Below are 118,868 nucleotides of genomic sequence, written 5' to 3'. Positions count from 1 at the left end.
ACTGAGCCCTGGAGCATAGCAACATTTAATGACTGAGCCAAAGAGGAGAAATCAGCAAAAAGACTGAAAAGGGGGCCCAGGGAGGGAACAAGAAACTCAGGACAATAAGATATTGAGGGAAGTTCAGGGGGAAAAGTGTTTCAAAAGAAAGGAAGCTGTCAACTGTTTGCAATTCTGCTGAGAGTTCAATTTAGATAAGAATAGAGAATTGGCAATTGGCTTCGGAAAACCGGTGATCATTAGTAATCTTCATAAGTGATCCTGATGAGGGAAGTCAAAGCTGGATCTGAGTAGGCTAAATAAATATGAAGTGAGGGAGTGGGGGCAAGCACTGCAGAGAGCTCTTGAAAAACTTTATGAGAATTTATGCAGTGAAGAGAGCAGAGAAATCGGGCAGTTCTGGAGGCGATTTGGGCGTCAAGGAGGTTTGTTTAGATGGGAGAAATTTCAGGATGTTTATATGCAGACAGAAGCCATCCAATAGAGAGGGGGGAAAGTAATGATGCTGGAGGGCAAGGTTATTGTAGGGGTGAAATTCTTACGAATGTGGAGGGGAAAAATCTGAGTTCTTGGTGGAGGGACTGGCATTCACAGGCACAGGGAAACTTCATTCATAGCATCCCAAATGTTACTGTGCCTTTAAGAGTAGTTTTGATGGTGAGAAGACAAGGAAGTTCATATCTGACATCTTTCTATCAGGTGTGAGACAAAGATGAGCAGCAAAAAGTGGAGTTTGGGAGGAGGTATAGGAGGCTTTTAGTGGAGAGGGAAAGGTGTGAAATAATTCTTTTATCAGTCTACTTAAATATCAGTTCAGTGGAGAAAGCCCTTTCAGGATTAAGTACATTTCCTTCCAACCTCCTTTTCTCTTCGGGGACTGTTTGCTTGTTTTTTGGTACTCATCATTTGTAATTGTATCTTTATTGGTTCACTTGTCTGTTTCCCCTGTTAGAGCTTCGTTGTATTTAATTTCTCAGTGTATATCTAGCCCTTAGAAATAGTGCCGCTACATTATTTGTTAAAACAAAGACGTTAATGAATGAACGTCTTAACAATTTTTGTCTTAGAGGCAACCTTTTTAAAGTCCTTGTTTGGGTAAGTCACTTTTCCTGAGATTTTACATCTCAGGATGTATATAGCACAGGAATTGTAATCTCTCCTTGCCTCACTGCGTCATGAGGATCTGAGCTAAAAAACCTGGAAATGCTTTAAGTGATCCTTAAATGAAATGTAACGGGTTGTTATTTTTAGCCCACGTGTAGCCGAGCAGGTAGCAGGTGCTGAAAAGGACTTGCTGATTGCGGGAGAGGGGCATTATTGTTTCCTGCGACTGTAGGCATCGAAGATTTGCAGAAGGGCTCCGCAGGCCGTGGAGGGGCGGGGCTCCGGCCAGCAGCCCTCGCGCTCCGGCCTTTCCCGGGAGGCGCTAGCCGGGCCAGGATGGGGGGCGGGGAGGCCGAGGGGGGAGTAACTGTCAAACCTCCCCTCTTGGCGCCATTATTTAAATGGTACGTGCCCGTCTCGCAGCTGTACGTGCCCGGGGCGGGGCTGCGAGCATCCAGAGCGGGGCGGAGGCCGGGGGCGGGCCGGGGAGGTGGAGGGGCGAGAGGGGACGGGCCGGGGCGGGGCCAGGCTGGCTAGAGGGGCGGGTCTAGCGGCGGCCCCCGGCGAGGTTCACTGCGCTTGCGCTGACAGACGCAAGATGGCGGACAGTGCGGAACTAAAGGTAAAGCGCAGCTCGAATTCACTTCTAATATTCGGCCGCGGAGACGGCGCTGCTGGTGCCGGGGGGGATGGGTCCGACCCTGGGGGGCCGCTCGGGCCTGACTCCACCGGGACCTGGAGTTGTAGAGGGGAAAGGCGCGTCCGGCCCCAGCTGAGGGGGCCCGGCAGCGGCGGGCCGCGGGCCCCGGGTGCCTCGGGGGCGCTGACGGGTCGTCCCCGGCGTGTTATTGTTGTGGGCGCCTCTGGCGGGGGTGGCGGGGGAAGAGATCGCGAGTCGGGAGGTGGGGGCCGCGGCTGTCCCCCGGGCTCGGCTTCCTCACCTTCCAGTCGGCCTCCCCGCCCCCCGGGAGGAGCGGGGGCAGGGGCAGGGTGTTCATGTAGGGGGGATCGGGAAAGCTCCCCGCCGCCGCTTCCTCTTCCTCCTTTGCAGTCCCGGGCTCCTGTCAGGCGCTCTCCTCAGACCCCCGGGAACTTGGCTCCGGCCGCCCCGCCCCTCCGTGGCTCCCTGCCGCCCCCGCCCCGGACTCTGCTCTCCCGGGCTGCCCGCCTGTCAGGAGGCGCCCGGGGTGCCCCGCTGGTGGGCAGCGCGATCCTGGGGCGATGGGGTGGGGATGTAGGGGAGAAGCTCTGGTAAAGTTTACTGAACCCCCGGCTGGCGTTGGGGTTCGACCGGTGGGTAGCGGGGGAGTCTCCCTGGGCGGGACGGTACTCTTTCGCCCTGATTCCGGGCATCGTGGGGGAGAAACCCCCTCGAAGGGTGTGTATTTGGAAGCAGTGGTAGGTGGTGGGAGGCAGTTACTCTCCCTTCTTTTCCTTCTCTTCCTTTGGCTGGAGGGTGAGAGGAGCCTTCGGGGGTCTGCACACACCATGATGGCGATGCTATAGCTGATGGAGGTGAATGGTTCGTGTTTATATCCCCCCGTTGCCTTTTGTTTGTAGGGACATCTTGCTGGCCATGTTGATTTGAACGAAATTCTCCCCTCATCCTAGTTCAACCCCCAATAAATAGAACGTTCCTCCGTTCCTCCCAACTGTACCAATTACTCACGCCTCGCGAAATTGGATGAAAGAGTGCCCCCTTTTCCCCGCTTTTTCTCCCACCCCAATCTTCTTTACCTGATGATGGCTTCTTTACTGAAGCAGATACACCACTACACAAGCAGTTGGAGGAGGGGGTTGGAACCCTTATGATTGGACTGTGACAAATGGGGCTCCGCTTGAATAATTTTGCTTTAGTAACAAGCAGTTTTTAACTAACGCGTATTATTTCGAGGCTCTGAACGCGATATTCCCTTCTCCGTGGCTTCCTGTGTGTGAGCAGAGCAGCTGGTTGTATCCTGACCCAGAGAACTGACATCTCTGTCAGAGTGGAGATTGGGATATACAATTGTACATCATTGGGGAGAGTCTTCTTTTTGTAATTAATAAAAATTATTCTTGCAATTGTCTCCTTTATAATGAAACGACAACTTCCAGAACAACCAAACGCCTGGTTTGTTTCTGGAGAGTTTTTCAGTGGAAAGCTTTGATGGGAGATCGTTTCCCCCAATAATTTTGCAATGTTAACATTCCAAAATTTGTATAATTAGGCTCTGCATTTGTCATTCTTTTTAAAATTTACTTCTTATTGCAAATTAATTTAAAGGAGAGCAGATTTAGAATGGATGGTTTCGTTTTTTCCAGTTTCAAACTACTGACTGAAATGAAAAAGCCTCAGGAATTTGACTATTTGGAGGTAATTAACTCCTGAAATAAAGTATGCAACTTTAAGATACACGTTTTCTATGGTATAACTCTTAAAATGTAGTCACTATGTTGCTGGGATCCTTTGCCTTCTAATATTTATTTTGTTAGGAATCCTTTTGAATGATAGCTAATCAGTTCTGTAATACGTGGGCTACAGAGTAAAGCTGAAAAGCCTGTGCTGGCTATGTTGTCACTCTTGATGCTGTCCAAAGAAACTGGTATGGAAAGCACATGCTGGGAGATTTCCTCCTTTGTTCTTTCTCATTTTAAGAAAGTGCCTTTGGGGATAGATCAGATCCCTGGTGTGAGTCTTGTTAAGTAAAGTTTCTCTTTACAAAAATGATCCTGCATCGGATAAACGCTACACACTTGCGGGGGAAAACATTATTTTTCTAAAATTGATCTCCTTTTTTGGTTTTCCAAAATCTACGTGAGTTTTTCCAAAGGAGTTTTTTCTACTATTCTGTTCTGTTGTACAGGTTTTTTTTTTCTAATTATAATAACTCCTCTTGACATAATGATCTGTCATTGTGTGTTACCCAGTACTTTGAGGAGCTGTGATAAATTGCTTAGCTGGTGATGGCAATGTTAAAATTTTTGTTTATATTTGATTATGATTACGTTTGCTGTTCTTTTTTTTTTTTTTTTAAAGGAGAGAAGATGATCTTAAGAACACCTACCCTAGTTATTTGAGAACGTGTATATAATTTTCTGTGCAGTAAGCTTTGGAAGATAACCCTTTTTGGAAATTGTATTTTCTGAGTGTTTTTTATTTGTGATTTTTGGAGGTAAATAACATTTATTCCTAATAAGGAGTGAAAGTCAGAGTAAGAATTAAGAAAAGCTCAGGTTTTTCAGAATTCTAGGTGAAAACACAATGCTTCAGTGGATTTCCAACTATGAGGCTTTGAGTAAATACAGTGACTTTTTTTTTATCTGAACTTATAACCCACATTTCATTTTACTGTGGATTGTGTTCATAATTGTTTTCCTCATAACCCATCTCAGTGAGTCTTTTTAAATCTGTAACAGATCTGCAGGATCAGATGAGGAAAATGGATAGATCTGTATTCCCTGTAGGAATAGTGCAAACTGCAACACTTAACGATAGTGCCAATAAAAATTAGATTGTGAATCATACATATCAAAAATTTCTCTGTACCCATTTGTTTATGAAAGGTTTAATTTTTTATTAGGGGAATTATCCATAAATGACATTTGTAAGAATGTGGAGAGTGAGCATTTTATTATCTTTGGGAACTGAGAAGCAGGAGGGTCATATGATCTTGGAAGTTAATAATCTGACAGCTTCATGTAGCTCCTCTTAAAGTACTTAAAAAAAATTACACATTTTTTGCATTAAAACTCAAATTGAGTTACATTGCCATTTTAACTCACAGGAGGAACAGTAGGCAGGAAGAAGTTCATTATCATTTTAGTGGAGTAAATGATGAAATTCAAGGGGAAGAGAAATCATACTTTAAAAACCATACTTTTAAAAGTAGTTATCTATGTAAGCATGTCAATAAATTCTGTCATCATATTCTGCATCTCTGTTTTCAAGAAATAGCCACTTAATTTTGATCTTTATGGTGTGATTTTGTCACCTTTTATTTCAGATGGAAGCAAGTAAATCTGAAAATTTATTCGTGGGTTTGATTTGAATCTCCATAACTTGCTTTTCTCAAGTGCCACATTTAGATGGCTTTTGTTTTAAGTCACCCTTTTTATGAACAGTATTTAAAAGCAATTTATAAAACACTTTAGTTTTCAAGTATTTCATATACTTGTTTTGAAATACAGCTTTTTCCTCCACCGTTTCTCTTTGGTGGTTGTATTGTCTTTCTCTTCAAAGAGTCTTCTGTAATCCCAGTTGATTGCAGCAGTGCTTAGTGGTGAGTCCATAGCTGATTAACCTTGGGTTTCTGCTGGTGAACTCCATCAACATGCTGCTCCAGGGTTCTTGTTGAGGCTTTTGAGTTCAGTGTAAGTTGTACCGTTCTTGCTTGTAGCTAGGGATAAGAAAAGAAAAGGGCTTAGAGTTGTAGTAGGGACTAGGAAGAATTATCTAAATTTCTGAAAAATTGGGTGTTTATGACAAGATGTTCTCTTTAAAAACAAACAAAACCCCTGGTTCATTACTCCATAGACTTGATTGTGCTGTGTTCTGAAGTTTTCTGCTCTGGCATTAAGTACCTTGTTTTCTGTTTATATTTGAATAATGTATGGTACTTTGCTGTTCGAAGTGTATCACATTATCTTCTTTAATTTTTCCAACAGTTCATTGAGGTAAGAAAGGCAGATAATACTCCCTTTTATCTATAAAGTAAGCCCAGAAAGGGTAAGTGACTAGCCCAAGGTCGTACAAACAAAAGTGGCAGGCACTTGAACCTAGGTCTTGTGATTTCAAAACCCTGTACTGTAGGCTGCCTTAAAGGTGCCTTGTCAGTCCCGGGAGCCCTCTAGGGTGCCTCGCTCACAAAGAATTCTAGTTATGTTGTTGCTAATACTTTCCCTCTTGCTCTATGCCAGAATATTTTTGGATATTCCTTGGGCTTTTTGCAAGGAAAATTTTGGAGTTTGTTAGTTAGAATCATAGATGTTAATTCTTTCAAATATTATTTTGCTTGGGAAAGTTTCGGAGAACACTGAAGAGTAAGCAGAAAAATTAACAGCACCTGTAGTCGCAGCATTTAGAAATATCATGGTTAACATCAGGGTATCTATCCATTTAGACTTTCTCTCTGTGAGCATTATGCATATGTATATTAACCATAAAAAGAGATAATGATACTCTTTATTTGTAATCTATTTTCATGACTACCTTTCCAGGTTAGTAAATACAGGTCTATATGATTATTTGAAAGGTAACATTGTACTTTATTCAGCTAGTCCCCTGTCGCTGGACAATTAGATTATTTCCACTCTTTTTTTAAACTGTTTTAAACAATGTGTTGACAAACAGCCTGATTAAAAGTTTGCAGATGTTTTATTCTAACTGAATATTTATTTGATAGACCTTTTTTTGTACCTCAGGAAACAGTGCGAATGATAGTTTTGATTGGATAAAGTGTTGTGAGTGAAATAAGTAGTTTTTGATTTGTTCATTGTCTTTACCTTTATTGTTTCTGTTCCTGTAAACCTGTCAGATAAGATTATTAAATGATGGCAGAGATAGATTTTATAAAATGTAAGTAAACATTGCTTCTGAATCAGAATATTTGATACAGTATGAAGTAGATTATGAAATAGCACGTATAACTTACTTCAAGAAGTGTTGATTTTGGAAATTGTATCACAGTAATCAAATATTGCAAGTTTATGTGCCTTATTTACATGCCCACCTGTTTTTAACTGATATTTAAAAAGAAAAAGTAATGCTGAACATTAATATAAAGACAGTGGAAGTTAAGAATTTTTGCCTTATCCATATTTTTAATCTCAAAGTGTTTGCCATAGTATAAGATTGGTAGGTAATGTTGTTTCAAGGAGGCTGTTAGAGAAAGGAGGTTAAATAGGCAATGAAAACATTTTTATATTTTAAAAAAGAACTTTATGGGTTAAATCAGCTAATAAATGCATATGTGAATTCAATTAAGAATATTCGTGCAACATTTGAAAAGTACTGCACCACAGAAGGGATAGCTGATGAAATTAAGGATATGGACTGGATTATACTCTAAATTTGATATGTTAAATTTGCTCCTTACTATATAATCTTTAGCATTTATGTAACAAATTGAATCATTAGGATTTTTTGAAAATAGGTGATAGAGAAATTTAAAAATACTTGGTTGTCCTTTACTGTCAATTGCAGAAATAGCACAAGTTGTCTTGCACTTTTTGCTACTCTTTCTAGAAAATGTTTGTTGACTATACTGCTTCCCTTTTCTTGTTAAAAAATTGTGGAACTGTCATTGCTTTTGATTTCCTCTACTCTTGCTTTCGTGATATCACATGAGAAGATAACTCCTCCAGCCCTTCCTCCCCTCAGAATTTTCTGGTAAACCTTCATTCTTAGCCATGAACGTCTATAATTCACTAAGATGAAGAAATCACCTTTTTTCCTTTTCTGCTTCACCATAGAAATGCAAACAAAACAAACATAAACCCTTTGAATATTAACTAGTAACTTTGAAATGTCAATAACTCTTACAGGACTGTTGTATATGTTCCTATTTTAGAAAACTTCATCTCTTTCTTACCTTTCCTGCTATTCTTCTGTGCTTTCAGTTTCCCCTCTTTGGTTGCCAGGTCAATTTTCCCAAAACACTCCTTTCATCCTGTAACTCCATTGGCTTTCCATCGAAAACAGGATAAAGTCTTAGCTTCTCAGTTTGGTATTCAACATTTTCTATAGTCTGACCTTGGTATATTTTGTGTGTGTGTTTTGTCTCCTCCACGAGATAACAAAAGTCCTTAGCTTAAAGCCAGAGCTGTTAGTTTGCTTTTTTTGTTGTTGACTAGTGTTCTGCTTTGTATACCACTCCATTTCCCCCATCCCTACCCTGTGGACACAATAGGCGCCTAAGATTTGTCAAGTGAACAAATTATGTTCAAGATTTGTTTCTGTTAGGGGGCAGAAGCACATGTTTATATCCCAGTCTGAATTGTGAATGTTCTGAGATAGGCTCATATCTTCACACTTTTTTCCATGGCTGCTTCGTAGATGAGCTTGAGTAACATTAAATCCAGAGTAAGTTATGAAACACTGTTTTAAGTTTACCTTTTACATTTCCTTAATTTACATAGATGATAAATGCATACATTTCTCACTCTGATGATACAGCAGTAAGCAGAGTAAAATTTTATAGGCCTTCATCATCTTCACCCCACCCACGCCTCACCCCTTGCTATCACTTTGGTACCTATTCTGTTTTTTGAGGAGAGAGTATAACAGCTTTATTGAGATAAAATTCATATCCCATGTAGTTCATCGATTTAAAGTGCACAATTAAATGGTATTTTAATGTATTCACAAAGTTGTATAACCATCACTGCAACCAACTTTAGAACATTTTTCTTCCCAGGAAAAATCTTGCACCCTTCAGCTATCACCCCCACTGCCCACAACTCACCTCACCCTCAGGCAACTGCTAATCTACTTTCTGTCCCTATGGATTTGCCTGTGTTGAACCTTCATATAAATGGAATCATATAATATGTAGCCTTTTATGTCTGTCCCACTCATTTTTGTTTGTATGGGCATTTAATTATGTCTGTATAACATTTGTAATTTATTGTATGTGTATATGTCTTGATTCAGAACAAACTAGAGACATAGATGGAACTCAGTAAGTATGTATTAAATGTATGTATATACATTACATAATTAGACTATACACACTATACATAATATCCTTTGACTTGCTTTTTTCACTAAACAATGTACAGTATTCAAGCTTTTTCCATGACATGTCTCAACACGAGATAGTCTCATTCTTTTTTATAGAGCAGATATTTCATATGTATCTTCTTGAATTTATCGGTGTATATGTCTAAAAGTTCTTAACTTGATTGATGGTTTTTCTGTATGTTTAAAAAATAGTAGTTGCCACATTTAATGTAGCTTCTATAGTGTTAATATTGGAACTTCACTTAAAAATAGGAATAAAACTAATAGGTAAGCGTTGTTTGGCTTGAGGAGAAATGAAATATAGCGTTCTTTATGGGGTTCTGGCAGTACACAGCCACAGAATTCATTTTGTATTTGGGTGTCTGAATGTGAGCAAGCCTGTTTTTAGCTTCATGGCATAGTGCTTAAAATAGAATTTAACATGCTATCTTGCGCTTTATGGTGAATTTTCAGACTTTTTCTTGCAGCCATGTAGGTCTAATCTTAAAAAAGATCTGAAAGATTTCAGGATAAATTTTTTTTCTTGTATATTAAAATCATCAATCTGGTCTGTGGGCTTCTGTGAGTTACCCAAGAAAGGGAATGTAGAGGCACCTAGCTCAGAGTCTGACTTATGGTAAGTATTTGGTAATTATTTCTTAAGTTATTCAGGAAGTATATCGTATTTTGTTGTTCATTATATGTTTGAGTTCTGACTGTGTGAAATACCAGATTGTGGTTTGAGCATATCACCATATTATTGTGTATATTTAAACACTCTTGTTATAATGTGATGTATACTAAAAACATTTTTTTTTTTCTTAATCATCCAAGTAATGCATCAGCTATTTCAGTGGTTCTCAGAGTCTATCTCCCAGACTTCTATTACGTCTCCAGACTCTTTCTGGGGATACTCCAGGTCAAAACTATTTTCTCAATAATAGTGAGGCATTATTTGCTATATTGACATTTGCAGAATCAGTGGTGGGTAAAATTGCATGAATTAGAACAGAAGCACTAAACTGTACTGGTTTAGGACATCACCCTGCACTAGGAATTAAAAAATAAATGGCAGTTACACTTAATGTCCTTGATGAAGCAATAAAACTTACTAATTTTATTATGTCTCAGTCTTTGAGTACATTTTAAAAAATACTTGTTTGATGAAATGAAAAGTCCTCCAAACCACTTTTACTGAACATCAAATCCAATGGTTAATTCAAGGAAAAGAACTTGTACAGTTGTTTGAGTCACGTGCTGAACTAGCTGCTTTTTTCATAGAATACCACTTTTTCTGAAGAATGGCTTACAAAGTATGGTTATAAAGGCTTGGCTATTTGGCAGACATTTTCTCAGAACTAAACCAAGCGAGCCTGACAAACTGACAGTATTTTTTAGTTAAAGATAAAATTCAAGCTTTGAGTGAAAATAGAGTTTTGGAAGACTTGTATTTGCCACTTAGAGCTCTACAGTTTCCCAATACATAACTTCTTTTTCCTTTTTTGTAAACTCAGCGGTAGCATTAATGAATGTGATATCTTGAAGTTGTATAATGAAAAGGTCAACATTTGGAAGAACTGTGTAAATCAGTGAACCAGTATTTTCTAAGTAACTGGTGCATGGTGTTACAAAATCATGCATGGGTAAAAAGATCCATTGGAAATGGAAGATAGACCAATGGTTTTCAGTTTATCAGAGTAGGAAATGTTCATTGATACAGTTTCAGGTTCCATATTGGAGCAGCTTTTAAGAAACTGCCACTTGTTGAGTTTTGGTGAAGGATCAAAGAATATCCACAGTTATCTGAGAAAGCTATTGAAATACTTTTTCCACTAGATACCTGAATGAGACTGAATTTTACTTGTATACTTCAGTCAAAAGAACCTAGTGCAGATTGCATGCAAAAGTGGACATGAAAATCAGGCTGTCGTCTTTAAGTCAGACATTAAAGAGATTTCAGAACTGTGAAACAATGACAGTCGTTTTGCTAATATTTTTTGTTTTAGTATAGTTTTTTTAATTTGATATTTTGATTTATGTTAACAAATTATTTCAAAATGACAGATCTTTTAAATTTTTGCTTTGATTTTTTTCTTTAAAATATTTTATGTTGTAATATATACATAACTTGACTTACCATCTTATCCATTTTTAAGTATATACAGTTTAGTACTATTAAATATATTTACGTTGTTATGCAACCAATCTTCCGCACTTTTTACAAAACTAAAACTATGTGTCCATTAGACAACAGTTCAGTTTTAATTTCTAACACAGTGAACATGAATAGATTTGATTAACAAAGTTTTGGGGGGTCCTCCATTTCCAAGACTATAAAACAGTCCAGACAGCCAAAATTTTGAGAACCTGAGTGCTCTTTTTTATGTAAGATTCAAGGTGTAGGAGTCTGTAGTTTAAAATAGGAATATCCCTCTCACCTTCTCATCCATGGTATTTTTTATAATGTAAAAGAAAAAACAGTTTGCGTGTAGGTAATAGTGATCCATTTCCAAGGCAAGTTTGCTAAGCAGAGCTGTTTAATTGTATCCTGTGTCTTGTAGTAAAAATGTTAAGCAGCTTGTGTTGTGTTGAATAAACGTGTTCCAATATTTCAATCAGTAAAGGTGTGGGGATCGTATAATTTTTTATTTGTTCAAGGTTATGTATCAACCCTTGATTGCCTTTTTTTTTTTTTTTTTTTCCTGTAATGGGGGATGGAATTAGCTCTGGTAAATGAAAAATCCGTACAGCTGCCCCCTAGCCTTATTTTAGCTAATAATTTCCTCTTCAGCAGATCTTATTAGCCCTTACCAAATATCAAAGATGATTGATTTGCATTTGACCTATTTTGTTTTCTTCCTTTCCCTGTTGTGGGAGCTAGGGATTATAAACTGAATGCTTTTCACTTTCTTTCTACCTTTCTTTAGAGTCATGTTTGAAAAATTTCAGCCTCTGTATTTCTCAAGCATCTTTCCCCAGGGTGACAAACTAACACTGGAAAAGGAAGATTTTTTTTGTCACAGAAGTTGTTCTAATATGTGATTTGAAAATAAGTAGCATCCTAAGGGTGAAAGATCTTTTTAAAAAAATACGTTTTGTGTTTAATTGAATCATAATTAGTGAAAAGAACATGAATTTTAGGATTGCCATTAGTTTCCACTCCTGAATTTAGATAGGAGTCCTAGCTATAGTTCAGACTAATGGGAAGGATGAACAATGAAAGTTAATAACCCTCAGTTTCAGACTACTTTTAAAAAGTAACTTCTTGGTATATGTGGCAAGTATTTTAAAAAGGTTTTCCAAGTGGCAATCCTGCTGTGCTATGGAAAGGATATTAGATAAGACTCATTTATAATTAGCAGCATTTGCATATAAACCAAACGTGCTGTAACTATTGAGAAGGTTAAATTTGAGAAGGTTAAATCTACTCATAGATTGCTTGATAATTGTTTAGAACATATTTTCTTGTAGGTAAACACTTCATACTTTACTGAGTTATTCTCTGGAAACTGTTGATCTTAACAGGTGATACTGTTGAGTGTGGAGGGTGATACCGAACATTTTGTTTTGCAAACAGATTTCAGTTTTATTTGTAGCTTTGGTAAAAGTGACATATTTTTTTGTTGTTCAAACATCTGTCATCCTAACTGCATAATCCATTTGAAGGAATGGGGTCTGAGGGCAATGTGTGTTAGTGTATAGGGAGGGTGGTGGCGGTGGTGGTCGTGAGGATGCAGTGAAAACTGTCAATTCAAAACGTTTATTCTCTACTGAAGATAATTCTACAAATAAAGTTCAAAGGAAACTTTACAAATAAAGGTCAAGGGAAAAAGCAGTATGAAGCGCAATCTCTTATTAGCTGTGAATTTAGAGTATTTGATTGAAGAAGTATGTAATACCTAATGAATATTAAAGTAATTTTTTCATTTGATTTAAAAATTGATCCTTTAACATTTTCCCTTTTACAGTCTTAGCTTGTTACAAACATGGTATTGAGGAGAACTTGTTATACTTCCTATATAGTTAGGCCTTTTCATGCACTCATTTATTTATTCAGTAAATATTTGGGTGTATTCCATGTGCCTGGTGCTGGGCTAGTCATCAGTATACAAACATGGTTAAAGCATAACTCCTGACAGAAAGGAATTCAATGTGGTGGAGAGATGGACACATACTGTCTTGCATCGTAATTATCTGCTTAAGATAAATAATAGAGCCATGTGTGGTTGATCTGTACTTTTTGCCTAACTGTGAATCTCCACATTCTTGATGCATTTAAGAAAATTGCTTCTCCTCAGCTTTCACATACAAATGACTTAGATTAGTAAAAAAAAAAAAAAAAAAACAAACTGGTTACTGTAACTTATTCTTTTGAAAAACTTATGTATAAAAAAGGCTTTTAATTCTGAGATTCCTGTGTCTCTTTCTTACAGCATCCTGCCCCCTGCTCACCTCCCCCTTCCTGCCCCATGGTTTTAATAAAGTATCTCATTCATTTTTCGGGTATTATGCCAAACTAAATTAAAGAAACCAAAATCTTAGGAGCAAGAGGAGTTTAAATAAAGTTGACATTGAACTCTAATAATGATCTTACTCAAAGTTACTTTACTTTTAAATCTTTGACAAATCTTAGCTTTTCAGAAAATTTTCTCTAAAGACTAGTTTTATCCCTTGAGTGAAACTCTCAACAGTTTGAAGTATGATATAATTTTGACCAGTTTGAACAGACATTTTCTCTTCTATATTTTTGCCTTGTAACAGAAACTAAAGATAATTTCCACATTGTACAGGGTAAAGAGTGACATTTCAGTTTTTGAACTTTTCCTTGTAACCTGTCTGGAGGTTTTAGGATCTTTATTCCTGGTATGCTCAAACTTCATGATGTGGAAACTTTGTGTGGGTTATTTTTTCAGTCATTGTGCTGAGGTACTTGGTGGCCCAGTCTAGAGACACATGTCCTTTATTTCTGAGAAATTTTCTTGTATTAATCCTTTAGTAATTTTCTCCATTTCCTTTTCTGTTTTCTCTTGCCAGAGGAATGAACCTCCACGTTTGTTTTCTTTTCTTTTTTTTTAAATCATTTATTGTCTTTTTGCTCTTCATGAGTGTGAATTAATTTTTATTTCTTTCTTGCTTTATTCTCTTTATGTTTCCTTTTAGGAGAGGGTACGATAAATATTGTGTATAGTCAGTCTGTATTTAATTGGTGAATATTGTAAGCTTTCTGCAAGGCTCATGATACAAACTGTATGATGACCATTCTTAAATAGTTGCCAGTGTTGAATTAGGGTTTATATTGTGTTAATAGAAAGTGTTTTCTTTTCTGAGAGGAAGCTAAATTGCTTTAAAAGAAAATAAATGTAGGTGGGGAGGGTATAGCTCAGTGGTAGACTGCGTGCTTAGCATGCATGAGGTCCTGGGTTCAATTCCCAGTACCTCTGTCTATCTATCTGTATGTCTGTCTATTTTATAAATCTAATTAACCCCCCAAAATGTATATACAAAACTGTAGAAGAATGTATAGCTTATAGGCAACTAATAAAACAAACATCAAACTTAACAGAGTATTCCAAACCATTGAGGCTTTGTTTTGTGCACCCACATCCTGTCTCCTCCCCCACTTCCTCCATGTAACTTTATTAATAGGTTACTTTCAAAATCAAAACTAGTAGTGAAATGTTAGTTTTATGTATTATTAACTTATAAGATTGTTTTTAAGCCTTTGCTTCTAATCAAGCTATTTAATTATATCATAGTCTTATACATTTCCAAATTTGACGTAATATTCTTTGGAGAGGAAGATTCCACGGGTGGAGAGGAAAGTTTTGGAAACCTCATTTTGGAAAAATGCCTAACTGTGGCAAATATACATGCCCATAGAATCTAACAGTTATGCTCAATGATGTTTGGGGAAGAAAACGGAACTTAAGTTAATCGCCACAGTGATCCACACTTGGTTAAGTCTTGAAAAGTGCTTAGACTATTATGTGTCCATGGTGTAATCTATGAAGAAGTTAAATCAGAGTTATAAGAAAAGTCTAGCTTTTTGGTGGAAGCATAAACCATTCAAATCTATGTTGTACTTTATATCTTTTTGTCCATTATTTTGTTTGATACATTTTTTAAGGTTTATGTAGAATAAAAATAATTAAGCCTTTACTAGACTATAGATATTCTGTGCCAAATATTGAAAACAAACAAGGACTCTCTCCTCCCCCTGCCTTTTGCCTATTTCAAGTTTGGCCTTTCAAATCACAGTTGCTTTTTAAAGCAAGGTTTTTATTCATTCCATCAATAAAAATGAGGGCTGGTTAATGTGCCAGATACTGTTAGATGCTCAACAGTAGGTTGGAAATGAGTCTTTGCCCTCATGAAACTTGCATTCTAGTATTTTGATAAGTATATGAAAAGTAGTTTGATCTCTTGCACCTTTCTGTATCTAAATCTTTATAATTAGCAAGAAATGCAATTTTTTAATTTTGGAAGGTTTTTTAAATTATCAAATAATATCAAATAATGTTGAATGCATTGTTAAAGAAAGTCATTGGTTTTATGTATGCTTCCTAAAGGCAGTTATAAGGGGAAGGATATGTGGGAGGAGCAAGGAAAAGTTATGAAATAATTACTGTGGGGAGTTTGCTGGCTCCCTGGAAAATTTAATAGAATTCCTGTATCCATTGCGATTGATGATTATGGATGTATTATAACATCTGTTTGCCTGTATGCCTACATTCTTCTGTCTGCCTGAGTTGTAAAGTTGGAGCCAGTTGAGTGTGCCAGGCATAGAGGCGCAAAGGGATTTTTGCAAAGGAATGTTTAATGATGTACCATGACATACCATGGAATCTAAGCTGGACCTGAAGGGGTAGAGAGCAATAATATCAATTAATTGGAGATAGCAAGAAGTTGAATTGTTGCAGTGGAGATAACTTAAGCACATAAGACTAGGAGGTGATAGTTGGAGTATGTGAGTATTTGAACTGGTGATTTTGGAGGTGGTACAGGTTCTGGTGGAAAGGTCCAAGGTGTGGCCATGAAAGTGAGTGGCTGAGGGTGGAGAGTAATGATGAGGAGTTAAGAAACACAGCCCAGGGTATTGGGCTGGAGCCTGGATAACTGGGGCAGGGGCTAAAAGCTCCAGTGAATGACAGAGATGTTATTTTAGAGCTGCAGTGTCCAGTTCTGCAGCCACTAGTCATATGTGGCTATTAAGCATTTGAAATGTGGCTAGTTCGATTTGAGATGTGCTATAAGTCAAAAATATACACTGGATTTTGATGACATAGCATGAAAAAAAAAGGAAAATATCTCAGTAATTGTTTTATATTGATTATATGTTTGATAATAGTTTGGATATACCGGGTTTAGTAAAATTATGCTATTAATTTTACCTGTTTCTTTTTACTTTTTTTTTTCTTTTTTAAAATGTAGTTAGTAGAGAGTTTTAAATTGCATGTGTGGCTCGCCATTGCAGCTTATATTTCTTTGGGTTAGTGATTTTCTAGAAATATTATCACCAATAACTAGTATGAGGATTAGGAGGAAAGACTGGGTCTGTAGAACCCGGTATAAGAATCCTTCAGGAGAAGGTGTGGACATTATTCCTAGGCTTTTTTTTTTTTTTTTTTTTTTTTTTGAGTTCTTGGGCGATTTCTCTTCTCCTGTTCTTTGTGCTTGGAATTCCCATCTATTCAGTCCCTCCACACCTACCTCCGCTCCTTCCACCCCATAGCTGACCTCAAGGAGTTTGCCTCATTCTCGTGGAAGAGAGAAATGTCTAGAATTATAATAGAAAACAATATAGAAGGTTAACCATGTAAATAGATAACAGTATATTCATAAGAAGAACAGTCACTTCAAACTGGGCCTTAAAAGAGAAGACTTTTGATAGTTGGTGATTACAGGGAGGTTATTTCAAGCAGAGGGAACAGCATGGTGGTGAGGAGAGAAAACACTGGATTACGTTTATGGAACACGCACTAGATCCATGTGTGAAGATCTATATATAAGAGAGTAATGCGAATTTGGGGAAGTTAGAGATAGATTGTTATTAGAACTTTTCACATTGAAATTAGGAGTCTGAAGTTGTACTAAGTTCTGTAAAGGAAGAAGACAGAACTCTATAGGCACATGTAACAAGGAGACCTGACGTAGTTTGGGTGCTCAAGGAAGGCTTTCCGAACCATCTGAGCTACAGACTTCCTCCACATCCAAGTCTTGTCAAATCTTTCTTAATGTTATGCCTTCCTTTCCTTCCCTGCTGCCACCGTCATTATTTCAGACTCTATATAGTTTCATACCAACCTCTAGGTTGGTCTCATATCTTAATTTTTCTTTTCAATTTATTTGCTCTTTAGTCAGATTGACTTTTTGGTTATATGTCAGTCTCTTCCCCACCCCTGCATTTCCTGCAGTTGGACAAGTTTTTATAACTTCCTATTTTTTGTAGGATTAAGAACAAAATTCTTTAACTTATCTGTCCAAACTGGGTAAATTATTGCTTGGATTCCAGTAACATGCTGAGTAGGCACTGGGCAGAATTATATAATGCCCTTATTTGTGGGAGGTAATATGTATAATTTCTAATACGTTTGCATTGCTTGTATGGTTCATAATAATTGATGCCAGAACATCATTACTCATATTCATTGGCAATGAACAAGACACAGTTTGTACAGACAGAGCTTATAGTTTGGTAGAGAATAGGCAAGTAAACAGGGCCTCTCTACATTATGGCATAAGGGCTGTATTAGGTTAAATTGGGGAACACATAAGAGGGTAAAGTTACTAATATTGCAAGTGGCCTGAGGAAAGTATCCCAAAGATGATGACATCTAAGTTGAGACCTGAATGAGTTGAAGTTAGCTAGAAAAAGGTTGGGATGGGAGAGGGAAGAAGAGTTACTGAAAGAACTGGAGGATGTATGTGAAAGTCCTGGACGATGGAGAGCTGGCTAAGGGGGTTAGGGGGTCTGACTGAGACTGATCATGAAGGATATATTAGCCATGCTAAGAAATCTGGCCTTTGTCCTGAATGCAGTGGGTAATCGTGAAAGGTTTAAGCACCAGAGTGACATGGTCAGATTTATATTTTGGAAAGATCACTACTGTGGAGAATGACTTGGGATAATATTAGAGGCAGGGAGGACAGTTGAGTTTCTTGCAGGCGTCTGGGGGAGAGATCGTGGTAGTCTGAAAGTGGTAATAGGGACTTAGACATTTTAAGGTGGTAGGATTGCTGTGACTTGGTAAATAGACATGAATGAAGGGAAAGGTGGTATAGAAGTTTCTGGCTTGGACAACTAGTTAGGTGGTTTGGAAGAAATTTGGTTTGTTAGGTTTGGACATGTTGAGTACTTCTGGGACATAGAGGTGTTTAGCAGAAGTTGATTTGTAATTCAGAAGACAAAGGCTAGGCTGGAAATGAAGATTTGGGAATTATTAACCTAGGAATGGCATTTTGAAGTCATGAGATGCATGAGGTCACCCAGGAAGACTGGACTGAGTGAAAATAGAGTCAAGAATTCTAAGGAACTCTTAGAATGGAGGCCTGGAATAATTTTTTAAAATATCTTTTGAAACATAAAAACATCTTCTTTGGACTTGGTCTAATGTTTTTAAGAGTTTTCCTGTCCTTACAATTAGATACAATAGGCTCTTTTGTAAAAATTACACAATTACAGTTATCTTTCACTGTCTACATCTGTATGGTTTATGAGTTCATTTAGCAAGAATTCAGTAGTCTATAGAATATTTTGAAAATATATGTAAGATTGCTAGTGGAGAATTTTTTCAGAAGTTTGGGAAAAGGGATAGAGATTAATCACATCTACATAACATTTTAATTACATGTAGTCACATGGGCCTTTTGATTTGACATTTGGTAAAAGTAGTTCACATGTTTCATAATACATGTTTAGTTTTAGAGTATTAATTCTAGGGAGACCATATCATTTATCATCTAAACTGGGACACTTTTTAGAGTGGAAGGGGATGCTTATAATATTGTTGCTGGAACAACAGGTGTAAAATGAAACTCCTGGAAATCTTGAAGATCTTATCATTTTTTTCCCCAGAATTCTTTTTCTGTGAACTAAGAAATGAGGTGACAATGAATTAAACAATGATAATAGTAAAGAAGAGATCTGTGGCCAAGAAAGCTTGCAAAATGTTGGATGCAAAGATAACATATTTCTGCTGAACTTCTTAGGACCTTTAATATATTAGTATTTGAGAAGGAGGGCATGGTAGGGAATTACAGAATCTCAATATCCTGTATTTGTTTTGCCACAGCATCCTATTTCTCTGAGTATCTATTAACCCTATGAACCTCGTTTGGAAAATGCTGATTTAGAGTATCCTGTCATTTAAATTGGAGCTTTTTAATGTGAAACCCAATCAGATTGCTTCTTAGTGATGTTTTATTTTGGCTTTTTTTTTTTTTTTTGTCATATCTAGGCAGCTAACTTTATTAAAATAAAGAAATTTTGAAGTTTAAATAGACAACCTCAATTACAGTTCCCTGAAAAACATTGCAGTTTTGTTATTAGGGAACTTTGAGGACTGAATACTAATTTATTGAACAGATTTTTTTCAATTGACATATATATAGTCAGTTTACAATGTATCAATTTCTGGTATACAATATAATGTTTCGGTCATCATATACATACATATATTCGTTTGAACCGACTTTTCAGAAGGCCTTTTCAGTGTTATTTCTTCCAAACTAGGCAATCTGCCTGCATTTGTTTCTTCTTTTTTATCATTTTAGACTTAGGATGCAGCAACAGGTATTGTTTCTCTTCTGTCACAGAACCCATCTCTTATGTTTTTGATCCTCAAATGTAAAATTATGCCTTCTAGATTTAGGAAAAAAGAAAGAATTGAATTTCAACTTTTAAGAATATTAGTTGCTCTGAGTATTTGGAGAAATGCTCTGGAATTTGATTAGTTATGTGTTTAAGGAATGGCATTGAGTTTCTTCTTGTTCTTTTGATTGATATGATAAACTTATTTTTCTTTTTTACTTCTAATGGCAACAAAAGCTAAGATATTCTTTTAGCATAACTATAGTAAATTTCTTTTGTTGGCTAGTTTATTGTCCTTTAGACATAACAGCTAAGTTTTTTTCCCCCTATTTTTGTGCTTTAAAAAATTTCTTCTTCCTTGACAGTAACTTTGGCATTGGCATTGCTTTGTCTTTTTTGTGGGGTGGGGGGAGTTAATATTCTGCATTTGTTAAAATGGATGCTATTTAGGGTTTTTGGCATCAGGAGTTTGTGAGTAGCTAATCTCCTCTCCCATAAATTTTAAGAAGAGTGTGTAGTATGTTTTCATGGTCCTCACATTGAAATGTATCTTTATGTACATTAATGGAATTTCTCAAAAGAAAATATAAGCATTTTTTAAAACTTGATTTCACTTTTATAAAAACTTTGCATGTAAATATTCATATTGATCTGTTCTGAAGATAATGATTTGTGTAAATTTTGTAGTAGGTTAACAATTTTACTTTATGTGGAATAAAGGATGTTTTGTTGTTTCTCTTACCTATAACTAAAAGAATGATCAGGTGAAAGCATTCTGTTCTCTGTAGAAAAGGAAGGAGTGTTATCATTAATAGGTTTCTGATAGGATTTAAAAGAATACTTAGGCAAGCTGTCATTGCAAGACTTGAACAACTTTTTCCTGCATCCTTTTTTTTTTTTTTTTTTTAACTATTCCTCTGTAGTTTGTGAGGAATCATTCCCAAGGCTTTTAGAACATTTGTATGTATCTTTTTCTAGGCTTGTTTTTCTCTGGCATCTGTAAATCAAGAGTGAAACATAATAAACTTAGTTGTTTTTCTTGTGTACCCTGGACAGTGTTTCTTGAATAATTACCTTAAGATTGGAGAATCCTCGGGGAAAATAGTCATCTGAATCCCTAGGGAGTTGAGCAGTCTTATTTGTAACCTTATACTTTATTGTTACCTGGAGGGGAATTTCTTACCATGTGCCACTGGACTCTGTAGTCTTGACTGTGTTATATCCCAAGTTTTAAGGGGGACCTGTATGAGTATTTAAGAAGCAAAACTCCCCAGTTTTGTAGGTGGCACAAACCTGGGAAGACCATTGATGACAGAATTGAGGGGAATTAGTTCATCTTCATCATCACCTTCTGGGTACTTAACTACTATACTTAGCATAGGTGATATTTCAGAGAAAAGTCCTTGAAAGCTCAAAGTCTAGGGGAGGATATAGACTAGAAAATCAACTATTTACAACACTGATAAGTGCTATATAGAGGGTATAGGTTTCAGTTCTTCAACAGGGTTTTAAAATATTAGAATGATGAACTTGAAAAAAAATTTAACAGCACTAAATATAAAGTTCTATTTTTAAATGTAAAAAAAAAATGTTTTAGAGGATGAGGAGGTGAAAGCAATTGAATAAAGGTTTTAGGTAACTTCAAGCTTAATATGAGCAAGAGTTTGATGTGGATGTGACTCCCTGTCCCTGCTGAAACAAAAGCATAACATACAGCATCCTTCCAGTTGCCCAAATAAAGCAGGCCAGTCAGCCTAAGATGCCCTGTTCAGTTGCACTGGTAGAAATATTTGTGCCCATTAAATAAGAGAGGTAGTAATGCTAAGACTAGTCAGACTGTTATCTGGATTATTTCATTCATTCTGAGTATGATGGACTGCAGAATGCTCAGAGTAATGATCAGGGTGGGAAGGGGTCTATACCAACAGGACAAAATTTTAGAACCATTGGGTAGAAGTTTAACAAAAATTTTTATTCATAGAGCTTTTTAGTAATGTAGACTTTTAAGATTAGACTGTGAACTCTTTTAAAAGTGTTTCAGCAGAGACTGGGAGACCATCAATTAAAGAGGTTACAGTAGAACTTCATACGTTAGATAGAGAGTTGAACTAGAAGATTTCTAGTTTTATTTTATGTTATAATCCTACGATTCTACAGTTTTAAAAAACATCACTTTCAGATTACCTAATAGTGTCTGTCATTGTCAGTACTCTGCAGCATTGTGTGGACTAGCATCTGACTTTTGAGTCTGAGCTCCGCTACTTGCTGGATTTGTGAAAGGATAGTCAATCTTTTATAATTTGATAAACTTAAAATTTCTTAAAGCCTTATTATTTTAAAATTTTAGATTTTATTTGAAAAGTGAATGATGATTGTTCTCATGATCATGTATAGTACTACTTTTTTTTTTAATTAGAAAAAAGTGTCCAACATTGGGATGGATAAAAACACATGCAGCTCCAGTCCTTGTTTCAGCCTTGTCGTAGCCCAGAGAGGACTGTCCCCAGTGAAGACCATGGCTTTAATTAGAAAAAAGTGTCCAGCATTGGGATGGAAAAAAACACATGCAGCTCCAGTCCTTGTTTCAGCCCTGTCATAGCCCAGAGAGGACTGTCCCCAGTGGAGACCATGGCCACCCAAACCCACTTGTGAGGGGCCCATCCCAGAGCAAGGGGAAGGGGCATCCAGGCCCAGCGCAGCCTCACCCCTTGAGCTTACACTCCTGGCGGCACATGGGGCAGTGCTGTTGGCCCTGCTGCATGCTGAGCCACTTGAGGATGCAGTGCATGTGGAAGCAGTGCAAGCACTGGCCCCACACCAAGGGGCGCTCGTCACCCAGCACCTTGCAGTCTGGGCAGCAGCCATTGAAGGCTGTCCGGCAGATGCTCATCGTTGGCCACCACGAGACAAGTGGCCACGCTGTTCCAGCACTTGATCCTCATTTTCATGGCACGGAGCCTAATGACGTGCCTGCCTTCCATTGGGCCTAGTACTACTTTTTATTTAATTTTATTTTTAAATATATTTTTATTGAGGTATAGTCAGTTTACAATATTGTGTCAATTTCTGGTGTGCAGCACATGTTTCAGTCGTATAGGAACATACATATATTCGTTTTCATATTCTTTTTAACCTTAAGTTACTACAAGACATTGAATATTGTTCCCTGTGCTATACAGTATAAACTTGTTGTTTATCAGATTTTGTGAGACTCCTCCTGTATTTTGAAATGAGAGACACTCTGCCGGAGTTCAGTAGGTGTTCTGTGCGGTTCAGTGGGTTTGTAGATGTAATTCTTAGTGTATTTCTGGCAGAGGGCGAACGTGAGTCTCTCTGCTCTGCCATCTTGGCTCAACCTCCCCTTTAGCACTACTTTTTAAAAGATGCACTTTAGATAGAATATTGAATGGAACCTGCAGATTTTTTTTTTTTTTTTGCAGTATTTCTTGGTACTGTCTCCTTTATTTCTGTTGTCACAGTTCTTTCTTACCTTATAATGAGATAAATAATTCTTGCTTGTTGCCATTTCTTTTAGCTGGAAGTCTTAATTCTTAGTTTTTTTCATTCATCCTATAGGTGGCTACACGAATGACCTTAAACACTATTTCTATCACATTTTTACTGTCCCCAAGTATATATGCATTTATTCCAGTGCTTGTTCACTCTGTGTATAGTCTAATTTCTTTAACTGTCATTTAGTGCCCTCATCCCAGTGTAACACGTAACTATCCTGGCTGAGATTTGTGGTAAGACACCTGTGTTGGTTAGTGGTTGTGAGTTTAAGCTCTGGAGTCAGGTCAGGTTTGAGCCCCGTCTCCATCACTTACTTATTGTTTGACCTCAGGATTAGCATCAGTTTTCTTATCCATACAATGGGAATAATAATAGTCTGTCTCTTGGGTTCATGTGAGGGTTAAATAAGATAATCATGCTTACTATAACTAGTGTGTAATTGGCATGTTATAAGCATTTAACATGTATTAGGTTTATCATTATTTTTACTTTATCAACCCATGTATGACACTTAAATTTTTGATTGAAAGCATTGCTAATAGAAATTTCACTGACTATACAGATTGTTTGTATTTCATTAACAATGGAAGAGTAGAAGAATGAGAAGAAAGATTTCATTTAACACAGTCATAGAATTATAGAATTTTGAAATTTTAAGGAACCTTTGAGAACATCTACTCAGTCTCATTTTTGAAGTGAGAAAATAGACCCTGAAAGATTGTGATTCAATAAATCAGTGGCCGACTCAGTACTAGAATCTGAATTCTATGTAAACTAGTACCGTACTATGTTGTAGTTGTACTTAGCACATGGTAGGTGTTCAGTAACTTTTGAGAATTGGATTAATATGATTATGGGTGTCCATTTGTGAAGGCTAGCTTATCTCTATATGTTCATTGTTTGTTCCTTTAGTCCCTCTTTCTACAACTCATTTAGGGCTTGTTCATTGATCCAAAAAGCGTTTATTGAACATTTGTGTGCAGAGCAGCTTTTTACTTAAAGTCATATTTTCCTACCTCTGCATAGGAAGTTTGGCAATATGGTAGAATTTTGAACTCTAAATTTAAAATTAAGTTTTAAAATTAAGTTAAACTTCAAAAACTAAAAAAAAATTTTTAATGGGGGAGGCAATTAGGTTTGTTTGTTTTATTTATTTTAACAGAGGTACTGGGAATTGAACCCAGGACCTCACATATGCTGGACATGCACTCTACCACTGAGTTATAGCCTCCCCCCCAAGTTAAACTCTTTTATTGTAAAAAAAATTTTACCCCAAATTTAGAATGTTTTGTCAGAGAGGATATATAGCTCAGTGGTAGAGTGCATATGTAGCATACACAAGGTCCTGGGTTCAATTCCCAGTATCTCCACCTTAAAAAAAATTAATTAATTAAAAAATAAACAAATAAGCCTAATTACCCCTCTCCCCCCCAAAAAAGCCCCAAATTTTAAATGTTTTGGTCTGGGTTTGTTATTTTAGTATTTATCACCTAGAAGGAGCTTTTTGAAGGACAAGGGTTTATGAAGTGTGGTACATAAATGGGGATGATTTTTAAATTATCTATCAAAAATCAGAGCCATGGTATGCCATTTCAACAGTGTTAGATTTACACTTTGCTTAAAGGAGAACGGCATCTCCATGTTTTGTCATTATGTGAGAGCTAAATGCAACCCATGTGATAAAAGAAACCAGGAGAGGAGGCAGACAGTCGGCTACAGTAGGCACTACAGGTCATTTTTCAATCATCTTATATTGAGAATTTAAAGATGAGAAATTGGGTGGAACAAGATTATGGAGAAGTATGTAACCGGCCTGACTTGCTGCGTTAGTAGAAACTATCTAACTAGGTTTTCTGGTTGAACTGGGCACTGTTGACAAATTGCTAATCTAACAGCTGCTTATGAACCATTTCAAGTGGAGAGGATTAGAAATGACCCAGAAGTCAGTTCCATTGAATGAAGAATCTTTGAAAATAATGAATAAAATATTTTTGTAGTACTGTACAGGCTTTAATGTATGCAGTTAGAGAATTTTTGATGATTGCTTTTGTAGATAGAAAGCAAAAGTATAAATGAAATATGATATTGTTAAATGCCTATTTTGTCTATCTTTAGAATTCATTTTGGATTACAGTTGGTTACAAATTGATACCAGGTAAAGAGTCATAACGTAGAGTCTGCTTTATGACTGATCCTCTAAAATACTGCAGTGGGATATATGAACGACAGCAATTAGGTGGTTCAACAGAAAGTGCCCAATTCTTAGTCATAGTTTAGATATGACTTTTAGTAACATAAGGTCATAGCTAATGAGACAGTAAAATTGGCACTTCTTATTTAATCTTAAAAAGCACTCTGTTAACAATACTTGATGTTGCTTGAATATTTTGTTTATCTTTCTCAGAATATGGTCCCTGCCTCTGTAGTTGGAACAGTGTTCTTATACATGCACATGCACACGTCTATGTGTATGTATAAATGTGTGTGTTTGTAAAATCTTACATATCTGAAAAGGAGTTAAGTTCAAATGTCTTCTTATTGAATGGTGAAGACCTCCCCCTCTTCATGCCCCATTCCCCTGCTCTGCCCTGGGACCACTGGAGGCCAACCCTATACTGCCAAAGCAGAAGATTGGGAGATTCCTCTCTGTCGAAAGTGATCAGATAAAAGGAAAAACAGGAATCCTCCAGATAGCCAGGTTCCTGTCTGATCACCCTGGAATGAAGTACTGCTCACTCACACAGTTCATCTGATCATCTTTTCAGTGTCTTACTCTTACCCATAAATGTACAGCCAAGGATTCCCTATTTGAGGAAAACGTCAAGCACAGAAAGCAGAGACCAAAGCAAATACCACAGAAGAACTCAAGAGATTACAGAGACAGTGCAGGCAGCTGAAGAAAACAGCAACGTCAAACACCCAATTTATTTATACCCTCAAGGGAAAGGAAGGTAGCTACATTCAAGAAAAGTAGAACAAGATGTAGAGGGAAAAGCAAAGAAAAAGAAATTTACAGCAATCAGAAAAAGCTCATGGAAATTAAAGTTCTAATATAAGAGACAATAAAATTGAGGAAATCTCCCAGAATGTAGAGCTAAAGACAAGAGAGATAAATGCAGGAGGAAAATGAAAATAAATGCAAGAGAAAAAATAAAACAGAGCAAAGGAAAATTAGGCAATCGGGGAAGCCCAGTGTCTAAATAATAGGCATACAAGAAAGAGAACAGAAAAAAGTTAAAGGGAAATTATTGTAATAAAACTTCCCGGAACTAAAGGATATACATCTCTAAATGTAAAAGAGTTAGCAGTTATTGGTTCATAGAATTAAGAAAAAAAAAAAACCTACTCCAAGATACAATATTATAAAATTTCAGAATACATAAAGAGAAGCTTCTGTAAACTTCTGGAGGGGGATATACATACAGGTGACTGTGAAAGACTGGGGATCAGAATGGGACCCCAGCCTTCATGACAACAGCACTAGAAGCCAGAAGATGAGGAAAGGCCTTCAGAAATCGGACTACGTACTTTCCTGTCTGGAATTCTATACTGAACCAAACTGTTATTAAGTATGGGTAGATGAAGATATTTTTAGATAACTCAAGGAATTTAAAAAACAAAAAGTACTTCCCATGCCCCTTCTCAGGAAGCTACTGGAGGAAATACCCCATTAAAAAGAGAATATAAGAAAAGGAAGAAGTGAGATCAGGGAAACGGGGGGGGGGGGGGGGGGGGTCTAACATGAAGAGAGACAAGGGAATTCCCAGGATAAGTTTAAGGGAAATTCCGTGACCATAGTTTTGTACCAGGCCTAGAGAGCAAGCAGCCCAAACTGGACCCTGATGGAGGGTTATAGGAGGTATATTTTTAAGAAAGAAATTAAAGCAGATTTACCTGATATGTTTGAATTTGTTGAGAGGAAAGTTACACTTTTAGCAGTTTGCAGATGAATTAGCAGTAGTTACATAGAAAACTGAGAAAAATGATGCAGTTACTAACTAGAAGGAAAACAAGATCATAACAAAAAAGGAACAGTAATCATGTGCTTTTGGCTCAGCTGTGAATATTACTTAACAGCCATAGTAATAACATAAACACCAACAATTGATTCAACCAAAAATTTTGATGGGAAGATAGAGGTAGAGGAGGTGAAACAGATCAAAACCATTATCTTTTAATAGGAAGTCAGTTTTTTTCTTAAAAGGAAAAAATTTTAAATTGCTCTAGCCTTAGATAGTGGAATATAGTGAAAAATGCCAGAAGAAATCACTAAAAAGATGTGAAAGTGGTTGCCTTAGGGATGTGAAAAATGTGAGAGGGGCAAGGGACATCTGTTTTACTTGTAAAACTGACTTTTGAAGCTGTGTGCATGTCTGGCTGATTAAAAAGATTAATTTTAAAAAGATGCCCCTCACAGAATGCTTTGTCTAAGATTCTGAGAACTGTATCATTTGGGGATGAAGAGTCAGCAGAATGCTGTCTGAGGAGGTAATGATTTCTAGAAGTAGCAGTGGTTGATATTATCCTTAGTTATAAATATTCATTTTGTTGTAGTGCTAACAAATGGAGATTTTCAAACACATGAAAGATTAAAACATACTGCATTTCAGCATCTCAGATGTGTTTAGTTTTCCTCTGTGTTGTCAACACTTTACGTTGTGAATTGACTGTTCCATGCTTCTCTGAAGCTTTCCAGTTGGGTGATACTTCAGATGTTTGTGTTTCCTGCCCTGTTTTATTATTATTTTTTTAAAATACTGCGTGCTTACTACTGTCCTAAAGAATATACAGCAGCTGCTCCAATAATAGCAATAGATACCTTCTCATCTTTCACTATACCTGATAATAAGGTGCAGTGGTTAATTTTAATCCAAATGTTTTCTTTTATCTTAACCACTAATTTTTTTTTTATTAATAAACTTAATTTTTTTAGAGCAGTTTCAGGTTCACAGCAGAATTGAGCAGAAAATACAGAGTTCGCACACAGCTCTCCCCACCCACACATACACACTCCTCTACCCTCAACATCCCTCATCAGTGTGGCATATTTGGTACAATTGATGTACCAACATGGACACATTATTATCAACCAAAGTCCCCAGTTTACATTAGGGTTCACTCTTGATGCTGTACATTCTATGGGTTTTGACAAATGCATAATGACATGTAGCCACCACTACAGTGTCATACAGAATAATTTCATTGCCCTAAAAATCCCTTGTTCTCCATCTATTCATCCCTCCCTCCCTCCCTCTCCCCAAACCCCTGGAAACCACGATCTTTTTATCGTTTCTGTAGCTGTGCCTTTTCCACAATGTCATTTGGTTGGAATCGTACAGTTTGTAGCCTTTTCAGACTTTCATGACTTGATAGCTCATTTCCTTTTTTTCTTTTTTACTGCACATATATTTTTTAAATTTACATATATGTACTGTTCATTGTGTCTAAGAACGTTAAGAGCTTTAGCTTTTTAAACTTATGTAGTTATCAAAGAAATAAAGCCAACCACAAAATAAGAATTAATTCAGAAAGATACATATACTCTGCTATTAACAGCGACATTATTTACAATTGCCAAGATATGGAAGCATCCTGAGTGCACACCAAGAGTTGAATAGATAATGAAGATGCAGCATATAAATATATAATGGAATACAACTCACGCATAAGAAAGAAGGATATTTTGCCATTTGCAGCCCTTCATTTACTTTTTTGTTTTTACTTCAAAAACCAGAGTCTTATAACCGGCATAAACATTTCCATTACATCAAAAACTTCAAAATACCTAGGAATGAGCTTAACCAACGATATTACTTATACTTTGAAAACCGAAATGACACAAAGAAATGGAAAAATTTCTTGTGCTCTTGAATTGTAACAATCAACACTATCAAAATGGCCACACTACCCAAAGCAATCCACAGATCCAGTGCAACCCCTCAATGGTTAATTTTAATCCAGATGTTTTCTTTTATCTTAACCACTAATTTTTTTTAAAGCCAAAGGTGTTGAAACTTGAAGATGTTAAATAAATCGATCTTTTTAAAGTTTTTCTGTTTCCTAATTAAAAGGCATGTGGTTTGTTTCCTCTAAAAGACACTAGCATAGTATAAAAGTATATTTAGAGTAGAACTAGTTGTGTAACATTCAACAAATTTCTTAACCTTCCAAGGCCTCAGATTTCCCATCTATAAGCTGGGGACAACACCTGCCTCATAATTGTGATGATTAATTATGCATCCTGTGAAAGCAAAAACAAAAATTATATACCTGTGCCATTAACTTTTTTCTGTCGTTCATCAAGCAAGAGATTTTATTTTATGTGAATTGTCAATGTGTTCTTGCAAAAATAGAACAATAATACGTCTCTGTTGTATTTAAATCCTATACCTATAGAGTCAGGACGGAGCTGCCATAAGTTTATGGTAATCACTGAATTTTGGTTTTTGTTTGTGTTTGACTTAGGAGAATGGAGTTGAACTGAAATGGAAGACATTCTGTTCTTTCTAAAAATTTATCCTGTTTTCTCTGTAAAACAAAATACATCTGACCAGTGCCAACTTAAATTTATTTTTAACCTATAATCTTTGAAGCATAATTTGTGCTATTTCTCTAAAAGCAGAGGCTTACTTTTAGGGCTTTTCTGTTGAAATCCCCATTCCTTTTAAAATAAGTAATGGGGGGAGATATAGCTCAGTGGTAGAGTGCATGCTTAGCATGCATGAGGTCCTGTGTTCAGTCCCCAGTACTTCTGTTAAAATAAATAAATAAGTAAACCTGATTACCCTCCCCAAAATAAAATAAGTAACAAAAAATTTTAAAACTATTTTGTACTCTTAGGACAGTTTCGATAGTAGGGAGAAATTGATATCCTGCTGACATTATAGTTAGTAATTATTTAATTTCTGATAACATAATCTAAAAAAAACATTTATAGGATTTGTGGTAGAATTTGTTTTTAAGGTCTACATTGGTGAACATAAGAGCTTGAGAGTTCATTTGGATTTATATTATAGTTATGTGTGTAACTTAGCACTGTAGAATCCATCTCCAATCTTTCTTCTTGTGTGACTTTCTTGTTTACTTTGTTCATCGTTCATTCATTGTCCAGACATTTGATGAGTTTTTACTATTGTTGGGCACTAATGTTAGATGCTGAGGGTAACACGACCTTGTACCATAGAGGACCTCAGTCTGATCATGGAATCATTTGTATGAAAAGAAAGTTATAATACAGCGAGGTAAGTGCTAAAATAAAGATATGAACAATGGCCAGTAAAAGTAGTGTGAAGAGTGTCATTAAGTCTTGCTAGGCCCAGAGGGCAAGGCTGATGACAAAAGCTGGCTTTGAGGAAACAAAGCATTCTCCAGGCCGGAAAAGGCAGGGGAAGGGCTCATACTTCTTTGATTAACCAGCTTGTATATAAAGCTGTTTGTACACTTTTTTCCTCACTTTTATTTTTTTTTTATTGTTTTGTAATCTGCAAATAACTTCAGTTTCTAGATGATTGGCTTGGGATGGATATCTCAGGGAGTAGTAGGAAATTAGGGAAGACAGCTTAGCTTTTGTGTTTCTGGTACTTGTGATAAGGTGAAAGGATAAAACATTTGGGAAAATAGAGGGCAAATGGTAAGCTTACATGTGTCTTTCATCCTGACACCTCCCTGTCGGTGGTAAAGTCAGGGTTCTGCTGTTAATAGCTGTATGCCAGTAGAGTGAGTCAGTCATGTGTTTTTGTTGTTGATAGCTGTGTGATCTTTGGATTTCATTTTCCTCAACTTTAAAGTGAGAGAATTGGTGTAGATGGGCATTTCCTGTTGGTAGCCTCTTAGTAGTTGGGGAAAAAGGAGAGTGACCGAATAAGTTTGACAACATAGAGTTAAAGTTAAATAGATTTCTTTACCACAGCCTCATGCGTGTGGATTAAATTCTGGGACTTCTTAGCCTGGCTTTGCAAACAGTAGAGTAAGTCTATAATGTTTCCAGCGTCATCCTTTTCGAAATGGTTTTAGTGGAAAGATCATGGGGTTTAGAATCATGTGTATCTGGGTTTGAATCCTGATTGCTACTTAGTTGCTACACAGCCTTAGGTAAGTTATTTAACCTTTCTTAACTAGTTTCTTCATATGTAAAGCTGGAAGGATAACACCTCGTGGAGTTGTAAAAGATGTAGTGACAACCCATATGAAATATCAACTATCTCTTGTATATAATGGGTAAAAAAGGTATGGTTTAAGCCCCATAATAATACCGAAGTTAGTGTAGAATGTAATGCCTGGTAATGTTATTTGTATGCTGCCTACATCTGGTGTTTGAGGTGGGCTGTCTATGTTTCATATATACTTATATAATTTTTCTACAAGAAAACAAATGTTCTTGAGGGCTCATTATTATCTTTTGCCATCCACTCAGCACTCTCCTGAATCCTCAGTGTTTGATAAAAATACCTGAAAATTCCATTGTAACAGTGAAATGTGGTGAGATGTGGCTCTACCTGGTATATATTTTACATCTTCCATAACCCTCGGTAGATGTTAGTGAATTTATGAATATTAATTTTAAGTTTCTTTGGTTACTTACATTAAATGGTTGAATTCTAAGTTTGAAATGAGTAGAATTGACTGTAAATGAGCTGACCTTTAAGCAAAGCATAAGGAGTAAGTATTATAATAAAGTACTGTTTATTATTGCAGATTATATTGTTGAATACTAATATTTGCGTTTTGTTTTGTCTCTAAGCAAATGGTTATGAGCCTTAGAGTTTCTGAACTCCAAGTACTGTTGGGCTACGCTGGGAGAAACAAGCACGGACGCAAACACGAACTTCTCACAAAAGCCCTGCATTTGCTAAAGGCTGGCTGCAGCCCTGCTGTACAAATGAAAATTAAAGAACTCTATAGGCGGAGGTTCCCCCAGAAAATCATGACGCCTGCGGACTTGTCCATCCCCAACGTACATTCAAGTCCTATGCCAGCAACTTTGTCTCCATCTACCATTCCACAGCTCACTTATGACGGTCACCCTGCATCATCACCATTACTCCCTGTTTCTCTTCTGGGACCTAAACATGAACTGGAACTCCCACATCTAACATCAGCTCTTCACCCAGTCCATCCGGATATAAAACTTCAAAAATTACCATTTTATGACTTACTGGATGAACTGATAAAACCCACCAGTCTAGGTAAGATTATTCTGTAATGGTTATTTGGTTTCTTTTAGGGGATACATTTTCATTTTTGACTTTGACTTTGACCCAGTTTATTATTCATAATGAAATTTACACGTGGTAATAGCATCCAGTTGATGATAAGTATCTTTCAATTTTAGACAAAAATCAAATACGTAAAAGCTGTCTTTTAGACAGAAAAAAGTACATTCAAGTCTTCAGTGATGGTTGCTGACACAGTGAATAAAAGGTTTCCAAGAATATAAATGTTTTTAAAGTGTAATGTTTTAGATTGTTGATAAATATTCCATAATAACCCTTACAAATTAGAAAATTAAAACCCAGTGACTACTACCAGTCTTTGGATTCAGTTTTTGATTTTCAAGGATTAATGACATCTGAAACAAATGACTATTTTCAATTATTCAAGTAAGTAAATGGTTTTAATTATTATAAAAGGGGATTTGAGCTTAGATGTATAGTATTTCACCTGACTTTTTCAAGTGGATATGTGTACTTTGCAGGTATACACTTGATCATGGTTATATACTACTAATGAATACTTGAACCTTCAGTTACTGTGTTTTCCCATCATTTGATTAGTGTCTAGATATTAATAGAATTTGATGCATTAATCAGCTTGTAATTTTAATTGCTATAATGCTATCTTACTTTTTTTAAGGTGGAGTAAAACTGACCTATTGTGATCTCTGATGCCTTTGGTGTAATGTATATCAAATATTAGGAACTGGGAAGGTGTAGCTCGTTGGTAGAGTACGTGTTTGAGTGCATGAGGTCCTAGGTTCAATCCCCAGTGCCTCCATTAAGGGGAAAAAAATTTTTTTTTAAATCCAAAAAAACAAAGTTTAAAATATCAGACTTCCAGATGCTGGTTTGTTATAAATCAGTGGTTGGCAAACTATGGCTGGCAAGGCAGATCCAACTTGCAGCTTGTTTTTGTGACTCTGAGCTAAGAATGTTTTGGGTTTTTTTTTTTTTAATATTCCTAAAGTATCGTAGAATAATAACAAAAACAAAAACAAAAACAAAGAAGAATATACAACAGAGACCATGTATGTCTGCAAAACATAAAATATTTACTGTCTGACCCTTAACAGAAAAGGTTTGCCGACCCCTGTTACAAATCATTAAATATTTCATTGTGGGGAATTGGTGAGTGATTTATATATATTCTTTCCCAGATTATTTCCCATTATAGATTATTAGAAGATATAGATTAGTTTTGTTTAGGCATGAGTTACACTGCTGTTGGCCATGAACTTAGTGTTAATGAATCATCAATATATGTTAAATAAGGTGTCTCTAAACAGAAACACACATAAAACAAGTTTAGGTATTGATCAGTTGATGAAAACGTGATCAGAGGCTTGCAGGAACCTAACCCTACATTGCCCATAGGAGCAGTGGTTCAGTATTCACTAATTCATTGATTGTGGTGACTTTATAGAACAGCTACCATAAGTAATAAAAATCAACTATACATTTAAAGTATAATTTGATTTGAATACCAGTTTTCAAGAATAAATTCATTGTGGTATACACACGGAAAGAATAGGTGGTGTAGAATTGCTTGATGGTATGTAAATAGATTTCTAGTTTCTCATTGTTATCACAGAATTAAAACAAAAGCAAACATTTTGGTTATGCATAAAAATATCTCACTAGAAAGTAATTTGTGGAAGTTAATTGATTCAGTAAATATTCGGGGGATGGAAATGCTTAGTGAATCTGAAAAGGATTGTAAAAAGATGCTGAATAATCTGCAGCATTTAAGATGAATATATTTTGAGGCTCTGTTAAAAAACCATTGAAAAAAGAGCTATAAGATTTTTAACATTGTTAAAAGACTGTCTCTGTACTTCATTAAATGCAGTGACTACTTCATCATGGAATTCATTTTTCTGAAGGCTTACTTTTGCCAGTAGATTATTTGTTTTGAATCTAAGAAAACAATGTTGTCTGAAAAATTAAATGGCTTCCAACATTCTCTTTGTTTCTAAACATACATACATTTAAAATCATTACAAGCTCTTAAGATTTTAGTTTTGACCTATAGCTAGCTAGTTCATCACGATAATCACTTGAGTCAAGACTGTGATGGGTAAATTTCACTTTTCATTTTTTTCCCCTTCCATTTTGTCCTTAAGCACTATGTCCTTTAAACAGATTTTAAGATGTCTAGTGTAAGCTGAATGTTTTTATGCATGGTTCATGTTTCTAACTAAAATCAAAATACTTGTGGTATTCCTCCATCTTATTAGATAATTCATTTCTTTAACATTCAGTAATTTTAAGGTCTTTATCATTTTGGAACACATGTTAAACAGAATTCTTTTTATTTTCCATGGTTAACTAGAAGAATTGAGAGATGAAGTAGAGGTGGTTGTAAAGTAAAATGTTTGATTTACTGTGTATTTTTTGTCTGTCAATATTAAAATCCTGTTTGTTCTATGAGGCCCATTTCAAATGCTTTTTGAAACCTTTTCCATTAGTCTTTCTAAGATGTCACCCTTATATCTGTCTGTTTCTTCCCCTATCCAAATCAGTTTCACTTTGCTGCATGCTCTTACAGCATTTTGTTGTTGTTAGTTCCTCAAAATGGTAGGGTCTGCTGTATTCATGTGTATATTTCCATAATAGCTAGCTGTGAACCTGTTATGTGGTAGTTGTTCAGTAAACATTTATTAGCTCTCCAATTTATTTAAAAACAATAGAATCTTTTACTTTATTCTAATTCAGTGAATTTTAACTATTTTACATTCCAAACACAACTGTGGCACACCATGTATCATAAACAGTAAACAGTGGCTTATGATGGGGATGGGAAATAGAGGAGGGAGAAAAGCAGTGTCCTTCCCTTTATTGTTCTGCCCCTGCTCTGATCTCTGGTTAATTGATGACTCTGATATTTAATATACTCTATTTAAAATTTTTTCCTAATTATTAAAATACCACATGTTTGATGTAGAATTCATAGACACTGCTTTAAAGAATAAATTTTAAAGTATTCCTAGTGTGTTCTTCTAGTCAGTCTTTGTGTGTGTGTGTGTGTGTGTGTGTGTGTGTGTTTGTGTGCGTGTGTTTCTGCTTTTGAAGAGGAGGATCTCAAATATTAACTGACTTAACCCAGCAGGATCTTAGCCACATGTATTGATCCCGACTATTTCAGTCTTCATAGTGTATTGAGCACCAGGTGTTAGAGTGTACTTTGTTTGAAACATCTTATTTGCATAGTGTGCCACTGTTGGTGTTTATGAGCCAGGGATTTTACACAATTATGAAAGTCAGAAGGACAAGTAATTTTGGATTAAAGTATCTTGTTACGTCCATTTAAGGCAAGATATTTCCCCTTAGTCCTTTAATATTATTTTATTTAGAATAATAAAATTATTTAGAATATTTTTATTTGTATATATATTGTTTAAGTTGGCCAGTATTAAAGCAAGTAAAGGCAAAAACAAAATATTTTCAGTGACTGAAAGAATAATAATCCTTTAGAATGTAGCATTTGATTTCAATTTTAAGTAAACAACTTCATTAATACTCAATTTTATATTTGTTACTGAGTTATTTCTGTCTTCCTTGACTTAGGTAAATCTTCAAAGAGAAAGTATATTTTTCCATGTAGTGCCTGTACATATTTTTAATTGTTGCAGTTGTTTCAATGGCTAACATGTAGAGAACAGTTATTTTGCATTCATTTGGAGTAGTCATGTAAGTTTGGTAAACTGTCTCAAGGGTTTGCTTCATATGAAATTTAAACCAAATTGTATGTTCTCAAAGGATGTCTTCCTTTTCAGGTTTTTAAAAATCTTAGATAATACATCTGAGTAAGTTCATATTCCGTGTCTATGGATTAGAGATGTCTCATAGATTGATACAAGGAATAATAATTGATGTTGAGTGTTGTTTCTAATGTTCGGATTCAGTGTTCTTCCAGCTGATTACTGAAGGATAGATATGCTATCCTCTGTTATCCAAATTGGAACCAGTAGTTAATTGATAAAAGTGATACATAATAATCTAAACATCTTACCTTAATGTAAAGCATATTAATGTATATTTACTTGCCTATCTTTTCATGTTGTGGGTCAGGGTCTTTTCTTTGAGACCCTGATTTCCGAGCTTTAGCTTCTTTAAAGTGGAGAGAGAATTTAAAGGCTTTTGTGAAGCAATTTGAGTGCAGAATCTGTTAAAATGGGAGGAAAAAACTTTTATAGTTATGTCACTCACCTAATTCCATTGCATTTTTTTTTAAGCAGCTTTCTTTTATTGGGTCTTTGCAGAGCATTTAACTTAGTTTTCATAAAAAGAGCAACTCTTTCCTTTTGCACTGTATTTCATGGATTTTGTAATATTTAAGTTTTATAATTACAAGTGCGACTGGCATAAACAGGTCTGAGAATAAACACCTCTGGTTCTTGGTGAGCACAGCAAGTGGTGTGAGCAGAAGTGCGCAGAAATACTAGAGAGTGGTCTGCTAGCACGAGCAGTCGCCTTGCTAGAGCGTAAGTCAGGATGGATAGAAGCAATTGGGAGCATAAGTTAATCCAGTTAACAGAACATCAATTAAGAGGGCTTCTACTGATTTTCTTTTGCACCATTCTTACTTAACTCTCCACAGACAATGAAATTAGAAGCTTATTTGTCCTTTTGCCTGAAAATAATTTTAAGCGGTTTCTTTGGAGGAACAGCATAAATTATAATTTTTATGATTAAGTTCATTTTGTTTTGTTTTTAAGAAATCTGCTTTCATCTCCCTGTCACCTCTTTGGGAGGGTTATAATGGAGAGAAGGATTGGGAGAAACAGGGAAGAAAGCAAATTATGTTTTTTATATTTGTAGTCTTACAGAACTCATTACAATTTCATTGTTTTCTCATTTAAGACAGTGACAGTAAATAACAAAGATAAAATGAAAAAACCTCAGGCATTTTCTTTTGTGTGTGTGTGCTTTGACAGATTATATACTTAAATTAAATTGTATATTCTTTTGTAATTTTTAAAATTTTTAAGTGTACATTTTACTGGTATTAAATACATTTGTTGTTGTGCAGCCATCACCACCATCCATTCCCATAACTCTTCATCTTGTAAAGCTGAAATACCCGTTAATAGCCATTAAACAGTACCTCCCCATTCTCCCCTCTGTTCAGTCCCTGTCAACTGCTACTATATTCTAGATCTTTAAGTACATAACCTTTTGAGACTGGCTTCTTTTCATTCAGCATTAGGGCATTTTCTCTTTCTTCCCACTTTTTTTTTTTTTTTTAAATTGAAGTATAGTCAGTTTACAGTGTGTCAATTTCTGGTGTACAGCATAACATTTCAGTCATACATATATACATACATATATTCGTTTTCATATTCTTTTTCATTATAGGTTACTACAAGACATTGAATATAGTTCCCTGTGCTATACAGAAGAAACTTGTTCACAGGGCATTTTCTCTTAAATTTGATTTTTTACTAAAAATTGTCATTAAAATATTAGAAATTTATCTGTGAAGATTATCTCCTATTCTTGATCCTCCTAAATTCTAAGTATTCTAATAGTTTTTGCAAACTCTGTGCTACAGACTGAAGAATCTGAAATTCAGAGACAGTTTAGTTGGTCATATGGATGTCATTTTTCATTTGGTGATGAAACAAGTCATTTGCTTATTTTTTTAAGTCTTTGAAGGTGGCTTCTATTTAAGTTTTAATATTTGTCAAACAATCTTTCCTGTTAAACACAACAAATATCTGTTCTCTCGGTTACATGTATTTTATTTTCCTGAGCTCTGTTCCAAGTAGTTCCAATTTGATGTGGTACAGTGTATCGATAACTTTCTAGAGAAGACCAACAACCTAGGTGTATTGGGTTTATAGTCTCAGTATTTTAGAAAGCTAGGTCAAGCTCTTTCCTTTTTTAAGTAGAACATTTCTATATAGAAAATTACAATTATTTTAGGCTTGGGAAGATGTGTGAATAATTTATGGAAAAGATTTGAATTAAATATATGTATATAAAAACTTGGTTTCTTGCCTTAAGAAACAAGGCAGCAGATGCTTCAGCACTCCTAAATAGTTAAAATGATCCATCTTGTTTTGTGCAGTGCGGGTAAGGTTTCTGCTACATCTTAATAACATTGGTTACCAGTGTTTTCTGCCAACGGCTCCTCTGGCATTGGATTAGATTTCACAGTTTCCTTCTCCTCTTATTTTTTATAATTGAGTTTGCCTTCCTCCACATGCCTAATAGCCAGTGCCTGGAGATCAGGTGATGCAAATCTAAGGACGCAGGCTCTGATAAGTATTGGAAAGGGCATTCAAAGGTTTTATGATTCACTCTGCTCTGCTTTTAGAAAATTTGCCTTCTGACAATTTAACACAAGCTGTGCTCCTCTGTACTTGAATTTTGGGAAATCACAAGCAGTAATTTTTTCTGTAGGCGGATTTCTTCCCTAGAAACTTTTCTTCCTAATATGGCAGCTCCAGTTTCTGACTTCCAAAACAAAATCTAAGATTTACCTTCTAAATCTGCAGCCCCTTGTAGATAATATTCTGTCTTTTTAGCTGATAAGTTTAATATTTTTATTATTGTTTGTATAAGTGGCCCAGAAGCCTGAAGGCATCTATTGTTTTTTAAATAAATGATTGTCTGTGTTCTTGAATGCTATCTTGGGAATTAAGAATGATGGACTTTGTTGTTGTTGGGAAGGAATCTTGACAATCAGAATCAGTAAAGAATCCTGTATAATTGTAAATATGACATTAAAATTTTTTAATTGTGAGATTAATTAACCAGCCATTTAGGTTCAGAAGCCAGCAAGTACAGTTTTACAGAGAAATCCAGCATATAAGATTTTACTGGAATAAAATTTAAAGATCAAACATGTAGTATATATAATGTTTGAAATGGTAGCATTTTAGAATTTGCCAGTGGCTTCTACACCACTTTGTCTCAGTCTCCCCAGCACAATTGAGTTACCATACGAGTTGCAGACCAGCCAGCTGGAGGACTTGGTTGTGGTGATCATGGGAAAGGGAGGATGGTGCAACAAAGGAAGAACCCATGTTTGGCATTCCATTTCTTTCCCTTATTTTTTTTTTTTAAATAAAGATATTACTTATTTATCTTTTTCTTTTTTGGGGGCAGTACTGAGGGTTGAACCCAGGACCTTGTGCATGCTAGGCACATACTCTACCACTGAGCTGTACCCGTCCCCTCTTTCCTTTTTTTTTTAAATGAAATTTTGTTGATGGCTATCTGAGTGATTAGAAGGTAATTTTAAGCCATTCCCTTTCTTGAGCCATACTACTTCAGTGTTTCTAGTGCCTGCAGATGACCCCAATACTTTTGAGTGGGTATTAGTCATTCTAGTTCTTTGGTACTACTGCTGCTAAATTTAACACTAAAATGTAAATAAGCCTTAGATGTGCCAAAGATGGGCATTTTGCAGTGGAAAAGAAGCTAGATGTTGAATATAGTATGAGAATTAAATCACTTTAACGTAGGTAAGAATAAAAAGGCTGAGTTATTTTAAAAAAAAACAAATTAATCACCTCTACAACTTCTCTGCAGTTCCTAGAATTTTGTTTCTATGTTTATTTTGGTGCTGTGTTTTTAAATACTTTATATCTGCTCTGAAATTTTATTTTAATTTTAAAATTAATGATTTTATTACTTAAGATACGAATTAAAGGGGAAATCACTAAAACTACTCTTAGCATTTTGTACTTCTTTTCACCACCTCTCCATGTAAAGTTAGCAATTTATGTCTACATACAATTTAAGAAACCTCAGGGGTATGATGGAGTTAATTACATAAAATGTTAACCTCTTTGCATCAATTTTTAAAAAAAGCCCAAATGTAAAGGTAAATGCCAAATAAAAAATATTGGAATCAAATGAAGGATACTAAGACTCTATTAGGCAAAATGTATGAAAACGTAAGTTATTAAAGGGGAAATGCAACTAGGAAACATGAAAAAATACTCACTTCCACTCGTTCTTAAAGAAAACTCAAAATAGGTCAGCAGTGAGGTTTTAAATCTTATCTGTAGTTTGCATTAAAATATATATGTGTTTCTATTAAGTATCAACGAGATTTGTTAAAATGGTTGTTTACTGTTGGTAGCAATATAAATTATTACAGCTCTTTGAGGATGCAGCTTGTCAGTAACTAGCAAGAGCTTAAAACGACATTTTGATCTATTAATTCCACCTTTGGAAACCCAAACCTAAGAATATTCATTGTAACATTATTTCTAGTATGAAAATTAGAAATAACCTAAATATCCAATAGTAGAATAATATTTAATTAACATGTGGTTTATTTACTATGTGGAATATTTTGAGGCTTGGTTAAAATTGATTGTAAGGTCTTTAATATATGAGTCGAGGAGAGAAATGGGATACACAACTAAAAATTGTTATATACTCTAACAGGCATTTAGCTAGGAGATTTATAACTGTTATCTCATTTAAGCCTTTGGACAGCTTTGGTAGGTTAGACTAATAGCCTAAATTTTATGAAAGAGGTAGTAACTGAGAACTGAAGAAGGTAATTCACAAAACTGAGGTGAAGGTGTCATGATTTGAACACAAATTTCTTCTAAAGCCAATACTCCTGTATAACATAATGTATTAAAAAAAAGTAGATTTTTAATTGTCCTTTAAAATAATTTTGCAATCTTATAACATCTTTTGCTCTCTTTTTTATTTAGAGAAATCTTCTTGATTTTTTTCTATAGAATTCTTTGGAGAATTCTACAAATAGGATCACTGTGTTGTAATTTACTGTGTGGAGAACTGCTGAAAGTCTTCTGTATTTCGTACATACATTGAAAGAGGGTTTGACATTTTAATTTACATGATAATCCTTACCGGTACATACTGTAAATGGAGTTTTATTTCAGTAGATCAGGTTGGACCTGTGTGAAATTCACAGTACATATGATGAATTTTGATTTATCACCTCTAGATCTTAGTATTTTTTTTAGTTGAAGTATACTCAGTTACAGTGTATCGCTTTCTGGTGTACAGCATGTTTCAGTCATACATATACATACATATGCTTGTTTTCTTTTTTTTTTCATTATAGATTACTGCAAGATATTGAATATAGTTCCCTGTGACTAGATTTTTTTAAAGTGTTAAAATTATAGACCCCTCATTACTCAATACCTACATATTTTAAAGAAAAATTCAATTTTTTCAGTCCAGTCTGTATTTCAGGTTTTTGCTAAATTCATTCTGTTGAAATTACAAGTATATGTAGTTAATCTCAAAATCTCGCTGATTTTCTAATATTTGATGAGAGCAAAACCTTTTTTGCTTTAAATAAAATGATTTACAGTATTTTCTAAGATGTAGAGAGGCCTTAAAAATAGGATGAAGATTGTAAGACTCCTCAAAAATAGTGCAGAAAAAAATTATAAGTAAAATTTTAAAGTTCTTCTAAAATAACTGAATAAAAGACAAGTGTAAAATTAAGTTATAGCTCTTTCAGCCATCCTGGAGCCTGTGGAGGCCTGCTGGGAGCAGGACTTCTAAAACAACAAATATGCCTGGAAGGCTGCTGTCCAAGGCCATTTTCGCTGGCTGTAAGCAGGGTCTCTAGAACCAGAGGGAGCACACAGCTCTTCTTAAAATTGGAGGTGTTTATGCTTGAGAAGAAGCTGAATTCTATCTAGGCAAAAGCTGTGCTTATATGTACAAAGCAGAGAACAACACACTAACTCCTGGTGGAAAACTGGACAAAACCAGAGTAATCTGGGGAAAGGTAACTCGTGCTCACGGAAACAGTGGCATGGTTTGTGTGCGAATTCTGAAGCAACCTTCCTGCTAAGGCCATTGGACACAATCCATGTGATGCTGTACCCCTCAAGGATTTAACTTTTTGAAAAGTTAATAAAAGTGTGAATTTGTTCTCTTGAAAAAAAATGAAGTTACAGAGGATTCATCACTTATTTTATTGGTTAATTTTTTCTTTAGTTCTTACTTTTTTTGCTTATTTTTATCCTTTCCATATGGATCAAGCCACTGTAAAATATTCCAGAAGAACAAAGATTTTAATAAAGCATATTTTCATTTTTATGTGAATACTGATAATCATGAAAGTACAGTCTTCTCCATTCCGAGACTTTTTAAACAACATAAATATAAAAATAACTTACTTCTGATTTTTAAAAAAGTTTATGTATTTAACTAATGTTTGTTATTTTTGTGCCAAGCACCATTGTAGTTGCTAAAAGAAAAAAAGTTATTGAAGAGTTCATGATCTAGTAGAGGAGTCAAACATACATTAATTCATCTTAGAAAACACAAGGCAAAGTAAACTAAACGGCATAACCTAAGGATAAAAACTAAAGGGATTATGTTTACCAGGGATCATGAATTTAACATTTTTGTCTTGTGGAATAGTTGAGTCAGAATTACTGAGGATGCTTTAAAAAAAGAGATTTTCCACACCCCACATCTTCTGAATTGTATTTAACATCATACTACGTTATACACCTTTCCCATGTAGATCGGGTCATTTCTTTGAACTCCTACAGAATGCATCATAGTATAAGCATAAACTTAAATTTTCTCCTTTCCTTGCATTGGTTCTTTTTTTTTTTTTTTTTTGCTCCTCTACCAGTGAACATCCTTATATATGAGAATATATATGTTTGTACTTAAGTATTTCTTTACATTTAAAGTAGTTTTTGCTAGGTCGAAGGAGATGCATAACTCTAATTTGCTGTCAAATTGCATCATCCCCCTACCCCCCCCAAAAGTTTATACTCCAATCAGCAACATTCTTATGAGAGTGCCTCTCACCCACAGTTTTAGCGATACTTTAAATAATTTTTATAAACTGATAAATGGAAAGTCTTATTTTCATTTGCATACATTTGCTTACTGCTGAAGTTGAACATTTTAATGATTATTAATCATTTGTAGTCCATGAATTGCTTGTTAATATTCTTTGCTGATTTTTCTAGTCTGTTTTTTTTAATAATTGTTTTGTACTTTGTATGTAATACATACTAGCCAACCCTCTGTTGTGTGTTATGTATTAAATTGTTTACATTGATCTGTCACATATCTTACTATGTAATTTATAGTATCTTTCATTTCACAGAAGTTGAAAACAATCAAGTTGTCCAGTCTGTTAATTATTACTTTTATGGTGTTTGTATTTTTAAATTAACAGCCTCACCCTGTTAAAGCATACAATTCAGTGGTTTTTGGTATATTCATGGAGTTGTGAATCTATCACCACTATTTAATTAAAAAATTATCATCACTGGAAAAAGAAACACCGTAGTGATTAGCAGTCTCTCCCATTCGTTGCTCTTCCCAGCTCCTGAAAACCGTTAGTCATCTTTCGGTCTCTGGATTTGCCTAATCTGGATATTTCATATAAATCACAAAATATATGGCCTTTAGTGACGGGCTTTCACTTACCATAATGTTTTGTGTTCATCCATGTTACAGCATGCATCAGTACTTCATTCTTTTGCAGGTGTATAATTATTTTTAATGGGATGTGTATAATTTCCTTAACAATTTTTTTAAATTGTGGTAAAAGATTTTTCATCTTAACTGTTTTTAAGTGTACATTTCAGTAGTGTTAAGTGTATCCACATTATTGTGCGACTAATGTTGAAGTATATTCACATTGTTGTACAACAGACCTCTAGAATTTTTTTATCTTGTAAAACTGAAACTCTATACCCAGTAAACAACTCCCCATTTCTCCTCCCCTCAGCTCCTGGTAACCACCACTGCACTTCCGTTTCTAAGAATTTAACTACTTTAGATTCATCATGTAAGTGGAAACATATGATACTTGTCTTTTTGTGACTGGCTTATTTCCCTTAACACGGTGCCCTCAGGTTTCATCTGTTTTGTAGCTTGTGATAGGATTTCTTTCCTTTTTAAGGCTAGTATTCCGTTGTATGCATGTATCACGCTTGGTTAACCGTTAATCTAGGTGGACATTAAGTTGTTTCCACCTCTCGGCTCTTGCAAACATCTCTTTGAGATCCTCTTTTCAGTTCTTCTGGATATATATACAAACGTGAGAGAGCTGGATTATGTGGTAGTTCTATTTTCAATGTTTTGAAGAACCACCATACTATTTTCTATAGTGTCTGTACCATTTAATATTCCCACTAACAGTGTACAGGGGGTTCTAGTTTCTCCACATCTTTACCAACACTATTTTCTGTTTTTTATAGTAGTCATAGTAATTGGTCTGAAGTGGTATCTGATTGTGCTTTTGATTTGCATTTCTCTAATGATTCATGATGTTGAGCATCTGTTCATGCACTTGTTGGCCATTTGTATATCTTCTTGAGAGGAATGTCTTTTTAAGTCCTTTGTGCATTTTTAAATTGGGTTGTTTTTCTGTTATTGAGTTATGGGCGTTTTTTATTTATTCTGAAACCCTGATCAGATACATGATTTCCAAATATTTTCTGCCATTCTGTAGGTTGCCTTTTCACTCTGTTGTTTCCTTTGATGTGTGTGAGTTTTTAAGCATGATGTAGTCCCGAGTGTCTATTTTTGCTTTTTTGGCCTGTCCTTTTGGTGTCATGTCTAAGAAATCATTACCAAATCCAGTATCATAAAGCATCTCCCTTATGTTTTCTTCTAGCAGTCTTATAGTTTCAGTTCTTCAATTCATTTTGAGTTAATATTTGTATATGCTTTAAGGGAAGGGTCCAACATTATTATTTTACATGTGGATTTCCAGTTTCTCCAACAGCTTTTGAAGAGACTGTTCTTTCTTCATTTTGTGGTCTTAGCACCCTTGTCAAAGACCTTTTGACTTTATGTGCAAGGGTTTATTTCTGGGCTCTTTTCTGTTCCCTTGATCTATTTGTCTGTCTTTATGTCAGTACCACACTGTTTTGATTACTGTAGCTTTGTTACATCTTTTAATACCAGGAAATATGAGACTTCTGATTATGTTCTTTTTCAGGATTGTTTTGGCTGCTTGGAGTCCCTTTAAATTCCATATGAATTTTAAGATAATTTTTTTCTATTTCTGCAGAAAATGCCATTGGGATTTTGATATGGATTGTATTGAATCTGCAGATCACTTTGGGTAATACAGACATTTTTAACAATGTTAAGTCTTTCAGTCCTTGAGCACTGGGTGTGTTTCCATTTATTTATGTTAGTTTCTTTCAGCAGTGCTTTGTAATTTTTAGCATTTAAGTCTTTTGCCTCTTTAGTTAAGTTTAATCCTAAGTATTTCATTCTTTTTGATACTATAGAAGATGAAATTGTTTCCTTAATTTCCTTTTCAGATTGATCATTGTTATTGTATAGAAATGCATATAGAAATGATTTTTGAGTGTTAATTTTGTGTTTTGTGACATTCCTGGATTTGTTTAATTGCTTTTTGTAGGATTTTTAGGTTTTTCTACATATAAATCATATTGTCTGTGAACATAGATTATTTTATGTCCTTTTGAATTAGGATGCCTTTTATTTCTTTTTCTTCCCTAATTGCTCTGGCTAGGACTTCTGGTATGTTGTTGAATAGAGAGTTACTTTGTTCCTGATCTTGTTGAAGAATGATGTTAGCTGTGGGTTTTTCATATGTGGCCTTTATTATGTTGAGATAATTTCCTTCTAGTTTTAGTTTATTGAGTGCTTTTATCATGAAGGGATATTGAATTTTGTCAGATACTTTTTCTGCTTCAAATTAGATGATGTGGTTTTTTTTTTTTTCATTGTATTACAGTTGTTATATTGATTAATTTTCATATTTTGAACCATCCTAGCATTTCACTATAAACCCCACTTGGTCATGGTATATAATTCTTTTCATACACTGTTGAATTTGAAGAGTGGACATTCTTAATCTCCCTCTCTAGAGGGAAAGCATTTAGTCTTTTACCAGTGAGTATGACATTAGCTGTGAATTTTTTTCATAGATGCCCATTTTGTTGAATTTTTTTTAATTACAGAATTGTGTTGGAATTTGTTTAAATGCTTTTTCCTCCATCTGTTGAGATGACTCTGGTTTTTGTTCTTTATTTCTTATGTTAATTGCTTTTCTTCTATTAAACAGTGTGGCTTTTGGATTTTGTCTGATTTTTGATGACCTATCCTGTGTCCTAGATGAGTAAATTAAAAATTCCCTACGTTTTCTATTTGACATTTGTGGGTTTTTTCAATTAGTTCTTCATTTTATTTTTATTTATATGAGAGAAGGCTCTTATTTTCTCAGACTGCTTTGAATGTTTTTTCCAGACCTTACTCTGTTCTCCTGATCTGTTTGTATATTTCCCCACTAACATGAATTACTTAATTTTTTATTGTAATTAAAAATTTTGAATAGGTAATACATTTTTACTTAATACAAAAACCAAAAGTTACAAGAGTTTTTAATGAAAAGAAGTCCCTCTCCAACCTATATTTCAACCACCGGTGTTGCTTTCAGTTCCTTTTATGTCTTTCCAGAAGGTTGTCTGAGTCATATTTGCCTCATTCTTTTTTTAGCATCTACTTAGTATGCAATTGATTAGGCTGTGCTTTATTAAATATTCTCCTGTTGATTGACATTTAGTTTCCTGCTGTTAGAAACAGCATTACAGAAATTGTTCTGTGATATGTATCACTGTGCACATGTCTAAATATATCCAATATTTTTATAAGATAAATTCCTAGAAGTAGAATGTATGTTTAAGATTTTGATAGATGTTGCCAAATTTCCTTCCAGAGGCTTGTGTTAATTCATAATCCTAGTGGCAACGCAGAGTATTTTCTTCCCTATGCCTTCAGCAATACTGTGTGTTATTAAACTTTTTGATCTTTTGAAATTATTAGGTGAGTATTTGTACCTCATGATTGTTTTAACTTCCATTTCTCTTGAGTGAGAATGAGGTTTATTTGTTTGAGATGGTTATATTTCTTTTTCTTTGTACTGTTTGTAAACTGTGCCCTCTTAAAAATTGGTTCATTGAACTTTTCCTCTGATTTGCAGAATTAAGAAACTGCAGCTCTTTTCTAGTGTAATATCTTTTGACTTTATTTATGATTGGTGTTGGAAATTTGCATTCCATTACTTTTTATTGCTATTTCATGGTGTATCTCATGGTGTGCATTTGTCATAGTTTCTCTACCCTTTCACCTATTGAAGGGCATTTTGTTTTTTTCCAACTTTTGTCTATCACAAATAATGTTATTTTAAGCATACACATACAGCTTTCATATGGACATAAGTTTCCTTTTTTCTGGATGCATACGCAGTAGTGAGATTTCTGAATCATAAGTGTAAGTGTGTGTTTAGTTTGAGAAAACAACAGACTATTTTCCAGAGTGTCTTCACCATTTTACATTTTCAGTGGCAAAGTATGAGATGCATCCTTGCCAGCATATTTGTTGTCACTTTTTTATGAAATATGTAGTGCTACCTCATTGTGTTCTAATTTGCATTTCCCTAATGGTTAATGATGTTGAACATCTTTCCATGTGTTTATTTGCCATCTCTGTAACCTCCTTGCTGAAATGTCTGTGCATGTCTTTCACGTTTTTTATTGTATTGTTTTGAATTTTGAGAGTTGCTTTATATACTTTAGATACTAGTCCTTAGATACATGATTTGCAAATATTTTCTTCCAGTCCGTAGCTTGTGTTTTTTTTTTCTTAAAACATATGATGTTGAAATAATTATAGATTCATAGGAAGTTGCAAAGAAGTGTACAGGAAGTAACATCCTGTGTATACTTCACCCAGTCTCCCTCATTGTTAGCATCTTTCCTAGCTATAGTGCAGTATCATAACCAGGAAATTAACATTGGTAAATTCACAGGGCTTATTCAAATTATATTCAAATAATATATATTTACATTATATATAAAGTTATTTATGCACTCATTTGTGTATGTATATAGCTCTGTAGTTTTATCACATGATAGCCTCATGTAACCACCACCACAATCAAGATATTTAACTTTACTAACTCCACGATACTACCTCTTGCTACTCTTTCATAGCCTCCCTTACCCTCTTCCTCCATCTCTAGTCCCTGACAACCACTAATCAGTTCTCTGTCTCGAAATTGTTATTTCACCAGTGTTACATAAAAGGAATCATGCCTTATACACCCTTTGAAGATTGGCTTTGTTTCACTCAACATAATTTCTTTGAGGTTCATTCAAGTTTTGTGTATCAGTAGTTCTTTTTTATTGCTGAAAAGTCTTCCATTGTGTGATATACTACCATTTATTTAACCATTTTATGCACTGAAGGGTATTTAGATAGTTTTCAGTGTTTGGCTCTTATGAATAAAGTTGCTATGACCATGCATATGCAAGTTTTCTGTGTGGAAGTTAAGTTTTCATTTCTCTGAGATAAATGCCCAAGTGTTCAATTGCTGTGCCATATGGTTAAGTTCATCTTTAGCTTTAAAAGAAACTGCAGGATTATTTTTCACAATGACTATACCATTTTGCATTTCTACTGGCCGTGCAGAAGTGATCTAGTTTCTCTGCATCCTTGCCAGCATTTGGTGTTATTATTTTTTTTGTTTCAACCATTGTGATAGATGTGCAGTGATATCTCTTCATGGTTTTAATTTGCATTGCCTTAATAGTTAATAATATTGAACATCTTACTTACTTGCCATCTGAATATCCTGTTTGGTGAATTTTCTCTTCATTTCTTTTGTCCACTTTCTAATTGAAGTGTTTGGTTGGTTTTTTGGTTTTTTTTTTAACTATTGAGTTTTCAGAGTTCTTTATGTATTCTAGATACTAGTCCTTTGTTGGGTATGTAGTCTGCAAATATTTTCTCCAATTCTGTAGTGGTTTTTTAGTCCTCTTAATAGGGTACTGTGCAAAGCAAAATTAAATTTTTTTCCTTTGTAGATCGTGCTTTTGATGTCAAGTCTGAGAACTCTTTGCCCAACCCTAGATGTAAAAGATTTTCTGCTCTGGTTTTTTTTCTAAAAGGTTTATATTTTTATGTTTTACATTTAGATCTATGACCCATTTGTTGTTACCTTTTATATAAGGTGAGGTTTAGGTTGAGGTTCATTAAAAGATGTCTGATTACTGCCATACCATTTGTTTAAAAAGGCTTTCCTTTCTCCGTTGAGTTTTTCACCATTGTCAAAAATCAGTTGTCCATACTTGTATGAGTCTATTTCCGGGTCCTTTGTTCTGTTCCACTGATCTGTGGTCTGTCTCCCACTTACATCACATGATCTTGATTACTGTAGCTGTATAATGTTTTAAAATTGAGTAAAGTCATTTCTCCAATTTTATTCTTTGGTGTAAAAATTCTTATAACTAATATAGTTTGCCTTTCCACACAGATTTTAAAATTATCGTGTCTGTCTCAACAAAAAAAATCTACTGGGATTGATACTAAATGAATTAAACCTGCATTTCAATTTAGGGACAACTAACAGTTTTTCTATGTTGAGTCTTCCAATATATGAACATGGTATGTCTTTCCATTTATTTTTCATCTTTGATTTAGTTCATCAGCATTTTGTAATTTTTGGTATACAAGTCTTGTACTTGTTCATTAAAGCTATACCTAAGTGTTTCACTTTTTTGAGTGATTGTGGATGTTACTGAATTTTAAATTTTGATTTTCATGTGTTCATTGCTAGTATATAGAGGTACAGTTGATTTTTTTGTTATTGATTTTTATAGCTTGTGACCTTGCTGAACTCACTTCTTAGTTCTAGAAAGTCTTCTGTAAATCTTTTGGAATTTTCTGCATAGACTACAATGTCATCTGCAAATAGGGACAGTTTTATTTCTTCTTTTACCATCTTACGTGCCACTCATATACTTGCCTTGCTTTACTACACTGACTTGGATTCCATTACAGTGTTGAATAGTAGTGGTGAAAATAACCATCCTTTCTTTGTTTTTAATCCTAGGCGAAAGTCTCAAGAGAAGCTGATTTTTCAATTTCTCCTGCCTTCAGACTTTTCCCCTTAAAGTCTACCTTGTTTTGTGTTGTTATTCTTTTTTAAGCTTCCTTTTTGTTAGCATTTGCCTGATAGAAACTTTGTTCTTTGGGGTTTTTCTTTCCAACTTTTTGTAGCATTTTATTTTAGAATGTTCTGTGTGTTTTAAATAACAGCTTTATTGATATATAACTTATAGAGCATAAAATTTACCCTTTTAAAGTGTACAATTTATTGGTTTTAGTATATTCAGAGTTGTGCAACCATTACCATGGTCAGTGTTAGAACATTTTCATCATCCCAAGAAGAGACCATGTACTCATTATCATTCACTCTCCAGTCCCAGCTCACCAGCCCCTGGAACTACTAATGCAATTTCTGTCTTTATGGATTTCTCTATTCTGGATAACATTTTCAGGGTTTATCCATGTTACAGCATGTATCAGTACTTCATTCCTTTTTATAGCAAAATAATATTCCATTGTATGGATATACCACATTTTTAAAATCCATCAGTTGATGGACATTGGGTTGTTTCCACTTTTCCACTATTTTGAATAATGCTTATGAATATTTATTTTATGTACAAGTTTTTGTATGGATGTATGTTCTCAGTTCTCTTGGTTATATACCTTGGAATGAAATTACTGGGTCTCACGGTAACTCTGTGTCTAACCTTTGAAGAACTGCCAGACTGTTTTCCAAAGGAGTTGTACCATTTTGCACTCTCACCAGTAACATTATGAGGGTTCCTGTTTCTCCACATCCTTGCCAGCACATTATTGTCTTTTTGATTATAAGCCAACCTAGTGGGTATGAAGTGGTATCTCATTGTGGCAGGTTTCTCTCTTATAAATAGCAAGCATCTAGCTGGCTTTTAAGAAAACTCACTCTGAAAATGTAACGTATTCTCACATTTATGTTATCACTGTTACATTTGGTCTTTGTTTCCTTTTGTCATTTTATTTTTCTTTCCTGACCTCTGTGAGATGAATTTTGCTTTCTTTGTTTTCCTTTCATTTTCTAGTGATTTGGGAATTCTACCTTCTATTTCTGTTCTATAAGTAGTTACTATTTAAAATTTACCAAGCACATTTAAGCCTAAACTTTCTTACCACCATCATTAATTTTTCATGTAATCATTGTGCCTTGCCTCTTTCCCCCTTCATTAGTGTATTCATTGATTTATTTTATCAGAAATATGTTGGTGGCTATTTCCTCAAAATTTATATTAACAAAGCTTACATAAGAATCATTGACAGAAGAAACATATTCCCTCATGCATGATGAGAGATGAGAGTCAAAATCTTAATAGACTCAATAATTATGGTTATGAAAGACTTGCTGTCAAATGGAGAAATATACATTCACTTTAGTACTTTATTTCAGATTATTTTGGGAAGTCTCTGTAGAATCCACAAGCTAGCTGTCAGTCATTCAACTCAAGATAGATGGGGTGGGCTAAGAAAATCTGAGGAATACATTGTGAATTGAGTTAAAGCTCCACCAAGAGAGTGCAGCTATAACAATATTTAATGTGTCAAATTGTAATTTTTTTCCATTTAGCAGATTAGGAAATTCATGTTTTCAAGTTCACTTAGGACATGAATTGTTAACTTTCTTTTTAATAGAAATAATACATCATTCTTTAACAGATGGCTTTGATGCTATAGCTTCTATTTCTACTTAAGGTTGAAGTTTCTCTAGAATTCATCCCATGGTTAAGATAAAGTAAACCAGGGGGGAGGGTGTATATCTCAAGTGGTAGAGCATGTGCTTAGCATGCACGGGGTCATGGGTTCAATCCCCAGTACCTCCCTTTAAAAAAATGATTAAATAAACCTAATTACTTCCCCCACCAAAAAAATTTTTATAAAGAGAACCAGGCCATATATATATATTTTTTTAATTAGAAACAGTACTTTATTTTCTTTCTCATTTTTCAAAATTGAAGTATAGTCATTTTATAATGTGTTAATTGAAACGTGCTGTACACCAGAAATTATCATATGTATGTATTTGTTATTCATGTGTTTGTGTATAATTTGCTTATGCTTATGTAGTTTATGGTGTGATTTTGAAGTGAGTTTAAAGCCAAGATTATACTTAATGTATGTGATGGTTTTTTTCGTATTAATTCTCACTTTCTCATCATAAGATTTCAGTTTGCTAAATGAGACTTTTTAGAGGAGAATGACACTTAACTTAGTGTGACTAGAATTAAAATGCTGGAGCTTTTACTGCCTAACGAGTAATCTATATCAGCCTTTCTAAGTCTGCAGTTTCCTTCTACTTTGCTCCCCAATCTAGTATTTCACTTCTAGCTTTACCTCCATTATGTTTTTAAAGTAACTTCTGAAATGTTTTTTAACTTTGTATGAAATGAAATTATAATTCTTAATGATAGTAATTTGTTGTATCTCTTCTTACCTTACATATATGAGATTTTCTATATAAAATTAGAGGATAGACACTAATTTTTTTTAATACCTAAGCAGCCATCTCACACAATTAAACATTTCACCCTTTAAAAAAAAGATAATTATTAGTCTAATTCATTTCTTCAACTGAGGGTCATTGCAAAGCATACTTCTGCATGGCATACTACAGTTTAGATACTGATTCAATTAAAGGTGATTATTTTTCCAGTTGATTTTTTATACTCTAGTTTGCATATACACGCATTTGCACGCATAAATATGTGTGTGTAAGAGACAGAATATATTCACGTGCGCCTAGAGTTGGAGAGAGGAAGAGAAAGATATGAGAATGTGTATGTTAGAGATATTAAACTATTTGCATCCCCTTTTCTTCCTCATCAAGGCTAAAAATGATGGTTAAACACCTATCTCTGTGCCCATGAGGAAAATACCCTTTGATTTTAGACCTTATAGATTTTCTGAATGGAAGGTTTTGTGGTACAGAAGGTGAACTGGAGGAGCAGGAAGAAAATACTCTCTTACCTTGGTGCAAAACTGGCCCAGGCCAGATTTCAGTGGGAAGTTGTCTTTGGCATCTTCCTATTTGTCTGTCTTCATGCTTCTGCCACTTCCTTCTGCCTGCTTCTTAGGCGTCTAGTGCCTTTAGCTCCTTACTGTGGCATTTTTTTCCAGGCCTGTAGATGAACCTCTTACTAGCCTCCACAAAACCCCTCCATTTTCTTTCTAATGTCTGTAAAATAAGAAAACAGTCTGATCTATAGAGTGAAGGGAGTTGGTTCTGAAAGTCAATTTAGTAACCTGACTACTGAGAATTCCTGAAATTCTTCAGTTACAATAGTGTACCATGTGTAAATAGATACGTAGCACAGTAAGGTTTCCTCCAGCATTGGGTCAGATTCCTGGTTTTTTCTTGTTGTTGTTGAATGTAGATGAAGTTGGCTTATGTTTAGGGGCATGTTGTGTGAAAAATCATTAGTGAGCATGGTAAGATGCTCTTGTTAGGAGAGGAGTAGAGAAACAGACTGATCAAGGGAATCACACTCTTTTCACCCGGGGACTGTGGTCAAACAGGATTTCTGGCGTTATTTATGATTATTGGGCACCATAGAGGAAAGGTGGCTTTGAGCAAGGAGCTAAATCCAAGAAGCTCACTTTTGCTTGAGCATTCTTCTGGGTCAGTTCCATGAAATTAATCTTGATACTCATTTCTGCTTTTTAACGTGTAGTTTCTCTGCTTAGAGATGGGAGTTCAAGATGGTAATAGCTATTTGTACATGCTTCTGTAATTTAAATATTTGTCAGGAATTATCCATTAACTTAAAACTGTTTTCCCTCTGATCACTATTCGTAACAAGTATGCTTGGGTATGGGCTCACTTGCCACCACCTTCACCTCATGAGTCCTCTTAATCCTTATCAGAAGGAAATTCCATTTCTTCCTGTGGGGAAGTAAACATAATAGTTTATAAGACTGAGTTCTCTTAAGTAGTATACTTCAAGAGCATAAATCAGTATTTACCAAAACGCCTGGACCTTCTAGTTAGTCTGTTGTAAATATGAAATCAGTTATGGGTAATTGTTCTTAAATGCCTAATATTTATATTAGGTAGTTATAGTTTTTGGAGCCTTTTCTAGGCTCATGAATTTAGGTTGCTCCTCAAATGTTAATATTTTACCCTTATACTTCACTTAAGAAAGAAAGGATAGCATAAATGGATTTGATAATGGCTGTTAAACTATATCCAAATGCAATTATACAACTAATAGTATATGATGACAAAAAAGGGTCAACATTTATAAACCAGAAGAAAATTCACGGCAAATACTTAATGCTTATACTTAGCTAGAGAAAATGACACATTTAAGAAAAAACTAAGTGCCTAGTCATTGTGTTTCAGTCTGTACTACCAAGTAGTTACTGAAACACTAAAGTAATTTTCCTTTCTAGTCTAGAGTTGTAATATAGCTAGAAACTTCTAGCTCCTTTTATACAAGAACTCTCATACAAGAAAATTACTAGAAAATCAATTGTGAGGAATTGTTAGAATTGAGTTCAGCATGAGAGCTAATTAAAAGTTATTGTAAAAAAAATCAGTATTCTTTTTTACTGCGAATGATAGAGAATCCACCCAAAACTGGCATAAATGTAAAAGCTAATCCATTACTTTATACAACCAAAGAATAAGAGGTGTGATGCTGAGCTCAGTGAGCATCACCATGATCCTTTTCTTGACCCTCTGCTTAATTCCATGAACAAGTCTTCTGTAGTCTCCATCCCCGATTCCTCAGTTTTCCATTCTCCTACAGATCTATTCCACTCATGCTATTATTCCAGTCACTCCACTGAAACTTGCCCTGTCAGGAAGATCTGTGATGCCAAAGCCCATGGTGTGTTCTCAGTCCCCTGCTTACTTGATCTGTTAGCAGCATTTGACACAGCTAATCAGGTGCTACTTGCAGGTTCCAGTCACTGGACAAAATAGTCCAGGGCACTATTCTCTCTCTTCGATTTTCCTTCTGTCTCACTGGTCATTTCTTCTTACACTTCTTTTCTTGTTCCTCTTCTTCTCCCAGACCTCTTTTCTGTCTATACTTCCTTCCTTGGTGATTTTATCTAGTCTCAAGTCTTTAAATAGTAACTAAACATTAATGACCCTAAATTTATATCTCTAGCCAAGTCCTCTCTGAGTTCCAGAGTCTCATCCACCTGCCTATATAAAATCACTGTTTAGATGTGTATCTCAAACTTAATTTGTCCAGAAGTGAATTTTTGTTCCCTCTTCCAAAACAAATTCTACCCACGGTCATTGTCTTGGTTAAGGGCATCTTCCATCTGTCTAGTTGCTCAAGCTAAGAATCTTTTTTTCTTCTTCAGTAATTTAAAAAGATTTCTAAACCATTTTAAAATTTATTTATGTATTTATTTTATAATATCATATTTTAAAAATTGAAGTATAGTTGATGTACAATATTATGTTATGGGTATACAGTATAGTGACTCACAAAGTTTTAAAGGTTATACTCCATTTATAGTTCTGTTATTGCAAAGTATTGTCTACATTCCCCATGTTGTACAGTATATCCCTGTAGGTTATTTTATACTTGATAGTTTGTACCTCTCCCCATCTCTCTCCATCTTGCCCCTCCCCCCTCTCTCTCCCCACTGGTAACCACTAGTTCCTTCTCTACATCTGTGAGTCTGTTTCTTTTCTGTTACATTCACTAGTTTGTTGTATTATTTTTTTTAGATTCCACATGTAAGTGATATCTTACAGTATTTGTCTTTGTCCGACTTACTCCACTTAGCATAATGCCCTCCAGGTCCACCCATGCTGTACACCAGAAACTAATACAACATTTTAAATCAACTGTATTTCCATTAAAACAACCAACCAACCAACCCATTTAAAATATGGGCAGAAGAACTGAACAGACATTTTTCCAAAGGAGGAAATGCAGATGGCCCACAGGAACATGAAAAGTGCAACATCACTAATAGCAGGGAAATGCAAATCCAAATCACAATGAGATATTATCTCACACCTGTCAGAATGGCCATCATCAAAAAGGACACTAATAAATGTTCGCAGGGATGTGGAGAAAAGGGAACCCTTGTACACTGTTGGTGGGAATGTAAATTGGTGCAGCCACTATGGAAAACAATATGGAGGTTTCTCAAAAACCTAAAAATAGAACCACCATATGGCCCAGCAGTTCCACTTCTGGGCATATATCTGAGAAAAACAAAAACATTAATTCAAAAAGATACATACACCCGCTATTAACAGCAACATTATTTATAATTGCCAAAATATGAAAGCATCCTAAGTGCACATCAGTAGATGAATGGATAAAGAAAATGTACATATATATGAAATGGAATACAACTCACCCATAAAAAAGGATATTTTGCCATTTGTGGCCCTTTACTTCTTTTTCCACTTCAAAAACCAGAATTTTATAACTGCCATAAACATTCCCATTACATCAAAAACAACAAAATACCTAGAAATAAACTTAACCAAGGAGGTTACCTATACTCTGAAAACTGTAAAACATTGATAGAGGAAATTGAAGATGATACAAAGAAATGGAAAGGTATCTTGTGCTCTTGGATTGGAAGAATCAATATTATCAAAACAGATCCAGTGTAACCCCTGTCGAAATACTCATGACACTTTTCACGAAACTAGAATAGTTTATATGGAACCATAAAAGACCCCGAACTGCCAAAGCAATCTTTGGTAGGTCTTTTTTCTTCTCTTTCTTCTTTTTGTTCTCTTTTCTTGTGGTTTGATGACTAGGGAAGTTCCTTTAACATTTCTTGCAAAGCTGGCTTGGTGGTGCTGAATTCTTTTAGCTTTTGTTTACCTGTGAAGCTTTTGATTGCTCCATCAAATCTGAACGAGAGCTTTGCTGGATAGGGTATTCTTGGTTGTATGTTTTTCCCTTTCATCACTTTAAAAATGTCACGCCCCTCCCTTCTGGCCTGTAGGATTTCTGTTGAAAAATCAGCTGATAACCTTATGGGAGTTCCCTTGTATGATATTTGTTGCTTTTCGCTTGCTAATTTTAATATTTTCTACTTATCCTTAATTTGTGTCAGTTTGATGACTGTATGCCTTGGTGTGTTCCTCTTTGGATTGATCCTGTGTGGAACACACTGTGCTTCTTGGACTTGGGTGACTGTTTCCTTTCCCAAGTTGGAGAAGTTTTCAGTTATCTCTTCAGAAATTTTCTCAGGTTCTTTCTGTTCTCTTTCTGGGACCTCTGTAATGCAAATATTAGTGTGCTTCATGTTGTCCTAGAGTTCTCTTAAACTATCCTCATGTCTTTTCATTCTTTTTTCTGTTCTGCTAATCTGTCTTCTAGCTCACTGACCCATTCTTCTGCCTCATTTAGTCTTTTCTTGGTTCCGTCCAGTGTGTTACTCATTTCAGTGATTTTATTCTTCAACTCTGGGTATTCTTTATATTTTCCAACTCTTTGCTAAAAACTTTGCTCTCTGCATCTATACTCCTCTTGAGTTCTCTGAACACCTTCGCCATCATTACTTTAAACTCTTTCTCAGATAAATTGCTTATCTTCTCATCACTTATTTCTTCTTCTGGGATTTTATGTTGTGCCTTGGCCTGGAAGATATTCCTCTGCCACTTCATACTGTTTATCTTTCTATTTGTATTTTTAGGTAGGTTAGTTACGTTTCTTAACGTTGGAGAAGTGGCCTTCTGTTGGAGACATCTTGTGTGTCCCAGCAGTACACTCCTCTCTTGTCACCCAAGGGCCAGGGTCCAGCTGGTCCTAGTGTAGAGTCTGGCCTGTGTGGATTCCTTCCACAGGCTTTGAGATTGTTATTTTCTATTTTCTGGTATCTGCCCCCTGCTGGATGAGGCTGGATTAGAGGCTTATGCAGATTTCTTGACAGGAGGAGTCAGTGCTTGCCCACTGCTGGGTGAAGCTTGGTCCTGGACCTCTGGTGGGTAGGGCCGTGTCTCCAAGCCAAAATCTTTAGAGCCATCCTGGATTCTTCTTTTTTTATTATGTCCCAATCTAGTTAGTTAGGAAATTCTGTTGACTCTATCTTTAAAATATATTCAGAATCTGACCATTTCTCATAACCTTCACTGCCACTACCCTGATCTGAGCCGCCGCCATCTCTTACCTGTATTATTGTGTTGATCACTGCTTCTACTTTTGCCTCCTTTACAATATTTTCAACTTAGCAGCCAGAGTGATTCTTTTAAATGCTTCTTTTAATCATGTTTCTTCTCTGTTTAAAGCTCTCCACTGGCCCCTCATGTGAGTAAAATCCAAAATCCTTGTGATCTAGCTCTGTCTTGTCTTTACCCATTCGATATCACCATTTACTAGTGTTCTTTAACTTTGCCCTCACCACTGTGGCTTTCTTGCTGTTCTTTGGATACACTGTATGCTGTATGCTCTTATATTGGGGCCTTGGCGTGGGTATTTACCTCTTCCCAAGGTACTCACGTGACGATCTCCTTCACCTCCTTTAAGTCAAGATATTAATATTTTTTTAAAAGACTTACCCAGACTACCCTATTTAAAATTCCACTTCATTCTTTCTAATCCCTATTACTCTGCACTATTTTTTTCCATACTGTTTATCACTTTCTCACATACTTTTTATTTATTGTGATATCATTTATTATCTTTCTTTTCCCATTGAAAAGTAGGTGCCATAAGGGCAAAGGTTTTTGGTTTCTTCTTCATTGATAATCCCAAGCACCTAGAATAATGTCTTACATGTATTAGGTGCTCAATAAATATTTATTGAGTGAATGTTTGTATAGCAAATCTGTTTTATAGTCTTTATTTTGTGACTCTGCTTCCTTGAGCTTGGTCTCATCTTTTTTAGACATTATGTATATATAGTTCCCAGCAGTTCTTGAAATCCTTCCAGATTCAAATGTAGCCCAAAAGAGAAAAAATCTTTGTCCCTACATTCCCAAGATAAGTCCTGAGGTTCACGGTGATTGAGCTATTTTAAATGCCACGTCCAGCCAAGCAGCCCTGCAGGGGAATGCAGTGCACTTCTCAGCCTGGACTTTGGTCATATGCTCCATTTTGAGACTGGAAGTAAATCACAAGCAAAAATGCCTTTTAGGGGAATAGAAGCGGCTGAATACAAGAAATGTCTATTAGTTTATATACGACTGCTTTACAAAATGTGACCCTTGGATACTGGTTCCATGGGATGTCAGTCGGTATTCTTTGACCATGTCGCATTACGTTTGGAAACTTAAATTTAAATAAGCTTTGTTATTGCAGAATTTCTCAGGGTTTTAAATATGATAATATGCTCTATGAATCTCATAAGTGGGAGATGTTTTATGCAACAACTTGCTAAAATTCTTTGAGCACGGAACCTTTTTCCCTTTAGAACAGCTTGTGCTGTATTCTCATGGCCCACACTATGAGAAATACTGTTAGGTTTGCTAAGAACTAGATAGAAAATTGAAGAAAAATCTCATGCCACAACAACAAGCATACAAGAGAATACTCATCAAATTTATAGAACTTACTTGAAGAAAAGAAAGTTTATGATCCCCCCTAAAGACTTGAATATATAGAACGACACTGTCCTTTGAAAGATGTCTGTTCTCAATAAATTTAGCATAGTTGTAATTAAAAATCCAATTTAATAGAAGGGGAGATAAGGGAAGAGAAAGAGAGCTTTATCAAATGATTTTAAAGTTTCTTTTGTGTTTGTAGGTTTTTTCCTTATTGCAAGGAGCGGTGATACCTCAGGCTATCTAAGAAAGGTTTATTGTAAGGCTATACAAGAATTAAAACCAGAATTACAAAATTATGATTATGTGCTTTCTCTGACTGGTAATGTGCGTCCTCTGTGGCATCTCTTTTTCTTTCTAAGCATCTATTTTGTTTGGCTCTGGAGACCCTGTATGTTCCACACTCCAAATCCTAGGAGAAGCTAGTTTGAATTGATTTTAGTTAATATGTTGCTAATGCATGGATGGATTCCTTCAGGCATAGTCATTTTATGGGTTGCCCTGTGGATAGGCCAGCCCTGGGAGAATTAGGCTCCCTATTGCCAACAATGGCTGTTCAGTATAGAAAACAGCCTAGAGCTGCTTGCCTGGTAGAAGGTATGGGCTGGGAAGAGTCAACTAGGATGGGAAGTTGGATGTGGTAGGTAGCATGACTGAAATATCCAGTATAATCTAGAAGAAAAAAATAAGAGGAATTCTGAAGATGAAGTATATGCTATCCCACATATAATACATAACTATCTATATATGTAGCAAAGGCCTAGTAATTGAAACTGTGGAACTGATGCCTAAATAAGCAATTAATGAAGTAGAAATATAATTTTAAAGTAACATAAAAGTGAAATTTCTAATTAGTGGCATGAATTGGATGCTGAATTGTTCAGGAGTACCTAATTAACCGTTAAAAAGTAAGATTTCTACCGCCAACTTGTCAGAATAATATCAAAATGGCTTAAAGATTCAAATGCTTAAAATGAAACTAAAGTGATATCAGAGGGAAATATAGGTTGCATTGAAATAAGTGCATAAATAATGCATTAAACTGCATAAAAATATTTAAATAATATTGAGGTTAGGAAGAAATTTTCCTTCAGGAAAGAAAGCATTGAAATTTCATTATGAGTACTCAAAATTTTTTAAATTACATTAAATGGCAAAAATAAATAAAAGGAAAATAATTATATGACTATATTACATATCTTTAATATATGAAAAGCTGCTAGAAGTGATTTGTGTATGGACAGGAGGGCTTAATCCTACCCAGCCATCAGACAGTGCTACACTGGTTTACACGCTCTTCCCACTTTGCTGGATGACTATTTCGTATTTTATTCTCAGAACACATTATTCTCTCACAAACAGCTATTCTTCCACTCTGACTCTTAGCTCATGACTTTGCTTGTTATTTCTTCTTCACCATGAAAATGGAACCAGTCAAAAGTTAACTTCTAAAAGTTCCCACAGTCATAAGTGCCTCATACACACCTATTTACCTCTCCGCCCATATGCTATATACACTTTCTTTTGATACTGTATAAGTTGTTTGGTCTCTGGGCCAAGGTCAATTCTTACACTTGTGCATTAGATCTCATCCGGTTGCTTATTCAAAGACATTGCTTAGTAATTCTTTTTTTTTTTTTAACATTTTTTATTGATTTATAATCATTTTACAATGTTGTGTCAAATTCCAGTGTTCAGCACAATTTTTCAGTTATTCATGGACATATAGACACTCATTGTCACATTTTTTTCTCTGTGAGTTATCATAACATTTTGTGTATATTTCCCTGTGCTATACAGTGAAGTCTATTCTACAATTTTGAAATCCCGGTCTATCCCTTCCCACCCTCCACCCCCCTGGTAACCACAACTCTGTATTCTCTGTCTGTGAGTCTATTTCTGTCCTTTATTTACGCTTTGTTTTTGTTTGTTTTTGTTTTTGTTTTTTAGATTACACATATGAGCGATCTCATATGGTATTTTTCTTTCTCTTTCTGGCTTACTTCACTTAGAATGACATTCTCCAGGAGCATCCATGTTGCTGCAAATGGCATTATGTTGTCAGTTTTTATGGCTGAGTAGTATTCCATTGTATAAATATACCACATCTTCTTTATCCAGTCACCTGTTGATGGACATTTAGGCTGTTTCCATGTTTTGGCTATTGTAAATAGTGCTGCTATGAACATTGGGGTGCAGGTGTCATCCTGAAGTAGATTTCCTTCTGGATACAAGCCCAGGAGTGGGATTCCTGGGTCATATGGTAAGTCTATTCCTAGTCTTTTGAGGAATCTCCACACTGTTTTCCATAGTGGCTGCACCAAACTGCATTCCCACCAGCAGTGTAGGAGGGTTCCCCTTTCTCCACAGCCTCTCCAGCATTTGTCATTTGTGGATTTTTGAATGACGGACATTCTGACTGGTGTGAGGTGATACCTCATTGTAGTTTTGATTTGCATTTCTCTGATAATTAGTGATATTGAGCATTTTTTCATGTGCCTTTTGATCATTTGTATGTCTTCCTTGGAGAATTGCTTGTTTAGGTCTTCTGCCCATTTTTGGATTGGGTTTATTTTTTTCTTATTGAGTCGTATGAGCTGCTTATATATTCTGGAGATCAAGCCTTTGTCGGTTTCACTTGCAAAAATTTTCTCCCATTCCGGAGGTTTTCTTCTTGTTTTATTTCTGGTTTCCTTTGCTGTGCAGAAGCTTGTAAGTTTCATTAGGTCCCATTTGTTTATTCTTGCTTTTATTTCTTCTAGGAGAAAGTTTTTGAAATGTATGTCAGATAATGTTTTGCCTATGTTTTCCTCTAGGAGGTTTATTGTATCTTGTCTTATGTTTAAGTCTTTAATACATTTTGAGTTGATTTTTGTATATGGTGTAAGGGAGTGTTCTAGCTTCATTGTTTTACATGCTGCTGTCCAGTTTTCCCAACACCATTTGCTGAAGAGACTGTCTTTATTCCAATGTATATTCTTGCCTCCTTTGTCAAAGATGAGTTGACCAAAAGTTTGTGGGTTCATTTCTGGGCTCTCTATTCTGTTCCATTGGTCTATATGTCTGTTTTGGTACCAGTACCATGCTGTCTTGATGACTGTAGCTCTATAGTATTGTCTGAAGTCTGGGAGAGTTATTCCTCCAGCCTCTTTCTTTCTCTTCAGTAATGCTTTGGCAATTCTAGGTCTTTGATGGTTCCATATGAATTTTATTATGATTTTTTCTAGTTCTGTGAAATATGTCCTGGGTAATTGGATAGGGATTGCATTAAATCTGTAGATTGCCTTGGGCAGTGTGACCATTTTAACAATATTGATTCTTCCAATCCAAGAGCATGGAATATCTTTCCATTTTTTAAAGTCTTCTTTAATTTCCTTCATCAGTGGTTTATAGTTTTCTGTGTATAATTCTTTCACCTCCTTGGTTAGATTTATTCCCAGATATTTTATTACTTTGGGTGCTATTTTAAAGGGGATTGTTTCTTTACTTTCTTCTTCTGTTGATTTATCGTTAGTGTAAAGAAATGCAACTGATTTTTGAACGTTAATTTTGTAACCTGCTACCATGCTGAATTCTTCAATCAGCTCTAGTAGCTTTTGTGTGGACCTTTTAGGGTTTTCTATATATAGTAACATGTCATCAGCATATAATGACACTTTTACCTCTTCTTTTCCAACTTGGATCCCTTTTATTTCTTTCTCTTGCCTGACTGCTGTGGCTAGGACTTCCAGGACTATGTTGAATAGGAGTGGTGATAGTGGGCATCCTTGTCTTGTCCCAGATTTTAGTGGGAAGCTTTTGAGTTTTTCACCGTTGAGTACTATGCTGGCTGTAGGTTTGTCATATATAGCTTTTATTATGTTGAGATATGTTCCCTCTATACCCACTTTGGCAAGAGTTTTTATCATAAATGGGTGTTGAATTTTATCAAATGCTTTTTCTGCATCGATTGAGATGATCATGTGGTTTTTGTCCTTTCTCTTGTTGATGTGATGTATTACATTGATTGATTTGCGTATGTTGAACCAGCCTTGTGTCCCTGGGATGAACCCCACTTGGTCATGATGTATAATCTTTTTTATGTGTTGTTGGATTCTATTTGCTAAAATTTTGGTGAGGATTTTGGCATCTATGTTCATCAGTGATATTGGCCTATAATTCTCTTTTTTTGTAGTGTCTTTGCCTGGTTTTGGTATCAGGGTGATGGTGGCTTCATAGAATGAGTTTGGGAGTATTCCCTCCTTTTCAATCGTCTGGAAGAGTTTGAGAAGGACTGGTATGAGTTCTTCTTTGTATGTTTGGTAGAATTCCCCGGTGAAGCCGTCCAGTCCTGGACTTTTATTTGTAGGGAGGTTTTTAATTGCTATTTCTATTTCCTTTCTAGTGATCGGATTGTTCAAGTGTTCAGATTCTTCTTGATTCAGTTTTGGTGGACAGTATGTTTCCAGAAACTTGTCCATCTCCTCTAGGTTATCCAGTTTGGTTCCATATAGTTTTTCATAATATTCTCGTATGATATTCTGTATTTCTATTTTGTTTGTTGTAATTTCTCCATTTTCCTTTCTTATTTTGCTAATTTGTGCTCTCTCTTTTTTCTTCTTTGTGAGTTTGGCCAGAGGTTTGTCGATTTTATTTACTTTTTTAAAAAACCAGCTTTTGGTTTGGTTGATTTTTTCTAGTAATTCTTCTTTCTCTCTTCTCTGTCATCAGTTTTTTGCCTATTTACCAGGTCATTCCATAATATACAATTTTATGCTAACTTTCCCATCTTGAAAAAACAAACTACTTTTCTCCTAATTTCCTTCCAGCTATACCCCCATTTTCTTTTATTTCACAAAAATCCTTACCAGGAATGTTTCAATTCATTGTCTCTCATTTCTTTCCTCTCTTTCTCTCATGAACCCTTTCCAAATGGTTTTCACTTAATCCATGCCAAATAAACTGCTATCATCTAGGTCATCAGTGAATGACCATTATGTCACTAAAAGCAGTGGTCATTTCTCAGTTTTGAAGCATCAAAAGAAAAAATTACAAGATGACTGATACAAATAGTGATTTAAAAACCAAAGACAGTAAGACTATGAAGAGTAGTCAACTTACAGAGTAGCCAAAGCAATGCAAATTTTAGACAATAAGATGTTTTTAATCTAGTGCCCATTGTTGGCCAGGAACTTTATTACTCTCGTGTACCACTTACTTATGCAAGTGAACATTGCTGGAAGCAATCTGGCAACTTGTACAAAAGCTTTAAAAATATGTATATCTTTTGACCCACTCATTCCTTTTCTAAGAGTTTGTCCTAAGGAAATAAAGATCATATAAATGAACACACACACCAGGGAGAGAGGATAAGATTCATCAAGGCATAGTTTCTAGTAGGAAAAAGTTGAAAACAACCTAAATGCCCAACAATGGGAGATCGGTTAAATTATGGCATATCTATGTAATAGAATACCTTGTAGCCACTTAAAATGATGACAGAGATAGGTTTATTGACGTGGAGAGTTTTTTTATTATACATTATAAAAAACTGAAGTGTAGTTGATTTACAGTGCTGTGTTAGTTTCTGGTGTACAGTGTATTGATTCAATTAGACGTATATATTCTTTTTCGTGTTCTTTATCATTATAGGTTACTACAAGATACTAAATATAGTTCCCTTTATTATACATTTTTAAGTGAGAAAAGAAAAGTATTTAGTGAGATTTTTGTGGGAAACAATGTGTACATTATGTACACATAGTGTGTATGTATAGGAGGAAGAATGTACACCAAAATGTTTTTTAGCTTCTATCATCAAGTAGCAAAATTTTAGTCTTTTTTTCTATCTTGGGTTGGTTGTATTGCCAACAAGAGAAAAAGAAGAAAATGAATTTTTTTTTCAAAAGAAAGAAAATGAATTTCCCAATTACAGTCTGCTTCCTTTTTCTATTTTTGCATTTAAACATCGATCATCAGACTGGGTTCATAGCTGGCTGGCTTGATTTGACCCAGTCCTGTTTCTTAACCCCTCTGACTTAAAATAGCCTGATAGCATGCCAGCTGTGAAAGGATAGGCCAGATAAAATATTTACCATACTTTTAGCTTTAAAGTTACCCGAGAGTGTATATAGATTCATTCAATTTAAATCTGTCAGGAGACCAGCTAACTCAGTAAACTATCTGAGAAATTATAAAGGCAAAATAAATAGGACAAGTAGAGTTAAATCCAGAGGAGAAAAATGATGAAAAGTGTAGCAAGCTTATTGAAAATGAATTTATTAGGAACCTGCAATTGGAATGTGATGCAATAAAATCAAAGGATTTTACAGAGCTGGAGTCAAATGGTGTTGATTACATGTTACAGCGTTGTTTCCCACTTCTTAGTACTGGTCATTTTTATTCTGTATGAGTGGAAAAATTCACATTGTACCCCAAAGAACTTTACCCAGGTTTTATTGTGAAGCATTTGCCACCATGAGAATTGTTAAAATCTAGCAATAGAACATCATAGCTGTATATTTATTGTGTGTGTGATTTTACATTGTTTTCTACATAAGATACTTAAAACAAATTATTATAAAAGCAATACATACTCAATATGGAAATTTTTTTAAGTTACAGAGAAATCAGTTTTTGCTGCCTCTTGATCTTTCAGTGCATATATTCTATAAATAATTTTACTTATGCTGTACATTTCAGGTTTATAGCTTGCATTTTTCCCTTAATATTTTATGACTATGGTCTCACGTCATTATATATTACTTGCTTTAAAAACTTCCCATATTAAAGATAGATAGTTAAAGCATTGTGAATTTGTTGATGATTTGGTATATGTCTTTTATTGGAGGATATAAATTTTCTACAACTTTCTGTCTTAATGGTGGCTAGTAGCCTAATGATAAAGTTCTGTAATTCCAGCTAGGTTTTTAAAAACTACCTAGTTGCCCAGGTTTTTGTTTGTTTGAATAAACCAGAATGTTCATTAAAGATGTTAAGGCTGACATTTGTAGATAGGTACTTGAGTTTCACTTTCCCCAAGACCAGCAAGAAATATTCTATAACAGAAAGATGACTATTTTTAGCTTTCCTTTCTGCTGGTGAGGTGGAATAGCGAATATTTTTAGAGCAGTTGAAAGTACAACCACTTAGATTAGCTCAGTGTTTCTATCATCAGAATCTCGATAACCTTGTTTATTTTATGTATCTGGGTTTTACCTTCCAGTGTTTTGAGTTTATGTAAATTGCAACGTGATTCCTTTCTCTTTTTAGTCCAATTCATCTCTATGGAACAATATGTTTAAAAAAAAATGAAATTTCTAAAACCTTAACTTTCTCTCTGCACATTTTGTATACTTTAAATTATAATTCTATCCTGATTATTGTGGGCGATGCTTTTCTTTCTTACAGATGAAACATTAGTGATTAATACTTATGGGGTCAGGTCATTGAAAATCTTGTACAACAAGCCCTTAATATTCACAAGAGATACCCTCCACGGCCTTTGTAGGTATCCTTGATTATGAACTCCACTAGAACATTTCATCCTTTCTCTAAAGTGGAGCATAGAAAAAATGAAAATCTAATGACTCTAAACGAGGGTAAATGTTTTTACCCTCAACGAGAGCTACTGACAAGTATACAGCAATTTCGGCCACATTGAGAGGCTGAGTTATTACCCAAAGGATACTCATTCTACACCCCCAAAATAGATAATATTCAACTCCTATCTTAGCAAAACTTCTAATTACTGTACATTATAGAACTTCGGAGATCTTCAAGATTGGTTATGATGTTTCAAAACAGAATGGTAATTAATTCACAAATCTGAGATACATAGTTTCCTATAGCAGATATGAAAACAGAGTTCTCATATTTAAGTGTTTAAATCAGTAACCATTCATACCTGAATCTGTTGCAGTCTGGCTTTTGCTCCACATTCCACTGAAACAGGTCCAGCCAAGATCACCCGTGACTTGCTAGTTATGAAATTCACTTCTCAATTCTTATCCTAACTGACCTCTGAGCATTTAACACTGTCACTTTGAAATTCTCCTTTCCCTTGGTGTCGAGGACATCATTTCCTCATGTTTTTCTTTCTGAATATCTGGCTGTTTCTTCCTTGACTTGAGCCTGAAATGTGGTACAAGTTCCCCAAGGTTCTGTTGTTAATCCTCCCTTTCCTTCTGCCTCCCCCGCCCACCTGTGTATGTGTGTCATTTTGCTTTAATTACTATTTTTTTTAAACAACTTCATATATATGTCCTTGACATACTATAAACTGCACATATTTGAAATGTTCAGTTTAATACATTTTGACTATGTGAAATCACCACCACAGTAAAAATGGTGAACATATCCATAACTCCCCAATGTTTCCTCGTCCTTTTAATAATCCCTACCTGCTGCCCCTTCCATTCCCACCCAGCCCCTGGATTAGATGTGTTTTCTGTCACTATAGATCAGTTTGCATTTCCTTAAATTTTATATAATGGAATCATGGAGCATATACTCTCTATTAACTTTTTTGAAGGAGGTGAGGTCTGACTTCTTTTACTCAAGATTATAAGATCTATTGTAAGATTTTGTGTGTATCAGTAGTTTATTCCTTTTGATTGCTAAGTGGTGTTTAATTTTATGGTTATAACATTCTTTATTCATTTGCTCATTGATAGGCATTTGGGTTGTTTCTGGGTTTTGGCTTGTCAGAACAAAGCTGCTTTGAAAATTGGGGCTCAAATCTTTGTTATATGCTTGTATTCTTCTTGGATAAATTACTTAGGAATGGAATAATAGAGTCAAATGATAGATACAAGTTTAACTTTGTAAGCAACTGCCAAACTTTTTAAAAGCGTTGGGTCATTTTACATTCTCACCTGCAGTGTATGAATTTTCCAGTCGCTCTACATCCTTGTCAATGCTTGATATTGTCATTTTAAAGATTTTAGACATTCTAATAGGTGTGTATCTTATTGTGGTTTTAATTTGCATTTTCCACAGAGTAAGGATACTGAATATCTTTTAATATACTTTTTTGTCATCCATATATTTGTCTTCTTTGGTGAGATGTCTATTCAGATCTTTTGCCCATTTTAAATTTTGTTATATTGTTTACTTTCTTTTTAGTGACTTCTTAGAGTTCTTTGTGTATTCTGGCTACAAATCTTTTAATGGATATGTGATTTGTAAATATTTTCTCCCAGTCTGGCTTCTCGTTTCATTTTATTTTTAACAGTGTCTTTCAAAGAACATAACTTCTTAATGTTGATGAAGTCCAATTCATCGATTAAAAAAAAGAGTATGTTTTGGGGTTGTATTTAAAGGAATCTTTACCTAACCCAAAGTCACAAAGATTATCTTTTATGTGTTCTAGGTGTTTTGTAGTTACAAGTTTTACATTTAGGTCTCAGACCTATTTTATTAATCTTTTTATTGTAATAAAATATATATACTATGAATGACATTTTTAAGTGTATAATTCAGTGTATTAATTACATTCACACTGTTGTGCAATGATTACCACTGTTTCTGAATTTATATCACCCCAAACACTGACTTTGTACCCATCAAACATTAACTTCCCATTCCTCCTTCCCTCAGCCGCTACGAACCCCTAATCTATTTTGTGTCTGTATGAATTTGCCTATTCTAGATGTATAAGTGAAATGATACAGTATTTGCCCTTTTGTATCTGTCTTATTGCACTTAGCATAGTGTTTTCAAGGTTCATCCATGTTGTATCAGAACTTCATTCTTTTTTATGGTTGAATAATATATTCCATTGTATGAACAGACCACATTTTGTTTATCCATTCATCTGTTGGTAGGCATAGGCATGTGGATTTCTTCTATCTTCTGGCTATTGTGAATAAAGATGTTATGAACATTGGAGTTCAGGCATCTGTTGGAGTCCCTGCTTTCAATTCTTTGCAGTAGTATATACCTACGAGTGGAACTGCTGGGTCTTAGTGATAATTCCATGTTTAACTTTTTTGGGAATTGCCAAATTGTTTTCCACAGCATCTACACCATTTTAATATTCTCATCATCAGTGTATGAGGGGTTCCAGTTTCTCCATGTCCTCACCAACTCTTGTTTTCTGTTTTGTTTTGTTTGTAATTATAGCCATCCTAGACATTTTGAAGTGTTCCTGGTTTTGTGTGGTATGTGGTTTTGATGTGCATTTTTTTTAATGACTAATGATATTAAGCATCTTTTCATGTGCTTATTGGCCCTTTGTATATATTTTTACCGACATATATATGAAAAACTGATCTTTGACTTAGGTGTAAAAGGCAATTTAGTTGAAAAAGAAGAGTCTTTTCAATGAATAGTGCTGGAACAACTGGATGCCCATATGCAGTGGGGTAAAATTTTCATATACCCCATAGATAGTATACAATGCAATAATTAAATATGTTAATAGGGATTGTGATTGAAAATATGTTAAGGGCAATTTTTAAAAAGCAATCTTTCAAATTATATGTATAATTTGATTGGAAAGAAATGTAAAAATGATAAGCAGTTATGATGAAGGTATCATGGATAATTCTTTTCCTGTTTTCTAAGATCCAGTATAATGCTAGGCTGCATTAATAAAAATAAACCATGTGGATCAGGGGAGCTGATTAGACCTATGTGACGAGAAGAACATGGGCTTTGGAAATGTGTAGAGCTGAGTTCCAAATCTGGTTTTACGTACCTTCTGTGAGGCCTTGACAATTACATAACTACTTTGAACCTCAGTTTCTAAATCTGAAAAAAAGAGCAGATACTTTTTCTTCATGATTGTTGTGTGGATTAACAATAGTAGTTGTTGATTAAAAAAAATACTATGCTAATCATATCACATATGGAATAATACATCAGTCAGCTTACAGGCAAATCAAAAATTTCAGTATCAGACAACTAAGATTTATTTCTCACTTATATTATTTATTAACTGCAGGTTGGCTGTGGCTCTGCTGTATGTTTTATTCACTCTAGAATCAAGGCAGACTGGAGATAAAGATGCTAAGGCCCAAGGATAGTTCTTTAAGGTCTGCTCAGAAGTGGTACACTTCCACTCATACTCCATTGATCAGGGCTACTATCAGTGGCACTGGGTCATAATCCTCCCACAGGGATGGGCCAATACAGAGAGGCAGCAGGTATTTTGGAGAAATGATACGTGCTATGACAGTGTGTGCAGTTCTGGCTGTCACTTTAAGAGTGTGATAGCCTGGGATATATCCAAAGGAGAAGGATCAGGATGGGGGAGTCATTCTGAAATCTTGCCTGGAATACAGTGGGAAGAGTTCATGGAGAGAAGGGGGCACATTAATGCTGTCTGAAATATCTGTAAATATTTGTAGAATGGCTGTGATTGGATATGCTGTATGACATCTATGGGTAGGAGTTACAGGATTATATTTTTTGATTCAGTGTAAGAACATGAGGAAGGGTGACATTAAAGGAAATTGGTACTTGTTTTAAATACTTTACTTCATTTATATTTCAAATAACCCAGTGAGGGGGTGTGTGTGTGTGTGTGTGTGTGTTTATGTTTAAATATTACAGAAAACAGACTGAGAATGGATAAGTACCTAAGGTCACATGGCAAGTAAATGGTAAGACCAGTTTGGAATCGAGGTCTCTGTGATCTCATCTCTTTCCACTAAACTTTGCTACTCTGTTGGGCTGCAAGCTTTCTTACAGTTACACTGTTCATCGCCAGTCATCTCCTGTCTGACAAGGTAATGGCCCCTCTTCCTCCATGGCTAAAAGGGCACAAACTATAAATGAAAAAACTGAAAGGAAAGTTGAACTCTGTCTAGAACAATGGTCTGCAAACTTCGATCATTTGTACCTCTCAGCAAAAAAATTTAGTATATACCATATATGTGTTATACATTAAACTCTTATACTAATATTGTGTATGTCATAAAACACACCAAAAATGGAAGTTTTTAAGATTGACATAAAGTTTTAGATGTCTTTGTAAAGTAGATTTTATGTAAAAGCTCAACTTTTTACACTTCCGTTTTATAAGTAGATAGGTATTTGTTCCTTTATCCCTGTGGATTGTCGTGTGTACCCATCTGAATGCATTTCCCCAACACTGGAGGTCGTTATTTTGGATGATTTGTAAGACTCCTTTTTCAATATGAAGATTCCATGAATCTGTTTGGTGTAATTTTTCTGAAAGGGATAATAATAGTTTAATTCACTTTAAAAAAAAATTTTAAATAGTCTGTTATCTAAGACCAAAAGTATAAATTCACTGGCATTCATAGCAAAATTAAACCTGAAAATCACATAGTATGAAAGACGCTTTTCCAGTTAAACAGTAATAACCCCATGAGCATTCCAGTCAACTGTCTGTAAAAGAGATGTAAATAGGCATTAGTATTAAGTAATAAACCTGGATTTTATTTGTGGCTCAAGAAACAGTCTCGTCATTTTAGTCATAACTTCTTTATTTAAATCTGCATATGTGTGTCCAAAACTTACTGTACTCATATATTCTAAAATGAATCTGAAATTTTGCCTAGAGAATGATGGGTTTTAGTACTTCAGAAATTGTTTTAGCACTCTTCTAGAATGAAGCCAATAATCTAAATCGGGCTAAGCCTACTGGACTGAAATCTTCATAGAGATATATCCTCTAAGACTCAAAGGAGTTACCTTCATTGTCTAACAGAGGAAACTTTACTTTTCTACATTCTGATTGTTGATTATCAGCCTCTTTGCAGGTTGATATTTCACAATTAAGGTAACTTTCTAGTTAGTAACTATTTCTTGGAGATAGAGTCTTTAAGAAAAAAGTCTTCCCAGATCACAAAATGCAGAAATGCAAATTTAGACTTGAAAAGATACTCCTGTATTGACATGAAATTGTAGGTCAACAGTGCCTTTTTGCATTTGTACAGATTTTTTAGCATGACATACTATAGTTTGGTGGTAGTCTTGGAGGAAGTATTGCTTGAAAGTAAGAGATGGCCAAGTTCAGGTACTTTTTCTGCACAGGTTTAAGTGGCTCACATGCTGGGAGTTCCTTGGTAGTAACTTTTAGTGATCCATTTGTTCTAGAAAATTACCCTGGAAAAATATAGTTTACATAATTTAATTTGGCTTTTTTTTTAATTGAAACATAGTTGATTTACAATGTTGTGTTAGTTTCAGAGGTATAGCATAGTGATTATTACACATATAAATACTTTTTCATATTTTTTCAATATAGGTTATTATAAGCTATTGGATATAGTTCCCTGTGTTATACAGTAGGACCTTGTTGTTTATCTATTTTGTATATAATAGTTTGTATCTGCTAATCCCAGACTCTTATTGTATCCCTTCACTCTCCTTTCACCTTTGGTAACCATAGTTTCTTTCCTATGTCTGTGAGTCTCTTTCTGTTTTATAAATAAGATCATTTGTGTCATATGATATTTATCTTTCTCTGTCTGACTTACATCACTTAGTATGATAATCTCTAGGTCCATCCATGTTGTTGCAAATGGCATTATTTCATTTTTTATGGCTGAGTAGTATTCCATTGTAGGTATATACCATAACTTCTTTATCCAGTCATCTGTTGATGGACATTTAGGTTGCTTCCATATCTTGGCTATTGTAAATAGTGCTGCTATGAACATTGGGGTGCATGTATCTTTTCAAATTAGAGTTTTCTCCAGATGTATGTCCAGGAATGGGATTGCTGGATCATATATGGTAGTTCTATTTTTAGTTTTTTAAGGAATTGCCATACTGTTTTCCATAGTGGCTGCCTAATTTGGTATTTCTTAGTTTTCAGTCTTTTGTTCATTTAACAGACATTCAGTGCTACTTTGTGCCAAGCACTGAGAAAACATCAGTGAAAAAGAGGGATATTGACCACTGATTTTTTTAAATATATATATAACATGTATTAAAAGCCAGTAGGACTGTTGCTCACAGCAGCAGCCTGCAGGCGTCCCTGGTCCACACTGACCTAGGCTTGCTTGTCTGCTCTCCTGCTCTTTTCTCTCTCCCCACCTTCACTTCCTTCCCTCCCTGCTTCTTGTTTTTCCTCTTTTGAGATCGTGACCACAGGCAAATTTTGAAGTCAAGTCATCTAAGCATAGAAGAAATTATATATGATATTTATTGTATAAAACTTGCATGATGTAGTTAGATGGGAGATGGTAAAACTCTTAATTTGCCTTAAAGACCAGATGTCATCTCGCCTGTGGAGATCTCAAGGTGTATATATTTGTTACTTAGCTGAGAAACCATGTATCTTTAAATGGGTTTGTATTATTCTGTTTTTAAACAAGTGTGCATTTTAGATGAAAATGTTTATATGATTATATATTTGGCACATTTCTTATTTTTCAGTGCCTTAATTGACTTATCTAAACTCTGGTATCCATCCTAGTTAATTTAAAGTCATGTGAGTGGGTGCATTGTTTTATTTGCATTGTATTCTCTGTTGATGAATTTTTTTTTTTTACTTTTTTTTTAACATTTTTTATTGATTTATAATCATTTTACAATGTTGTGTCAAATTCCAGTGTTCAGCACAATTTTTCAGTTATTCATGGACATATACATTTGAAGATAATTAAAAGTATAATCCTTTTCTTCTTTAGCATCAGACAACAGTCAGCGCTTTCGAGAAACCTGCTTTGCGTTTGCATTGACGCCACAGCAAGTGCAGCAGATCAGTAGTTCCATGTAAGTTGTCTTCAAATAGAACTTGCAGTTTGACTTTTGAACCCAGTACTGTCTGTAATAAGTGACTTTTTAGAACAGTGTATTGGGTGAGTGTTAATGTCATGCAAATATTAGTATTGAAAATATATTACAGTGTTAGTTACCCTGAGAACAATTAGTATCTCTGATTAATTTGCAATGCTTTCTGGAGTAGAAGTGTCTTTGAATCAGCTTTCATGTGCATGTCTTTAAAATAATTATAGTTCTTCCTCTGTCTTTTCTAGGGATATTTCTGGGACCAAATGTGACTTCACAGTGCAGGTCCAGTTAAGGTACAGTGATGACTACAGTATATATCCAAGTTTTAAAGTTAATATTTCTTAAGGATATTAAAAATATACCCAGTTTTCAACAAGTATTGAAAGTACTGGGTTTAGATGTTTGGGGGAGGGAAAACCTTTTCCTATTATGAAATGTCCTAATTATTATCCAATTTCAGTTTTAATATAGCAAGTCATGTACCATGTATTTAACTACATTTCTCTATTTTGGTTGCCTTTGGTTGGTTTATAAGCTCCAGCTAATGATATGTTTAAATATCATAGAGGTCAGCCCTTTAAAAGCACCAAGTTTTATGAAAGCAATGACCTTATCTACATGAGTGGCAAACTGCTGTAGATAAGGAACTGGTACTTAGGTTAAGTCTACAGTGTCTCATGGGCTAACAACCAAAATAGTCTGATTTGCTTTGTCCTGTTATTTTAAATCATTAATTTAAATGCACTCTTAATTTAGATTCCATGTGAGACATCTCTTTATAGTTTTGCAAAGACAAAAAGAAAATTTTCCAACATGGTACTGCCCCATATTCAGTTTCTTTTCTTAGCCCATTTCTTCTAAGAATACCTTATGAAATCTTTTACTGTTAATATGTCTCTCTCTCTCTCTCTGGCTTGTATAAACCACCTTATGCTGGATTTTTTAGTCAATGACTAGACTTGTGTCGGCCTAAGTGCCCTGCGCTGTTGTAGTTGCAGTAGTAGAAGGGGAAATACAGGACCACTGTCTGCCTCAGCCTGTTTTCTCTGTAAAGTGGGAAGGATAAGTCAGGTAGCCCAGTCTCAACAATCAAGTCCTAAGTTTTACGTACAGGTTGTAGATACACTAGGAGATCTGAAAAGAGCCTAAAGCACCATGCTTCCTGGAGCGACGTGGAAATCTCTGATCTAGGCTTAAAAATAGTGAAGACTGAGAAAGCGGAGGAGAGGTTGAGGTCTTGCTTTTTGGAAGGCACCAACAAAGGTATTTCTATGTAAAAGCTACTTTGTCTTCTGTCAGGGGCAGACCATGATCATGACTGAATAAAGGGTTAAAATATGATGCCTTCATAATTAATTATATATTGCTGTAATATTTTTTACTTCCTGCCTCAACAGTTCACATTTTGTTCATATGATATGTGATATTGTCCTTTAAAACAGTGATTTTCAAATTGTTGCCTGGAGCCACCCTTTGGGATCTACCCTCCGGCTACCATTTCACCTTCTACCCCTCCAACCCCCTTAACCCCACCATATATACACACTCTGAATCAAAGTAGTGCTTGCTTTGATCTGTTTTGCATGTTTGACTTCTGGGTTTTTATTTGAGGAAAGTTTTAAGACTAAAATAAAGCTTGAAAACTGTAGCTCTAGAACAAAAGATCTAGTTACTATCCTTACTATTAACATATGTGCATTCTTTAAATCAGCAAGAGGTATGGTTCATATTCCAAAGGAAGGTTTTTTTCCCCCTAGGATAGACCAATTCAGAGATTCTAAGGGAATTTTGATGGTTAAAAATGGCTTAGCCATTTTTATTCAAATTTATCTCCAGAAGTTGAAAAAAAGAGCCATTTTGTATTATATTTGGTAATTGTTAGGTGGTTCTTTGTGTTTTAATAAAAAAGTTTTCATCCCCGCCCTCCTCACCCTTCACAGCAATCCCATTGTATTAAGTGGGGAGCATATACCTGTCTACTATCCTTTTTTTTTTTTTTTTTGAGAGTGATACAAAAGAGATTGTATTCTTCAAATCAGAACTTGCATTTTATTTTATTTTTTAACACTTTTATTGTGATATGGTTCCTATACAGTAAACTACACATATTTCAAATGTATAATTTGATGAATTTTGATAGATGTACACACCAATGACACCACCACCACAATCAAGATATCTAACATTTCCATCAATCCTCAAGAGGTGCAGTTTTTAAATTCCCAGTTTATCCCTTCCCACCCCCTTTACCATAAGTTTGTTCTCTATGTCTGTGAGTCTGTTTCTGTTTTGTAGGTAAGTTCATTTGTGTCCTTTTTTTAAGATTCCACATATAAGCAATATCATATGGCATTTTTCTATCACCTACTTACAGTTCTTTTTCTAAAACATGAAAAGAATTTGGTCAGAATTAGGGTCAGCATTTTCTCTGTTAGATTCCTAATCTGTTTTCATTTATTTGTTTCCACTCCTCACTGCCATGAACTCCTATACAGAAACTTTTTACTATTGTTTGCCTTTTTTTCTTTTTTTCCCTTTGGTTTGTTAGGGCGATTTAGAGTTTCACTTTTTACTTCGTTGAATAGGCGTCAGCTTGTCATATAAAGTATTCTTTTTCAGTAGCTTCAGGCAGCCAGGTCCATGTTTCGAATTTATCACCGCACTGGAATAATTGATTTAAGTCTTCATGACGTGCTCTTACTGTTGCCGTGTAAAGAGCTGGCCTGTAGTGGGCGGTTCTGCTGGGGTCACAGATGATCCTGAGAGCTGTGACACCTGTTTGCTGAGTATGCTTTGAGAAAATGTTTGTAGATTAGTAATTCTCTACCCTTTCATGGATCTCTAATCCCTTTGAGAATCTGATGGAAGCTATAGATTGTCTCCCCTTAAAGATGAACATAAATGTGTATCCATGAGATTTGACAGAGAAAATTGTCCCATTTTGTGGATCCTCCCACACAATAAAAGATGTTGAAAGAAGATGTTTGTGCATTAGGGTATTTCACAGAATTCAGAGGCAGCCTTCATCTTACATATAACTCAAAGGTGCTATGAACATTCTGTAAATATGGAATGAGCCTCAGCTCTATATTGGGAATAATTAAGTAATTAAGAATAGTTGTCTTAAAGAGCAAATTAATAATTTATTTCTTGATCTATGTAAGAATGAATAGAGAATTTATAACTTACGTAGCTGCCCTTGGTTTTCTCAAAAGATTATACATTTAATTTAGAAATGAATGTTTTCTAAACTAGTATTCTAAATACTTGTGGATATAATACAAATAATGTTATTCAACATCTTCAGTTCTCAGGGAATAATGGAGTACCTGGGCTTAGTGGACAGAACTTGATCCTGGGGGTGCACTGCTAGCATTTTCAGTATGTTCTGCTGAGAACTAAAACAGTGTTTTGTTTTACTGGCACATAAGTTTGAGAAATACTGTATATTTCCCTTTTAAAAAGTTACAGTGCTTGTTAGCCTAGCTCTGAGAAGTTCTATGTTAAGGGAACTTAATTTTTTGATTCAGAATTTCTTAAATTTATTCAACCACAGAGTGCCTTCCCTTCCTTCCCCCGCCCAAACATGCTTAAACAAATGATTGGAAATATTATGAAGACAACTACAGGTTGGTACTTGTGAGCACTGAAACTGTACTTTGATGGAATTATTTATTTTGAACCTGTTTAAATACATTTATTCATCATGTGAAATGTCTAGTTTTAGTAGTTTTTGATTGTTAAGTTTGACCATCTTTTAGATTAAGTATGGAGCAAAAATATTAATGAGGTCATCCTTTAATAAAGGAAATTAAACTTGTCCTTTATTGTTTAGGTTTTGTTTATCAGAAACCAGTTGTCCACAAGAAGATCACTTCCCACCCAATCTTTGTGTGAAAGTGAATACAAAACCTTGCAGCCTTCCAGTAAGTCCTAAAAACTATTTTTTAAATGCATTGCCAACATAGCTATCAAATAAGTCATCACAGCTGTTGTTAATCATAGGGGTTTTTTTCCCCTAAGAAAACATCTTTATTTTGGATATATATTCATGTGACTGAGTGAAACACTTGTACCAACTATGTACAATTAACAGCTGTGACATTAGCTGTGGAGACAGAGTCTAGGACTTGGCATTGGGTGTGGTAGATTTAGTGTTGTGCCGAATTTTGGGAAGAAGAGATGATTTCAACAAAACCTCAGATGTATTCATTTGGATCTGGAAGCTTGTGGGAGCATAGAGATTTGAAGAATGCTGGACCTTTAACAGAGGAATGGGGGTTCTTATTGTTCACCTTTAAAATATTCCTTATAGACTTATCCGAGCTCTTTAAGAATTTAGTCTAATTCTTAAATTTTAGAGATTTTTAAGTTCTATTACCAGTATTTTTTCAGGCTTACTACAATGAGACTGTAGGGTTGTTTAGAGAAATATACAAGAAACTCTTAGAAATGATTGCTTCTCTACTTTTAAACTAAAATACTCAGATTTTCTAATATGTCGTTTGTAAAGTATTTTTAAGGAATGAAAGTTGAGGTTTATGGGAATAATGTCAAATGAATTCTGTTTCATCCTTAGGGTTATCTTCCACCTACGAAAAACGGTGTGGAACCAAAGCGACCTAGCCGACCAATTAACATCACCTCCCTTGTCAGGTTGTCCACAACTGTGCCAAACACCATTGTTGTTTCTTGGACTGCAGAAATTGGAAGAGTAAGTAAATTTTTGTTTCTACCAGATTTTCGTAGTAGAAGGAAGGATTAAATTCCATGGATACCTGAGCTTATATAAATGTAAATGATATTATCAGACGAGTTGCAGAAGGATTTATTTTTGTCTCACAATAAATTTTCAGAGTGTTCCCATTTAAAAAATGGGAATGGGATCTCGCAGTATCCAGTGTTTTAGAACCTGATAACTTTCACTCAGCAATTTACCATAAATGTCTTCCTACGTTACTTCATGTGCAACTGCATGATTTTAAGTGGCTACATGATACTCCAATATGAGTGTGCCATAATTTAGCCTATTCCCTATTGTTGAGCATTTATTTGGTTGGTTGATTCCTTACTGTTTCAGAGAACATTTTGAAGACCATCCTAGTGGTTATAACTTTGCATACATAAACATGATAATTTCCTTAAATTCCCAAAAGGAATTGCTGCGTCAAAGAGCATGCAGAATTTAAAGAAATTTTGTGTACATTGGCAGATTGCCTTACCAAAAGACGTACAAATTTATTCTCTGACTTTCAGTGTTTATTCACATGCCTATTGACCGATAGCCTGTCAACAGAGTTTTATTTTCTTTAAAATCCAATACCAATTTTAATAGGTAAATAATGGTACCACATTGCTTCAATTAGTGCTCCTTTTATTTTTACTGAGATTGAACATATTTTGTTTGCGATTATTTACATTTTTAAATTATAGCAATATCTATTTCTCTGTTGCTATTTTTCTTATTTTTTATTGATTTATGAGTTCTTTATATAGTGATTTAACCCTCTTTCACATGTTGCAAATGTTTGTTTCTAGATTGTTGCCTTTTGTTTTTATTTATGTAGTTATTTAATGTGTAGAAGACTTAATTTACTGTGGAGCCAAATACTGACCAGTTCTAGCTCTTTATAGTCTTTCCCTCAGCCCCCATCATGCTTAGTCTGTCTGTGCTTCCCAATCTTACATAAATACTTGTTTATATCTTCCTCTGAACTTTTGAGGTTTCCTTGTTTTACTTTTAAATATTTAATCAGTTACGAATTTATGTGGGATGTGAAATAAAAATTTACTTAATTTTTTTAATAGCCAGTTCTGAAACCATTAACTAACTAAATGCTGATAACTCAGAAGCCACCATTATTATGTATTTGGTTTTTATTTATTCTGAACTTTTCTGTATACGTTTCTTAGCCTAGCATTCTTTTTCTGGCATAATTTCAGACTGTTTTTGATTATTACAGTTCTGTGATATGAACTCATGCCTGTTCACTAATTTGTTTGAAATTTATAGAATACTTACTATATTTCATGTACTATACTAAAAACTGGCAGTACCATAAGAAGAAAAAGAAGTCCTGACTCTTTTGGAGCCTAGGATCCAGGAGCCAGGAACCTAGTCACACACAAAACTGTGAACTTTATTATAAGTACTATCAAGGAGAGAGGTGTGTGGTGATTTTAGATTATATTAAAGGGCACTTTGAACTAGAGAAAGGGCAGGCAGGGCTTCCCTGAGGAAGTAATGGCTGAGCTAAGAGCTGAGAGAAGGGTAGAAGGGAATCAATCAGTTAGGTGAATGGTTGAGAGGAAACAATCTTCAGAATAGCCCACTGGCAGGGGTGAGTCTAGTTCTTTTTAAGAAGCTGAAAGGGAGCAACTGTGGTTAGAGCGCAGAGAATGTTGGAGAGCAGGATGCAGGATGAGGCTGGAGGTGGAAAGGGGCCAAACTGTGCAGGGCCTTGGAGGCATTGTTAATGTTAAGAATATTCTCTCTTTAAGCAGGAAGTTTTTAGGACCCTATTTCTGTTCAGAAAGGGCCACTCTTCAGAGTGTTGAACAATTTGAACACAGGCCAGAATCACACAGAGAGGTTACCTCTTACAAGCAAGCTGTTGCTGAAGTGTTAGTGAGAGAGCATATTAGCCCTGAGTGATGCCGTTGGGGATGAAGACAAGTAGGTAACTCTGTAGGATTGAGTGATAGAAGCAGGGGCTGAGACAAAGGAGATGTCAAGGATGCCTCCTTGGTTTCTGGCTTGAGTATCAAGGTAAATGATAATATTACTGATAGAGGAAACACTGGAAAAGTACAGAGTTTAGGTGTGTCTTGTTTTGTTTTGCTTTGAAGGAAGAAGCATGGGACTACAGGGAGACAATCATGAGTTCAGTTTTGGAGCTTTTAAGTGTGGGATGCCTTTGAGACATTCCGAATAGGCAGTGGGGCAGATAGGCTCAGAGGATAAGTTTGGGCTAGAGGGAAAAAATGTGAGTCATCTGCACATTGGTGGTTATCGGAGCCATAAAAGCAGGATGACATTGTTTAAGGGAAACCTATCGAGTAGGGAGAAAAGAGGGTTGAAGACGTGTTCTTGAGGAACTGTAACATTTGACGCTGGGTAGAAGAGAGTGAGCCTGCAGAGGACATGGGGAAATAGGACCAGAGAGGTGGGGCAGAATGGAGGGTGGCTATGAGAAGCCAAGGGAAACGTGCCAAGAAAGAAGCAGATTGTAAGCAGTATTGAACAGATGTTGAGACGTCAGGTATGTTGAAGTCTAAAAAAAAATACCTTTTTGATTAGAAACATAAAGGTGACTTTAGCATGAGCTGTTCTGGTGAATGTCGGGAGGAGAAGCCAGATTGTGACCAGGCGGAGGTGAGGCTGGAGTTAAGTATAAAAGTGTGACTTTGGAAAGAGAGAAGGGTGAGCTGGAGGGAAATGTGAGATATAAGTTACTTGTTTTAATGAGAATCTTAAACATGTTTAAAGGATGATGGCAGATAAATCTTGAGAGAAAGAGAAGATAATAGTGAATTGCATAGTAACTCATTGTAGCTAGGAGGGACAACCTTATTTAATAGAAGAATAAAAGGATTGGATGAGTCCATGTGATTGGTGCTGGAGAGATGAGTAAGTCCTGATCTGATGACTTCTTTTATGTCTGGGAGATAGGAAGTGAGGTAAGCCTGCTGAAAGTTTGAAAAGAAATAGGGGCCTTGAGGAGAGTGCAAGTGTTGGGAAAGTAATTACAGGAGGGAAGACAGGTTCCCCTGCATTATCTTTCTGAGAGTGTGAATGAGATTGCTTTTAAATGTGTACATTAACTTAGGGAGGATTAGTTTATTTTAATTAATTAATTAAATTTACTATTTCAATTTATTAAATTACTTAATGTCCTTATTCCAGGAACTGTATGTTTCTCCATTTGTTCAAATCCTCTTTCATGTTCCTCAGTAATTTAATAGGTCTCTTCGTATACATCTTCCATATTTTTATTGACTCCTGAGTTGTATATTATTATTACTGCTATTGTAAATAGATATTATTTCTATTATATTTTCTAAAAAATTATTTATTGTTAGTTTATTTAAAAGCTAGTTATTGTTGAATATTTACTTCACACATAAATCTATGTTGGTTCCGATAGCTTTTTAGTTGGTTTCTTGGTGTTTCCAGATAGGCAGCGTTGAATTTGAGATGTATCATTGATACATGTATCGTACAGATAATGATAATCCTAATTCTTATTCTTGTCCTATTGTGCTATCTAGAGCCTTCAGAACAATGTTAAATAATGCGAGTGCTGGTGGGCATACTTGACTTGTTCCTTATGTTAATGAGAATACTGCTGGTGCCATAACGTTAAGTATTATAATGGCCGTTAATTTTTGATAGAACTTACTTACATCAAGAATGTATTCCTATGGCATCTTTTTCACTGGATATCTTTGAGAGAAATGGATTTTGAATTTTTAAAATCCTTTGAAAATGTTTTCTTCGAATGTACCTTGTGGTTCTCCCTTTTTGTCCCCCTTTTTGAAGAGAGTGTTGCAAATGTTTTGGGTTTTTTTGTTTTTTTGTTTTTTTTTTTTTGTCTGTATGAAGAGTATAGCCTGCCAAGGAAGTGTGTAGACACCAGGGTGTTTATAGTAAGCTATGAAAGAAGTCTGAAACTGTGGGAGAGGAGGGAGATGTGGTTGCTGATACATAGTCCTACAAGAGAGGGGGGCTGTTCTTCCCTGGGAAGCCTTCCACACCTCAGAAAGAAAACATTATCTTCAATGATTTGAAGGTCTGCCTGGTGAGACCCTGATCTACAAGTTGGAGACCTTCTTTTTGAAGTAAAAGTTAGAGAGAAAATTACTCTTTTCTAAAGCCCAGAAGATAACTTATTAGATTGTTTTTTGATCACTGGTTTTAATTCAACTTGTGAAGATACTCTGAACAGTGTGTGTAATCCCTTGCTATTTTGGGGATTAATTTCTATTATTAGTTGCCACTGAGAAATGTTAGCATTATGCCTTCAAAGGAAATAAATGGAAGAGCTAGTGTTAGCTAATGCAGTGGTGGTAACCAACTTACAATATATAACTATGAAATCAACACATTGCACACCTTGAATTTACACAATGTTATATGTCAACTATAGCTCAATTTTTAAAACTGTAATATTTCAAAGAAAAAGAGCTAGTACAATGCTTGAAGGAAAAAAGTGAACTGTGTTGTAACTTCTTATCCTATCTCAGGGAATCACTGCATTTAGCACTTACTTACAGAGAAGTTACTGACACACTGGTGTAAAGGGCTGTTAATGAGCAGATCATATCTTAATAATGAAGAAACTGTCCTATGCTCTTGATAAACAATTCTGAAGACTTCCAGAAAAGCGCTAGACAAAAACATCGGTGTAATGTAATAACTTTCAGTAGTTGGAGTTAGGTAGTACTTTGAAGGGTTGGCAGAAATAATATGATATCATCTCCCTAGAAGAGATCCTATACCACTGTGAAGTTTTGGGGTGGGGGAGTTGCTGCTGAATTTCTTTCATATAATATAAAATTTAATTCCATATTGTCAGTACAAGTGCAACTGACTAACACCTGAGCTTCTTTTTGCTTTTTCTTCTACTGCTGTTTCTCTTCCCCACCCCCTTAATCTGGTTACATGTTTCAACTAGAGTGAACATACCTTTTCACTGAACTTGTAGTTGTGGTTTCTACTTGATCTCTCCTTAAAAATTTATATAAAGCCTTAGGGTAATTCCTAGTTCTGAAGATTCAAGCTGTCAGTACATAATTTCACAGTGTTAATTAGCATTTTCCAGTTTCTGTCATACTTGAAGCATTCATCAAATAAATAATAAAGGTGAATAAAGAATTTTTCCTAAAAGAAGCTTTTAAGTTTTATATTAGATTGGTATGTTGTATGCTTTAAAATTTATGCAGGTTTTAAGGTTACTTGTTCCTCATGAATTATAAAAATATATATTTTATAATTAATTATATATTTCACAATTTATTAATGAAAGTAAATTAGCTTTTTTGAGGCCTCATTTTTTTCCCCTGGAAAATGTGTAACATGTGAACACAAATAGGTTTCTGAACTCTAAATGAAAATCTGACCATCTAGAGGGTATTGTAGGATATGTTCTCTTCTTGCCAAAGAAGGAGAATACATTTTCAAAGGTGTGAAATGAACTGAAAGTTGGAATGTAGGATTTTGTTGGAATTGGCTAGGTTAGGAGGATCAAGGCAAACTATATGAGATCAAGAACTATAGAGTACTACAGTGGCCTTGGCCATTAGTCTATTGTCTTGACATCCCTACTCTTTCTTCTTGGTTTCTAGTGCCACCTTTGTCACCAAGCAGATGCAAGATCATGAGCAGATTACATGTATTTTTTAAAATTTAAATTTAAAAAATTGTGTGTGTCTCCATTTCATCAACCCTTCACTTAGAAAAATACTTACCCTGCCTGTCTCTGAAAGGCCTTCTGTGAGGTTTAAATGAAGTGGGTAGTATATAGTAAGAGTGCTTGGAAAACTGTAGCTATAAATAGAAGATGGCAGTAATCATTCTTCCTTTTTGCTTCTTTCCAAATCCTCTTGGTCTTCCTCTTGATTCTAACACCACATGGGAAGTGGGCCTTCTTATGCGGACACCTTTCCTACCGTGCGTACGCCTCAGCCCTCTTTCCTTCCTCTTGTCCAGTCATGTGCCTTTACTTTGCATTGGCTTACCTATTTCCTTTGTCCCCTTTCTCCTCCTGCCGTCGCTGGGTAGTCCCTCTTCTGGTAGTGGATATTCATCTGTTCATTTGCCAATCCAGCAGCTTCTCTTTGAAAATCTTTAAAATTCTCTCTTCTTGTAGTGATAATGGCCCAAGTAGGATCTTTTCAAGAACTAGTTAAAGGCAGAGAGAGAGATTAAGTGGTATAAATTAGGATACCAATCTGATTTGTAATTTTTAAAATAGCTACGATTTTAGATATACCAATCACCTATAAATAAACCATATTATACCTGTAAATATAGTATATGATGACTTTGACATCTTATTGGCCTTGGTTTATGTTTAGTTTTAACAGTGTCCTTTTATAGAAGTGACTGAAATTGATTGGCTTCAAGCATAGGCAGTCAGGTAGTACAGAAGCATGGCAGACCTGGCTTTAAAAGTTGCGGAATTAGGGCACGTTCTTTTACTTCTCTGCAGTTCACTTTCCTCATCCATAAAAGTAGGATTACCTCAGCAGCTTTTTAGGTTAGGATTAAATGAAACACTGTTCATGAAAACACCTAAGATAGTGCTTGGCACACAGTAGGTGTTTTAACAGGTGTTCGTTTTCTCTCCCTATCATTGTGGGATTAAAATAGATGTACCTATTTACTTACATATGTTGTTTGTTTTCTACATCTTTTTTTTTTTTTTTCCAGAACTATTCCATGGCAGTATATCTTGTAAAACAGTTGTCCTCAACAGTTCTGCTTCAGAGGTTACGAGCAAAGGGAATAAGGAATCCGGATCATTCTAGAGCTTTAAGTACGTATGATAATCTTATTTTATTTATGCAGCTGAACTATTTCGGTAAAGGTTAGAGTAGTATTTTCTCAACTCAAGAAACTTCAGGGTTTGGTTTTTAACTAGAGCTTGTCAGAGTGGTTAAAACACTGAAGACCGTGTTTTGTGAGCCAGAGTAAATCAAGACTTAAGAATAGTTTTAATATCTTTGTCATGACCTCTGTTTTATATTTGACTGATCTTAAAATTAACTTTGTAAAATCAGTACATGAATACAGATGCATATTTTACCAAAACTTGATAAAACAAATAAATGTTCAGGAATCCTAGGAGATGGGAAGGAAGTCTTGCCTATATCTCACAAGAATTATTTTATATTATCCAGGAAAAAAGTCCAAGGATATGTGATGATAACATCCTTGCAAACCAAAGTACAAAGAGAGTCAGTGGGGTGGTAGATACAATAGTCAAGTAGGTTCTGCTTTTAATTAAATATGTGGCCTTGGACAAGTCACTCTACTCCTCAGACTCTCATACTCCTCATCTATAACAAGAGATTTATACCACATGAACTCTAAAGCCCCTGCCAAGTCTAAGTTCTTAGGTATGAATAACTAGATGGTTCATTTTCTTGTGTTGAATTTGAGATAGAGGAAGGTGCAAGTTGAGTGTTCTCATCCCAGTGTTTGAGGGTTAAGGCCAGAGGTTGGCAGCCTTTCCAAGGAAGTAAACTAAGTTCTTCCTTTATTCTCTTCTTTGTGAGAGAGAGATTGTTCATGGATGGATTTGAGGGTGGGGCTGGGCACTTGGCGAACAAAGCTTCTACAGACTGGGGTTAGATAGCTTACCCTTGAAGGATTCTTGATTTGAATTGATTAACGAAGCCCCACTATCAGGTTTGTAGTCAGGAACATGCAACTGAAGTAGTTCAGGCCATCTTTTGTCTCACTTGCCTTTGTGGCATAGCTTTTATCTTTTTTTCCTAAACTATTTCTATGCCAAAGTAAAAGATTCCACTACCTCTGAATATCAGTATACCCTCAAGAGTTCATTGAAGGGGTTTCTGTATTAAAAGAACCCTTTTAAAAATGCAAATATTCTGAGTCAAGAGGGGCACACTGGCGGCTAATGCCTGTGTAGGCATTCCTTGACAGTGGATCACTGGAATGGCAGCACTGGTTTGGGGTCCGGGGTAGTGGAAGCACCATGTTATATTTAATCATCATCATCAGAAGAAGAAGGAGGCACACTGTCTTGGCTCAAGCTGTGAACTCTTCCCCACTGGTAGCCGCAGCACCATCTGGAGGGACAGTGGGCTGGTGAGCCTAGAGGTATTTTGTTTTATGGAAGGAACCGCTGTTAGCCACTGTGAAGCAGCAGAAGCGGCTTCATTCGCAGCCTGTTGATTTCATCTCTAATACAGGGCTGGAGGTGGAGAGTAGTGGAGACTGGGGAGGATTTTTGCAGCACTGTGTGTCTTACCTTCCTTACTGGCCTGGGGTACCGACAAAAACACCAATTTGGATCCTACTACCAGTAAAACATTCGTTGTCATTGACTAAAGAACACATTTTCTGCCTTTATGTTATCACTAAAGAAAACTTTCCCAACAAATTAATTTTGTAATTAAAAGAAGGTGTGAAACAACTTGACAGAAGAAAATGGTGGGTTCCTCAGATATTTTTCAAGAGTCAAATTATCTACAAATTTGTTCATTGTGAGTCATTCTTAGTCTTATCAATAGATTCTTCTGGCAGTGTTTTATTAACTAAAACAGGCACTATTCTTGATATTAAAGTCGATAGTATTTATACTTTTCACAGAGAAATTCATTCTCTGATTCATTTGATTTAGTAGATTTTTGTATTGTGGTTTCCATATTTGTGCAGAGTTGGCCTCTCACAACTGTCACAAAACAGTCCTTTACTAACTGTTGGTCAAGTTCCTACCTCCTTACCCTCTTCCCTTCAGCAGTCACTTTAAACCTTGGCCATACTTTACTCAAACAGTATCCCCTCTCTTTCAGCACACTGACAGTACAAGACAATTGGGGCTACAAGATGTGAATTCTCTAAACTGCCCATTTCTTCCTCAATCTTAATGTCACCATAACCAATTTTCAACTTAACCTTCATTTGTACCCAACGTACTTACTTACTCTCTTCAATCTCAGGAGAAAGTGTCCCCTTTTTTGGCCAAAGTTAATCTTTTATTCATTTATTCTTCTCATTCAAAAAATTGTACTAAGAGTCTACTGTGTTCCAGGCACAGGAGAATATAGCATGAAACAAAACACACACTGTGTCTGCATCCATCAGAAGGTTGTAGTCTGGTGGGAAAGACAGAATTAAATGATTGCACAAGTCATTAGTGAATTACGGTTGTGACATGTGTCTTAAAGAAGAAAGACAGGGAACTCTGGAGGTAACATCAGGAGAACATAGTCCTCTGGTGTTGTGATGTTTGAGACAAGACTATAAGGATGAGACAGAGTTAAGCCCCAACATGGGAGGAAATAATGCCAAGAAACACGGCCAGTGGAGTTAGAGTGGAGAGAACAGAGGAGGAAAGTGGCCAGAGAGATAGCCATGGGGTGAGTTCATATGGGTCATATAAAGGCAGATGATAGAAAACCTGTAAAGGATTTTTAAACAAAGTGGTATGATCACATGTGGTCAATAAAAAGATCACTTAGAAGACAGAATTGAAGGGGAGCTAGGCTGATAAAGTGTGACCAGTTAGGAACCTGTTGTACAGATAAGAGATGAGTATGTCTCATGCAACGGTGACGATGATGGAAACAGAAGTTGATGGTTTGAGAAGTTGTTGAAGGGGGAAAATGGTGATGGATTACATGTGGGGAGTGAAGGAAAAGAAGTGAAGGAGGAGTTCTAGGCTTCTTACTTAAGCACTGGGTTGCTTATCAGGGCCATTTGCTGAAGTGGAGAGCAGTGCTGTAAAGATTGCATTGCAAGATCAGAGTGCACTCTTGGCCTTTCAGTATTTGAGAGGTCTATGGGGCATCCAGGTAGAGATGCTCAGAAGCAGTTACTATTTTCAGTTCCTTCCACTCTATAGGCTCTTTCTGTCGATCTTGCTTGTCAAGCCTTTTTCATCCTTTAAAAAATACAAAAACAAGCTGCTCTCTAGATAGAGCTCTGTGTTCCTCCTGTTGTCCTCATCCTGGTTTCTTCAAAGAGCAGTCTACACATCCCTTTCTACCTCCTCGCTGAAACCCATTGAACTTTTAACTCCCATCATTCCACTGAAACTACTCTTGCGGATGTCATAAGTGACAGTCTGCCAGATTTAAACTTTGTCCTTTTCAGCTTTCATCTTAAATATTTTTGCTGCGTTTCATACCAGAAACTTTCTCCTTGAAATTCTCTTCTCTGTGTCTTCTCAATCACTTGCCTTCAGTGAATTCTCTTAAGAGAAACATCCTAAATGTTTTCCCTGGGTTTTCATCTTTGGTCCACTTCTCTGCATACTTTCTCTAGAGATAATCACATTCACTCTTGTGGTTTAAATTAGCACCAACTCAAATTTTTTTTAAAAAGAATTAGCACCAACTCTCAAATACATATTTTCATTCCAGACCTTCCCCTGAATTTCGCGTGTAGATACACATAGCTGTCTTCACTGAAACGTGCCACTGGTTCTTCAAATTCAAGTAATTAAAACTGAACTCAGCAAGTTCTGTCAGACATACACCCTAAATATTTCTCAAATCTGTCGAGAGTTCTCTCTCTCCCTACCGTCTTTGCCCTCATGTAGCTCTCGTTTCTTGCCTTTATTTTTAAAACCTATTCTTAAATAATACATTCCTCTCCTTTCTTGGCTCACCTCTTCATACCTCCCTTCTGGCAGCAGTCTGAGTGATTAATACAGATCTGATCTTACTGTTCCTTTGCAAATCCATGGCTTCCTAACACCTATGGAGTCAAAACCCCAGCTTTGTTAGCATGACATCTGTGTCCAGCTTTCCATGATGTAGCACCTGCTTAGTACTTTCTTGTGTCATCTGCATTCACTCTTCTTCTCATTCTTTGTATCCCAAAGATAATGTTTTTTTCCTCTTCTCACTGCTTTGCAAGTATTAGCCAGTATTGTTCTCTGTGCCTCGGAACTTCTCTGGTGCCTCTCTGTCTAACTCTAGTTACCCTTCATGTTTCACTTTTTCCAGGAGGCACCTCCAGAACCCCCAAGAGTAGCAGCGTTGACTTCCAGCTAGTTTCTGTCAGAGTACATTCAAGATGATGTCACCAAGTGTCTGCTCTCTACTAGACTGAGTTCCTTTGGGCAGGAATTTAATCTTACCTTTCTTTGAATTCCTAGCGCTTAGTGCAGTGCCTGGCACATAGTAGATCCTCAGACTTTTGTGAAGTAAACTGATGAAAAGAGGTCTTGGAGAGGAGAGGGTACAGCTCAAGTGGTAGAGCGCATGCTGAGCGTGCACGAGGTCCTGGGTTCAATCCCCAGTACCTCCATTGAAAAAAACTAAAATAAATGAATAAACCTAATTACCTCCCCCTTGCAAAAAAAAAAAAAAGAGAGAGAGAGAGATCTTGAGTTAAAGATAAAATGAAGTATTGGATTTAATGTATTCAATTATTTCCCAGCCTTAAAATTTTTTAAGATAGAAATTATTTTTAAAAAAACCTAGAATGGCACTGTCTAATAGAACAATCTGTGATGATGGAAGTGTTCTGTATCTGCACTGTCCCATGTGGTAGCCACCAGCAAACTGTGTCTATTGAGCATTTGAAATGTGGTAGTGCAAACAAGGACCTGAATTTTAAATTTCATTAAATTTAAATATAGCCACTTAGGACTAGTGGCTACCTCTCATAGCACATGACAGTAGGGATTAAAAAAGATTAATTTTGAATGTGACTAACTTTAACTTTATTAAAGGTCATATAGTACAATACTGTAATCGCTGCAGCTCACAGCGACACGAGGAGACTTACCACGTGGTGGTTGATGGAGCAGGGTGAATACTGACTCTGGTTTTTATTTTTCACTCCCTTGCCCACAAAGGATAAGTACTTTACTTACTTTGTTTTTCCTCCATACTTTCTTGTGAAATTTAACGTAGTGATTTCCACCCACTGTCTATCTTTCTTCCTTTATTTTGGTTATGTTTATTGAGGTATAGTTTACAAGCAGTAAAAATTCACCTTTTTAAGTGTACAATTTGGTGAGTTTGACATGCCACAGTTAAAATGTATAACATTCTTCACCCCAGAAAGTTCCCCTGTGGCCCTTTGAGTCCAACTCGTCCCCTTACCCCCAGTTCTTATAACCATTGATGTGGTTTCTGCCTCTGTAGTTCTGCCTTTTCCAGAACATCAGACACTTGCGATCCCGCAGCAGGTAGCCTTTCGTTTCCGGCTTCTCTCCCATAGCATAATGCTTTTAGGTGCATCCGTGTAGTTGGATCATCTTCATTACTGAGTAGTGTTCCATTTGTCTGTACTGTAATTTGCTCATCCACTTATCAGTTGATGGGCATTTAGATTGCTTCTAGTTTTGCATTATCATGAGTAAAGCTGCTGACACATTTGCATTTTGCATATAGATATCGCAGTTTTGTGGACACACATTTTCATTTCTCTTGGGTAAATATTCAGGACTAGGATTGCTGGGTCACATGATAAGTGTTTGGAAACAGATTAGCAATTTCTTACTAAGTGCCTATTCCATTTTGTATTCCCACCAACAACGTATGAGATTTTGAGTTGTTCCCCACCCTCACTAGTGCTTGGTATTATCAGACTGCTGTGATTTTAGCTCTTCTGGTCATTGTGTAGTGACATGTAGTTGTGGTTTTAGTTTGTGTTTTGCTAATGACTGTTGGTGTTAAGCATCTTTTCCTGTGCTTACTGCCATCCTTATGGCTTCTTTGACGAAATGTCTATTCACATCTTTCCCCCATTTCTTTTATGGTCTGTTCTTTTTGTATGCTATGAAATCTTTGCCTAACCCAAGGTCACAAATATTTTTCTTCTATTTTTCTTTTAGAAGTTTTTTTTTTCAGCTGTTCAATTTAGGCCTATAATTTAATTTTTGTATATGACTCAAGGTAAGGTTAGAGGTTCACCTTCTCCCCACCCAACCCCTCTGCCCATAGATACCGAGTTGTTCCATAACGTTTGTCAAAAATACTGATTTTTCCTCCATTTAATTATGTTAGAACCTGTGTCAAAAACCAAATCACCACAGATATATGAATTAATTTCTGGACCCCATTATTTTCCATTGACCTATTTATCTATCCTGGTGCAAATAACAGTCTTAATTACTAAAGCTTGATAGTAATTCTTGAAATTAAGTAGTTCTCCAACTTTTTAAGAGTTGTTTTGACTAAGTCAAACAATTTTAAGTATAATATATAAAAAGATAATACATAGTGATCAAGTAAGGTTTATTCCAGGAATATCAGGTTGATACAACATTCAAAAATCAAGCAGTACAATTTACCTCAGCAAACTAAAAAAGAAAAAATCATCAGACCGCCTTCATAGATGCAGAAAAAGCATTTGGTCAAATTCAATATCCATTCATGATAAAACTGAGCAGAATAGAGAGAAGGGAACTGCTTCAATGTAGTAAAGGGTATTTACAAAAAGCCTTCAGCTAATATCATAGTTAATGGTAAAAAATTTGAATGTTTCACCCCTAAGATCGGGCATAAGGCAAGAATATCTGCTCTTAATACCTCTATTCAGCATTGCCCTTGAGGTCCTGGCCAGCACAGTATGCAAGGGAAAAAAAGAAGCATATGCATTAGAAATGAATAAATAATTATTGTCTTTATTTGAAGATGACCTCACTGTGTAGGAAAAAACCCCAAAAAGCTACTAGAGCTAATATGTGAATTTAGCAAGGTTGCAGAATACAAGGTCACTTTGTAAAAATTGTATTTCTACTAGCTGTAAACAATTGGAGATTGAAATTCAAAAAATAAGAATTTCCTATAACATCCAAAAGCATGAAATACTTACGGCTATATTACACAAAATATGTGCAAGATTTGCATGCTGAAAACTATAAAACATTGATGAGAGGAATTAAAATAAGATCTGAATAATGGAGAGATATATCATGTTAATGGATCAGAATACTCATTGTGATTGATCTATAGATTGAATTCAATCCATCAAGATCGTGATGTATTAAAAGTATTGCCTAAGATGGAGTCTGTGATGGCAAAGGTAAAAGGCAAAGCTCTTTAAATAGAAATTGACAAGCTGATTCTAAAATAATTTCACAAAATTCATCTCTGAAAGAAAGTGAACATACAAGTCACATTTTAAGTCGCAGTAACTAACAGTTTTTGAGTATAATGTTAGGTTATTTAAAAGCATTTTATTTGTATTAACTTCATTTGCTCCTTAAAACAATGCTATTTTGAGGTTCACTTATTGTTCCCATTTACAAGATGATGAAACTGAGGCACAGAAATGTTAAATGACTAAGTCTGAATTCTAACCTAGACTGGCTCTAGATCCTATATTCTGGACCACTACCTCAGGTTGCCTTTCCTGTTTCAATTTCTTTTCAGAATACTAACACTAAACTTTGTTTTCCATGAAGCTCATATTATGATCTATGGAATTGCTTCATTTAAGTGGAAGTTTAAGTAGACAAAACCTAGAGTCAGTTACTTTTCCCATTGCTGTGTGTATGGTGGGTGTTAGAAGGGTGGTTGATGAAGACATGCAGAATGGTTAGTAATCACATTAGAATTCTACCTCTGCGCTTGTTTTGTATGGCAATTATTTGTTACCTTTAAAAAGATACTATTCATTAAATGTATCTTCATAAGAAAGGAGTGACTAAGATTGGGTCTATAATGGCAAAGGCATACTTTTCATAATTTACATACAGTATTAATTAACATAAGTGATGTGATAACTATATTTTCCAAACTAAAACCCAGGGATTGTATGCCTTTTTAGATATGATAAACAGTCTCTATGTAGACTTTAAAATTCTGGAGTTTCTAGGCTATGAATAAATAGACTTTTTAGTCTGTCGTCAGAATTGCGTCTAGGGCTTTTTAAAAACTACCCATTAGTGTCCCTCTTCTCCATTCTGATTCAGTGTGCAGTTACAAATTAGAAAGCTCTATGGTGGTTCTGATGTGCATCTTAGTTGAGGTCCGCTAATTTATGGAGACAACTGGATAGAATATCTAAAATTTGGACTATCTCAAAAAAAATCCAGACTGTCTGATCATCATGTTTAATAAAGGCAGGATTCTTAATTCTGATAAATGGTTATTAGTGCAACAAACATCTACTCTGAAATCATTCTTCCTTAGCCAACTACTTTTCCCTTCCCCATTTTCTCCTATCTGTCTATCTATAACTATCTGGTCACACTTAGTTATGCCTCAGCTCTGAAATTCTGTGATTGCCTATGTGCACAACTACTCCATGTGGGCCCCCTTACAGTTTCTGGAATTATTGAAATATTTAAGCATTTCCAACCTCATTTCTGTGTTGAAGTTTAATTAAAGTTTCAAGGTTTTCAGATGTAACAGATACCTCAGGCTTTCAGATGAGAAGTATAAAGGTCATTGTTACATTAGACTGACCGAGAGTAATCGAATAGCTTTAAAAGTAAAATTATCAATTTACCAGGTACTTAAGAGAGGTACCTATTACCTCTCTCAAGAACCATAGGAAATTTGAACTGAGAAGACTTGGAGGTTACCTATTGTGGGTTGTTATTTTGCTGGAAGTAAAATTGAACTCAGAGAGGATTAACTTGCCCAAGGTAGCATAATTAACTAGCATATGGATAAATAAATGTAAACTCAAATAATTATATGGCAGAAAAGCAGTTGAACTTTTTTCTTCTTGTAGTTTGAAATTAGAATTAATGTGTTAACAATAAATGTTTTGTTTATTATCTGAGCTTTGAAAAAACTTAAACATATTTGTTTTATAGTTCTTTTTTATTAGTTCCTTTTAAAATAATATTGGTCATAATTTAAAAGAAAGAAAATCTTTACCATGTATCTTAGAGTTACAAAAGAAAAAGGGTCTGCCATCACTTGAATATGTCAACCTGCCATAGAAATTTTTTCTGTTACTGCAATGCAGTTTTTATTTTGTGGGTGAAAAATAGGAAACTTAGAGGAAATGTAGTCAGTCTGTAGATATACAGTTGTTTTTCCTTCCTTTGCTTATGGCAGAGATTGTAAACCATATCGTTTTTATCTTTTAATTCAATTAATTGGAAAATAATTGAGCAGATTATTTTTGAGTTCCTTTTTTTAAAAGTTCCTCATTTTAAGTTTCCCATTCTTTTTCTTATATTGCATCAGTGATATATCTGTAATAAACTTCTTCTATTTGTTTTTCTCTTCGATGAACGTCAGTTAAAGAGAAATTGACCGCGGATCCAGACAGTGAAATAGCTACAACCAGCCTGAGGGTTTCTCTTCTGTGTCCAGTAAGTGTTAACTAATACTTGCTCTCCAGAAGGCTTGGGGTGCCTTTTTTTTATTAAGTATTTCCACTGTTTGAGAAATTCTGTTAACTTTGAAACATGCCCGTTTTTGGTTACAGTTTATGAAAAGTAAAAGACATTGTTATTTAGTCTTAGGATTTGAAATCTAAACAAACGTATGTCTATAAAATTTTTCTTCTCTTAGTAAGTTTTATTTAAATATTGCTTGTAGTTACTAATTGACTGTCTCTTAGACTTAAAGTATAAAATCTCCAAATAAGGCATATTTATTATATCAGGGTATTTATTATAATTTCATTTTTTAAAATAGTATACTTCTAAATAAAAATCTGGCCATGATTATTCACACATTCAACTTAACCATTTTGCCAACAATGACTATATTATAAGAATACACCAATTAAAAACTATTCTCTTTAGCCTGAGTAATTGAATTGGTTATGCATATAAAAATAAACTAGAAATATTTTTAAACCAGAAAATGAGATCAATTTCAATCATTTCTACAAAATTAATATACCAAATGGTTAAACTTTGAGTGAAAAAGTTTCCCAAAAATGTGTTGTTTAAGGTTTATTTTTTACCCGTTTTTTGGGGGGGATTTTGTTGTTTTGGTTTTAATTTTTTTTTTTTTTTGAGGGAGATCATTAGATTTATTTATTCATTCTAATTTACTTGTTTGTTTGTTAATAGAGGTGCCAGGGATTGAACCCAGGACTTCATACATGCTAAGCTCATCTACCACTGAGCTGTACCCTCCCCCACAACTGGTTTGATGTTAGGTCCACCAGTACTAGGAATGGTAGTTGAATGATGCTTTCATATAAAAATATATGAAAAACTAAGAGTAAATTACTTTGACATTTTGATGACCTTTTGTTCTATAATTAATCAAACTAATATCTAAACTGGGGAGAAAGTATGAAAAATAAGAGGACACAGCTGTTTCCTAATTTGCTGGGATTGTTAAGGCAAGCCTGATATTGAGAGCTTTTAATATTGGAAATCCTACTAATCTAAAATGAAGCTGAAGTTATTCTTTCGGCAGGGGGGGAGGTAATTAGGTTTATTTGTTTCTTTATAGAGGAGGTACTGGGAATTGACCCCAGGACCTTGTGCATGCTGAGCATGCACTCTACCACTTTGAGCTATTCTCTCTCTCCTCTATTTATTCTTAAAGAAACAAAAATTTTTAACAGAAAATGTTACTTGTTCTGTATCTTAGTCTTTATAGTTTATCAAACCTCAAACACAGTATGAAAAAGTTATCAGCTGATGAATCAATTTATAATACAGTATTTTGTGTAGCTTTTTTTTAAATTTTGTTTTACCATTGATAATGGAACTCCTGTTCATTATTAAGTTTCTATAAATTATAGGAAAAAATACAGTGAAGTTAATAAAAACCAACAAATGTATCATTTTGTATATATCCTTCTATCTTTTTATTCCTTACTATAGCCAGTCATTTTTTTAGGGAAAATATTTTGACTCCAGGCTTTTTATATTATTGTTTAAAATATGTAAATTCTTTCCCAAATATATGATGCAATCATTGCCAGAACTGAAGGGAGTAATAGACAGTAACACAGTAATAGTAGGAGACTTCAATACCTCACTTTTGGTTATAGATAGAACAGCCAGACAGAAGGACAATAAGGAAGCAAAGGACTTAAACAACACTATATACCAGTTGGACCTAACAGACACATGCCGAGGACTGCACCCAGCAAAGCAGATTACACATTCCTCTCAAGTGCACACAGCACATTTTCTAAGATACAGAACATGGTAGGCTATAAACAAGTCCTAACAAATTTAAGATTAAAATCATATTAAATATCTTCTCTAACCACAGTGGGATGAAACTAGAAATCAGTAACAGGAGATAGAAAGGAAAATCCATAAGTAGGAGGAAATTAAACAATGCATTCTTAAACAACCAATGGGTCAAAGAAGAAATCACAAAGGAATTTAGAAAATATCTGAAGACAAATTAAGTGAAAACACAATATACCAAAACTTAAGGGATGCAGCAGAAGCAGTAGGAAGAGGGAAGTTTATAGCAGTAAATGCTTACATTAAAAAAGGAAAAAGATCTCAAATCAGCAACCTAACCTTATATCTCAAGCAACTAGAAAAAGAAAAACAAACTAAACCCAAGGTCAGCAGAAGGAAGGAAATAATTAAAGATTAGAGCAGAGATAAATGAAATAGAGAATAGAAAAACAGACTAAAAAAATCATGAAATCAAGGGTTGGTTTTTTTTTTAAAGATTAACAGAATTGACAAACCCTTAGCTAAACTAAGAAAAAAAGCGGGAAGACTCAAATAGCTAAAATTAGAAATGAAAGAGGAGACATTATAACTGATGTCACAGAAATAAAAAGGATTATAAGAGACTGCTGTGCCAGAAAATTGGCAAAGAAGAAATGGATAAATTCCTAGGAGGGAGAGATGAATAGATGGAGCACAAGGGATTTTTAGGGCAGTGAAATTGTTCTGTATGATACTATAGTGGCTACATGTCATTGTGCATTTGTCAAAGCCCATAGAATGTACAACGTCACAAGTGAACCCTAATGTAAACTGTGGACTTTGGTTGATAATAATGTGTCCACGTTGGTTCATCGATTGTACCAAATATGCCACACTGATGAGGGATGTTGAGGGTAGGGGAGTGTGTATGTGTGGGTGGGGAGAGCTATGTGGGAATGCTCTATTTTCTGCTCAGTTCTACTGTAAACCTGAAACTGCTCTAAAAAAAATAAAGTCTATTAAAAGAAAAAAAAAGCAATGGATAAATTCCTAGAAACATACAACCTGCCAAGACTGAATCATGAAGAAGTAAGAAATCTGAACAAACTTGTAAGTAGTGAGGAGACTGAAGCAGCAATGAAAACCTCCCAATAAAGAAAAACCCAGGACCCTACGGCTTCACTGGAGAATCCTACCAAACATTTAAAGAAGAATTAACACCAGTCCTTTTCAAACTCTTCCAAAGAATCAAAGAAAGAATATTCCCAAACCCATTCTGTGAAGCTAGCATTATTGATCCCCAAACCATACACAGACATAACAAGACTACATAGAGGGTCTCTTTAAACAGGTGGCATTGGGAAAGCTGGATATTCACGTCCAAAATAATGAAGTTGGACCCCTACTTTGCATTATGTGCAAAAATTAACTCAAAATGGATTAAAAATCTAAACCATGAGACCTTAAATTGTTATATTCCTAGAAGAAAAAAATAGGGGAAAAGCTTCCGTTGAATTTGGCAGTGACTTCTTGGCCATGACACCAAAAGCATAGGCAACGAAAGCAAAAATAGACCCATGGGACTACACCAGACTTAAAACTTGTGCATGTCAAAGGCAACAGTTAACAGGGTGAAAAGACGGCCTGTGGAATGGGAGAAAATAACTGTGAATTTTATACCTGAGAAGGAACTTTTACAGCCCAAGAACAACAACAAAAAACAAGCTGGTTAAAAGTAGGCAAAGGACTTGAATAGACTTTTCTCCCAAGAAGTTAACACAGATGGCTGACAAGCACATGAAAAGATGTTCATCATCACTAATCATTAAGGAAATGCATGTCAAAATTACATAAGATAAACTTCACGCTCTTCAGGATGGCCCTTGTCAATAAAACTGGGGATAATAAGAGTTGACAAGGATGCCAGAGACACTGGAACCCTTGTGTACTGTCGGTGGGAATGCAAAATGCTGCAGCCATTATGGAAAACAGTATGGAGGTTCCACAAAAATTTAAAAATAGAATTGCCATGTCATCCAGCACTTCCTCTGGGTAAATATGCAAAAGAATTCAAAGCAAGATCTCAAGGAAATAATTTGCACACCCATGTTTATCACATTATTCACAACAGCCAAGGGGTAGAAGCATCCCATATGTCCATCAAGAGATGAACAAATAAACTGTGTATGGACATACAGTAGGATATTATGTATACAACATTAAAAAAGGAGGCAATCCTGTCCTGTGCTACATATGGTTGAACCTTGAGAACATTACAATAAGCAAGATAAACCAGCCACAGAAGCATAAGTACTGTATGAGTCCACTCCTGAAATACCTGAAGTAGTCAAAATCATAGAAACAAAGTTGAAAGGTGGTTACCAAGGGCTAGGGGGAGGGCAGATTAGTGGGTACAGAGGGTCAGTGCTGCTGGATGAAGTTGTAGCTGCCTGTTACACAACAACACGAAAATATGTAGCATTACTGAATTGCACACTTTAAGATGGTTAAGGTGGTAAACTTAATGTTAATTTTTTTTTAACCACAATAAAAAATATTGGCTGGGTGGACAAGGGGTGTATTCTTAAGTAATCAGATAGATGTTATAACTGACTATGGTATAAAGGACTGTGGTATTTTTAAGCATTTAGAAAAATGGTTTATAGACCAGGTTAGTGGAGGGTGGGAAAACGACATGTATTTTTTTTAAAGGTATATACTTTTCATACCTTCCTTTCCTCCAAACGCCGATTTATCCATCCTCCCCCTCAACATGACTGCTTGCCACCTCATTCCGTTATAAAACACCAGTCCAGAGAATATGAGAAATTTAGGAAAGTGCATATGCTTCATTTTCCATTTAAATCACTGGCAGGAGTCTTGTTTTTCTGAAATCTCATTTTAAAAGTGTTTACAGTTATACTAATAAATATGGTGTTTATATCATTTAACATTTAGATGAAGCATTTATTCATATAAATAAGCACTACAATATAAATCTTGATGTTCTTATTTATAGAACTAGTTTTGAATTTCATAGCTGAGGTGATCTTTATGTTATTAGAAAATGTTAATCATGTTTTGCTCCTTGCATCTGTTAATTTAATGGGCAAGCTTTAATTTTTCTTTCCATAAACCCCTGCGCCTCCCTTTTTAGTTTAAATAGTTTTAGGAGTTCCTTTTAAATTGACTTATGCTTTCAAAATTCAGATTATAGGAAAAACCTCTATATATATAATCCATAATTATAATACTTTTATGGATTTCTATTTGACCAAAGGGACAATCCTTTTACGATTATTCTGGAACAGCAAGGCAATATATTTTAGGTATGTTTTTACTCTAAAAAGTAAAACTTAGTAATGATAACTCATCTATATATCAAATTTATAGAATAATAAAAGAGATTTGTTCCCTTTGAAATATGTAAATATGATGTCTGACTGTGCATTTGAATTGCCCTTGTTATGATATACACAGCTCAAAATAAATGAGTTTCTGTTGTTTGTGTGCCATTTAGCTAAAGGCAATGGAAATAATTAAAAATGTTTTTGCTCTCTGGGAATTTTTTAGTTCTGATTTATTAAAAATAGAGCTGGAAGAACATTTGAGAACCTGCCTTGTGAGATACTCCCCAGACCTGTAAACTCAAATACAAATCACTTAGAGTTAATAGAAGGAAAAAAAAAAACACTCTGTGGAAATTTATTCATGAAATATTTATGATGATGATGATGGTGATAAAAAAAATTGTGGAATTCTTAATATCACACCATTGCTTTCTTTTTACAAGGAAAAAGTACATGATATTATTGATGTTTATAGGGTCCTTTTGATAATAAGCTGGTTTGAACTTAAATCTAAGTCGAATATTTTCCCTTTTGCCATATTATCAGTTACGATTATGTTACAGTAAGATTCGTCCCATTAGAAAACTTACTTGGGAATTGTTTTCGGTGTTTATTTGCAAATGATGCAAATATCCACCCCATCCTATAAAGGGAAAGGGGAATTTGTAATTACAAGATGAAGATGTTCAGAGCTAAGCTTCTCTCCTGATACCCAGTTAGAGAAATCAGTGTCCATTTGTGGATAAGTATTTAGAATTTAGTGATTATTTTGAAAAATCAGGCATATGAGGATTATCACAGAACAATTACCTCGTGATTCTTTGAAGCAAGGCGTTTGTTTGACAGCTGATAAACAGTGCATTCTGAATTGTGCTTTCCCTTTCCTATACCTTATCTGTACACATCCTTCCTGTGCCACTCATGCAGCAGTGTTCCTTAAAAACTCTGTAGGTGAACTTGTCAGTGTGGCTGATCATTAAGGGTTTGAGAGTTGCTGTCCACCAGAAAGATGAACCGACAGCTTGGGGATTATAGGACTGAAAATATGTGAGAGGATGGTCTTTGGAGAGTAACTACTTTTCAGAGTATACAATTGTATGGCCTATGGCTTGGATTCTGCAACAGTCTTTATTTCTTATCTTTTTATCCATTGTCTTCATAAACTGTCATGAGTAGCCTGCTAGTTCTGCACTTACATGGACCTTGTCTGTGATTACTATGTGTGCCTAGGATTTCTATTCTATGACTTCTAGGAATTTGCACTTCAGAGGTAAGTTAGGGTCTGACTTAAGACATAAAAATTCAGTTTAGCACCACCAACTAGATCGTTATTTGGAAAATGTTTCTAGGCTAATGTAGCATGTCCTGGCTAATGGTAAATAGATGAGTTTTCTTTTATAAGAGCTAGTTCTGTCTGTGTGTGTGTGTGTGTATTTTCATCAGGTACTTAGATAAATCAAATCATAAAAATTGAAGTATGGGGGGTAGAGTGTAGCTCAAGTGGTAGAGAGCATGCTTAGCATACATAAGTTCCCGGGTTCAATCCCCAGTACCTCCTCTAAACAAACAAACAAACAAACAAACCAACTACCTCCCCCAACAAAACCAAAAAAGAAAAAAAAAATGAAGTGTAGGAAGGGAGTAATGAAGTTGTTTAACACTGTGTGAGCACAGAATAGAAGACTGAGTGAGCTGAGGTTTGAGTGGGTCTCCTGCTACCTTACAGAGTGATTTGAAGCAAGTAATTCTGTACTGTAATTAATCATGGGGGGTAGTGTAGTCACATGAAGGGTAGAGTTGGGGGGCCAGAGAAGGGAGCTCTCAGTTTTTCTGTGCACTCCTCCTGTCCATACTTCTGATACTGTAACTGGCTTTTCTCCCTTCTCAGAAGTTGATAGCACATTCTGGGTCCTTTTTATTCTTCATCACTACATCCTATTGCATTAAGGAGGAAACAGTGTTACTTCAGAGATAGAAAAAGAGGCCCAGCAAGGTTAAGTGCCTTTCCTAGAGTTACAGTAAATCATTGGTGCCAGAACAATAATTTAGGGCCCCAAATGACAGTTAATTTCCGCAGTAGTCTAGGAAGTTGCATATTTCCCTGAAATTCTTCAAAGGCAAGAAACTTTTCCTCTTTTTTTCCTCATTTAACTCATATCCTTTTCAAGCCTTTGCATTTTTTAAGCTTGCAAATATGTGGGAGGTGTTTTCCTGATATTTAGCAAATAATGTGGTTAGTGAACGTAGATAACTTCTGTGCAGTACGGCCACTGTACGCCCTGGGGCCTCCACTGTGGTTATCCAGCTGCACTGTACGAGGTGCCCTCCAAGGAAGGAGGTCCAGATGTGGTAGCTCCCTGGGCAGGTCTCTGGACAGCTTGTCTGCTTTGGGCTAAAGCTGGCAGTTCAGGGACCAGATGAAGCTGATTTTGGTGTTTGTAGGACAGATTCAACCTATGTCAGCTTAAAGCACCATTTGCAGGGCAAGAAGAAAAAGTCTCATATCATGCTAGAGATGCTAGGAGTCCAGAGGTGTTTGCTGAATTGCCCGTGGTGGTGCGCAGGGAGGGAAGAAATAGAGAACACACATGCCTGGCTTTCTTCTCAAAGCTGCCTTTTGGCATGTTAGGCCAAACATTGTGGGGAGTGCTCATTCCATTTTGACCTGTGAATTACTTTTGTTCAGAGATCAGGTTGATAATCAATGTCATTGTTACCTGTATCTTGCAGTATCTAATAAGGCATTCCTTCTTCCTTTCCCGATCCCCAGCAAAGTGGTTGTTAACTTTTTTGGATCAGGGATTACTCTAAAAATTTGCTGAAAACATGCTCTCCAGGAAAATGCACACACTTAAAAGATTTTGCATATAATTTCAAGAGGTTCACAGTCCTGTCTGCTAAAAGCTGATCGGTGAGCTGTGGACTGAGAGTAAAGAAGACTTTCCATATACTGATTTAATATCCAAAGAAATACTGTAATTTTTTAACCTGTAAATGTTTCACCTAAAATGTGTTTAGTGTTCTTCCATAGTAATGAGAGGTAAACACGATATGCTTTAAATCAGAATACTTATTATATTGTCTTTTGGGAAAATTTTACCAAAACTTATATTTACTTCTGTCTCCCTCTTTTAAAGCTTGGTAAAATGCGGCTGACAATTCCATGTCGGGCCCTTACATGTTCTCATCTGCAGTGTTTTGATGCAACTCTTTATATTCAGATGAATGAGAAAAAGCCAACCTGGGTTTGTCCTGTCTGCGATAAGAAGGCGCCATATGAACACCTTATTATTGACGGGTATGTCGATTTAAAGGTTTTCCTCGCACCTCAGAGTAACCATCTACTTTTCATCTTTAAGTCCTCTTGTTTTGAAAACGTGCGCTTTACTGTCTATCCATCCGTCCTGACGGTCACTGCTTAAAGCGCCAGTGGTTCTAAGCAGGCTGTGTGCTTACACCTTGTCCTAGCGTGACTCCTTCTGTCCCTAGACATGCAGACCAGGTTAGAGAAAGAATGAAAGAATGACGAAGTTCTGATTCACTTAAGCTGACCAGAATGTGGGCTTTTTAGTTAAGTTGCCGGTTTTTGTAGATTTTCTCGTCATCCATCATACCTAGTCCCTGCTGCACAGGCTTCTAAAGCGAGTCAGTACACTGAATAGCAGTTCTCTTTGTTTTTCTCTTTTCTCTAAAATACTTACCTCTGTCTGTCTTCTCTACCCACAGCATCACAACAGTTTTGTTTTTTTTTTTTAAACACTCTGGTGTTTTATCTGCCCTTCCAGACACCTTGGAATGTCCCTTTAATTTTTCTCCCATTCTCTAACCTCCTTTTTGCTGTTGTGAAAAGAAGGATCTGTTGATATTTCCTGTACTCTCTAGCAAAACACTTAAGGCAACTTACCTAAAGTATTTGAGAAAATATAGGACCCTAAGATGTAACATAAGGAGTGGAATACCTTTAGCAATACAAGTGTAACCCAGAGCATGAAAGATGTCGGACCAATCATACAGGGAAAAGTAAACATGTAGAAAAATTGGAAAACGTAGGAAAATAAAAAGCTTTTATGTTATGTTACTTTCTGATTTTTGCTTTCCCATAATTGTATTTATACAATATTAGTATTTTTTATCCTTTGGTTTCATCTAACATTATAACCTAAGAATTTGATCATTAATTTTACACATTTTTGCAAATCTTGTTTTTTAATATCTGCTTGGTATTTATCAAGGAGACTTAAACTTTCAATACATATTTTTTTATGTAGTGCTTCAGTTCATCAAATAAGATGTGCTTATTATAGGCAATTTGGATTATATAGAAGAGTAGAAAGAAAAAGTTAATATCCACAATGTCACCACTCAGAGATAAACACTATATACCACTTATACACAGAATTTTATTTTTAAAATGTTGAATTGTCTTTTCCTGGCCTCTTCTCACTTTCTGTGAACATAGTTTTCCTCCCATATTATTAAAAATCTTTGGAAACCTCATTTGTCATTGTTACATGATATGTTCTTGCATCAAGTTACCGTAATTTAAATAACTGTTCTCCTACTTAGCCGTAGATTTTTGAGAACAAATACATCTTCTGGGTTCCACTTTCCTTCTCATTTATACTTGTACCAAACATAGAAGGTCTGAATGTTTTTTGAAGAGTAATGATTCTGATGTCTTAATGTAGAATATGATATTCAAAGGGCAAATTGTTTTTTATAGCTTGTTTATGGAAATCCTAAAGTACTGTACAGATTGTGATGAAATACAGTTTAAGGAGGATGGCTCTTGGGCACCCATGAGGTCAAAAAAAGAAGTACAGGAAGTTTCTGCCTCTTACAATGGAGTCGATGGTGAGTGTTCCTTTTCCAAAAGGGTGGGGCAGTCTCCCTGCGGTTGTAGAGCCTTGGTTTTCAATATTAAAATGCATAAATTTTTAAAAAAACACTCAGCAGTTTATGGAGAGCTCAGTAAGTCTTATTAAATTATTGATTAAATGTTCAGAAGTAGTGAAACTTCTTAAATTTACTTTTGCCAGCTTTTAAAATTTTGTGGTATAAGATTTCAAAGTAACATAACCTAATAAGTTATTTGTAAAGTCATGCTTTTGAAATGGTATCTTATCCTTTTAAATTTTTAACAGACTTGGTACAGATTAGTAAATGTTCCTTTTTCATTTACATTTTTTCCCTGGCTTTTTTTTTTTTTTTTTTTTTTTCTGCTGGAAGGAGGCTATGGCTTTTTAAAATGTTACCATAACATTTCTCAGTGTATCAGGTAATGTACAGGGTAAACGTGCAATGTATAGTCTTTGCTCTCAGACGACTTTTATTCTGAAGTGGACATATGTTTTGATTGTGTGCCCTAATTCAGAATTGTTTTTCCAAAAAATCCTGTAACAACCAATAATAAATAGTAGTTTTAAGCTTAGAGGAAACAGAACCACTGTTGCTTTTCTACTCTCTGACCCGTAACTGATCAGCTAATCCATAGACACATTGCGGAAACAAGAGATGTCATAGGTCTTTTTTGCCTTGTGTTTTAATCGTCCCCACACAGGATGCTTGAGCTCCACATTAGAGCACCAGGTGGCTTCTCACCACCAGTCCTCAAATAAAAATAAGAAAGTAGAGGTGATTGACCTCACCATAGACAGTTCATCTGATGAAGAGGAGGAAGAGCCATCTGCCAAGAGAACCTGTCCTTCCCTGTCTCCCACATCACCACTAAATAATAAAGGGTAAGTACTGAGAATTTAAAAAAAAAACAAACAAAAAAACTCCTTGTCGAAGTTAATTTTGCAAATAGGATTAAAAGATCTGCCAAATAAAATGATTACACATGATTGTAAAACTTAGTGGTCAGAGAACTTTCATCTGTGTTATATTCTTGAGGGGTTGCGGTGATGCACTAGAAGGGTCACTTGGATATGACATTCATCACACCAAAAAATGATTCTAGTAAAGTAGTTCTCAAACTTTGGTGTACTTCAGAAGTCACCTGAAGGGCTTATGAAAGCACACATTGCTCTCCTATCCCTCCACGTCTGATTCAGGAATAGGAACTGAGAAATTTGTATTTCTCTTAAGTTCCCGGGTGATCCTAATGCTGCTTATAAGATTTAGGATATTTACTCAAACTGAAGAATGTATGCTGTGAAATTAACCCAAAGTTGAATGTTTCAAGTAGAAAGCAGCATAAGACCAGATGAAGGCTTTAAACATGTCCTCAGAACGTGTAAGGCTGGCAATGAGAGAAGCCCAGTACTTACACAGAGTCACAGTGCACAGTGCTTTCTATTTTGCAGACTCATTTCCCATACTTCCCATTAGTCTCATATCAATAATAATGTACCTTGGCTTATGCTTCAGTTCGCGTCAGGAAACACTGATACCTACTTTATGTAAAACTCCCTGTGCTAAACATTGGCGACAATAAAATGAGTGAGTACAGTCCTAACCTGAAGGAGTTGAACATTTCGTAGGGGATGGTATATAAAGCAGGCAGCTACCTCCAGCTGTGCTCTTAAACAGACTGTCCGTCTCATGAGACATTGCGGCACAATTGCAGCACACTAAAGGTAAATCTAGAAATAGACATGACCCTTCTTAGGTAGCATCAGGAGAGTGGTGTGGCCTGGTGTAACCAAATAGGAACTATTTTTTTTAACCTTCCAGCACACAGGAGTGCCTGAAGAACGTAAGTGGGAGGAGGAAAGTCTACAGAAGGCATTGTTACAGACTTCAAGGTTTAAGAGAGAAAGTTAACACCAGACCAAGAGCAGGCATTTCTGTGCTCTGAGTCGAATTATTTTCAGGCTTGATGTTGTTTGATGAGATAAAAAGATCTTCTATTTGAATATATGTGTGGTTACTTGAAAGGTGAAGTTGCAACAGTAAAAGAGCACAGCCATGATTAATGTCGCTTCCTCTCGTTAGAGGGCTTTGTCTATTTCAGGACTCTTTATAATGCAACCAGACATACTCCACAGGTTGGTATTTTCACTCTAGAGTAGCTTATCTCCCCATACAGACTGAAATACAGGCACTGAAAGCAGTATCATTATTCTAAACAGAATGAATATTTAAACACTAATTCCACTTTGCATTCTCCTTTATTAACGTTCACCTCTGGCGAAAGCCTGCCTTGATGGCTGTTACCCAGCAAGCCTGACATCATCACTACAGCAGCTTTTATAAATCTGAGTGGGGAGAGAGCAAAAGTCAAATTACTGGAAGCTGGCATAGGTAGAACAAATACCTGTAGGATTTTGATTCTAAGATATTATATATTTAATGTATATTTTAATATAGTATGACTACAAACATATTATTACTTTAAATGCCATAGTAGCCCCATTAAAAGATATTTCATAAATCTGGGTATAGAAATACTTAAATTAAGGATTAAATGCTGAGGCATTGTGCTGTACACCAGAAATCGACACAACATTGTAAACTGACTATAACTCAATTTTTTTAAAAAAGGATTAAATGCATAATTATATCTGTTAATTCCACTCTTTAGAATATTGATGGTAGTCATATATATGTAAACATTTTTCCTTAAAGGAAATTTTTTGAGTGTTTAGAAATCTAATTTTTCTTCCTTGATTATTTGCTTTGCTGTTTCTCCAAAAATAGCTTGTTTATTATGTTTATAAAATTACATTAGATGCATTAACTACTTCCTGAGCTTCCCAGTGACTAACTGAGCCCAGGTAGAGTATTTGCAATTCCAGACCTTTCTCCATTTTCAGATAAAAATTTTCAGGTTCAGGTCACCTGAAGGTTTATGACATTTTTAGAATGGTAACACCATATTCAATACCAGTGGCTGGTTTACAGTAATGACTAGCCAGTAAATAGAAACCTAGACCCAGTGTGTTGTTTTACTGTGCAGTGTGAAGGTGGAAATGCGTCTTAGAACACTGCCACAAAATTGAAAGCAAAGGAGCCAGCCAGGAAATAGAAAGAGACAAACATCAGTAAATGGTAAAACATGTTGCTGTCTTTAGATGCTGAGCGTTTAGTATTCATCCAGAAGTCTCCTTTGCTGTTTGGTTTACCAAGGTGTTTCCAAAGACTAGCATTTCAGCTGCGTTTGTCTCTTGTGTAATCCCTTAGGCGTCGTCAGAGGAGATAGCTAATGGAAAATGATACGTTTTTATAGATGTTAAGAGGTTTACCTTAAATTTCCTTTAGACAAAGCATTTTTATGAGGTGGAGGGGACTGTATGTTATGCTTCATACCCCATTCATAAAAATATGGTAGAAGGTTGTAACTAGAACTCTGTTCTTGGAAATCCAACCTTGACATCTTTTGAAATATTCTTTACCACTGTAACTGTATCTGCATACCCCGAGTACTTTACACGAAGTTTTAAAAGCAAACAACAGCCTCTTCCTACCTTCTTTTTTCTCTTTATTTTCTGTAACTTGTCTGTTAACCTCTTGCATGGTCGGGATACCATGTTTTCACTCAGGACTATTAGAATTCTTTCTTTTTCTTTTCAAAATCATTTCAGTTCTTCATTTTTCCTCTCTCTCTCCCCCTTTCTGCTTTCCCCTAATTTTTGGTAAAGCAAAAAAAGTTTAAACTACTCAGCTGCTTGAACAGCTCACTCTATTGTTACAGAATCACTCTCTTTGTTCTTTCTTCTTTGTCCAGTTACACCTTCTCCCTTTAAAACCATTCCACCACCTCTTCATTTTGGAGCATCTCTACCCCTTGTCTTGCTGCCTTCATTCATTCAGAAGACCTTTTATGCAAACAAGTGTGCTATTGACTATACTGAGCATTAGGTATACCAAAAAACAGTACCTAGTTTTTGTTCTCATAAATCTCACAAGTCTAGGCGCCAGCTGTTAACTCCTCCCTGCTCTCAGATTGCTGCATTCCCCTAGTCTTGTTTATATGTGTTTTCTTTGCAAGGATTTACCTGTACTTTTTACTAGCAAACCCTCTAGTGCTTTTTTAAAAAGATTTCAGAATTCTGTCTGCTGTAGTTACTTTTCACTTACGTCCCATTCAAGTGGCTCAGCCACGGCCTTCCCCCAACACCCTGAAAGTGTTGATGTTCTAAAGACAGCATGCGATTCATGAATGTTGGATGCCATTGCATCCTTCTCTTTGTCCCTGTGGCCTCTGCAAGATGCTAATAAGTATACAAATTATTTCCTAATAATTATGGTAGTCTAAACTATACACTGCTTTGCTTGTCTTTTGTTTTTTTATTCCCCCAGCACAAAAACTAGGACTCAATGTGAGATGCACCCCTTTTGTTAAACTTAAAATTTCAACTGACTCATGGAAATTTTGCAAACCTTTCCTTCTTCTAGCATATTAAGTCTTCCACATCAAGCATCTCCAGTGTCCCGCACGCCAAGCCTCCCTGCTGTAGACACAAGCTATATCAACACATCCCTCATCCAGGACTACAGACATCCTTTCCACATGACACCCATGCCTTATGACTTACAAGGTGAGTCACCAATTCTGTGTTGTCACACAGCGTTATGAATGCCTTTGATCTCTATAGTCTTCTTCTGGGTAAGTCTAAGGAAGAATTGGAAGATTGGGAAAAGAGGGGGCTGGATCTAGGAAACTGGGAGAAATATATACTGTGGTCATGAATAAATTCGAACGCAGTACCTTGTTTGTACCTTCATCAAGAGCCAGTGTTTTGCTACTAGTGGTGAAAACAGTGCAGTGATCTGTAGGTTTTGTGGGCTTCAGAGTATTCTGAGGTGGTTTTTTAATGACTTCCAGTATGTTGTTTTGAATTTTTATATTTGTGAAAATTATTTTTTGTTCCCTGAATCCAGTTACAACAATGCAGCAGGCATTGTGGGTAACTATGTTGTACTATCTTTTAGATAATGTAGAATTGAGACATTGGAAAATTTTTAATTTTTCTTCCAGTGAACCTGATTCTTCTTTTAAAAGTAATTTGAAATGTCAGTGTGCTCATTTCTATGATGTATTTTGAGTTCATAACAATTGTTTACATTATCAAAAAGAATTACTAGGTCTCATACATCTTTGTAATTTAGTAATTTATATATTAGCCATATATAATCTTAGAACGTATTTTAAATTACAAAAAAACCACATATGCTCATTGTAGCAAATAAAATACAAAAATGTAAAGTAGAAGCTCCCCCCCCCCCTTCCCTACAGTAAGATTCAGGGTCATTGGCAAGGATTCTTGGGAGCTGAGATAGTTGAGTGGATTCTTAGTGATTGCTCTGAAAACCGTTTCAGCTTTGTCCAGTAGAACTTTCGGCAGTGAGGGAAATGTAATCTATACTGGCTAATACAGTAGCCACTAGCCACCTGTGGTCATCGAGCATTTAAAACATGGCTAGTGTGACTACAGGACTGAAGTTTTCATTTTACTTAATCTCAGTCAGTTTAAGTAGCCACATCGCATGGTTAGTGGCCACTCTGTTAGATAGTGCAGCCCTGTTTCTCACTTAGCCCACTGCTGACCTCACTGGCGAGGACCGCAGTGCTGTGCATTTGCAGGTCCTTATGCTGTAATCTGGTTCTAGTACAGACAGTGGATGAGTCCCAGGGTATTTGTGTTATTGTTGTATTTTTATTTCCATCTGCTTGTTGTACTTTTCCCCCAGTGTAGATATCACAACAAGACATTTTATTCATGTTGGTTTGCTTGCTCTTCACTGCACTGCACACTGGGCGATATGGACTAGAATGTGAGGTAGAAGGGATCGGCTTGCAGTGACCTCCTGGCAGCCAGGGATGAGAGCTGGTCCTTCTGGAATAGCCTCCCTGCCAGCAGTCGGACACCCCCTCAGATCTCTTCCCCCTCTTAAGTCACCCAGGAGTCCCTGAGTTACCATCTGGTACAGACAGTTGGGAAGTTGAGCGAATGTGAGAAAGAGAAAGAAAATCTGTTTTACGGCTTGCTTACCATCTTTCAACTTCAAACCTTCTCATCCACAAAATGAGGCCAAAAATAGTTACATACTTCATTAGGTGATTGTGAGTGATAAATTAGAATAGATTAAAAAGTTGCTTTACAGGAGTCAGTGAGAGCATTTGATGAAAAGCGCTGTGTCAGCTTAAGGGATCAATGTTAGATTTAACAGGGCCGCAATGGCCCAAGTCCCACAAGTGGAGTCCCTGGGAGCGAAAATCATTGCTAAAGCTTGGCCTTCAGACTTCAGTAATCCAGAAGTGGGACAGACGTGAAACGTTCAGCTCAACTCTTTATGTTTAAATAAAATTCTAAATGAATTTTAGAATTAGCTTTTAAGATACTGTATTTGTTTTTGTAGTATTGGGGCATTTGGGAGGGGTTTTGTCCTTTTTTTTTTTTCTTTTTAACTAAAATAATTTTTTCTCCCACAGGATTAGATTTCTTTCCTTTCTTATCAGGAGACAATCAGGTATGTTATATGAAAAAACAACTGTTATTTTAATTCTACATTAAAATACTTCAACAGTATAGTATGTAGCCAAGAGAGGAAATTTCCTTAGAAAATTCATAGTAGTCATACCCATTTATTGTTACAGATTTAAAATTGTAAGTAATAGTTCCTTTGTTTCAGCTGCGCCTAAATATATAATAAAAACAGTGTCTATTTGTTGGTTTCCAGTGCTGTTTTATAAAGAAACAGGGCAGTCATATTGACTGATACATCGCTTGGCCAAGGATCTCCCAAAGAGGAAGAAAGTGGACTGTTCTCCATCCTGTAGCTTCTGAGCATTTGCCTATTTGGAAATAGCATTTTGAGAATTGCTTGCAATACAAGTTAAAACAAAAAACAGTAAAACAGATACAAAAATGTCTTTTAAGATCAATGATGTGAAGGAGGGAGGGTATATATAGCTCAGTGGCAGAGTGCTGCTCAGCACACATGAGGACCTGGGCTCAATCCCCATGAAAACAAACAATAATAGATAATTACCTAATTACCTTCTCCCCCCAAAATTAAAAACAAAACAAAAAATTTAATTTTTTTAAAGAAGCTATTTCAATTTAAAAAAAAACGATGTGATCATTACATAAGTTCATTTGCTTTTGCAAAACGGTAACTAAGTATTTCAGAAACACCAGGTACTCAGAATATATTAAATTTCAGACTTGGTCTTGCTGAGAAGAAAGCTGATTATTTATGAGTGTAACTAACTTTATTTCCTTATGTATTTTTCGGTCTCTCGTCTCCCTTCCCAGCATTATAACACCTCGCTCCTCGCCGCCGCCGCCGCCGCGGTCTCAGATGATCAAGACCTCTTACACTCGTCGCGGTTTTTCCCATATACCTCCTCCCAGATGTTCCTCGATCAGCTCAGCGCGGGCGGCAGCGCTTCTCTGCCCACCACCAACGGGAGCAGCAGCGGCAGCAACGGCAGCCTCGTGTCCTCCAGCAGCCTGCGGGAGAGCCACAGCCACGCCGTGGCCGGCAGGAGCGGCGCGGACACGGCGTCCATCTTCGGCATCATACCGGACATTATCTCGTTGGACTGATCCTTTTGCCCCTGCTGCTCCCGTCCCCACCCCAGATTAAATGAACTTGGCAGAAAGAGGAGAACTTTGTGCTATGTTTTACCTTATTCTGTTTGGAAAAGTACACAAGCGTGTTTTTTTTTTTTTTTTCCTTTTTTTAGGGAAAAAAATTAAAAGAAATGTACAGAGAACAAAACTATATTTTCAGTTTTACTTTTGTATATAAATCTAAGACTGCCTGTCTGATAAAAATACTTGTAAAAAACAAAAAAAAAGGAAAGAAAAGAAAAAAAGAAAAAAAAAACAAGTACCCACAAACCACCTTCAGTTCATTTTTTCTGGATTCTGAAGATTTTTTCCCCCCATCATTTGTCCTATGGTTTTGGTTTTATTTTACTTCAATGGCATTATTTTATTTGCAATAACAGAAAAGGAATTGCATGTATGAAGTTTTAAATTGTGGGCTTTTCTTTGTTGTGGGGAGGGGGCTGGGGAGGATAGTTTTAATTTCCATTTTCTAAAAATGACAGACTTGGATTCTGTTTGTGTGTGTGCATATTTCATCCAGCCTTAAGTTATAAATCTCATCTGTCCCACTGCATTCCCTGTGTATTTTCAGGACATAGCTTGTGGGTGTGTGCGTTCAGTGTGTGTCTGTGTGTATTCTTCTGTCATTACTGTTCCTTCTCCCGAGTTTGCATTCAGTTGATAAATCAGTTGCCTGCTTTTTTCAAAGTGCTTTGAAGGTCTTGAACTCACATACGAGCATCTTTATCAACTATCCCAATTGCATGTTCTCCATCACATGTTCTCTCTTATTTGCTAGACACCCCCTGAGAATGTGTTTCAGAGATGGGAGGAAACTGTCTGGTAAGGTAGGCTTAGCAGGTCTGTGAATAACACACTTTAGTCTAGTTATTCTGAATTTGGATTGCCAGTATTATGTATTTAAACCAAGTCTGTGAACACCTACTTTTTTTGGCCACAGGGTAAAAAGTTTTCGTATAAGATCTTGATACCAAAGTAGGAAGTTAAAGTAGCTTAGAAAGGCCCTGTTGGGTGTCTTCTGCAGCTGACAGAGGTAAGGCTACATCACCTCAAAAAAGACAAGACAGTCAGTCATCCTAAAAGTAACTTCTCTTCAGAAAATACAACACACCACACATGTCAGTTCGTAGAAATCCATCATCTGATAAACGAAATTCAAAATGGGCTTGACCCTTAGTCGCTTTTACTCTCTGGTTCTGAGCGTGCTTAGTTTCTTAGCTTAGTTATCTTGTTTTGTTTTGGTTTTTTCTTCACCTTTTAAAGACAAGCATGACATAGGAAAGTCACTTTTTTTTTTTTTTTAAAGAATTCATGGATCAGTCTGATCTATTCTTATTAATAATGGAACATGTAAATATATTGAAAACTGTTTTTCAGGAGATGAGTGAGGGTTGGCGGGAAGGAAAAAGTGGTTCTACTTGTGTTCCAAAATTGTCATCAGATAGTACGTTCTTCAGGTAATATCTGAAGGTGTCGAATATATTTTTTAGCTGATTGAAAGGTTTAACGGAAAAGGTAAAGAAGGGGCATAATGATTACCAGTTTTCCAGACTGGATTTTTATATCACAACCGTGTTAATGTTCTCAGAGTTGATGGACCACCTTTGTGTATAAAATTGTCATTCTGAACCTTGCAGTGGTAACAAATTGACCTGCTTTAATCCAGTTAGAATTCAAGATGGCTGTGTCTTCAATTGTATGATAAAATTAATGGTTCACCTGACTGTGTGGCACCTAAAAATAATACCTGTTTTTGCAGCATCTCTCTGCCACTAAATTGTTGACTTGAATTTTGAAAAACAAGTTGGTATTGATATGTATATGTGTGTGTGTATATATGTATTTATAGACAAGTGTGTGTGAGTGACAAGTGAGTTATATAGTCTTCCCCTGCGCATGTGTATTCCACACATACATGGCTGAATTACAGTCACTAAACGATTTGCAATTAAAAAAAAGTTCATTGTCACTTAAAACAAAATAGTTAAGTTTTTAAATGAATCTGGTGTAATGGTGAGTAAACACTTTAGAACTCTCATTGCCATGCTAACTTAGACTAATATCTAATAGTATTATAATTTGTGTCTAAATTCAGATTGGGATAGAAATTACTTAAATTGTGGGGAGTTGCCTCTTATTTCACATTGTAATAGGAAACTTTCTCTTAATTCAACTACCTAAGATAAAATGAAGTTTTTTTTGTTTTTTTTTTTTTGTCGTCGTTAGTGGTCTCAAAATTCTGATCAATAACTTTGTGTCTGATGCTGAATTACAAACTCTTTGAATGATCCAGTTGAAAACCCGTCCCTCTACTTTCTTCAGCCCAGTTTTGGAAAGGGTTTATTTCCCTCAGCGTCCTGCATTCTACCAACCTAAGGGAAGAACAGGTAACAGGGAGAAATACATGTCTGTCTAGTGGCTTTGGTCATGTCTCCATAGGAGAAAGTAACCGTTTGGTTTGTCTTTTTATTTTAGTTCATTCCACTCTAAGGAGTCTGTTCCTTTCAGTTGTTAACTTTCTAAAACGTAGCAGTAGTGGTAGCAGTGACAGCTGTGGCCATCACTCCGTTGGTCTCATGGCCGATATTAGACTTTGATGGTTCATAGTAATTACTGGTAGGGTCATGCACTGCAGCTTTATCTTCTAAGTTAAAAAAAAAAAACCCACAGTCATTTCTTTTTTTCTTAGCCCACCGTTACTCCCCCACCCTTGCTAACACTGACATGCTGTCTGTGGACAAGTAATAGTTCTCAGACTCTTTAGTCAAGTTGCCACCATCCCCCTTGCCTTGGTCATTTATAATAGGTGTGCACATGTTTGTATTTCTGTACAGTACTCTGTGTGTGTGTGTGTATACATGTGCACACACTCATCTTTGATAAAATAGCTGTTTGACTAGCAGGGTTGAAGTGGCTTTTAATTGTTTTGGGCATTATTGAACACATCTTTTTAAAACAATCTGGACCTTAACCATGCCTCAGTTGACTAATTTATTTTGAGCATTAAAATTTTTCTACTTCTATTCTATTAACTTAGACATCACATTATTATTACTGACTCAGAAAATATTCACTTAAGCTTCTGAAAAATGTGATTTCTTGGCAGATTTTCCTTTGATTCAGATGTCTGAAACTGAATGAAAACATATCCCAATTTTAAATTACCAATTGTGGAAAGAACATTGTTTTTAAACAGCTCCAATTTTAAACACAGAAAACACTTCAAGATCTTCAGGCTTTAAAGCACATTGGAAATTATTTTAGTATGAATTTTGTTTTATCAATACATGTTGAATTCTGTTTTTTAATCAAAAGAAAACACAAAGCTTAGATTTCAGAAAGAGGGAGGGAGAGAAGAGCTGGTGGTCCCAGAGTGTGCTGCTGTTAATTGTTTAATTAACAAAGGGGAAAATGTATATAAACAGATATAAGAGTTACCATAAATTCCATGAACTTAAATCTGTGATTCATTGCCTTAAAACTTTCTCTCTTAGAATTTACACACCGCATGCCAAACCAGTAAAATGGCTTTTAAAAATGTATAGTAGACCAATGTCAGTTTGTATAAAAGTACCAAGTGGAAAATATTTATTACATGCATTGGAAAAAAAATTGTTTACCTATTGAATGTTACCTGTTTATGTAGAGCTCTTTAGATGTAATAAAAGAAAAGCCTTCAGTTACTTTGTCTTCTGTAGAGTACACTGCTGGGTATACAAGGGGACAGTCCTTATGAGAAAAAAGTGACAATGCTTTGTGCTTCCAGAGCCCCTTTGATCCAGAGATTTCAAAGCATGACACGTTACTCGTTCTCTTGCAACATGCTTTGAGGTAAGTAATGAACATGCAGCCATCACTCCCCTTTCTTACTGAAATACGGCTTAGCTTTGTAATGAGCCACAGCGTCTGTTTAGTTTTAAACCTGTTTAATTAATCTGCAGTTTGATTATTAAGAGCACCATGGCCTTTTTTTTGCAAACAATACTAGGTGCTAGGTAAACTAACTGGAATTTCAGGGAATGAGCATGAAATCGGGCCATGGGGTAGGGTCAAGGCCTTCCCTGGGGTAGCGGTTTAAATCAGAACACATCGCAGACTCTGGGCGTCCTCCCCACGAACACCCTTCATCAGGAGCCCTGAGTCGGTGGACGCGAGCCCCAGCTTCCGGTGGCCCCCACACCGCGCTTCTGGCAAGATACACTTCAGATTCCTGTTAGGCAAGTGAGATTAATAAAACTTGCTTTAAAACCATACAGGTGCCCTTCAGTGGCACCCAAAGACAAAGCTCTGGGGGAGCGCGCCCTCATTTATTACTGTAGCCCAGAACTTCCTTGTCCCATCCCACCTAAATCACAGATACCTGCTGTCTAATCCTTGGTATTCCAGATTGGCTGTGCAAGACTAACTTCCTGATGTCCGTGATGAGTGTAAAAAAGGAATGAGGAGCTTGGACCCTTGAGCCAAGCCTGAAAGTGAAATGTAACTGTTCTCCCTGGGTTGCCAACAGCCAGCCAGCCCTCAGGTGGATTTACCCTGAAGGTAATGAAGTTAAAGCACCGACCGGGGCCCCTCACTTGCTCTGGCCTCATCCAGGCTCCCGGGAGCAGCCCGAGGACTCCTGTGTTTCTACTGTAATATTCCTAAAGCAGGCTGCTGAATCAGAGAACCCCCAGACCCCATAGAACGTAGATCTGCCCCCCGCACCGTGTGAACCTGGGGTTCCCAGCTAGACAGAGTTACCTACTTGGTGTTTAATTGTCCACTGACTGCCTGCTCCCCACAAAACTGCCCCCTGCAGCTCTGAGGGGTTCCTCCCCACTCCCACAGGCGGCTACACTGTTGGGGAAATGAGAGCCGCTCTCCTTTCTCAGGACCTCTGTTTGGTCTAAAGTCACGGAGCATCAGGGGATAGTTGTACCAAGACTGTCTTGTCCCCTGCAGTTTCCCTTGTGCCTGGCCCTTAGCTCAGTGTCCTGTGTAAACCACCCAAAAGACACACCTCCCTCTTAATTTGTTTTCCTTTGCTTTAGCCACTGAGGCGCCATAGACAAAGCCACAGCCCTGAGAGCCCAATTTTGATACATATAAGGATGAAAATCCCTGCACTTAGAGCTCTACCCTGCTCCCCCCTCAACATGCCAGTGTGTGCCTCTAGCCCTTTTTAGGGCTGTGCTGACGCCAGCAGTGTGGCCACAAATTTGATGAGCGCACAGGCAGCACCAGCCTGGCACCTCCTGGCTACATAAGTAACTTAAAAGCCACTTGAGCTGGAAAAGCTCCCGGCCAGACCAGTACCCCTCCTGTGTCCTGACCTCTTGCTGAGTCACGGCCATGGCCTCTTCCATCCCTTTATTTACTGTCTGTTAGTCCTGGGGAAATGGCTTAAAGCCACGATCAATTTGGCCCACTTACCTAGTCCCATAAACCTCCCTGATAACCGGCCAGGGGAGAGCGCGAAACTCTGACAGACGCATCACGGGTCTTCTCGAGCTCTGCTAGGCTTCGGGAGTGGAACTCGTGACATCTGGGTTCCTCTGGTGAGGGGCGTAAAGGTGGGTCACTCTCGCCAGGGTTAAGCCGAGGCTTTGTTTTAACCTGAGTGCTTTCACCTTGTCCTGCTTGTAAGTGAACATCCTGAACTCCACCGCTGTGCCTTGGGAATAAGGATTTCTAAGTGGCCCTGTGGTGCTGCAGGAAATGTTGCCATAGTTTGAGCTCTCTGCCTGTTGCTATTTCTCAGCTAGCACTGGCTTTATCTTGGAAATGTGGAAGATGGTTCCAGCACCCAGATGCAGATTAGTGTCTTTTGGTAAA

General features: G+C 35.9%; 2 protein-coding genes and 1 pseudogene across 3 annotated transcripts; 2 read left to right on the top strand and 1 right to left on the bottom strand.

Moving 5' to 3' along the window:
- Nucleotides 1-1,651: 1,651 nt before the first annotated feature.
- Nucleotides 1,652-116,737, top strand: PIAS1 (protein inhibitor of activated STAT 1). Of its 2 annotated transcripts, XM_032480879.1 has the most exons (15): nt 1,652-1,726; nt 31,870-32,314; nt 44,067-44,126; nt 74,309-74,393; nt 74,657-74,704; nt 78,247-78,337; nt 78,991-79,125; nt 85,846-85,951; nt 95,328-95,401; nt 103,665-103,825; nt 105,251-105,381; nt 106,088-106,268; nt 109,870-110,012; nt 111,908-111,945; nt 112,734-116,737. In XM_032480879.1, exons 1-15 carry the CDS (start codon nt 1,703-1,705, stop codon nt 113,025-113,027), a joined length of 2,016 nt encoding a protein of 671 aa, XP_032336770.1. In that variant the 5' UTR covers nt 1,652-1,702; the 3' UTR covers nt 113,028-116,737. The 2 variants fall into 2 exon arrangements, with proteins under 2 accessions (XP_032336770.1, XP_032336771.1); XM_032480880.1 differs by lacking the exon at nt 44,067-44,126 and having other exon boundaries at nt 1,676-1,726; nt 112,734-113,265.
- LOC102523834 (anaphase-promoting complex subunit 11) lies at nt 22,092-22,594 on the bottom strand. The gene is given in 2 exon segments (XM_014558640.2): nt 22,092-22,501; nt 22,503-22,594. Coding segments are annotated over 2 exon segments (246 nt in total). The 5' UTR covers nt 22,565-22,594; the 3' UTR covers nt 22,092-22,317.
- Nucleotides 41,619-42,202, top strand: LOC106729514 (annotated as a pseudogene).
- Nucleotides 116,738-118,868: the final 2,131 nt, after the last annotated feature.

The sequence above is a fragment of the Camelus ferus genome, chromosome 6, assembly GCF_009834535.1.
Source record: "Camelus ferus isolate YT-003-E chromosome 6, BCGSAC_Cfer_1.0, whole genome shotgun sequence".
NCBI lineage: Eukaryota > Metazoa > Chordata > Mammalia > Artiodactyla > Camelidae > Camelus > Camelus ferus.
The sequence above is the reverse complement of the archived record's forward strand: the minus strand, read 5'-3'. Positions and strand labels throughout refer to the sequence as shown.

Bases quoted from the DNA above. Each gene is read 5' to 3' on its own strand.
- PIAS1 (XM_032480879.1), top strand. From the start codon at position 1,703: ATGGCGGACAGTGCGGAACTAAAG. The intron at 79,126-85,845 runs GTAAGTAAATTT...TTTTTTTTCCAG, and splicing joins GGACTGCAGAAATTGGAAGA to AACTATTCCATGGCAGTATA. The intron at 105,382-106,087 runs GTGAGTGTTCCT...GTCCCCACACAG, and splicing joins CTCTTACAATGGAGTCGATG to GATGCTTGAGCTCCACATTA.